The sequence below is a fragment of the Xenopus laevis genome, chromosome 6S (genome assembly GCF_017654675.1).
Source record: "Xenopus laevis strain J_2021 chromosome 6S, Xenopus_laevis_v10.1, whole genome shotgun sequence".
In the NCBI taxonomy this organism is placed as follows: Eukaryota; Metazoa; Chordata; class Amphibia; order Anura; family Pipidae; genus Xenopus; species Xenopus laevis.
This window is the reverse complement of record NC_054382.1, coordinates 102,700,925-102,845,103: the sequence shown is the minus strand read 5'-3', so window position 1 is coordinate 102,845,103 and position 144,179 is coordinate 102,700,925. Positions and strand designations below refer to the sequence as shown.

Below are 144,179 nucleotides of genomic sequence, written 5' to 3'. Positions count from 1 at the left end.
GTCTGACGAGATCTTGCCATGTATACGTTCCCTCCTTTAGTAGAATTCATTTCAATGTGGTACCCGGGTTCCTTACACCATTTAGTCAGACTCAGGTGCGGAGCTGTCTCTACTCATTATATATATTCAACATTTACTGCAGGTTTTTGAGGAAAAGACACGTTTGATGAGGGGCAGAGGTGGGATATTAATATTACATTGCAGCAAAAGTGGCCCAAAGTAAGATCTGTGCCCCTCAATGCCGGTGGTTCTGACCTTTCTGGGAGCACATATTTTGCTAATCTTGGGCAAGGTTGGATCATTAAAATCAACTAAACATTCTGATTTAAAAAAAAAATGAAGGCAAATGCATTTACAATTGTTTATTACCCTAATTTCATCAGTCTATAAAACACAAATCATTACGAGCATTTACCAAAAAATGGCTCATTTACCACTGCAGTTACAGCTATGAAAAATTTATTTATTGGGCCAGATTCAATTGAGTGAGAAAAAAGGTTTACCATTTAAAAACTCAGGGAAAAGAATACATTTAAGATACAATTCAATTCAAAAGAATATAGGTCACGGGTTTCTCATGTGAAAACTCCATTGAAGTCTATGGGGAAAAACTGGAACTGAATTTGGAGATAAGTTTTTTCACCTGGAATTGAATCTCGTCCACGAGTTTTCACGTGATAAACTATGAGATACTGTAGGTTTTTCTCAATGAATTAAATCTGGTCCATTAACGCCATTCTTTGGGCCAGATTCAATTCCGTAAGAAAACCACGTGAAAACTCATGGACGAAATTAAATTTCAAATGCAATTCAATTCAGAATAACTTGTCTCACAGTTTATCTTGTGAAAACTCTATTGAAGTCTATGGGAAAAAAATTACACTGAATTTGGAGAAATTTTTTTCTCTCCTCAAAAGAAATCTCGTCCATGAGTTTTCACGGGATAAACCACGAGCACCGATGTACCCACCATGTATGTTTGAATGCACCATGTGCAAGTCAGTCTACTGATGTAAAAACACAGGTAACTTGATCTGTGGGGGGGGGGGGAAGGTGAATTTAAAGGGATCCTGTCATCGAAAACATGTTTTTTTTTTCAAAATGAATCAGTTAATAGTGCTACTCCAGCAGAATTCTGCACTGAAATCCATTTCTCAAAAAAGCAAACAGATTTTTTTATATTCAATTTTGAAATCTGACATGGGGCTAGACATTTTGTCAATTTCCCAGCTGCCCCTGGTCATGTGACTTGTGCCACTTTAGGAGAGAAATGCTTTCTGGCAGGCTGCTGTTTTTTCTTCTCAATGTAACTGAATGTGTCTCAGTGAGACATGGGATTTTACTATTGAGTGTTGTTCTTAGATCTACCAGGCAGCTGTTATCTTGTGTTAGGGAGCTGTTATCTGGTTACCTTCCCATTGTTCTTTTGTTTGGCTGCTGGGGGGGAAATCCATTTCTCAAAAGAGCAAACATATTTTTTTATATTTATTTTTGAAATCTGACACAGGGCTAGACATATTGTTAGTTTCCCAGCTGCCCCCAGTCATGTGACTTGTGCTCTGATAAACATCAGTCACTCTTTATTGCTGTACTGCAAATTGGATTGATATCATCCCCTATCTCCCCCCAGCAGCCAAACAAAAGAACAATGGGAAGGTAACCAGATAACAGCTCCCTAACACAAGATAACAGCTGCCTGGCAGATCTAAGAAAAGCACTCAATAGTAATATCCAGGTCCCACATTCCGTTATATTGAGTAGGATAAACAACAGCCTGCCAGAAAGCAACTCCATCCTAAAGCACATCATAAAATCATGACACATTAAGGAATGGAGATCCAAATACAGAAAGATCCCTTATTCAAAAAATATCTGTATTTGCAAACTGTGCTTTATGGTAAGTAATAAAATTATGGTAAATTTTGTATTCAGCATTAAATAGAACCATTCCATATTGATCCAAAGAACAAGGACAAGATTCAGTTAGAGGAGATAAAACTTTTTCTCACTGAATCTGGCCCTTTGGATGATGAGGACAGAGAAAAGGTTTCAAGGTAGGGGGAAATGATAAAGTGAAGGGGCTGCTGTGCAGAGTTGATTGAATTATAAGAAATTAAGTGGATTGCTGAATAGAGGGAATTTATTGCACAATGGTTAGATCTCAAAAATAAATAGCATCAGCATCTGGACTGTATTCTCTAAATATGGATTCTACAGATGAGTTCCTATAATGAGATGAGCATGAATAACGATGATACAAATGAGCACAGCCTGCATAGAGCAATATCAACAGGAAATACTTGTGTTGTGTCGTGTTGTGAGCCTTAGGTTTCCATCAGTTCAGGTCACTATTTTAATGTCATTGACTGAGCCAATATGTTTGCTTTTCTTTTCATTAATGAACATTGTGCCAAGCCTCCATATATATGAGCTCATTAATGGTATCACGTCTCATAAACTACCATTGTGCAATCTGATCCAGGGGCTACTTGGGACCATCCATGGGATTCTTTATGTCCTGCTTATATTGAAAGGATATGAAAATATGGGGACACAAGTAATAAAATATAATGGAATTAATAAATTATTCATTACTTAATAAGAAGCAATGGGTTTGATATAATAAGGTTTTGGCAGACAGAATACACTGGAGTGGGGGGAAATGAGGGTTTGAAGGTCAGTTACTTAAAGTTCACTAAACGTTATTCCTTTTGTCTCCTTTGAATGACTTGTCTCCTTCATAACTCCCAAGGGAAGAGATCTGTTTAAAAGCCATGTGCTAGATCAGCTTAACCGACCATGATACGCCTTTAATATCAGCAATCAAGGCAGAGATAAGGTTTCATAAAGCACAAATTCAAGTCAAGTGAAGTGGATTTTATTGTCATTTCAGCCATATACAGTAAATACAGTACATAGTAGAAACAAAATGACATTCCTCCAGAACCCCCATATATTTATTCATTCATATATCATGTTAGAATATATTTTTCCTTTCTGTAAAAGATCAGCTTTGATAAATGATGCAGGAATTGTCATGGAAATACTTCAACAAGAAGAAAACTCAAAGCCTATAGGGTGTACTTGAGATGCAATATTGTTATCTGACCCATTGCCATAGCTCAGCAGTGCCCCTTTATGTAACATGGGACTTTATTATTAAAGTGTGAGCTGTGTGTAAAGCCACGGCTTGCTCATGCAGGCAATGATAACATAAAAGCTAAACTCTATACACTTCACTATACTCAGACCTTAAGGGCAGAGACACACGGGAAGATTCGGGGAGATGTAGTCGCCCAGCGACTAATCGACTCTTCTTCGGGCGACTAATCTCCCAGAAAAGCCTTCCAGCCTGCTAGAAGCTATATTGCCTCATGAGAAAACTTCGGATGACTTCGGAAAACGAAGCGATCCAAGTGTCATCCCGCTGACGTTTTCTATTCTAGCCGACGGGAAGGCTTTTCAGGGAGATTAGTCGTCTGAAGAAGAGTCAATAATTCGCCGGGCAACTAAATTTACTAAAGGGCGAACTGACTAACGCGGGCAAAAAATCGCCATTATCGGATTTATTATCGAGAAACCCATTATCCAGAAAGCTCCAAAATTACAGGAAGACCATCACCCATAGCGGCAAATTTACTAAAGGGCAAACTGACTAACGCGGACAAAAATACGCCAGCGTGACGTAACGGGTGCTGGCATAACTTCGCTAGCGAAGGAGATAGACTCTAGCGGTACTTTGCTCCCTAACGCCTGGCGAACGTTACCTCTTGCGCCAGACTTGCCTTCAACAGCTTCAGACAAGGCAAAGTGCAATAGAGTAGATAGGAGTTATTCAAAAAATAGTTAAAATTTTTTCGAAGTCACAAAAAACGCTGGCGTCTTTTCATTTTTCAGGGTGATAGGATGGAAAAGCGCGTAATTTTTTTTGGGGTAACATCCCTCCTATGAAGCCCTCTCTCCCATTGTATGTATTGCTGTATAGAGAGGTTTTGTATGTGCAAAAAGCCGCACCTCTCACCTTTCCTTTCATGTTCCTGCTTAGGTGGTGCAGATTTCTCAAGACAGTCAGCACACGTCATAACATTCAGTGGAAAGTGGAAAGAGAATCGCACAGACACCAAATATGTTGCAGGTGGGGAGCGTCCCCTATTTTTTATTGTGACCACCTGTGCATCAACGTTTCGGGGGGGATTAACCCTCCCTTAGTCAGGAAGAGACCCTTCTCCTACTGTACAATGTACTGTATAAATGATGGCACTTTGTCATTGGCATATCCCTATATGAGGACTTATTTGGAGCAACTTATTTGGAACACGTTCTCTTTGCCTTCAGCTTCCCTCACCTTAAATCTCCAAAAAGATTTTAATGCCTTTCTCTGTATTACAATATGTGGCTGCTTCATAAACTCAGGTGTTCGGTGGGCACTCATTTATGATGTTTTAACCACCACTGCCCACCCTTCATGGACACATTTATTAACTTCTAGGTGAAATTGCTCAGCATCAGAGCTTTTGGAGGCAAAAAGACAGAGAAAAAGACACCCCTTAAAGGAGAAGGAACTACCAAGGCAGTTCATTGCCGATAGATTAGCCACAACAGTTCAAGTTAGAACACCATTTTAATTCTTTAGAATGCTTTTCTAAACAGCTTTAGACACTGCCTCTGTTTGTTTTGGATAGCAGCTGCCATATTAGCTTGCGGTGACATCACTTCCTGCCTGAGTCTCTTCCTGCTCGCTCATAGCTCTGAGTTCAGATTACAGCAGGGAGAGGAGGAGGGAGGGAGGGAGGAGCAAACTGAGCATGCTCAAGCCCTAGCCCTGGAGGTTTAAGCTGAAGGCAGGAAGTCTGATACAGAAGCCCATGTGTACACTATAGAAGGAAATAAATGCTGTGTTTCTTTTGACAGAGGACTCATTACTTTGAGGGCTTACTGGTGTATTTATATAGACCTTTCTGATCAAGCTTACTTAATTTTAACCTTTCCTACTCCTTTAAACTAGTGAATATATGTTTTCCTCAAGTGCCAGAGGTTTTCCCAGAACAGATGAACATTAGACATATCAGATCCCATATTTACATTATTCACTGATCTAGATCAGGGGTCCCCAACCTTTTTTACCCGTGAGCCACATTCAAAAATAAAAAGAGTTGGGGAGCAACAAAGTCATGCAAAAACTTCCTGGGGTGCCAAATAAGGGCTATGATTGGCTATTTGTTAGCCCCTATGTGGACAGTCAGCCTACAAGAGGCTCTGTTTGGCAGTACACTTGGTTTTTATGCAACCAAAATTGCCTCCAAGCCTGGAATTCAAAATAATCACCTGCTTTGAGGCCACTGGGAGCAACATCCAAGGGGTTGGTGAGCAACATGTTGCTCGCGAGCTACTGGTTGGGGATCACTGAACTAGATGTTCGAGACAGATAAAGATCCCATGCCCAGTTGCATATTAGAGCACATTCTCTCTTTTCATAGAAAGTGCTACGAAAATACTGGTAATTGAATATCTGGGAAACTTGTCCAACTTTTAGCAGTTTCTGTATCAGATATTTATTGTTGCGATGAAATTGCTGCATCTAATTGATCCGTGGAAGTGATGCTTGGACAGGGAACCATTATGACTGTTCCAAAAGCAAACAAAGACAACTAATTTGCAAAAACCCAATGATTTCTACATATGAAAGGATTTACTGTTCAGCTGCCCAGCTCCCTTTATGTAAAATAAATATAGAAATATAGAAGGTTGGATTGATGCTTTAAAAAACATAAAAAGGGGCATATTATGATTCTTATGAATGCACAGCAGAATTCTGTATTCAATTAATAATTTGCTTTTTGTCCAGGCTTCACCGACTGTAGCTGATACACATTTGAAGGTTTATGTTCCTTGTGTTAAAATGGTTTTTTTTTCTCCATTAAATCTGTAATGACTAGTTGTAGTGGATTAATGTCTCGGAGTTAAAGAAAGAACAACTGTCTGCAGTTCTTCACACTGGTTGGACCTCTCTGACTTAAAGTGATACTAATATTAATCTACATGAAAAGTTACCTATAGGTCATGTTGATTGTTTTTCACTGATAGTTCTGCTTTTGTAAGTAATTGTCACTTGAAGTTCCTTCATCTGACTGTTTTGTCAACCTGACTGTCCCTTCTCAACTTGCCAGATAGAGTTTCTAATTCTAATGGACTCCTGCTGCACAAATATGGCAGCCCCCTCATAGGGAAAAAGGGGTTAAGAAAGGTAATGTAAAAGCATCAGGCAGATACTTTTATGGCAAAATTATACATAGCATTCAAAGATAATGTTATCATAGATATTGAAAAAAACTTTTTTTCTGGTTTCAGTATCACTTTAAGAGCAAGCAAAGTGTGGGGTTTTAGCGCTTCTTGGGTTTATATGGGTCATATGCTGATGTTTGTAAGACTCCACCCATTGCTCACACTTCAAGTTAAAAAACGATAACCCTTCAACTTTTATTAGTTCCCATTACAGAACATAAAAATCTCTGCATGATAAAGGCAGTTTGACATGGCCAGGTAAGTTTTTTGTTTTTTTGCTTCACTGGGAACTTTCTCTCCTGCTTGATCTCTTCCATAAAGCCCAAAATTACCTGGACTTCCAGGCACATCTCTCTAAATGGATGATTCACCATTTTAACCAAAGCAAGATTTCCTTGTGGATTGCCAAACTGGTCAATACACAAGAATTGAGCCCATGAGTGAAAAGTCTTAGCCGCTAAAAGCTCTCACTTGACCTTACTAGTGGTAATGTGCGAATCTGTCCAGTCTGAAACAGAGAAAAATTTTTGAAAGGCACTGCAGTCATTGGGTAGTTTTTGGGAAACGATTTTTTTCGAAACATTTGACACTGTTTTGTAGCAAATTTCAGCACAATATATTGTAGTCTATGGTCTTTTTTTTGTCCTGGCGAAAAAAATTTGTCCAACTCAACTTCATAACTGTTCATCCAACTTATCAAATGTGAGGTATATAATTAGTTTCCTCTGCCTGTGAGCCTATTATTTCTACTACAAGTAATAAGGCAATATTGCCTTATAAAAGCACTAACTAATTAGTGAATGTTTAGTAACCCGAATACTTACTTTGCTAAAAAAGAGGCAATAACTAAAGTCTTTCTCAATATCTTTGCCCAAAATGAATCAACATGGAGCTTAAAACCCATTTATGGTCATTTTTTCATTTTCAAGTGAACCTTAGAGATAATTGAGTTTGATAAAGCACAAACCTCCATTTTTTTGCAGTTTGCAAGCTTTGATGCAGGTCTTTGTGCTACAAAATAATACAACATTGTCTGTGTTCTACATTGCTGTATTACAAAAGTGCGGGCTGGGGAAGACATGTAGGGGTCATTTAGACTGTAAGCCCCACGGGGTAGGGTCCTCTAGCCTTTTGTCTCCTTGACACTGAGCATTTAATCTGTATTGTAATTATATTTAATATTTATTTGAACTGTATTTCTAATAATGCACTTATTGTTAATTTTTATTCCAATGACCCCCTGTTTGTCACTACTAATTTATTGTTTTGTTGTACAGTGCTTTTCCCTCAAGTAGCGCTATACAAATAAAAATATACATATATATGAACGATTCTTGGTGTGTGAATAGGTTTTTTAGCAGCAGCTGGAAAAATTGCCCCTAATTGTCCCCTCCCTTGGATGAGGCATTATCCATTCATATGGACTGTGAAATAGGGTCAAATCAATCAGAATAAAGGAGATTATGCTACTGAGTAAATACACCCTTTAGTGTTGGAATATCTTCTATCAATTACTATTCACTGTCTCAGCCCCCCCCCGTGATTGCACCTCCCCAACTTCCATCACTGGAGCTTGATCTGTGTGTACCTTGAGTATAATATAGAGCACACACACGTCCTCTTCTTCCTTCTCCTCATCCTTTGCCTCCCTTAACGGATGGATTTTATGATGCATACATTATTAAAAATGGATGCTCAGTCGGTATTTCTCCTTGATGAGGATGGAAATGTGGAGATGAAGCTGGTAATTAACGCAGTTCGTGCCTTTCCAACAGGCATATCTCTTGGATTGAACTTCTAACCTGACATAAATATATTGCATATAGTAACCTGTTCCTCCTGATTATTAACCTTCAGCATGGCAACCTATAAATCAGCGCTGAAACAGCTGGCGTTCCGGCATTGCCCCAGAGGTGTAGAATTCTGATCGTTTTCTATATATCTCGACGCACAGGCATGAAAAATGCATTGAAGGGTGTTCTACTATAGGACTTATTGTAAAGAATTGCCACTAAAACATACATCATGCTTGAAAGTGGTGTCTGCTTATTATAATTCATTGAATTTCCCTGAATTACCTTGTGCGGCTCATTCATTTTTCTCGGTATTAGAGAGAAAGTCCTATTATAGTGGTCAGCTGCTGGCAGAATAAAAATGATGATCTCCTTGTTTCCGTGGCTTGCAGCAGAAATCCCTAATGATATCCCATTATTTACATTCAGCTGGGATACTGAACGAGACCTCCTTAACCCTTTCTTTTGCATTATACAGATTATATAGTCACCCTTTGAATACTGTTTATGTGCTGGTTAGTCCAAGTATTCAACAATTTAGTATCAAAAGATCTCATTCACACTAAAACACCAGTAGTTTGCAGGAGACACTGCATCCCATACTGAAAAACAATGGGCTTTTCAAGCCTCTGGAACCAAATCAGGGAGACGTGCAGTGTAAGCATATTGTTATTGAGCATCAATTAAGGGCCCCTGCAGGGTCTCTATACTCCCTGACCCCACAGTAGCAGCATGGCCTACTGTGCCTCTTGTTATGTTCCTAAAGGCTTGCAGACAAATTAACTTAATTAGCTCTTTTTCAGAAAGTATCCTTGTCTGCAGAGCAAAATAGCTCTATTCTATATCTTATTTGGTGGACTAGAGCTTCGTGTTAATCAAACACTTACATGTCTGAAAGGAAAACTATACCCCCAAATGAATACTTAAGCAACAGATAGTTTATTTCATATTAAGTACATATTAAAGAATATTTCCAAGTAAATATTGCCCATTTACATCTCATGCTTTCAACTATCATGATGATGGTCTCTGTGCGGCCTCAGCGATCACCTGACCAGAAATACTACAACTCTAAGGGTAAGGCCACCCTGGGCGTTTTGGGGAGATTTAGTTGCCTGGCGACTAATCGCCTCGTTTTTGCGGCGACCAATCTCCCCAAACACCTTCCCTGATGCTGCGCCAGCTAAAATTAAAAAATGTCAGCGCTAATCACACGCGGCAATTCGTTTTCCAAAGTCGTCTGAAGTTTCCTCGTGAGGCAACTTCGGAAAACAAACCGCCGCGTGTGATTAGTGCCTGTGTTTTTTTCATTTTAAGCCGGCGCAGAGTCAGGGAAGGCGTATGGGGAGATCGGTCGCCACAAAAACGAGGTGATTAGTCACCAGGCGACTAAATCTCCCCAAAACACCCAGTGTGGACTTACCCTTACTGTAACAGGAAGAAGTGTGGAAGCAAAAGACAGAACTCCGTCTGTCCGACTTAACCTAGTGGCACAAAACAAAAAGTTGGAACAAGGACCACAACAATGCAAATAGGGTTGCTACGGTTTTCACTCAGAAATCCCAGTATTTGGGCTCTAAATTATTAAATTCAAACAGGACAATGAAGTTAATTGCTGATCGCCACATCATAACCCCCGCCCTAGATGTCACCATGGATGAATATGTGCCACGAAACGACGAAAAATTTGCAAAACGCATTGTAGTCAATCAGAGTCAAAATATGTTTGACGTGCGTCAATTTTGACGCAAGCGAAAAATTTTATACGTGAGACTATTTGGTTGAAATGCATTAAAGTCAATGGGCGTCTGAATAATTTTGACGCGTGATCATTTTTATTTTTTTGACGCGGTAGATTTTTTACGCGAATTGTCAGCGGAGTTTCGCCAATTAATTGTTTGTGGTGGAGCATGGAAATTCGCCACAAATTTATGTCTGACGAATTTATTTGCCTCTAATAATGCGTTCTAATATTGGCACCAGTACAGTGCATCTCATTGTTCTGCTTTTGTAAAAAATCTGCCCCTTAAATGATTGAATCATGTAAATGTATTACATGTACTGTATCAGCAGCAACCTAAGAGTATGGATCTATGTCTTCAAAGTTTTTCACAGCAGCCCCCCCCACCATCTTTGATCTTGTTTGGCCATTTATTGAGTGTCAGTGACACTGCACATGCTCAGTGTTCTCTGGGCAGTTGTTGAGAAGCTGTTGGAGTTATTCAAAATCATTAATGCACTGGTTCTGAGCTGCCAAGCAGGGCCGGAACTAGGAGTAGGCAAGTGCCTAGGGCGCAAAGTTGGGGGGTGCCAGGCATGTACCTTACCTGCCCTCTACACCTAGTCCGGTTGCCTCTATCCTAGCTGATTTGCGCTTCCATGCGTCACGAGCATCAATTCGCACATGCACGTGGGTGGATGTGCATCAACATCAAACCAGGCACGCGCGCTGGCGTCAATTTGCGCATACACGCAACAGTCGGCTCATCGACCAGCCAGGTTGCCTAGGGTGCCTGACCGGTCTGGCCCGGCTCTGCTGCCAAGTAATGAGAATCTCTGTGAATCAGCAGACTTATTCTTTGCTGAGCTTTAGTTCTCCTTTAAAGTATTATAATGACCAATCATATTGGTCCAGACCTTTACTGGATGCAGGTGACATTGTGCCAGTGTCTGCTTGTACTCACATTTTCTAGTAAATATCTGCACAATAAGGGTAAGTTGAAGTCACCGAACAGAAAAACCCCTTTTAGAGTTACCAACCTTCCCAAACTTTGAGGAAGAATATTTGAATTGCGCTCACAGTCTAAAGTTGTCATTATCAGCACCTCCAGGAGGTCCTTTGTACTTCTCCCCCGCCCCCAACAGCTGCTGGGTCTGCTGCTTCTCTCCTTATGCCCCATTTGAACACATCTATTCCTTACACTTGTTTCAAATAAAGCTCCCCATAGACGCGACGATTCTTCTTGCCGAACGAACGATTTTAGAGAAGTCCGACCAATGTTTGCAGGGCCAAGCAGACAGCTCCCCTTTGTTTTCCTGGCAAATTGGTCTTTTTAGTTGATGGTAAATCCGTACGATCGTTCAGAGAAAATCGTGGTCTCACGATGAGGATTGGATCTTTTAAAAATCTCAACATCTATGGCCAGCTTAAGACAGATAAGCATAGAGCTACTTCTATTTTCCTCTGCATTATTACTGGGCAACAATTTGATAAGCAAAGATTATGAATAAAGGTGGCCATACACGGGCCGATAAAAGCTGCCGACAGACCGTGTCGGCAGCTTATTGGCCCGTGTATGGGGGCCCCCGACGGGCTTCCCCGATCGAGATCTGGCCGAAAGTCGGCCAGATCTCGATCGGATGGGATTAAAAATCCCGTCGGATCGCGGCCGCATCTGTTAGTTGATGCGGTCCCGCGATCCGACCGCCCGTTTGGCGAACGCTAGGATCCGATCGTTGGGCCCTAGGGCCCACGATCGGATCAGCCCGATATTGCCCACCTCAAGGTGGGCATATCGGAGGGAGATCCGCTCGTTTGGCGACATCGCCAAACGAGCGGATCTATCCGTGTATGGCCACCTTAAGGCAAATGAAGGTTTAAATAAAGGGCTGTCTGTAAAGGTTGAACAAGACTGGTCACCATGGTTTTTATTATTTATCTTTCAATTCCACTCATGTTTAACGGAGCACTAAATTAAAATGAGGCCACATGTAAGTTCTAAAAGGTCAGCGGTAATTACTGCAAACAAGTAGGGCCCTTGTTCTCTGACAACATACAGACTGCCAGAATGTTTATATTTCAAATACGTTGGTTTTGTTTGTTTGTGTCACACAAGACATAATGGGGGTCATTTATAAAGACTGGGCAAATTTGCACCTGGGCAGTAACCCATGGCAACCAATCAGATGATTGCTTTCACTGCTCAACCTGCAGCTGGATGAAAAAAGCTAATCACTGATTGGTTGCTAAGGGTTACTGCCCTGGTGCAAAATTGCCCATTCTTTATAAATGAGCCCCAAATTGTCTGGTCACTGAACATAATATAAACTACTAAAGCATTATTGGGGGAATTTTAATAAAAGTTGCAAAGAGCAAAACAATTAGCACAAATAAGAATAAAAAGTCTCATTTCACAATGTAATATTTTTCTTTAAACTGTTATTACATTGCGAATGTTAATTGCGCACTCTTAAGAAGAGCTTGAAGGTGTCGTAATCTTTTGGAGCAAACATAACAACTTTTTCAGTAAGAAATTTTATTACATTGACTGCGCATTGGCGCAAACTATAAAATTCGCAAACCTTCTTCTTCCACAGTCAGAAGTGGTTGCTAAACAGTTTCTGGGTTCGCAAAAGCTATATTAAATCTGCACAAAGGCAAATTTATTCGCACAGAGGCATAACATTTCACATTGCGAATATTTTTTCCGGTACCAACTTTTATTACATTCCCCCATATATCTCCCATATTGAGTGCAATCCCACTGACCATTAGCACAGAAGTAGCCATTAGCACAGTGAAGTTGGCCACTCATGTAGAGACAGTGGTGTAACTACCAGGAGTGTAGAAGGTGCAATTGCACCCGGGCCCACACCCTGTTGGGGCCCACGGAGCCACAATGGCTTTTACACTGCACACGCCAGCAGCATTCTGGTGCAAGATTCATAGGGAGGAGGGCCTGACAGGGCCTGCCGGTGAGTAGTTACGCCACTGTGTAGAGATCCGCTAGTTTGGTGGGGTTGCCAAATAAGATGATTTTTTATCAATATTCCCACCTAATTCTAATTCCTTTTTTTTTTTTAGTTTTTGAATTATTTGCCTTTTTTTCTGGCTGTTTCCAGCTTTGAAATAGGGGACTGACCAATGAAAAATAAATGTTATGTAAGGCTACAAATTTATTTTGTATTATTTGAATTATTTAAATTTTGGAAAAACCAACATATTGTTCTTTGACTTCAGCTTATTCTTCTGCTTCTTATTTTTATTCTTAGCACCCCCCATTTTCTAAGCGCTTCTCCTGCTACAGTTTAAGGGGTACAAACCCCAAACTCTCTACATATCTTCAACCTATAGCGGAGCAGGTTGCTTGTGCTTTTCTAAACAATCCAACCCTCTTTTTGGGGAGGCACTCTGAACACCCCAATTTTTCCATTGACTTTGATAGGGAAGATTTTTCAAATGGCTTCCTCTTTGAAGCCACATTCATAAAACTTGAGTCATGGAGTCACCCCGTATGGAAAACTGAAATTGGGCAGAGCTACAAACAGATCTTTTGAACTGATTTCAGTGTTTCAGTGGGGAAATTTTAACTGCTGCCATTCTGACACGTTTAACATCAGGGTCCCCAAACTTTGCACAGTTTTTCACTGGGTGACTACATTTTAAGTTTAGAAAAATGGGCGGAGCCAACAACAGTCAATCAGATTTCACTTATACTGTAGACTTTCATTGGTTTCTATTTAAACTGCTGTCATTCTGTAAAGATTAATACCAAGGTCCCCAAACTTTGCAGAGTTAGTCACTGGGTGATGGTGGTTCAAGGTAAAAAAAAGTGGATGGAGCCACCAACAGCCAATCATATTTAACTTGACTTTCAATGAAGAAATTGAACCTGCTGCACAGTTTTAACACCAGCATCCCCAAAATCTTCACAGTTGATCACTAGGGAACTCTACTGGGTGGAGCCAACAACAGCCAATCAGATTTCATTCAATGACTTCACATGTTTTTTCAGACCAACATTAATTTGTTCTCAAACTTCCCTTTCTAGATGTTATTGCTAGATGTGCAAGAAGGGGTGTGCTGGCAGCGGGGGGAGGGGGATTTGCTGGGGTGCTGATGTGATGATGTGGTAGGCCCTCCCTAGTCCGACGCTGACTGGTGATCTGCTGAAAAAAAAAGCTAAAAAATGAAAAAAACCACAAATAATAATAAAATGAAAACCAATTGTTTCATACAAAAACTACTTTAAAGGAATTGTTCTGTATAAAAATAAAAACTGGGTAAATAGATATACTATGCTAAGTAAATAATGTTTCTCATATAGTTAGTTAGGCAAAAATGTTATATATAAAGGCTGGAGTGACTGGATGTGTAACAGAACATAATAGAACAGAACACTACTTCTTGCTTTGCAGCTCTCTTTCTTTCCACTGATTGGTTACCAGGCAGTAACCAATTAGTAACTTGAGGGGAGGCCACTTGGGCTATAAAATTTTGAATCTGAGCTGAATGCTGAGGATCAATTACAAACTTACTGAACAGTTATGTCCCATGTGCCCCCCTTCAAGTCACTGACTAACTCAGAGTTAGAGAGCTGAAAAGCAGGATGTAGTGTTCTGTTATGTTCTGTTAGACATCCAGTCACTCCAGTCTTTATACATTACATTTTTGGCTAACTAACTATATTAGAAACATTTTTTATTTTACACAGCCTATCTATTTACCCAGTTTTTATTTTTACACTGAACCGTTCCTTTTAAGGTTAAAAACCCCACATATGCTAGTGCTACCCTAATTTACTATATGCAAGGACTCATTTAAATGTATAAGGCCTAAATGTAACCTATACTCCACAAATAAGCTGCTTGAGGGGATTGACCAGATTATTATATAAATTGTCACTTCTGCTTCTGAATGTATCTGCATAGATGTTTCACCTCATTTTTATGACAGATCATGGGTATAGGGTCACACTTTTCTGCATTTTTAAATGAAGGCAAGTTAAGTGGAGAAAAAGGAACCGACTGGGGGAATGAAAGCTTAAAGCCAATTTTATGCTTATGATTTAAACACCCCTAGGCCCTAATACGAATCCAATTGGCAAATGGAATGACCTGGCCTTAGTAAAGGACCCTTTGATTCCAGAAACTGCGTATACACTTTCAGCTGGGAACTTGCATCAAATCACTTTATTTTTCCCATACAGTATGTCTTTCAAATTCAAGCACATCTTCCATTCCTCTAAAAATAAAAAGCACAGTGGACACTGAGTACAATCTGCTCATCTGTACATAAATATTAATGTGAATAATATATGATTATACACAATAGGTGCTAATAATATAGCATTCTACACTAACAAACAGATGGCACACTTGGATGATACACAAGTATCAAGCTTTTATAATATCTACCATTACCCTGGCCTTCTGCTGATCACAGAAATAACGTGGCATCTTTATTTGTCTGAATTCTATATAATTTTATATGGATCATTTTCCCTTGCAAAGCAGAAACTGGAACTGTCAGTAGGATTTGTGCCTTCTTTCAGCACTCATTGAAATTCAGTAGCAGGAAGCTAAACCAAGTTCTATGCAAAGGAAAATGCAGATAATACAGGTATGGGATCTGTTATCTGGAAACTCATTATCCAGAAAGCTCTGGATGGGAAGGCCATCAACCATAAATTACATTTTGATCAAATTATTCATATTTTTTTAGAATAATTTCCCATTTCTCTGTAATAATAAAAAAATACCTTGTACTTGATCCCATACCTGTATAGGCATTTATTATTTGATTATTTCATTGTGCTGTGGAATTTCAAGAACTGGAGACCACTTGAGTTGAAAAGATACCATTTATTTGACACAAGCTCCTGGGATTGACATAAGAATTTAAGGGCTTAAAGGACCAGTAACATCAAATTTTTTTAAAAAAAAAATCTGTTTGCATATAACGAAAAAAAACCCTCCAAGACATATTTAACTTTAAAATCGCAAATCTTTATTAAGAAATAACTTACCGATACTCTGCTTGCGCTCCTCTTCAGAAAAGGCGACAGGATGACGATCCATCGTGCGACGCTCGATTTCTCTTCCCTGCCTACTATAGACGATAGCCAGGGAGGAGAAATCGAGCCCCGCATGATGGATTGTTGCCCTGTCGCCTTTTCTGAAGAGGAGCACAAGCGGAGTATTGGTAATTTATTTCTTAATAAAGGCTTTGTGATTTTAAAGTTAAATATGTCTTTAACTTTGTAAATTGATGTTACTGGTCCTTTAAAAGGGAGTTACCATTGCGAGAGCACAGAGATATCGCTTCATAGCACAGGAAAAACAAAGAACTGCTCACGAGATGGTTCTTCCTCAAGGGCAAGGTGACAATGACAAAGCTAGTTTAAGAACAGAATCCATCCAAGTCAGGGAGGGCTTACACAGAATTTTATTCTTTCTCAGTTAAATACCCACAGCCTCCCACATGTAATAATGTATAAATGACTGTGGCCTGGGCAGACATCCTGGGCAAAGGCCTGAAGTGACAGCTGGCAGCCAGTTAGAACCAGGACACCGGACAAAACCAAGTAAAAATTAGTCACCCTGCACCAACTCTTCTTCAGAGCGACTAATCTCCACAAACTGCCTCTCCTGCCTTCCCGACAGCTAATATGTAAATCGCCAGGGAAATGGCACTCGGCACTATTAGTTTTTCCGAAGTCGCCCAAAGTTTCCTCGTGAGGCAAATTCGGAAAACGACTTCTGAAAACGAATCCGGCGATATGCATTTCAGCCGGCAGTAAGGCAGGGGAGGCAGTTTGGGGACATTAGTCGCCACGAAGAAGAGGAGATTTGTCGCCGGGCGACTAATCTCCCCAAACCTGCCTGTGTGCCCTGACCCTTACACTACCTTTCAGAATAAAAGTCCAAATTAAGATCCCTATATTCAAAGCAGTTAATCATTCTGCTTTTTCTAGGTCTCTGAAGTTATCCTAAAGTATTTACCAAATCACTCTTCTTCTTCTCATAAACTCCTTCATATACTACTTAATACCTTGCTCATTACCTCTTCACAAACTGGCGTTCAAGAATAGGGGGCTAGGGGTGCACCTAAATGAAGTTTATCCACTAGCCTTATATAGCCTCAGTGTACACTATATACTACTACCACCCTTTAAATACAATACTTAGTGGTACTTCTTTAATTTTGCTGGTCTTGCTCATCCCCACACCTTGTGTCTCATCCCCCCTTCTTATTATACAGTAAGCTTGATTAAGCAGCTCCCTCTTTATCAGTTATCAGTTGTATTGTTTTTGTATGTAATCTGTATGTGCAGTGCATACACCCATTTACTGTAAAATGCTGCAGAATTTGTTGGCACAACAATAATAATAATAATAGAAGAGCTGGACAGCAATGCTGCCAATACTTTGAAGGTATAAGATTCTTGCCATGGCAAGTTAATCAAAAGGAGATTAAAATACAGTAGTCATGGTTCTTGGAGTCTGTCTTTTACAAGCTGGGGTTTTACTATTAATTGCTCTCACTATGGTCTTGATGATGATGATGATTATTAATAATAACACCACCTTATTGAACAGTGCTATAAATAGAAGGTGACCACATCAGTCATACAAGGTTACATACAAATAGTAAATACACAAGGGGGGTTGTGGGAGCACCCGCATTGCTAAGTAAAAATATATATAAGTATAAGGGAAGTGCTACTGGCATATCCAAATGGGTCAGTGCACATTCCCTGGGCCCCTGTCTAAGTAATTCAGTAATTCAGTAGATATGCAAATGCATGTGTTAACAAAGACAGGGGTTTTTAGTTGCAAAGTTATGATCATAAAGTTGAAAAGCCACCATACCACGTCAAGGTAAACCCCATATGGCGGTCCCTAACTTGTTTACCTACCAGTCATAGTATTGAGGATCCTGTGTCTCTCTGCATAATAGCAATAGTAAAGTAAAAAGTAAAAGTCTGCTGAACCTTGGTTTCTGGAGGGCTAAAACCTCCCCCGCTGCTGAATTGCAGCTTTTAAGAGAGAGTGATTGCCCAAACCAACGCCCATTTTTGACAAAAATGTATAAATATGGTGCAGTTAAAAGCATAGGGCCACTATTAATTAATAGGGGTGGGTATGGGGGGTGCTACAAGCCACAAGAAGCTTAGCCAAAGCTACAGGCTGTAAAAGCAAATACACAAGGGGGGTTGTGGGAGCACCCGCATTGCTAAGTAAAAATATATATAAGTATAAGGGAAGTGCTACTGGCATATCCAAATGGGTCAGTGCACATTCCCTGGGCCCCTGTCTAAGTAATTCAGTAATTCAGTAGATATGCAAATGCATGTGTTAACAAAGACAGGGGTTTTTAGTTGCAAAGTTATGATCATAAAGTTGAAAAGCCACCATACCACGTCAAGGTAAACCTCACATGGCGGTCCCTAACTTGTTTACCTACCAGTCCTTATACTTATATATATTTTTTATTTTTTTTCATGGGAATGTGTTAATGACTGAGAGAACAAAAGGCTAGTGAAGTAAAAACATTGAGTACAATAAATCACCAATTGAAAGGACTGACTGCTCTTCTGGAGGCAGGAATGATTATTTTCCCCCTAAATGGAACCTTCTTCAGGTGAGGGAGAGGGGAGGCACCTTCTTTTGTATCAACTATACGCCAAGTAGGAAATAATTAAACATGATACTGGGAGCCTTAATTCAATCTCAGTTTACTGTTACAATGTAACTTGCTGCCCATAAAGATTAATGGACTTGTCATTGTTTAGCTAAATCAGCTAATCAGACCTCCTGCCACTAATTTCAGGAGTAAAATTGCACGGTGTGATCAGGTCAGTGTGACTGCCACTTCAGCATTGAAAACAGATTGCATGAAAAAATCGACATCAAAGCCATGTTTTAGATACTATCTGGGCACAGAACAACAGCAGTAACTTGGGTCCTGTACACCTAATGCTCTATACATTGTTACTGGTCTGCATACAAGATGCTTAAAGGAGAATTAAACCTTAAAATTGGATATGGCTAAAAATGCCATATTTTATATACTGAACTAATTGCACCAGCCTAAAGTTTCAGCTTGTCAATAGCAGCAAGGATCCAGGACTTCAAACTTGTCACAGGGGGTCACCATCTTGGAAAGTGTCTGTGACACTCACATGCTCAGTGGACTCTGAGCAGCAGTTGAGAAGCAAAGCTTAGGGGTCATTGCAAAGTATCATGCAGAAAATGAGGTTTGTCTTATTATTAAATTCTTAAAATCAGCCTTATATTGTGACATTTCTATTCTATGTGTACTGTATATTGTATATTGAGTGGGTCCCTAAGCTCAGTAAGTGACAGTCTTAACTTTAGCTTTTGTTTTGTTATTACAGAGAAAAAGTAAAATGTAAAAATTTTAAGATTTGAATTATTTTGATAAAATGGAGCCTATGCGTGATTGCCTTTCCATAATTTGTAACTTTCTGAATAACGGGTTTCTAGACAACAGATCTCATACCTGTATAACATGCAATTCTGCCATAGCACTGCACCCCATTTCCCTAATGGTAATATATAGAATATATAAAATTTCATCACTTCCCATAGGTGCCACTGCAGCCATATAAGCTCTGTTCTGCCATAACATTGCACCCTATTTCCCTCTATAGTTACTATTCCTGCATGTAATCTGGGCACTGGTTTACCTGAGAGCACAATATTCATAATTTCAGGTCATGTACTGTAACTACTGTCAGCCCTTAGCAAGCAGCAATTTCAGGGTCCCATGTGCCAGTGTTAGGTGCCTCTAATGTTAGGTAAAGGCCGAGGTGAGCTGCCTAGAAAAAGCCAGCAGCACTACTGTGGTGCCAGCCAGATCTACTGCATATTTCTATACCCAGCATCAGGGCCACCATTAGAAATCACCCCCTGGGCCCCGCTCACCCCATCCCCCAAGCCCCACCCCAGATCCCGCCCACTCTACATCACAGTTAAAAGACCACACAGACATCAGTGCTAAAAAAGGTAAACCCACCCACACACACAAGTTATAAAAGTTATAGGTGATCAGGGCCCCCCCATAAGTTATAAAAAAAAAACATTGGCGCCAGGGCCCCCCTTACAAGTTAAAAAAAAATTGGGGCCCGTAAATATATTTAAAAAAAAAACATTTGCGCCAGGGCTCCCATTACAAGTTAAAAAAAAAATTGGGGCCTCAAAGTATATTTTTTAAAAAAACATTGGTTGCAATGGCCTATAGAATATTAAAATAATACATCGGTGAACAGGGGATTTAAAAAAAAAAAAAAACCCACACATTGGTGTTCAGAGGAATTGAACTTGTGACTTCAGGACTTCAGCTTCGCCTCCTTTTGTGACTTTGGGCCTTTTTGCCGCTTCAGGACTTCGATTTCGGCTATTTTTGTGACTTCGGTCTTTTTGCCGCTTCAGGACTTCAATTTTGGCTGTTTTCGTGACTTCTGGTCTTTTCGCTGCTTCGGGACTTTGGCTTTTCGGCACTTCCGCATTCAAGACTTCGGCTTTTCGGTGCTTCCACATTCAGGACTTTGGAAGGAGGCGGCACGGCTTCGAGCTTGGGCGCTGTCAAGGTGGGCCCCGGCTCTCTCTAAAGTTCAGCACTGCCAGGCCCCCCTTCAGGCCCGGGCACGGTACACTTGTACCCCTTGTGCCCCCCTGATGGCGGCCCTGCCCAGCATGTTAGGACAACTGAATAGTATAGTCTATGGATTTAAACATTTAAGTGTAAAAATAAAAACTTGATAAAAAATGTTTCTAATATAGTTAGTTAGCCAAAAATGTAATGTATAAAGGCTGGAGTGACTGGATGTCTAACATAATAGCCAGAACACTACTTCCTGCTTTTCAGCTCTCTAACTCTGAGTTAATCAGCGACTTTAAGGGAGACCACATGGGACATAACTGTTCAGTGAGTTTGCAATTGATCCTCAGCATTCAGCTCACAGTCAAAAGCAACAGATATGACCCATGTACTGTCTGGTAACCAATCAGTGGAAACCAAGGGAGCTGAAAAGCAGGAAGTAGAGTTCTGGCTATTATGTTACACACCCAGTCACTCCAGCCTTTATACATTACATTTTTGGCTAACTAACTATATTAGAAACATTTTTTATTTTGCACAGATTATCTATTTACCCACATTTTATTTTTATACTGAGCAATTGATTTAATATTCAGCAGGCATTCTACTTCCCTAGGCTAACCAAGATGACTGAAGTGGTTATGATGTCACAATTGCAATATTTGCCCGGGTCTAATAGCTAATTTGTCCAGCGATATGCTCGCTTTCTGTATTCTTAGCGAGCTAACAGCTGATTGGTTGCTATGGGTAGCTAGGTCAGGTTAATATGTTGCCCATTACTGCACAGCCACCTATTGATGCTATATAATAGTATTTCAACAGAGCGATCAGTCTGGAATCTACTGTTCATATATGTAAATGATAACATGTAGGGAACATTTGCAGAAAAATTAACTTAAAGGAACAGTTACATCCAAAAATGAAAGTGTTTTTAAGTAATAAAAATATAATGTAGTGTTGCTCTGCACTGGTAAAACTACTGTGTTTGCTACAGAAACACTACTATTGTTTATATAAATAAGCTGCTGTGTAGCAATGGGGCAGCCATCAAAGGAGAAAAGGCTCAGGGTATACAGCAGATAAGCTCTGTAGAACATAATGGTGTTATCTGTTATCCTGTATTTATGTGCCATAAAGCCTTTTTTCAGTTTCCACCATTGCTATACAGCAGTTTGTTTATATGAACTATAATAATGTTTCTGAAGCAAACTCAGCAGTTTTACCAGTGCAGGGCAACACTACATGATAATTTCATTACTTTAAAACACTTTTATTTTTTGATGTTACTGTTTCTTTAAGTATGTATATTTTTCCTTAAAGGGCATGTAAAGGCAAAAAAATAAAATCCCATTTTTACTTTCTTTAATGAAAAAGAAACCTAACTCCAATATACTTTAATTAAAAAAGGTGTACCGTTTTTTTATAAGAAACCTGACTGTATGCAGTGAAATTCTCCCTTCATTTACTGCTGTGGATAGGAATTGTCAGATGGTCCCTAACTCCTCTGCAGGGAAACAATCATACTTATGAACAGTAGGGGGATCCCCTGCCTTACTTCCCAGCCATGCAGAACTCAAGCAGCTTTGTTTATGATGATCCCTAAGCAGCCCAGACCACACTGAGCATGTGCACAGTCTTAGTCTTGCAAAGATGTTTAACAAAGTTACAATATGGTGACCCTCTATAGCCAACTTTGAAAGCATAAATTATTTGTTTGATTAGGCTTGTGGTGCAGTAAGTTCATGTTTATGTTTAGTATACAAAATACAACATTTCTAGCCTTATTCTATTTTAGACCTCTGTTTTTCCTCTGATAACTGTCATGTCTGTCCTTTTCTCCTACATTTTGCAGGTCTTGGGCCCCTTGTTTGAATATTTTTCTGAATTTATTATAGTCCATGTTTGATTTTGAGCCAGTTTTCTGACTTTTCAGGAGACCTCTGGATCAGGGTTTAAATTATTGTTTGATTTCTACAGGTTTCTGCTCAGCAGATATGCACACTCAGGGAAAGGCAAGCAAAATGTCAAGCAGTGAATAATCAATACAGTCTCCAGTCCCCATAATGCTTTGCAGAGTGTTATAGGTCCTCTAGCAGAACTAATGCTTAGTGCTTTTTATTGTTTTTATTCTCCTCTCTCGGCGGAAAAGATCTTGTGTCCTGCCTCTGAAACTAGTCATCCAATAGTGCTTCTGCACTGACTGTTATGTTCAGTGGTGTCTCCTCCTGAATATGGATCTGATGATGGAATGCTTGGGCATTCCTGGAATGATTCCTTCCTAGCGCTGGGTTAGATATCAACACATCACAAAGATTTCCTTTCACTCAGATTTTCTTTGAAGATGGATGTCGTTAATTCCTGTAACAATGGCCTACTCTAACTCCGTGCCTTGTGAAACCCACAGTCCTAGTCTGGCACCATTCTTTATGACTCTCACAGTAAGTAGTAGCAAAAAAAAAAAAAGCAGAGTATAACAAACTCTGTAAATAGGGGTGGGGAAAATTGCTAATGAGCATAAATCTGAAAGGGGTGGTTCACCTTTATAGGAAAACTATACCCCTGAACAATGTAGGTCTCTATAAAAATATATTGTATAAAACAGCTCATATGTAAAACCCTGCTTTATGTAAATAAACCATTTTCATAATAATATACTTTTTTAGTGGGTAATCATAAATAGAAAATTGCCATTTTAAAAAATAAGGGCCGCCTCCTAGGATTCACGGTGCACACAAGCAAACCATACATGTTAGTTCTCATGAGCCAATTAAAAGACAGTTCTGTATTTTGCTTAGGGCAGAGGCACACGGTCAAATTTGGGAAGATTAGTCGCCCGGTGGGGCGACTAATCTCCCCGAACTGCATTCCTGTCGGCTAGAATGAAAATCGCCAGTGGGATGGCAATCGAAGCACTTTGTTTTCCGAAGTTTCCTCGTGAGTCGTGAGGCAACTTCGGGCGACTCCGGAACATGAATCGCTCCGATTGCCATCCTGAGGGCGTTTTATATTGTAGCTGGTGCGAGTCAGATCGGGGAGATTAGTCGCCTCGAAGAAGAGGAGATTTGACGCCAGATGACTAATATCCCCGAATCTGAGCGTGTGTCTCTGCCCTTACAGTAAGGGGCAGATTTATCAAAGGTCGAGGTGAATTTTCGAATGAAAAAAATTCGAATTTCGAGCTATTTTTTGGTGTACTTCAACTTGGGAATAGTCCAAATTCCCTTAGAATTTGAAAAAAATTAGAATACTGTCTCTTTGAAAATTCGCCATCTAAAACATGCCGAATTGCTGTTTAAGCCTAAGGGGGACATCCTAGAACCCATCTGGAGTCAATTGGTGGACTTTGGAAAATCAAAGTTTATTTTTTGGAAAAACTTTGAATCGCATTTGATCGAATGCGCTATTACGATTCGAATTCAGCTGAATACGGACCTATTAGATCGAAAACAGACCTAGTCCACAAAAAAAAAAATCCTTGACTTAATTTCAGTTGGTCTTTCTGAATTCGAATTTCAAAGCCTTGATAACTATGCCCCTTAGAGTTGCAGCATTTCTGGTCAGGTGATCTCTGAGGCAGCACACAGACCATCACGAAATGGGGGTTCAAGGCAAGAGGTATAGAAGGGCAGTATCCTGGTGCAGGGAGCAGGTCTGAGCCCAGTCTGACCCTAAACTTTTAGCATGTTATATATGGTCAGTTCTAAGCAACTTTTCAAATGTTCTTCATTATTTTTTTATATAGTTTTTGAATTGTTTGCCGTCTTCTCACTCTTTGCAGCTTTCAAATGATCCCATATAAAAAAACAAATGCTCTTTAAGACTGCAAACTGATTGTTAGTGCAAGTTTTATTACTCATCTTTCTATTCTGGCTGCTCCTATTCATATTCCAGTCTCTTGTTCAAATCAGTGCATGGTTGTTAGCTTTATTTGACCCTAGCAACCAGATTGTCAAAACTGCAAACTGGAGAGCTACTGAATAAAAAGCTAAAAACCACAAATAATATAAAGTGAAAAATGCAAATCAGAAAAGAATCGTTAATGTAATGAAAAAAACCATGTGGACATCACACTCTCCAACTCCTGCACATGAACTTTATCTAAACGAATGACCCGGGACAAACCAGGAAGAGCACTGTGGTTTGTCCCTGAAGAAGAGCACTTTTTGTGCTAGAAATGTTGGATTTTTGTAATAAAACTTTTTTCTTTATATTAAGTCCCAGTGTGTGCGGTACTCTGTTTCTGTATTTGACCAGCACCCAGGCAGTTAAAGGAACAGTAACACAAAAAAAATGAAAGTGTTTTATAGAAAAGCCAATATAATGTACTGGTGTCCTACACTTGCAAAACCGGTGTATTTATTTCAGAAAAACAATTATATTTTATATAAACAAGCTGCTGTGTAGCCACGGGGGGCTGCCATTCAGGTACAGAATACACAGTAGATAACAGATAAGTTCTGAAAAATTGTGTGCTACAGAGCTTATCTGTTATCTGCTGTGTATCCTGTGCCTTTTCTCCTTTTCAGCTTTGAATGGCTTCCCCCATGGCTACACAGCAGCTTGTGTATATAAACTATAGTTGTGTTTCTGAAGCAAACACACCAGTTTTACCAGTGCAGCACAACGGTATATGATATTTCCATTACTTTAGGATAGACTTTGATGATAGTGTTCCTTTAACTGCCTGGGTGCTGGTCAAATACAGAGACAGAGTACTGTTCTTACAACTGCAGCTATAGTCAGGTGATCCCACTGGTGTCTAATAAAAGGGCAGCCAAGTTTGGGAGTTTTACTTTGAAAGCAGCTAGTAAGTTGCAGGTAAACCTTAGTCCCTTTGTAAAATGTATAATTAAACCATAGAATTCTTAATGAATCAGATGAAAATTGAGCGTAGGACAGGCCAGATATGGGATGACTTTGACGTAGTTGGCCAGCTTTAATATATTGCAATATATGGACAAACAATCCCTGTGTTGTTTAAAGGGTAAGGCATTTTTTAGTAGCAGTATGCACAAAATGTCTCTGTCTTAAATATATTGATAATGGGTTGAGTGCAGAGGAATCTTGTATTTGTCTATATGTATTTTGTGGTCACAGCCTCATTGCACCCCCGTCTAATGGTTTTAAAATTAGTGGTGAGCACAACTTTCCCTTGATATATATATATATATATATATATATATATATATATATGATAGATGATATAAAGATAGATTAGCAAAAGTGTTATATAAACCTCACTTGTTAACCTCAGTATTAGTAATTGGCTTAGAAAAATACATTTACGATTGCATATAACTTATGTAATGTTGCCCTGGAATTCTTTGTTTATGGGCTAAATAATTCCAAATGGAGCTATTTTAATGTTGTTACTTGATGCCACCAGGGATGTATTTTGGGGTTTAAAAACGTAATAATAATAATTATTTCATAAAATGGGATCTGTTATGCAGAATGATTGGGACCTGGGGTTTTCTGGATAAGGGCTCTTTAATTTGGAATTTCCTACCTTAAGTCTGCTGAAAAATCTTTTGAACATTAAATAAACCCAATAGGCTTAATCGATCCCTTAGTTGGGATCAAGTAAACAGCACTGATTTTTTTTTTATTACAGAGAATAAATAAATTCATCAAAGTCTTCCCTAAATTCAGAGCTCTCTAGATAACGGGTTTCTGGATAATGGATCCCATACCTGTATGTCATTTTCTCATTTTATATTCAAAAAAACAGAAGTATCTAACAGGCAAAGCACCTCTGGTCATCAGGGGCCTCACACAGCTGTACAGAAAGGGTTCTTTATTACACCAATGAGACCCACAGCAAGGATGTCACATCTGCAGCCCCCTGATGTTGTTGCACTACATTTACCAGACTCCCCCTATTTCTATGGAGCGGGTGCTGGGAACTGTAATTCAAAACAGCTGTAGATTGGATCAAAGGGTCTCACGCAAAGTGTTTTTCCCTGGGCCATCACTAAGCCATCACCATCACTAAGCACAGCCATGCCAGTAGGTCACATTGATGTAAGTTCTCACCTTGAGTAAGACACATTATCTCTAAGCCTGTCTGAGCCTACAGAGGAGCAAAGCCAACGGGATAAGTGATGATCAGATACACCACACATAGAGATGAGTTAAATGTGCAAGAAATGGCTGGTAGAATAAAGAAGGAAAATCCTTCTTCCATTGTCATTTGCAAAGAGCACAAAACTAATGTATGTGAAACAATGGATTCCAACAGCATGGGTTTTAAAACTGAAAGGCAGAGGTCAGGGCTTTCTGTCCCAAAGTGCAAATCACATGTGGTGCAAAATAACCTATCCTTAAAAGGAAAAGGTCCAATACATGAGTCTCAAAGGCACTTGTGGAAAAAAGGGTGAAGGCCTCCTTAACTAAGACTAGGAAAGGCCCCTTTATCCCTGACCACCTGGTCAAAAGGCACCAAGGGTCTATAGACTCTCCTTCACCTCTCGGCTAGGGACAGTCCCTTTCTCCTGGGTTGGACCAAAGCCTCATCCATTTTTTCTTTCAAGGCTGAAGTCCTTCCCCTAGGTCTGTATGGCAATTCCCTAATTGCCAGATTGCTCCCTCAAAACCAAAGTCACACACAGAAGTGCATAAAAAATAAATAAATAGTGAAAATAATAAAATGTGCTATGATTACAGCCCTGACTATGATCAAAGTTTTAAATTTTTAAATCAGTCAAAATGCCAGGGAAAGAGAAGTGAGTCAAGCATAAAAACATAAAGTGCCTTGTGCTAAAGCACTGTACTAGTGCAACGTGAGCTACCATTGTACAACTTTGGGCACCTTGGGGTGCTAGCCCTTTGGCTAGAGCAGGGGTCCCCAACCTTTTTTACCCGTGAGCCACATTCAAATGTAAAAGGAGTTGGGGAGCAACAAGCATGAAAAAGTCCCTTGGGGTGCCAAATAAGGGCTATGATTGGCTATTTGGTAGCCTTTATGTGGACTGGCAGTCTACATGAGGCTCTGCTTGGCACTCTACTTAGTTTTTATGCAAATAAAACTTGCCTCTAAACCTGGAATTCAAAAACAAGCACCTGGTTCGAGCACACTGAGAGCAACATCCAAGGGGTTAGAGAGCAACATGTTGCTCACGAGCTACTGGTTGGGGATCACTGCCCTAGAGGATCAAAGTAGTCTGTTTTATATGGAGCAGCAGTCACATCCCCCTCCTAAGAACATCCAACACTCGACCTTAGCCAAAAGGCTGATAGGTATTTTTTTTAATTGAAAGTCCAAGGTCAGTTCTTTCAGTCCCTAAGTGCACAAAAAGTGTTCTAAAAAGTTATACTTGATGGATGTCTTTTTTTTTTTTTTTAACCTAACTTACTACGTTATTATAAGTGCAAATCACACATGACCAAAGGGTGAAAAAATGGTCTATCCCTTAAAAGGAATAAGACCCCAATACTCGATTACCACAGGCCAAAATGCACTTGTGAAAAAGGACTCTTTAGGCCCTCCTTTGCCAGAGCTAGGAAGGTCCCCTTTATCGTTGACCCCTGGGACAAAAAGCTCCAAGATGGAAGGGTCTTCAGACTTTCCTTTGCCTCGCTGTCCCTTTCCTCCAGGATTGACCAAAGCTTCCCCCAGGGTTATTCCAAGGATGAAGTCTTGATATCTCATGGCCATACAATCCTCCCCTAGGTCTGTGGGGCAATACCCTAAGTGGCAAATTAAACCGTCTAATCCCACAGGTGAATAAATACACATAAAAGAAAAATAAAAAGTGACATACTAGAAGTACGTAATAAATAAATAGTAAAATAATAAAATGTTTTGTGACTATGGCCCAGGCCAGCAGCCGGAATTATTACATATTTACCTTAAGAGTGCTCATTTTTCATGGTGCATTATCTTTCCCTATCCTTTTAAAAAAAAAAAAATTGCTTACATTCTGGGAATTTTCCATAGGCTTCTTTGTAGTTTACCTCAGATCTTAACCAAAATCATGGCTTGCATTTCTTACTAGCAAAGAATGGAGCTGATAAGAACATGCCCAGCTGCTTCTAGACATTCAGCCATGACAGGCCCACATCTGGTTCCACCTTTGTCTTATAGAAAAGAATAGGCGCATGGAATTACAATAGCTCCCTGTTATTTCCCAAGCATTTGAGTCTTAAAAGGCCTCAGAGGAGACATTATGTTTGTAACCGTATATATGCTAATTCTGGATGTACATTTCCAAAATACCAGGCATGTGGGATAGCCAAGCACAATAGTGTTTTGTTGCAAGCGCACAGCACAAGGCTTTATTGTCAGGAACAAGTGTATAGGGGAGTCCATGAAAGGTGGAAACTTAATGAATTCGCTCAGAATCAGGAAAAAAAAATGAGCCGCCAATAATTCATCTTAGTTGAGACTGTGCTGTGGGTCTATGTACCTTTCCCTGACAGATTACTTTCATTTTTGTATGGAATCAGCAAAAAAACGCTTCCATATCCTGGGCTCTCTCTCCACCCCACAACAATTTCCATTAAGACTGTGTTCTCATTGGAAGCCATACTGTGCCTTTATATGAACTGCATGAGCACCTGCTGCTATAATACCTGGGGCTCCGAATATAAAATCAATAAATGAACAAGCTGGAAGCCACACACATAAAGAGCTTTTTTCCTGCAATTACTTTACCAGTTTAAAGGGTAATATACCTTATTGCTCCATAAGACATATTTCTTTTTTTTCTTGAAGACAATACTGACAACTATAAGGGGCAGTTGGTTTTTATGGGATATTCTTTCTCTGCATATTTGCATTTATACAGTTCTGACTGCCATAGTGCACCCCACTGAGCTATTTTCCACAAACATCAGTCGTGAGGTTTATCAAAGAACAATAGCTTATGACAAATGCTAATATTCAATGAAATAATATTGATATAATCCCGGTTGTGCTTTTATTTCATTTAAAATAATGAAATGTAAACACCACTTATGCAAGGTACAATATAAAAGCAAATGTTGGCTCCTTTCCACTTGCTGGCAGCTTATAAACATTCTTAGCCTTAGTATAAGGAAACTAGGGATGCTCCAAATCAAGGATTCGGTTCGGGATTTTGCCAGGATTCGACTTTCTTCAGCAGGATTCGCATTCGGCCTTTTCCATCGTGAAAGATTCAGCTGAATTGAACAGATTTCTTGTCCTAAAGAGGATGGGTGAGATATAACTAAGAGTCAAGGCTTAGCATTCCCAAAAAAGTTTTAACTTCTATAGAATCATAGAAGTTCTCCAATGGACAGTCTTCTGTTGGTAGCCTCCCTTTCCAATGTAAATGTGTTTTCACCATGGTATACTTATGGACTGTGGAACAGAACACAAATCAGTATATTGTGTTTAGCAACAGGCATCTCAGTGATTGGAACAGGATAACAAGAGTACGGCCCAAGCAAAAGACCTAGATAGAAACCCAACAAAGGGGTCTCAAACTGAGCGGAATGCACATCTCATGTAATGCTCCCTCCAGTAAGTAGATGGTGCTGTAGAGTTTTGTAGAGACTTTTCCATTTGCAAGGAGCTGATAAGCACCATTTGACACCATCAATCCCAAGGTAATAGAACAGGAATAGATGGTAGGTGAGCATGGGTGTTGAGACCATAACAGTTCCCCACATCAGTAACAAATGCTCTGCTTGCCATGAGCCTAAGAAAACAGAAGCATGTTAAGTTTCTTTGGGAAACTAAGGCATGCACTGTTAGCTAGATGATCTGAGTGCTGCAATGCCAAAGGCAGACCTTTTGAAAATTTCTGACATGACAAAACCAGGGTAAGCACTTACTTTCAATAGTTCTGGTCAGGCATAAAATTGTGGTGGAACTGGTGAGATATTTACTGTAGCTACCATGGTGGGAACCTTCAGAAGAATATCTAGGACTCACTGGGAACCTCTGCACAAGGGCAGTAACCCATAATAGCCAGTCAGCAGCTTCAATAAGCAAACTGTGGCTACTGGTTGTTGAGGATCACTGCATCCACACAGATTTTCCCAGGGTTAGTAAAGTAACCTCTCTTCAGTTTTAGTATTGAAGGTACAAATTGAAATAGGAAGAGATTGCAAGAGAATCCCAACCTTCTGGTTTGCATTGTAATTAGAAAAAATATTTTCTACATTATTTTAATGCCTTCACATTTGCACACAGATGCATTAAATGCTTCTATCTCCAGGGCTTTTAAGTCTATAAATCATAAGCCGACTCATACATTGTCCATCCCAGGATAATAAACCACAATTAAAAGCAGGTCGTCTTTGGATCATTCAAAATTCTGCTGACTCTATAACAGGGAGACATTGGTTTTGACCTTGCATGACTATAGAACACATACATTGTATTCTCTACTCAAAAAGGTCAGGCTTTCTGAAACACCAGCCTTTCTTTGATGACTTTGCCCAACGTGGTCTCACCTCAGAGATCCTGCTCTGGTTAGCCTGGTTGAGACCTTGAGGTGTCATCTTTATTTTCCATTGATTGGTAGAAGGGACAAGATAAAATTTTGTTTAAATGGAAGGCATACCATAACACATATTTAAAAAACATAATTTCAGTATGTTTAGTGTATATTTGAGAGGTTGCTCATCCTTGAGAGTATTTATTTGGAACAGGCAAATCAGCTAAGTTGGCCTAGAGGGTGAATGTGACAAATGGTCCAACACTGTAGACCAAAGTTAAAAGTTAAAGACACTTTAAAACAATCTAAACAACCATTAACATAGCTGTGTGAAACCCTTATACACAGCGATCTGCAAATTGTGTAATTCAAAATGCAAACTGCTGCTGCTGCCTAAAGACTTCCAAGACAACTATGAGCTCATGCTACTACCCCATCTGTGCAACCTGTGTTCTGAACAACAGGATTAGTCTAATTTATATATTTATATGTATGGGAAAATTGTACATAATACAGTTATTTGGCTTGTGGGCCAAAGTATCAAACTGGACAAACAATTTGTTAGTTTTATTCTGCCAATCTACACACACACCTCTCATTTGTTACTTGAGTTAGTTTTGCTAATGAGCCAGAGTTTCCAATTTTGCAATCATGCTGAAAAGATTCAACCACCTTTGGCGGGCAAGTGGAAGATGCGTATGTAAAAGACAATCAACTTCTTTGTTTGAGACCAACAAGATTGACGTTATGGAGTGACCAGCCCAATCCCAGGACCTTAATCCAAAAGAAAACGTGTGGGGTGACAAAAATGCTGTTTGTGAGGCAAAAGCAAGACATGCAGAAGAATTATAGAATGTAACAGGTGCCAGAGGTTTGTGGACTCCATACAACACAGATGTGCAGCAGTTCTCAGAAACACTGATTATACAACTGAATATTAGTTCAGGGATTCAAAGGGAAGCAAAATCTTGAAACCTATTTGAGTTTATACAGTGAGTTTGTAAAGAAGAATGCAGACACTGCTATTTTTTTTTGGAAGAGCCTAATATTCCCTTTTACTTCATTTTATTGATTCTTAATTTTTTGATTTGGAGTAGAATGTGCAGTGTTCCCAATGCATTTGCGTATGAAAATAAAAGCTATTATAATGATTGAGCTTTAATGACACTGCTATTTTGAACACAACTGTATATATCCTTCAGGTGTACTGTACAGTGTACAATATGTGCATAATATAGCATTTGTGCAGAATTATCAAAACTAATGCAGATTGTAAGGGTTTTGGAATAGCCACACCTAATGATAAGCAGGTGTTTATTTTTGAATTTCAGGCACTGAGGCAAGTTTTGGTTGGATAAAAACCAGGTGTACCGCCAAAAAGAGCCACCTGTAGGCTGCCAGTTTGCATAGGGGGTTACCAAATAGCCAATCACAGAACTTATTTGGCATACCCATGCTTGTGTAGCTTCCAAACGGTTTTTAAATTTAAATGTGGCTCATGAGTTAAAATAAAAATGGGGGTTTGGGACCCCCATCCTAGAGGAAGCCAGAAAGGCCCAACTATAATGTTAGAGAACCAAATGCATAATGATCAGTGTCTATCCTACCACTGGTATCTGTGTGTAGAACAGCATTGTCTACTGATTGCTTGGAAACTGTTGCTTTAGGAAAAATAATTGTAGGTTCTAAAGTAGAGGCTAGTTAAAAGTGATGGAGGCTGATTTAAGCACAGCCAAGCCTACCTTGTGTGTGTTCACCTGCAAACAAGAATATTTCTAATAAGAATCTGTTTAAAAACATGCACATTGCAACGAGACAAGTTGCTAAAACTATGGGCACATAGGCAGATCTGCTTCACTCAGCCTGCAAAAATACGCAGGCTGACAACAGCCAAAGCCAACAGAATGTGTGGCCAAAGCCTAAAATGCGTACAGCAGATAATCACATTGGCTCATTCCGTATATACAAACATTGGCCACAAAGGGCAAAGATATGCATCCCATATGTGGATGACCAAGTTTTACCAAATATCCATCTAATGAAATGAACCATTAGCCAGGGCCAGTATTCAGTTTTGCCCAACTAAGTTTGGTTTGCTGCCAAGCAATATCATTTTATTACTATAATATTAAGATGGCCTTCTTGTAATTTGGAGCTTTCTAGATAAAAAGTTTCCAGATCCCATACCTCTATAAGTGAACTCATCAATTTAGGACTCTTGCACATTGTCATTTTGCCCTGCACACTATTCTGGAGTCCAGAGCGGATTATACTCCGATGCATGCAAGTGCAGAACACAGATGGAACACATCAAGAATGCAACCTGATCCAGAAGAATGGGCTGCATTTCTTCCTGTGTTCCCTTGCATTGGAACGGCAAAGAGATCCACTGCAGGGAGAAAATTAAAGAACTATACCCTAAAAATTAGTGTGGCTAAAAATGACTTTATATACTCAACTTATTTCACCAGCCTAAAATTTCAGCTTCTCAATAGCAGCAATGATCCAGGGCTACAAACTTGTCAGACCTTGGAAAGTGTCTGCGACACTCATGCTCAGCGGGCTCTAAGAAGCTGTTGAGATGCTAAATTTAGGGATTGTCCCAAATTAAACAGAAAATTGGGTTGGCCTGTGATATAAGCTGATGCTACAGTGCTGAATATTAAAATCTGATGCTAGTGGCACTTTTTTTCTGTGCTGCCACATAATGAGAATCTGAACTACTAATCAGCCTTGTATTGTGCCATTCATATTCAATATATTCAACGTATTGTGTCAGTCCCTAAGCTCAGTAACTGACAGCAGTGAGGCAGCAGAAAAGAAGATGGGGAGCTACTGGGGCATCTTTGGATGCACAGATTTTTTTTCTGATGAAAACAATGTACATTTGTGCCCGACTTCTTTGGTTAAGCTTTAGTTCTCTTAATTAAAACAATAGTAAATAATTTCAGAATAAGCACTATTCATTAAATAGGAGAACACACCCCTGTGAGGTTTAAGGTTTAAGGTTAATGCTGATTTAAAGGCAATGCTATATACACTATATACAGAGCTAGAGGAATGTAAATACCTTCTGTTTTCACATGGTTTTCACTGCATTTGTTGCACAGTAGACTATAATTACCTTCTGTTTTCATTGCATTTCTTGCACAGCAGAATGAAACCTGTTTTCACTGCATTTCTTGCACAGTGTTTTCCTGCTATTAGCCCTCCTCATCCTAACTTCTGCAGTTATAAACCGCCATACACATATAGTAAAACTAGGTTATTATACAATGCCTTCTGAAGTCACACTTAAGTGAAACCAGTACAGGCCAGTGAAGGGTAAAAATCAATAGGTTTAGTGCCTGGTTTCAGAAAACTGGGTCAGTTTTCATTTTATGTTTACTTGGCACAGTTACTGCTGGCAACACAAGCTCCAGTCTACAGGATAACGGTGATTCACCCTTCAGCTGACACCACTGTATTGTTTTATACCTATTAACCAGAGATAAATGACCTACATATTGTGCCTATCAAAGACTTTTTTTTGCCCTTATGTTGCTAAGTGCTCCATATCTCTCTTTGCAAACTCTGTTTCCCAAAGCACTCTGGTTTATGGCGCCTGTTAGAATATATGCTTCTACACGGACAGCAAGAATAGTCGATATTAACATTTCTCTCCTCCCACCATTCTTGTACCCCCTTCATTTACCAGTAAGATCTCCATTGCAGTATCGTGTGCCCGCCCCATACAAGGATTTCAAGAAAATATACAAAAGCCATAATACTGTATTTGCTTCTATTGTGAGTACAAAATATAAAGTGGTGAACACCAGCTCTGAAATTTGGTTTCCCTAGACACTTCTACATTCTCTAATTACATCACTGCATCTCATGGATCACTTTTATTAAAAGCATCATTACTACGTTGGCAGCAATTTACATTTTATCTTACATGATAGCAGTTTCTGAAAGAAAAAAAACAAAAACAATAGACATCACAAAAAAAAAAATCCAAAAAAAAATCCAAAAAAAAATAAAAAGGAAAAAAAAAATCAAACATTTACAAAGTCTTGACTGTAAACTTCAAGGCTAGTTTAGAGTTGAGGTAATGCTGTTTAGCTTTGCGGCTAAAAGTAACAAAGTCCTTTAATTTAAAAAGAAAGACAAAAAAAAAGGGTACCTGATTTTAATTTTATGCTTTTACCAGTGCATTACAAATTCATGAGACGATTCAACTGTAGTTATGTCCTGTAACAACTTCTCAGTGTGTATGTTGTCAAAAAAAGTTCTCTTCACATTCAACAGCTGCCATTTATTGCTGTGTCTCCAGGATGAGACATTCTCTCGACTGTGGAGATTGTCTTGAGTGTGTGTGTGTGTATATATGTGTGTGTGTGTGTGTGTGTGTGTGTCATTTTGTGTATTATGTGTGTGCGCAGTTGCATGGGGTTTCTGTATACAGTCAAGCACATGTAGCTATGATATGTACTTGTAAAAATTTATCTTGACCTTCACAGCAAAGAAAAAAAAAATGATAAATAACTTCATACTTCCTTAAGCAGCCTCACCTTCTATTTGCACAACATGATTAAAATAAATGCTGCTCTCATAATACCAACGGTAAAAAAAGGAGAAAAAAAATACCTACAGAGCATTATGTAGGTTTCCTTAAAAAAAAAAGATTTTTTTTTTTTTCTCGGAAATGCCATCTTCTCCTAGGAATAATAAATAACGCACTGCAAAATACTTAATGACCAAAATACCTTCTGACAAATCCGTGTGACATGGACTTTTTTTTTTCTTGCTACACTATTTTACAGAACAGCTTATAAAAACTATGGACATTTACTGTGAGTGTAAACAGTAGGACTACCACTTGTCAAAAAGTTTAGAACACTTTAACTGTATTTTTTATTTTATTTATCGGTTTCATTGTCCAATTCATCTTCCCCATCTGGGGACTCCCCTTCTTCTCCTTGTGCCGTTTCATCTTCCAAAATAGATGAATCGGCCGTTTTATCCATGCTCTCCTCTGCGTCGCTCGGTTCCTGATTCTCACAGTCGTCAGCAGCCTTTTCTTCGCTAGAGCTAACAGCACTCTGAAGTCCAGCTAGTGATGGGAAACCCGGTAGTGTCAATCCTCCTAAACCAGGCGGTAGAAACATGGATGGGTAGAACAGGCCTGGAGCCATTGTGGAGAGTAGGAAGGGACTGAAGGCCAGCGCATTCGCAGACAATCCAGCTGTGGTAGTAGCAGCACCAACAGATCCAGCTTCAGTAGCAGAAACAGTATCTGTTTTCTCAGAGTCTTTAGCATCCTCTTCAGTTTCTGTCTTCTTCTCATCAGCCTTCGAAGTGCCATCCTCAGTTTCTCCTTGACTGGAAGCTGTAGTGGAATTACTGCTGCCAGCTGCTAAGGGGTTATTCAAAAGTCCACCAAGCCCAAACATGTTCGGCAATCCCGCCATGCCGGGCAGCATTAAAGGCAGCATGGCAGCAGCATTTTTAGAATCACCTCCAGCGGCAGCAGCTGCTGCAAGCCCATGGGGAAACCCCATTAGACCAGCAAGTTGGAGAGACTGCAGATTCTGGAGATTCTGAAGGCTAGCAAGATCCATTCCAGCAAATAAACTATTCATCAGCAATGGGTTGATTCCAGATGTCGAGGCTACAGCAGCAGCAGCTGCAGCTGCTTTGGCAATTTCACTTTTGGGCCTTCTTCCTCTCCTGCTAGCCCCTTCTTCTCTAATTACAGGCCCAGTAAGAAGACGATCAAACATTGAATCCGGTACGAAACCCTGCAAGATGGAAAAAATAATGTAATAAGAAAAGTCTGACCATTTACTATGTAACAGCATGCATTGGATTAAATATGCCACTGCTTTATAGGAGAAGGAAAGGCTTAAATTAAGTAAGCTTTATCAGAAATGTCTATATAAATACACCAGTATTCCCTCAAAGCACTCTGTCAAAAGAAACACTGCATTTCTTTCCTTCTATTGTGTACACATGTATCAGACTTTCTGTTTTCAGCATTAATCTCCAGGGCTAGGTCTTGAGCATGCTCAGTTTGCTCCTATCCGACTCTCTCCTTCACCCCTCCCTGCTGTAATCTGAGCCCAGGTCTATGAGTGAGCAGGGACAGACTTGGGCAGGAAGTGATGTCACACAAAGCCAATATGGCAGCTGTATCCTAAACAAACAGAGTTTCTAGAGCGGTTTACTCAGGAATGGCCAAGCATTCTGCAAAATAAATATAGTGTTATAGCTTGTACTATTGTGGCTAATCTATTGGCAATAAACTGCCTCGGTAGCTTTCCTTTTCCTTTAATATGTAGGCATGGGGCAGTGCTGAAGATGTTGATGTCCTACAATGCCCCATAATCACTTCCATTTTAACAGCTTGGGTATTGGATGATAACATTGATAAACTCAGCAGCGAGTTTGCCCATCCATTGAGTAGAAGTACCACAAACAAGACTACAACATTTATAAACATTTGAAATGATGGGACCATAAAGGAACAAACTATCTAGCGCACTGGCGCACAGAACTACACTATTTAGTAGAAAGTTAAAGCCACTAGGAAAAGACCACCACCCAAGTGGAATCCGTGTTGCATGTTAATGAAATATAAAATAATCCCATTAAATTAGCACCAAATCGCAATACTTAAACGGCAAATATGGCGGTGCTGAAACAAACAAAACAAAAACATGAAACAAGCACTGCTAAACACAAGTCCACTTACAGATTGTTTTACGATATCAGTCCAGTCTGGAGCAACCGCAAATTCTGGATTTTCTTCCAGCCATCGTGGAAGGTCTCTCATAGGTGGTGCCATGGCTCCTCCCATCTGCAAAAAGTCAGTCAATATTTGAATACCGAATAACTCTAGGCTTATGCATGTGCACAAAGGATGCCAATACAAGATTGTTGCAATGTGAGTAAGTCATACACTTAAGGCCCATTCACCCCATATATTTGGTGACACTTATTTTTGTAATGCAGCTATCACTTTTTACAAATATACTGGACAGACAAAAGCTCCAAGATGGGACCTTATATTGTTGTATAATTTGGGACAATACTGTGTGAACAATCCTATAAAGATATATTTAAACTACAGCAGAGCAGATTTTTACTGTAGGTAACTTGTTACGAGTATACAGAAACATTGTATAACGAATATATTGGGGATATAATTCTCAAGCCAAGCAGTGTTAAAACATATCAGTAAATGTGGAAGATTGTCAGCATTATCTTTGCGACTGAACTGGGAAACAAATACTAAAGTAAAAGCAAATAGGACACATACTTTTTTCCCATTGCGTTTGTTCACCACAGGCACCCTTTCATCTCCTGTCAGCGTGTTAATGTCCAATTTGTTTGGATTTCGACATCGGTGTCGCTTCTGTTTAGGCTTTTCAAAGTGAGAGAACAACATATCTGCAGTCTTCTGTATTAAAAAAAAATGTTTTTAATCAAATGTACATTTTCTTTATAGTGAACCTGGCAGCCAGAAGAGCAGATAGGTACATGATTTCCAAGTGACTTATGCAAATATAATACCAATGTCATTCTTCTGCTTAGAATTTCATACCATAATGTCTTAAAATAAGTGTTTTTGACAAACTGCTTTCACATATGAAAAATAACATTCAAAAAGCAGCAAAGAAAACTCAGCCCTGTTATTATTCTGGTTTGCATGTGATGGTTACAGCTTTATGCTCTTGCAAGTACTCCGATACAAGGCCAACATATTTTGAATATATTTAGAAGCAAGTTCTACATTATGCATGCAAACATGGCACCAGTTATTGCTTTACATAGAAATTAAATTTAAATTACTTACTGGTACATAACTTGGCATATCAACAGTGTACGTAGGATGTAACTTTAACCATTCAACTAGATCTTTGTTTTTGGGGGCTTCTTCCCCTGCAAGCCTGGCCCCATCTTCCAGGTTAATGACAGGGATACGGGTCTCCGGCTCCAACTGTCCAGGAGATGGAATGTTTCTAGTTGGCGGTGTTTCTATATCTTCATCATAGGCTTTGGTCACATCAGTCTCATCCTATAATGGAAAGGAAACAGTTCTTTATATTTCATTCCATAGTCCAGTATAAAAAGAGTTTTAGCAAACACAAGTTTTAATATATAATCCGTAAGGAAAAAAAAAAGGAAAAAAAAAAAATTCATTTTTACTACACAGACTATTTTTTTGCACTATATCTACTTCTGTTCAAACATAGGAATATGCAAGTTTTATAGTAGTGTTCCTCAAACTTTCCACTTGAGGAATAGGTAAAGGTCAAGAAGGTACACTATCCTGTCTTTTGTTACCATAGTATATAAGAGGATTAGAAAGGACTAAATATATAAGAAATAAATGACCCGAGATGCAAAATGGTGCACTACACAAATGGATTATGCCAGAAAATGTCAAACTTACATTGGGCAACAAGAATCAGTGAAAATTAATAAAATGAAGACTGTGCTGGTGATAGGGTGATAAAATTTCCACCGGCCAGCTAGCCCGGTAAAATACCGGCCGGGTGGCAACCCTAGCTGGTGAGTAGAAAGGCACATCAAAAATTCTTGCCCCAAGGGCTCACAGTGATTGGCTATCTGGTAGGGATGTATCTCACAAAAATCCATCTAAAAGCTTTGGTTGTGGGCCTATATACTAAATCTCTGCATGGTCCTTTGATCAACTTTCCGGTTATAATGGTGGATTAACCAAAGCTGGGTAACACTTCAGTATAGAGTGAAGTGAATACGTTTTCATAATGAAATGCTAGGCCACAGGAAACACCCTAAATAACATTTTTATTTTTAATTGTGTTCTACTTTGTTTTATCTTACCACAGATGATGAAGTCCTTTTGTTACTCATAAACAAAAGATCTAGGCCTTCAACATTTTTCCTTCTTCCTCTTCGCCTTTTCATGGGAGGTTCTCCATCAATTAAAGAGCCATTGAGCAGATGCCTTGTAGGTGTGCATGAAAGACCTGCCTGCAGTCGCTCCATTTGAGTTTTAAAGGCATCAGAGACTGGGGTGGATGAATTATTTAACAGAAATTGAGAAGTAAGAGATGGAAAACTTGAGGTAGAACTTGTAACCTCCCTGGAGGCATTTGATAAATCTACAACTTTTTCTTGTCCATTTTCTGCTCCCATTTGAGACCCTCTCAGCTGAGCTACCATCTCCATAAGATTCCTTCTCTTGGCAGCGCGCTCTGCCTCAACCTCAATCTTCCTTCTCCTTCGTCTTCGCTGACGTGGCACAGATAAACTCAGTGAAGTTTCCTGAAATTTAAAAAAAAAAAAAGTTTTACGGTTTAGCATGGCGTATCATGTGAACAGAGTATATCTACATTTATTGTCAAAAGTTGAGGCATACCTAGAAAGATTCACTCTTAACTAAAAACCTAAAACTTGTGGGAACCCTTAAATGATGCCGTTTAGCAACAGCAGAAAAGCCACTGGTTGCATATTCAAGCATCTTCTATTAAAGGGTGGTTCACCTTCAAGATAACTTTTAGTAAGTTATAGGATGGCTAATTCTTATACATTTTTCAAAAAGTCTCAATTTTTATAGTTTTTGAATTATTTGCCTTCTTTTAGCTTTGAAATGGGGGTCAATGATCCCAATCGCCCATAAACTGTTGCTGTGAAGCTACTATCTTTGTTATTGTAAAATTTGTTACTTATTCTATTCATGCTACTGGCTGCTGAAATTCCAAGCCGACGAGCAGTTGAACGAAGGTAAACAATAAATTAAATTGCAGATTGTCTCAGAATCTCTCTCTCTACATCATACTAAAAAGTCAATTTAAAAGTGAACATTAAGAATACTTTTAAATATCATATATGTCAAAACTTGGGCGGGGGTGGGGAATGAATGATATACCACTATGTAAACACCAAATGCCTTGTTTTCCTTAAGGACTCAATTCAGTAATAGGTTTTTTTTTTTAAACCAGAGTATCTAATTTCTTTAATGCAATCTTTAAAAATTATTTCTGAGTAATAGTCTAATGACAATGTGACCACAGAAGGCCTCAGGGTCAAAAGAAATATATGCATTTCATAGAGAATATATGTCCATTTGTTTTCAATTAAATAGTTTTGAAATAAAGTGAAATAGAAACAAATAAAGGAAAAGATGATGTTGTCAAAGATTTACCTGGGAGAGTTGCGGTGAAGCACTTATGTCTTCACTGCCGCTATAGTTGCCCTGAGCCACCATGGAGAGCTCAGCAAAGCTTCTCTTTTGCAAGGGGCTGTCCACAGCAGTTGGTGTGTACCCAGGGAGGAGTCCTGGGAAGTCAAACATCTGCCGTCTGTTTACTGGCCACTTTCCTTTCAGCACAGCTTCACAGATGTTGTCTAATCGGTTGATAATTACACGGTCCTATATTAGGAAAGTGGAACAAAACAATTTTGTAAGAAAGTAGCAACATGGAAGGGAGCCATATTACATTGCTAAACTTTTTCTACTGGATTTTTTTGGCATGATAGTCTAGCTTTCTATCTAAAGCCTACACATTAATAAAAGAGACAGTAGCTTTCCAGCAGGAGGTAAAACAAGCCTGTGGTGAGCCTATATGCTGAACTCCTACTGTTTCAGTCTATACCACATTGTTTGGCATAACTACTGCACAAAGAAGCATCTGCTTCCAGTATCTAGTAACCAACATGACTCAGAGCTAATAGGCCAGGCCTAAAACTCTGTCCTAGCAAGTGGTTCCTCATTAGCGTCACTATAAATAAATTTCAGCATTATAAAACTTCACCACATCTAATGAATGTCAATAATCATTCACATCACTTAACTACCAGTGAAGTGTGGATGAACATTAAAGAAACATGCTAACAATACGCTTTTAAATGCAGGAAGGAGAAATGGTTTCAATCTTGGAACTATCTGTATTGGAACAAAAAAGTGCTTTCATTATTATATTTTGCATGGTAAACACAACAAAAAAAAACTGAGATCCACAAGTGGATTGAAGCAGCTGCTTCAAACTGTCTTCTTTTCCACAGGAATAAGCCTATTAATGTTTTGTTTTCATAAGCAGATGGCTGTGTCATGGAGATTACCAAACTCCCCCCTTCTTTTATTGCAAACTAAAGCATAAAAAATACATGTCACATTCTCAAATGGTGTTTTGTTATCCTTTTCTTTCACACTGATGGCAATACTATATCCAAGAAGGTGAATACTTCACACACCTTGGGCCAGAAAGAGAAAGAGAAGGTCCTCTCACGAAGCATATGCAACCCAGATTGGTCTCCATCCTCCAAAAAGAATCCATCTCTGGTTTCATCACGGGCAGTACTCAAGGAAGCATTGCTTTCTTCATCAAAGTTCTTATCCTGAGATGAAATACCCACTGTAAAGACAACACAGGACAGCGAGATGTAAGTGTGACCAGTTACCACGCAAGAGTGGCATTTTTTGGCTCTCTCTAGAGAAGTGGTTTCCATTGGCACAGATCAATCACTTTTGCATTAGCGTAACACAGCCACAATAAGAGGGAAATTAAAAACAATGAAATTGCTTGATGCAAAGTCATATCACCAACAATGGACAAATATGAAAAGTAAATAGAAAGCCTCATTTAGAGAAAAGAAAGGCATGTTTCTTTGAGACAAACAATGTGGATGCAAACATGGAACCTATTATCTGGGATTCGTGAGAGCTGGAGTTTACCAGATCTTTCTGTATTTAGCCACCACCAAAAGGATAGTTTTTCCATGAACATGGATTTGTGCTGGCTTAGTTATCGTCAAGTACAAAGTACTGTCTTAGTAGGTAGACCTACCACTGAACTACCAGTTCAGTGATTAGAGATTGTGCTGAAAGTTTTTTTTTCTTACCTTCTGCCTGGGAGGACTCTTCAGATTTGTCATCATAATCCAACTTTTCATCATCTTCCTCTGAGCCTTTTTCTGAAATGGATTTCGGACCAACTGGAGTCTCTTCTGCCATTTTCATTTCCTCTTTAATAGTGACTGCTTCAGGATCACTTTCCTGTATTATAGACTTTTCAGCAGTGTCTGCTGCTTGTTCTTCTTTAATGCCGGATTCTTCCTTAATTGCAAGATCTTCACCCTTCTCAGTTTTTACCTCCTCGGTTTTTACATCCTCGGTTTTTACCTCCTCGGTTTTTACTTCCTCATTACCTGATCCTTTTACATCTGGATTAGGGGTAGAAGGCATTATAGGTGGAGTGTCACTGTAACCGGGTTCAGGTGGAATTAAAATAGGCAAGTTACTTGGCTGGGAAGACCCTCTGTTCTGAGCAAAACTCCTGTGGGCTTCCAGAAAAGAGAATTCTGGATCATTTAGTATGTGATAATCTGTCCTACTGACACCATGCTTTGCTGCACCAACAAGCAAATCTCTATCATGTTTTCCACAGTCCCACCACTCTGGCAAATCAATACTTGGCTGACATAATTTAAGACGCTCATTCAGTTGAGGGTGATTAAGAACTTGCTCCCTTATTTTCCTTAAAAGCTCAATACGATAGAGAGTTCTTGATGCACGTTCTTCCGTTATAGGCTCAATCATCATAGAGAGATCACAGATATCTGTCCAGAGATAAAAAAAATTTCAGATTCATTTAAGAATGAAAACCATAAGGGCAATAAGCAAACAGTTAGAAGGCGGTCTCAGTTTATAGCATTTTAACACTTACCTTCTTCAGGTTTAGTTCCCATATGACAAACTCTCCTACACATAGCCACAAAGCAGCTAAAGTATTTTTCCAAGCTCTCATCAGATTTTTTATCCAAGCGGGCATAAGCTCTGAACTGATTCCAGTCAAGCTTTTGTTTGGCATGATCAAAAATAACTCCAAACGTAGATACTACACGATAAAAATCTGCCTCTTCTCTCCTTGTCCACCTTCAGAAACAAAAATCATGTTAAGAACACTCATAAGCGTATCCACACTGGTTATAAGTTTTCCATAAACACTACTCATACAGAAAATGGACATGAGCCAAAACTTACTTTTGGCGTTTTTCTGTTATTATTGCTTCTCTTTCAGCTTCCAGGGCTCTTACTTCTTCCCGAGGACGCCGCCTACGGCGATCGATCTTCATTTGTGCATCTTGCCTCATTTGTTGCCTTTTATAACTGCGCTGATAAGCAGTGATGAGGCGTCGAAGGCGGGTGGTTAGGGCTGAAGTGTTGGGCCAGTACAAATGACCTAACTCTGTGCTGCCTTCACCAGATTTTCCTGAAAATACAGGAATATAACAATCAAGTTGTGCATCTCCAGATTAAAACTCCGCTGTATGAAAGTCTAAAGTTGATTTTCAATTCTACATTTATTTAGCTGCATGTCTGCTTTCAGTTTTAGTACAGCTAGTCATTTACATCCAGGAGAAGTCTTTCTCCTGATGTCTCAGTATTAGCATGGATATTCATCAGTAAACAGACAAAAAACCGCCATTGCTTGTAGTTAACAAGTCTCACCTGTAGGGTTCATTTCTAGACATTCTTCTTTATCCTCCATGGGAGAATTAGCAAATTCCTGGTAGAATATATCGAGGAGAGTAATGATTAATGACTGTTAAACTTTGATTGCTCGTTAATACAGTTTTATTAATAAATCACCCATGTCTGAATATTTAAAGGGGATGGCGGCTTTATTTACAAATTGGGTTTATATCACATTATAGAACTGTAGTATAACAGACTAATATCTTGTAGTGCACCAGGAACATGATTTACAGATTATCTTAAAACAACAAAAAGTGGCTAAAAGTGGCTATTCATTTCTTCAAGTGTGAATAAGCAATATTATGCCACTGAAGCAACCCCTCGTATAAACAAAGACTGTCAAAAGCTCCATATTAAATGCATGCCCTTACATCAATGTCATCCTTAAATGGCAGTCTTGCTGGTTTGTATTCTGGATCTTCATCCTCTCTATCAAAGTCACCCCTGGTAATGAAAGAAAAATGTAAAATAAAAATTGGGGGAAAAAAATCTTTATTTAAATATATAATAAATAAATAAATATAGCCTAGATGGTAACCTACCCATCTCCACCATCTGCCAACATATCTGTTCCTCGCTGTTCAGCAGCAATTGCCTTAGCATCCGGCATACCAGCTCTCTCTAGGAAGCACAGAGCAGGGTCGGCCCGAATAGAATTGTATTTTTCGTACCCTACAGAGAAATATTGTGGTTTGTCACTTTCAATGAGGAAGCAAGGTTATAAACACATCGTCTTGGTTCTAGTGTGTGCTGTGCTTTTGTTTCATCTAATCTTTTCAGGACTACAGTAATATGACTAAAGGCAAATCAGCAAAGAAAATAGTTTGACAGTAAAACGTTAAAAAAATAAGATAGATAGATATTTATTTATTTATTTATTAAGAGATTCAGGAACATTCATAGAATAGCGTAAAAAAATATCACTATAAATGCAAAAGAAAATGTACTTTAAAAAGGATGTCATTAATTTGCACGTTACTGGTTTACTGATGAATTTAAGCAGTGCATGTATAGAGCTGCTGGTTTGGAATGGTTACTTTAGTGACCTCTGCTTTAAAAAGACCCACCCCCCCAAGATTCACAGATTGTCTTTTTGGTATAACCAGAGCCTTAACTGCTCCATCCCTCCTCCCCTCACTCACTCAATGAGCATGGGTTAAATGAAAGGCCATCGAACCTGTCTTATTAGGTTTCGTGTGATGTGTGCCAGTAAGATGACACTGTTCCCTCTACGGTTTTAGCAGAGCAGTTTGGCTTTTTTTCTGCATGAACGAACTAGATAGAAAATGGCAGATCCTAACAGTGCACTTTTAGACTGGGCTTGTTTCATCTGAGGCTCCACCATTTCGAGAAAAAAAGAAAAGAAAAGCAGTACATAGACAGAACAGCACAATTCAATTAGGATTTGTACTACAACACACTTCTCCTAACTGCTGTAAAGCCTGAAGCCAAACTGTAATCATGAAAGGTTTTATAAGCCATCATTCTCCCCTTTAGTCAGTCCATGCTGCTGAGAATACGACTGTGACCTCAAGAGAATTAGGATTATAATCAGGAATCGCTCACTGTATATATCATGCCAGCTCTGCATCCCAGAGCCTTTCAAAGTTAACAAGGCTGCATCCCACTCAAGGGAGCTGGGAGTTCTCAGCGCTGACATTTGTGAAATATTGCTTGGAACAAAGCCCAGGAGGCACTTGTACAGATTAATAGCAGAGGTTAAGCCCACCATCCACTCTGACACTAGTTGGCAGAGTTAGCAAGAGAAACGGTGCTAGAAGCAGAGTTTATGCAGATCTAGAACACTGCTTAACCATCATCAAGAATGCTCGGAACCTGCTGTTTTCCGGATAATGGATCTTTCCATAATATGGATCTTCCTACCTTAAATCTGTTAGAAAATCATGTAAGTATAAAATAAACCCAATAGGCTGTTTTTTGGCCTCCAATAAGGATTAATTATATCTTAGTTGGGATCAAGTACAAGCTACTGTTTTATTATTACAGAAAAAAAGGAAATCATTTTTAAAAGTTTGGATTTTTATTATAATGGAGTCTATGGGAGACAGCCTTTCCATAATTCGAAGCATTCTGTATAATGGGTTTCTGGATAACTGACCCCATGCCTGTACTACTAGTACAACTATAAAATAAGGGATTGTTTTATGTAAATATTAACATTAAATATGTTTTTTCACTCTCCACCTGTATTTAATAGGCAAAATTGTTTCATTAACCTCAGCAATGTGCTCTCTATTTAAAACTTAACAGGCTTAGAACAGAAAATAATCACAAAGGGACCAGATTAAAATTAGATATTCTAATTAACAAGTAAAAAAAAACCTTCAGATACAGCCAATTACTGTACAAATTAGAGTTTTACAAGCCTATTTAAGCAAGTTTTGCTGTTGCCACCACTTAAATGCCATCATTTAAAAAAACACTGACAAATTACCCAAATTTCTATTTTTACTCAAAATCCTGAACTGGTATTAAAGAAATACCTGGTTCTACCATATGTACGGTCAAAGGTTAAATCTTCGAAGTCTATTTGTGTGTACGACAACGCAATAGAAGTTGACTGTGTATAAGTGGTCATACACAGGAAATTAAAGTCAACTACGACAGGGTTTAAAGGGGTGGTTCATCTTTCTATTAACTTTTAGTATGGTATAGAATGGCCTATTGTAAGCAACTTTTCAGTGGTGTTCATTATTTATTATTTTTTTTTATATAGTATTTTTAATTATTTGCCTTTTCCTTCTGACTCTTTTCAGATTTTAGATGGGGGTCACTACAACTGGAGGGCTCCTGAATTAAAAACTAAAACACCACACTAAATACAAAATGAAAACCAATTGCAAATTGTCTCAGAATATCACCCTCTACATCATACTAAAAGATAACTCAAAGGTGAACAACCCCTTTAACCTGTGTGATCTGGCCAGATAACGATTGGGCATGTTTGAAAGTCCTGTAGAGTGAGGACAGGTCTTACCACCTATTGGTCTGGAGCCTAAACGAATGAATGACCTGATTTGACACAGACCTTGGTGGCCAAATTGGATGAAGACCCACTTGTTTGACACCCTCATCAAATAGATTTTGTTGTGTATGCCCATCATGTCTGTGTGTGAAAGAGACAAGTGTGTGTGTAATTGAGATGAGCACCTGTATGTGAAAATGTATGTAGATATAGATGACTGCACAAGTGAGTGTGTACATGGCAGTGCAATAAAGTTTACTAGTTACTGATGTGCACATGCAGCCTGCTCCTCAGCTCTGTACAAGTTTTCCTATAGCATACCATGCTTGAAGACACCAATCAAAAGGGATTTGTCGGCTTCATTGTCCCACCAGTCGGTAGGAACCTCAGCATGGAAGGGCTCTGGAATCCACACATCTACCTCGCTGAAAAGCAGAATGAAAAAAAAAAAACAATGGTTCAACCCATCCTTTAGAATTATAATGCACAAAAGGGCAGCAAGAAAGGCATTAGTTAAGTATTAAGCATAGTTATTGCTCTTGTGGAGTGTAATAAACTGATTTCAGTTAAAGGAACAGTAACACCAACAAATGAAAGGGTTTTAAAGTAATGAAAATATAATGTATTGCTGCCCTGCACTGGTAAAACTGATCAGAAACACTACTATAGTTCATATAAACAAGCTGCTGTGTAGCCATGAAAAAAGGCTATATGGCACAGGTTAAATAGTGGATAACAGATAACACCATTATGTTCTACAGAGCTTATCTGCGATCTGCTGTGTAACCTGAGCCTTTTCTCCTTTGAATGGCTGCCCCCATTGCTACACAGCAGCTTATTTAGATAAACAATACTAGTGTTTTTGAAGCTAATGCAACAGTTTTACCAGTGAAGGGCAACACTGCACTATATTTTTATTACTTTAAAAACATACATCTTTTTGATGTTTCTGTACCTTTAATCTGCACTAGAAGAGGTGGAAATGAGGCATTAAGCCAGCGATATTTCGAGCAACAACAGGTAACGACCTTGCTTTCTCTGACAAGGACGCACAGATTTTCTAACCTTGAGTCAGCACCCTCCAAGATTCTGTCGGCTTGGTCCCCGATCACTTCTTGCCTCAAATAGTAGAGCATGCGGACACGCAGCAGGACCCTGGAGAGCAAAAGAGAAGAGGAGAGGGGGTGAGGGGAGAAGTTCTTAACTTCAGGATTGTTTGCCAACAGTGGCTTTTGGCAGCTGCTGCTGTTCATCCATCATCCTGCCAAGGCTGATTAGCCATGCTGTATGGTAGGCTTGAAGCGTGACAGATGGTGGCATATAATCACCTCTGTGTGGTGCTTTCTGCTGGCTTCCAACGGGCCTGCCTGGCAACTGCTCACACTGCACAGAGATAGAGACAGAGCAGGCTGGGCCCAGCCCAGGAGCATTACATTTAGTCCTACCTAGTGCAGCTTGTGAAGTTCAGACACGTACTGCACCGCTGCCTCTGAAGTACTGGAGCAAGTTTGTAAACAACTGAGCAGATGGCTTTCACGAACTGTTCTGCTTCATTATCTCATAAAATTTCCTCAGCTGCTGCCTTAATACCATTTTTGGAAGCACATCAGAAGTCGCAAGGATAAACGAGATTTTTTTTTTTTAACTACTGAACAATAAACCCTCACAATGGCATGCTGGGGCTTCAGCTTAAAGGAGAACTAAAGCTTAACTAAACAAGTAGGCTAGAAATGTCGTACATTATGTTTTGGGCTTCTGTACCAGCCCAAGACAACCAAAGCCCTTTAGCAGTAAAGATATGTGCCTCTAAAGATGCCCCAGTAGCTCTCCATCTTCTTTTCTACAGATTCACTGCACATGCTCTGTGCTGCAGTCACTTACTGAGCTTAGGGACTGACTCAAAATATACTGTACACATAGAATATAAATGTCACAATATAAGGCTGATTAGTAATTAATACAGATTATATTAAAGGCCAACTTCATTTTCTGCTTGATAATTAGTGACGACCCCTAAGCTTAGATTCTCAGCAGCAGCTCAGATCCCACTGAGCATGTGAGTGTCGCAGACACTTTTTAAGATGGTGACCCCCTGTGACAGGTTTGAAGTCCTGGATCATTGCTGCTACTTAGAAGCTGAAACTTTAGGCTTGTACAATAAGTTCAGTATGTAAAATATGGCATTTTAAGCCACATTCATTTTCAGGGTTTAGTTATCCTTTAAGGACTATTTTAAACAGGATATAGCCTATTGCTGTTGGGGATCGTCAGAGCTTACACTAAATTAAAAATGTTGATTAAGTTCTGAAATAAAACAGAAATACCTAAAAGCAAGTGAAAGGTTATCAATTAACAGCTACCAAACCATGTTAGTGCCCCCTAGTTTGGGATAGCAAATATACAGTGCTAAGTACATGCAGATGTTTGAGAACTATAACCCTGTAAAGCTGATGTTGTAGAACTGCTGGAGAGCACAAGGTTGCCTATTCCTTTATAATAGAGCCTCCCGCCAGTAAGGCTCTCCCCCCAGTCCAGCTGGATTATGCAAATTAGTATTTCCTTTTTAAGGCAACATCCATTCAACATGTGCCAATGTTCCTAAACCACATTCATTATAGAACACAAGTATTCAGTGTACTGGAAGAACATTCAAAGGGGTACGTGTTCGCAGTAAAATGGTGTACAGGGCAAAAGAACATAGCTTAAGTTTGCACACTGGCAGATTTCAATGCACCGTATTACATCTCCTATATACTACAACGGTGGTATATGTTCTATTTAAGGCTAATAAACCACTTTTCCCTCCCCAGTGTACAAGGACTCCAACGTGACACTACTCTGCACTATAACCAATTAACAGGTCAGCAGTGTGCTGCCATTTTCCTAAATGATGAGACACTGACGTTTAATAATAATGACCCCAAATGGAATTATGTTCTGGAGGTCTCCATACTCAATTATTGCATTGCAAAGATCACAGTCCAGGACCACCATTGAAGCAGTTCTGTGTAAAAAAGCCTCTGCCCATCCTGTACAGAGAAGTGATGCAATAGGCATTTCTATACATACTTGTTACAGTGATGCTTCAGGTGCTTTTTGTAGCTATCCTCTTGAAACAAGGCATCGGGGTTACAGCTCTGAAGCCAGTCTGCATGCTTTAACACAGGCTGTGAATTCTGGCTTTTTACTTTCTTGCCTTTCCTTCCCCTGGGCACAGGAGCAGAGAGACCTACAATGAAAAAGATAAAGAGTTATTCCAGCGTCAAAATCATTCAAAGCCTCACCACACAGCTTTTAATGAAAGTGGCATGACTATTTTAAAGTTTGGGGCTAAAGGACTATTCCTTTAAACAAGAAGTGTGTAAGAACAGCATATTTTCTACAGAACAGAGTTTTCACATTGAAAATTACTTCACAGGCATCATGTGTATCTGGATTCCATAAGAAATCGGCATTCTCATCACTACAGGGGCTTTCAAACGTCCCATGGGAAACACACATAAATTACCCTGGTCTGATCCTCATGAATAAAACACAAGTTGCCTTTAAACCATTCTTATATTTTTAAGTTTCAGCAGTATACACAAGATCCTAGAACAGGGATCCCAAAACATTTGAACCTGTGAACAACATTCAGAAGTAAAAGGAGTTGGGGAGCAACAAATGCATGCATTAAATTGGGGTGCCAAATAAGTGCTGTGATTGGCCATTTGGTGGACAATCCTCAACCTACATTGAGGCTCTGTTTGTCAGTACACCTTTTATGCAACCAAAACTTGCCTCAAAAATAAGCACTTGCTTTGAGAGCAACATCCAAGGGGTTGGAGAGCAACATGTTACTCACAAGCTACTGGTTAGGGATCATTGTCCTAGAACAAACACACACACACACATATATATATATATATATATATATATATTTATTACAATAGGGCAAATACCTGAGTGATTAACCAAAGCTCTTGTCTGTCCATCTTCTGTTGGTGTAATCAGGTCCCATACGAAACCTTTGATGTTTTCATCCCCTCTGTAATGGTTGAGACAGTAAACCAGAATGGTGCGGCAGATGGTTTCCACATCTTGCTCCGAAAGCTGACGTTTGAATCGGCCATGTGAGAGTATGTCTGTCCATCGGCCCCATCTATACAATGATGCATAGAAGGTTTTTAGATAAGCTGTTCAATACAGAGGACTTTGTCTATGGAGTTTATATGGTCTGCTCATGTCCTAGTAGGTGCGTTTTCAAAAGGAATTGTCAATATGCCTAAATTCCAATCTGTATGGATTTTGGAATCTTTTAGGTCTGGCAGTGTTTACATACTTAATGTATATTATATACATTTTAGATCTGTATTTATAATGTGACAGGATATTACGCAGCTCTACTCACAAAAAAACTAGTGTATACATCGAACCCTAAAGGGGAGGAAAAAAGTCGCTTCTCACTTCAGACTAGCGGGTGTACAAGGACATTTTGCAAAACACCAGTCTCAAAAAACTGCTAAATTTATACATAAATATGTGCACATACCCATATACTAGAAGATTCTTCTCCACTCTGAAACATTCACTTCTTGCATAGCCCTGAGATTTATCCTGAGGCCTACGTGGTCTGATAGTTGGTCTGTCCTCAGAATCGCTCTCCATATCAGAAAATTCCATGAGCTCATCCTCCTTCACTGCACTAAACAGTCTGGTCTGCTTTCTTACCCGTGGTGTGTCGATTACTAAAGTGTTCTGCAACAAAATGTGTTCTATTACTAGCTCGGCAAAGCATAAAAGCTTTGCTTAATCATCAAGCAATGCAGGCAGAATGCTTACCCTTCCATTCAGCACCTCAAGATCCAGTTCAGCTTTCTTTGCCCATTTTTGCCAGAAATTGGGATCATCTAGAGAAATGTCCGTCCTGTTTCCAGATGCAACAAAACTAGCCTAGCAGGTACAAAACCAAATATTTAAAACCATGAAAACAACTGCAAACATTATTTACACACTACAAACATGAACATATGATATGTGAAGATAATCCAGAGAATGAAGGAGTATAGAACTACAGCTATAGCTTGTTATTGTTCAGCCAGCAATATCCAACATGTTAGGTTTATAGGAAACTTTAATGACTCATCGAACATGTCAACATTTATAAAGAAGCACTCTTCACTGTACACAGCAGGATGCTTGTTTTAAATTTCCATTTTGGCTCGAAGAGCAGGTGGCAGCCGCCAGAAATGAATGAAAAGAACATACACAAAGCATCCAGCACAGAGGGGACTACAGTAGGACTTTATGACAGCCCCATACCTTTGCAAATGTGGACCCCTTTCCTTCAGACTCTATTGTTATTGTATGAGTGCGACGGGAGAGAATCTGATCTATATCTTCTTCACAGAACTTAGAGCCTTCATCTTCTTCTTCCATTAGTGCTCCATAAGCACCTTTTCTCAGCAGGTCTTCTATTTCTTTTTTGGATAGCTGTTGCACCTATGGAATAGGAACGGCTTTCAGTTTTGTGCATTTTTGATTAACTATTGATGGTGGACATTAAGTCTGTGGATCATTTTTAAATTGAAGTTGAGTTTACGCACTATAAACAAAACAGAACGAAAGGGAAAAAAAAAAACAAACTCACCCCATTGGTAGCATTTTCTCTTCCGCTCATGGACTGCAAGACTGCTTTATCCAGCCCAAGCTTTAAACTGGCCTTATCAAACATCTCCCTCTCATAGGAATTTCGGGTGATCAGTCTGTAAATTTTCACGGACTTACTTTGGCCTATTCTATGACATCGAGCTTGAGCCTAGAATTACAATTATCATCAAGTCAGATTGGCTTCAGATCTGTGATTCTTATGTTTTGAGTATGTATTTAAATTTCTATGCTTATCAAATGTTTTTTGTGGCAATAGTGTAGATAAAAAAAAATACAGCATAACGTGCAAGCCATTTTAACCATTTTTATCCCAAATCTAATGGAAATGGTTTTTGTACACACACCCAATAGAAACACCATGGTTAGACTGACATTGATAATCACAAACTACATGTGCAGTAAAAAAAATATCTTTAATATAACTCACAAGCTCATGCAATGTCAAATATGCACATTTCTGAAGTGTAGGAAAACAATAAAAAAAAGAGATTGGCCAATTTTACAAGTTTTGTAAATGGTGTCTAATGAAAACCCCTTAACAAAGAAAAAAACACAATTGCTGTGTGACTACAGAATATAGTCAACCAGAACACCACACTTGATATTTTTATTCAGCTTGTCAGAAACATCTAGACTTTCAGAAGCAATTAGTGCTGGATAACAATAGCCGCTTACCTGAAGGTCATTCTGGGGGTTCCAGTCAGAATCAAAGATAATGCAAGTATCAGCAGCAGTTAAATTAATGCCCAGACCTCCTGCCCTTGTACATAGCAGGAACACAAACCTATCAGAATCGGGTTTGGAAAATCTATCAATAGCAGCCTGACGAAGGTTGCCTCTTACTCTGCCATCAATTCTCTCATATGGATACCTGTATTTAAAATAAATACAAATTAGCTGCTGTAAGTCAGATAATAGTGTTCAAAATAGATTAGTAGCCAAGTAGTAAATTAAGAGAAATTAATTATTCTTTATATAATAATTTGGTTAGTACCGGAGATGCATTATTGGTTGGATGATAAACATAAGTAAGTTTTTGGGGGGACAAAATGAGACAAGGTGAAATATGCATGTTCATAGACGCATGTTCATAGAAGCATGTTCATAACAATTTGTGTTAGGCATTACGCAGTGAAGTTGGCAAATGAAACTCACTACACAAGGCACATATTTCAGAGATATTTGATTTTATTCTAATTTGCTTGGGCACAATTTTGAATACACAACACACAATCTGGAGAGCTGGAATGCAACTGCGCTGACCAACAGACTGGATTAGTGGTGTTAAGAGACTGAGCAGGATGCATTGCTTTAGGCTTGCTGACTCACCTTCGTTGAATGAGGTAGTCTTCCAGTATGTCCAAGCAACGCACCATCTGTGAGAAGATAAGCACCCTGTGGCCACCAGCCTTAAGCTTTGGCAGCAGCTTGTCAATCAAAACTAGTTTGCCGGCGGCTTGGGTCATTGCCTGGAGCTGAAAATCTGAAGGGTCACAATTGTGCGTTTCTCTAAACTCCTCCAAAATTTTCTCTTCAGCACCTGCAGAGATTTAAAAACTCAAGTGAGCAGGAAGAATAATTTGCGACCAATCTGAGCATTTCTCAGTCTAGCATCTGTACTAATTCTTGCATGATCTTTTCAGAACTAGAGAGAAATATAAAAATTCGAGTTGCTGTAAGGGTTGTGGAATTCACTTATACACTACAAGAAGTTGCCACTCAACCAAAGAGCCCCGAGATAAAGAGCCAAGTGGCAGAACACAACACACTTTCTAGACTTTAAAGTACTAGTCCGTAAGCATTTGTAATGATGTATAGATATTCAGGCATTTTAAACTGGCCCCAAGATTGTCCTACAGGTCACAAACCAACCACAACATAATGGACCTGCTGAGCAACTGAAGGCCCACAGAACACAGCCACCCAAAACTTTTACCCTGTTTGCTAGTGCCCCACAGATCTATTTGTTTGACAAACTCATTTGGCTCCAGCCACTTGGTAAGGCAGATATTAACGCCATTATTTGCAAAATGATGGACTACACTGATCTAAAGAGGTGGGCCCATGAGAGAAGGGAATTTGCTCAGTTCCCAAGAGATTTTATTTCAGAAAAAAACTCGAATTGTACCGTATTGTTAAAAGGAGAAGGAAAGGTTCTCTAAGTAAGCTTTATCAGAAAGGTCTATATCAATACACCAGTAAGCCCTCAAAGTAACACTGTCAACAGAAACACCTCCTTTATTTCCTTCTATTGTGTACACATAGGCTTCTGAATCAGACTTCCTGTTTTTATCTTAAAACTGTAGGGTTTGGGCTTGAGCATGCTCAGTTTGCTCCTCTCCTCCTGCCTCCTCCCCTCCTTGCTGTAATCTGAGCTCAGAGCTATGAGCGAGCAGGGAGAGATGTCAAAGCAAGCTAATATGGCAGTTTCTATCCTAAACAAACAGTGTCTAGAGCGGTTTACACGGGTATGGGAAAGCATTCTAAAGAATAAAAATGGCATTCTAGCTTGCTCTGTTTTGGCTAATCTATTGGCAATAAACTGTCTTGGTGGCTCTCCTTCACTTTTAAGTTGCATATATATATATATATATATATATATATATATATATATATATATATATATATATATATATATATATATATATATATATATATATATATATATATATATATATATATATATATATATATATATATCGTCACATCAAATTTAAAGACTTATCCATCAATTACCCAATGCACCAATGCACTTGCCAAATATGAATGCTTATGCTGGTCGTTTCCAAAGCATGGTTTTGTTGTGTCACAAGCATCATCGAGGAAACAGGGACCATCTCTTCATATTTGCAGTATATATTTTATAGTGATTGTTTGATATCAAACAATCACTATAAAATATATACTGCAAATATGAAGAGATGGTCCCTGTTTCCTCGATGATGCTTGTGACACAACAAAACCATGCTTTGGAAACGACCAGCATAAGCATTCATATTTGGCAAGTGCATTGGTGCATTGGGTAATTGATGGATAAGTCTTTAAATTTGATGTGACGAGGATTAGTTGGATATAGGTTTGACAAATAAGCAGCTCTACTTCAAAAGCAACTTGTACCAGGAAAGCTTAAGGGGAGGGCTGAGAGTCCAAGGGCAGAATATTCAAGCAGTGCCCAGAAGAAAGCGCATGCCAGCGTGTAACATCTAAACAGACGGCACATGCAGTTCCTGGCTGAGTCAGCAGCATGGGGCCTGGGGCAAACTGCCCAGGATGAATTCCGCCCCCCCCTTGAGTGAAAGCCTTGTCTAGAAATGTTATTGTGAGTCAGAGTCATCGCCTGAGGGGGAGGGAAATAGGAGTTTGGAGGACGTTAAACATCAATCAATGCAGGTTACCACGTTGTAATTAAATATAATTTGAAAACAGTTTTATTATGGGTTAGACAAAATTTCACATGCACTCTTAAAGCAATATTCCACAGCATAAGGGACTTCAGTTAATGGTCAGGTGTATGTGCAGCCACAAACATTACAATATTTCTCGGATGCCGGTACCATTTGGGTTTTTGGCAGCTTACACAAATGGCACACACATATTGATGCAAGAGTTAAAAGATTAGAGGAGGTCAAATTTAAAATATAAAAATTGAAAAGCGTAAATAAAATCTCAAGGCACCAATTCTGCAACCACGCAGTAAAGGTTTATTAACCCCTAAATAATCAGAACCATCAACACATATGCAATCAAGAGATGGTAAATCCCAAGTTCTCCAGATGATATTCACTGCAACTACCATTACCCCCTGGGGCATCCAAATTCAAGAAGCTTACTCATGGCTGTGGAAGTATTGAATCACTCCATTACAGAGTAACACCATCAAACAGTTCCAGGCACAAATCAAAAGTCTCCATTAAAATGATATAAAGATGCAAAATCAGTGCTACAGATTATTAAGAATGCGCAGCCCCATGCAATAGTTTTGCTAAACAGCATACTACTTCTTTTCTCGGTTCTAGCTTCGTTAAAAGGTACAGGTCGCAGGACTGCTTTAAAGCTGTGTGTTGACCTTATGCGGCTTCATTTTCTGTAGTCTTGCCTTCCCCAGTATGACACCTCTAGCACAATAGTAACAAAAGGAATGTCTTATTTGTTTACTTACATAATGCATTTTGCCAGAGGGCAAAATCTGCATCTAGTATACGAACGGCTGCATAGGAAGAACATTTAAAGGAGAAGGAAAGGCTAAAACTAAGTAAGCTTTATCAGAAAGGTCAATATGAATAGACCAGTTTACCCCTCAAAGTTATCTGAGTCCTTTGTCAAAAGAAACACTGCATTTCTTTCCTTCTATTGTGTACACATGGACATCTATATCAGACTTCCTGTTTTCAGCATAAATCTCCAGGGCTAGGGCTTGAGCATGCTCAGTTTGCTCCTCTCTCCCCCTCCCATCCCTGCTGTAATCTGAGCCCAGAGCTATGAGTGAGCAGGGAGAGACTCAGGCAGGAAGTGATTTTACACCACTCAAATATCCTAAACAAACAGAGCTTCTAGAACCGTTTAATCAGGTATGGTAAAGCATTCTGCAGAATAAATATAGTGTTATAGCTTGCACTAGTGTGGCTAATCTATTGGTAATAAACTGATTCGGTAGCTTTCCTTCTCCTTTGGGAAAAAAAAAAAATTAAAGAGACATTTTGAGCTACTTGAAACAGCACTGTTTAGTGCAAAATAGGAGAGCAATAAAGTAATGTACTTTACAGCCCATACAGCAATCAATACAGAACAATCCAATTAGATGGCCGAATTTAGTTCTATGCTCTTAATTATTTTAAAGTTGAAAGTGCTTTGCTATGGCACAGCTCTGAAATCCGACTCTGCATCCTTACGGTGTACCAAAGTCAAATTCAATAACATTAAAGCAACGCTAAGTCAGCTAAATAGGGGAATTAATGAGCCTGTCTACATACTTATTCACCTTTCATTAGCACCTCCTGCTTGAGATCCCTCTGGTGAGAGGGTAAAATAAGACCTTAAAAAGTTAAAAGCTCTGCTTCTGCAAGAGGCTTTGCTAATAAAAAAAAAAAAACACAGTCTAGTTTTACCAGTGCAGGGCAACGGTACATTAAATTCTCATTCCTTAAGGCCATTTTCATTTTTTGGTGTTAGTTCCTTTAACCAATAAGGAATTCGATAGTAAAGTATCTTGTGAGATGAAAAGGGAATAAGGACTATGTACATTCAAAGTGAAACGTGATGTTACTGCATCACTAACAAAGAAGTTTGTTGAAAAGTTAACATCTTCTGCTCTCAAACATTACAATATAAATGCTCCATTTAGAGAAGCGCACAGGACCTATACATTTTGTTAAGCTGGACATACAAGCTGTATAACTTCTATTAAACCATTCCCTTCTTTTTAGAAGACTGTTTATTCCCTATATCATTACTATATCCAACTATAACATTAACACATCAGATATATCAGAAAAAAAGAAATCGACTTTCAATTAAGATAAAGTCAACATCAATTAAGATAAAGTCAACATCCAATAGTTGCTTCAACCCAGATACATTAAACACTTGACAAAGGTCATTTAGAGGAACTGAAGGAACATATTACTAAGAAAACATTTTAGGTGCTTGCCAAAGATTAAGCTAAAATTATGTCATACAAAGAAAACAATGAAGCTCATGTATGTATATCATAAGGCTTGGACTTACCTTTTATAAGGTAAGGATGATTGCAGCATTTTCGGAGTTCCATCATAGTGTTTAAAAGATTAGGGACATTTGCATGACTACCTCCTCCACCCTTGGAGAGGAAAGCAAAGTTCTTCTCAAGAATTGCACGATAATATTTCTTCTGAACATTTGTCAGCTCTACTTCAATTATAGTTTCTTCTTTTGGGGCCAGATTCTTTTCCACATCTTCCTTGAGGCGCCTCAACATCATTGGTTTTAGAATGCCTTGGAGCTTTTGCACCTACAAATGCATAAAAACAGTAGATTAGGTCATCATTGGTTTACATATATTTAACTAAAAATGCCATCTGCCCGGCAAAATATTTAACCCAATTTTTAAAAACCGCTAAGCCATTTTAAGGCCAGTTTAAGAAAGAGTTCCTTTTAAATTAGCCCAGAGCAATTCCGTTAGAGGCAGTATTATCATCATTATTAAGTATTTGTAAAGCACCAACATATTTTAAACAACTAATTCGGTTTGGGCAATGGTAAACAGCACATTTTGCCAAAGCACAAACTGCATGTCATACTGACCATGCCTGTGCAATCAGGGTTCAGGCACTTGAAAACACGGCAGTCAGCAAGGCCATGGCTTGGATTTAGTGGTACTGTTGTACATTTTACCTGTTCTTCAGTTTTCAGATCACCAAATTCTTGCATGAAATTGCTCTCTGAAGGAAAACGGTCTGGTTCCAAAAAGTTCAGCAAACTAAAAAGTTCTTCCACAGTGTTTTGTAACGGAGTTCCTGTTAGCAGCACTTTGTGCTCCTGCAATAAAAAAAATAAAAATAATTTTTAAAAAGTAATGTATGAGTCATAAAGGCCACATAGAAACATAGGTTTATTTCAAATTGTTTAGAATCATTTTCCATTCACCAGCCCATTTCCACCACAATGCTTACTTAGTTTGTAAAAGTGCAATACTGCAGTGATATAGAGATAGATAGATAGATATATACATATATACATATATACATATACATATATACATATATATATATACACACATATACACGACTTTTACAATGCCATCCGAATAAACAACGGTTTCCTTATCCCTATGTTTGCAACCATAGAGAATAATGAAGAATTAGAGAGGCTTAAGCTAGCGACATACTTGTTTTTACACTTGTAGCAAAAAAAGCCATACTGTTTCTTGCAGCATGAAATGCAAAAGCAAACACTTTTGTGCGATCTGTCTCTGTGTGCATGAATATTTGAATATTGTGAAGTGTATATTGGAGAAAGGCTGGAAGGAAGTGGGCTAGTCTTCCTCTCTCCAGTAGCGAAAACGCAGAGCGTGCCACTAGCCTTAGCCGCCCCAAAAAGAGATACCACTGCTAAATATTTCATCCATAAATCTTGAACCAGTTTAATTATTAGCCAACTGATCCACTAATAACAAAGAAGACTGGCACTGTTACAGTCTCAGACAAGAGTTCTAAACTTTATTTCAGAATTCGTTTAGAACTCAAGTCTATAATAAATCGTGCAGAAGTAGCATAGCATTTCAATAGCAAGCAAACTACATTTCTCAACCTCCCACTATAGGCCAACATTGTTTGACTTTTGAGAATTCTATCACAGCTTGAAACTTTGTTTTGCATTAGTGAGTTATAAAAAAACAAAATATACTGTTTACATTGTTCTAGGGCACGTCATAAATTGGATCAAAGAGAACATTTAACGGTTGATGACAGAGATGACCCCAGTAAGTACTAGGCAAAAGGTACTCAGATTATACCAAAGATATAGATATACCAAATGCCTGAGTTATGGGTATATTATATCCACAGGGGCATGTGAGGAATTTATTTTTTTGACTAGCATTGCCCAATGAATAAGATGAAGACTAACACAATGTTATTTTTCTTTGTCCTTTACATAATGCTGACTTATTACCAGAATACAGTACAATAGAAAAAGAAATGTACAGAGGACCATCCTTCTTTCTGATTATAAAATTAATAATGACTTTGCATCTTAGTCTTTATACAGGGTTCATACATACCCTGAAGCTTATAAAACCTAATACTCTCAAATGACTAAGTTGCCTTACTTTAGCCACTTACTAGCACTAGCACATACGCATGAACATGCTCATTGTGGCCTCATTTTTTGAATTTCATAATTGGGGGGAAAATGATTGTAGTCTTCCATCTTTGCACACAGAATCCATCAGCAACAACCAAGAAACCCAGAGCTGTAATCACTCACCAAATCCATCATTTTCAGGCCTTCCAAAAGCTTACAGTTCCTGTTCTTCAGTCGATGAGCCTCATCTATAACCACGCATCGCCAATTGATGTTCCTGAGCTCAGGGCAGTCAGTTAGAATCATTTCAAATGTTGTAATGATCGCATGAAACTTGTATGCCCCTTTTATAATTTTTCCCTTAAAATAAAGAAAGATTTGGTGAAAAATATTGCAGAGCAAAGCCACACACTACTAGAAAAAAAGCACAGACGTATTATATAGTTCCTGATATCTTTTATTCAGGAAGATCAATTAAAAAGAAAAAAATGTAGAATGACAGAGCTAGGATTATGGAATATTAGTAAAGAAACCTACTATGTTATTGAACCATGATGCTAGCTGAAATGCATTCAGTTGGTCCTACAAGTCTGATTATAGCAATCAAATGCTTTGGTAGTCACATTGATGACTAATAATGCTCCACCAGCATGAGCAGCAGAAACTACTACTAGATAGTACCCAAATTCCAATTCAATTTCAATTATATTTGTCCTACAGACCATATTAGACCTTTGCCACAAATACTTGTGGCAAAGGAGGTCACATTTCGTCCTAATTTAGTCTCTCATATCACTGTCCATAAGCCCCTCCAAAAGCAGAAAAGACTGAAGCGTAGAAAAAAAAAAAATCTAGTTGGATTAAAAGTTAAAAAAAAAAAAAAAAAAATGTTATTCTATCTAAATGGTTGTAGTGTACAAAATAAATGCAAAACGGCAGTTTATACCTGTGGATCCTTGAAGTACATTTCATAATGTTGAATTGTTTTCCTGCTTGCTTGACTCCCATGATAAACTACCACATTCAGTTCTGTCCAAGTGTGAAACTCCCTTTCCCAGTTTGGGATTGTTGACAGCGGGGCAATGACCAAATAGGGCCCATGAATTCCCTTTAAGAATATCTCATAAAGGAAAGTGATCGACTGAATAGTCTTCCCTAAGCCCATTTCATCTGCTAAAATGCAATTTCGTCTATTAAAAGAAAAAGAAAACAAATTAGATTAGAGATGTTTTCTACTGTAACAAAATTTCGCAAAATACATTCAACCTATTCCCTGCATACACACATGGTGACATTTTCAGCTTTCTCTTAAAGTCTCAGAGAAAAAGCAAACTATTTTGAAAATATTTAGTGAGCGAGGGCTTCAGGAAGGGGTTTCAGGCATTGTTTTTACATTAGGCCTGCACTGCTGTATTTTTTTGTCTTCACATAAACTGTAACCAAAAAGTTCACATTTTTATTTTTTAATGCAGTATAAATAACAGGCCCCAAGATGCCAATAAAATCTGTTGGGCTAAATCATTCCATGAAACAGAGCTATTAAAGTTTACTGAAGCTACTGCTAAAATGGTGGGAAAATACTTACTTGTTGTACCAATTGAACAGCAGCCAGTTTACTCCCTCCAACTGGTATTCCCTGAGACTGTTATTATTTTTATACTCCCTGGAACTCTCAGATTTCTTCCAGTCATCGGCAGGAGGTCGCTGCTGTTTCAAATGAAGTAAATCCCATTAGTGGTTTTCCGAAACACCACATAACAGAGCTATTTTCAAATGAAATCACTGGTTGGCTGTGCCAGTTCTTACCACGCGCTCTGTTTCTGGCTCCCTGCTCTGAAGTTTCTCAAATTCTTCAATCTTTGCTTGATCCAAGTCCTGCTTCAGTTCCCAAGTGCTGTCTTCATACGGGAGGGAGCACCATTTCACCAGATAGTGACACACAGGCTACAAAGGACACAGGTAAGGGGTAAAATGTCTGGCTTTGGTAACCCAGAACAACAAAAGAAAACATGATGCAAGGTGTCCTCTTAAAGGAGAACTAAACCCTAAAAATAAATATGGCTGAAAATGCCTTATTTTTACATACTGCACTTATTGCACCAGCCTAAGGTTTCAACTTCTCAATAGCAGCAATGATCCAAGGCTTCAAACTTGTCACAGGGGGTCACCATGCGACACACACATGCTCTTTGGGCTCTGAGCAGATGTTGAGAAGCTAAGCTTAGGGGTTGTTGCAAATTATCAGGCAGAAAATGAGGTTGGTCTGTAATATAAGCTGATGCTACAGGACTGATTATTAAATTCTGATGCTATTTGCACTGGTTTCTGTGCTGCCATGTAGTAATTATCTGTATTGATTACTAAACAGCCTTATATTGTGACATTTACAGTGTCGGACTAGGATGCCAGGGGCCTGTCAGAAAACCTAAGACTGTGGGCCCACTTTCCAAACTATTATTCCTCCTCTCCTTACTCAACCTCTTTATTCTCCTAGTCTTTTATCTCTACATAGTATACTCTATTATTCCATTATTAAGCCCCTTAAGAAATAGGAAATGGTTAGAATCAAGAGGGCCCACCGACACCTGGACCCATCCGAAGTTTTCCTGGTATGCCAGTGGGCCAGTCAGACACTGGACATTTATATTCTATGTGTACTGTATATTGTGAGTTGGTCCCTAAGCTCAGTAAGTGACATCAGCCCAGAGCATGTGCAGTGAATCAGCAGAAAAGAAGATGGGGAGCTACTGGGGCATCTTTGGAGGCACAGATCTTTACTGCTAAAGGACTGTGGTTGCCTTGAGCTGATACAGTAGCAACCCATAACATAATGTACTACATTTCTAGCCTACTTCTTTAGTTAAGCTTTAGTTCTCCTTTCAGGAATGACTAAGATCCCACAGCATGCTGGGTGGTTGTGTTACATTATTATTCAATCAGGTCCTAGAATTCTATTGACCTGTGTTGTACATTAAGCCATGCATAATAGTCTCATGATAACCTCCTTCACAACAGCTTTTAGTCTTTCCAAGATTATCTAGATCACCATGTTAAAAAGGGTCAAAGCATTTATTTTGCATGACATTAACATAAGTAAATGATGTGGCAGTGTACTAAAAATGTTTAGTTGTGAAAATCCAATTCTCCAATCCTTAACAGCTACATACTAGGATTGGTGGTTTACAGCTTGGCTGTGTCCTAATCTGGCAATCATTTTAATGAGCACTTCCTTACAGACACTGGCAAGGTAAATAACTGGCTCTTGTTCAGCTTCCCATTAATGTGTGTATGATCACGTGGGACCTAGTGGCGAAAAAGGAAGAAGGGCCTCACAGACCGTTTAAAGTAAAACTAGAGAATAAGCCACAACACATTGGTAGCACTTTTATCACAGCTTTTCATCAGTCTGTTGGGCAGGATCGAGTAGCACACAACGTACAGCCAAATGGTGGCATGTTAGGCAGCGGCTGCTTCAAAAGAGGAGGAAAAGCAACAGATGATAATCCAATATATTTTGAGAAGTAAGCTTCAACCAGATTTTTAATTAAAAGCAGTTTGAGAAAATGACTAACACATATAGTGCCTGGACAAGAATCTGGACTTGATATCACCAATCAACCAGTTTAAACTGGCACTATAAGCATTGCCAAAGTACTACATTTTTAAGATTAAAGATGTAATACTTCCATAAACTCATAGATTAGATTTTGTTAGTACTGCAATCTGTTATTTGAGTGAGCTCTAATACACCTGCTAGGAAAGGAAGTCCCCCCTAGAAGATATATTTGATCTGTCAATTATTATCTGACACCCAACTGCTGCAAGAAGATAAAATGACGAGATACACATGCTAAGAGAGGAATAGTAAAGATAAACTTGATTATTTCATAAACAATGCAAAATATTTAATGGATTGTATTTAGAAAGTTTCTTATTTCAGTATGATGAAGCTTATATTACATTTTTGCAATAGTTCCCATTTAACAGGACCCTTGCTGACTGTAAAATACCCATCATGGTGGAACCAATTGTAAAAAAATACTGGAAACAAAATGACATGGTAAAAATATCAACACCCCTTGTAGTAGTAGATGCAGCTACACAGATATTCTAGATGTCTTTTGCCAGTTCATACCAACATGAAGTGCCATATATGGAAGAAAAAAAGGTCAACTGTTTTTAAGGAATGAAAATTAGAAAAATAAAAAATACCTCTCCATTTTCATCTGTGCTGGGAGCCACATCCAGTATCCTATCAACTTCAACGTAGTCAGGATTAAAGAGATCATCCTCAATCTGTTGACAAGTAGGAAAATCTGAGGATTATTTACTGCATTCCTAAGGGAAGTCATCTCTCCTCAAAAGAGTGCGGCATGAGGGTCACAGTAACATGAAAATTCTGTGCAACATTCTCCAATAATGTTAATTGAAATACTACAATTCAGCAGGATTACTCCTCGTGAGGAAATAAGACTTTTCAGACTTTAACCGGGCCTCTTAATTACTGTGTGAAAGCTTTTAAGGCAGGAAAATGTTGAAGAATATTTTAAATGAAGTGTGAAATTGCAATTCACTAATGAGCAATTGAATAAAAGGCTTAAAGCTCGCACGGTTTCACTAAAGAAAGAGTGTGTTATGAAGGTGAGCATGAAACGCTGTAAATACCAAGAAGAATTAAATTAGTGGGGAAGTTAACAGGTTGAAATGTTGAAAACGTTAAAATACTTTAATGTTTGGCATCTGTAGTCTTTCTTAATGGGAATGGGGCTTCTGAGGAAGTGACTAACACAGTCATGAAACGCGTCAAGCCGTGCTCTCCCCTACCTGCTTTATGTGTGTGTCCATATAATGATTTTAATGGAATAATCAATAAATTTGGATTTTATTATACACACTAGCCTAATCCTGCATCTTGGTTAGCATCTAATGGACGTATGTATTGCACCATGTGACCAGAGTTGTTGGGGCTCTACCAGCAGTTGATTAAGCGCTCCCCAGTCTCAAGGGTAATGGACTCTCTTTCAGTGTGTTCTGTTTTCTGACCTTTCTCAATGGGAATAACTAGGTTAAAGCCACGTGAATGCCATAAAGGAGGTGGTCTTCATATCAGCGATAGTCTGCATCTGCACACTTTCGTTGCAAATATTGTTATGCAATTGTAGGCTCCATTGTAAAAGGTAACATGCAGTTTTAAAATTTGAAAACATACATCAGATACATTAAGTACAATTAGAGATTCTAATATACAGAATGCTTGAGACTTCTGATGAGGGGTCTTAAAGGTTAGTAAACAAAAGTCAGATTTTTCTGCAGTGAACATGGATTTACGGTAGAATTAGTTTGCGTCATTGAAAGCTTCTCTGTAATAAATTTCCGGATAATAGATTCCAGAATCATGCTTGCTATAATGAGCTGTTTATGTGCCAGTATTTGTTGCTTTCTGTTCACACGAAGACCCAGATGCTAAATCATTTGATGCTGAATATAATAAAACAGCTGGCAATCTGAAACTCCTCAACATACCCGAGAAATGGTTGGTCTGGTGAAAAACTATATGCATACGAAAAAATGAGGCTAAGGCAGTCAAGTTAAAATATTGACATTCAAGAACACAAGAAAAGGGTAAATCTATGGGGCTTTCAACTGTGTGACCCGTGTCCAGCCCTGCATACAGATCTAAGTGAAATTAAATCGGTGATCAGAAGCTTATTCCCATGTGGGCAATTGTCCAAATGTGAGAAGGACAGCCACAATCCTCTGCATAATTAGCTGCTAGAGAGACGAGGTGCAAAATATGCATGAATGCTCCCAAGCATAGCAAGGAGAACAGACTTAACCCCTCTGCATAAGGTTTGCATTCTGCTCAATAGAATATGCAGTGTTAAGGCTCTAATTAAATATACATAAACAATCATTTGCAAGCGTTAAATAATATTCTGCGGACCACCTAATTGAATCTCAAGTTTGCACATATATAGAACATATAAACTTTTAGGGCTGCAATGCACAGGCATCTAAAACACCTTGCATGCTTTGCCCTTTGGCTCTCCTGTAATGGTAAGAGATGAGATTGCAGAGGAAAAAATAAAGGAAAGTTGTTTTAAGTCACAGTAGCTCTGTGGACAGGAAAAAAAAGAAAATCAGAAGCTGCAGGACTGTTTCAGCATATCTGAACAAACTTCCCACAATTCGTTATTTTGCCAGATGAAAGCTTTGTACATAGCGGCCACAGGAAAGCAGACATACTTCCTGTTTACACAACCAATAATAAAGACATTATGGCAAAGAGACAGGGAAGATGTGCAGAGTGACGAGCCAGAGAGACTTTGGCTGCTCACAGAAAGGGTGCAACTGTGTAGTTAGAGGAACAGTAACATCAAAAAAAGGAAAGTGTTTTAAAGTAATACAAATAAAATGCCCTGCACTAGTAAAGCTGGTGTGTTTGCTTCAGAAACACTACTATTGTTTATATAAATAAACTGCTATGTAGCAATGGGGCAGCCATTCAAAGGAGAAAAGGCACTAGTTGCATAGCAGATAAGCTCTGTAGAACATAATGGTGTTATCTGCGATCCACTATTTAACCTGTACCATAAAGCCTTTTTTCAATTTCTGCCATGGCTACTCCACAGCTTGTTTATATGAACTATAGTAGGGTTTCTGAAGCAAACAGGTTAGATTTACCAGCGCAGGGCAACACTACATGATATTTTCATTACTTTTAAACACAATTTTTTTTGGTTTTACTGTTCCTTTAACTGGATTGCTACATATAAATCGCATATTCCTGGAAACACTTTTTTGGCTGGTTGTGAGGGTGCCAATGAACAGGTATGGGACCTGATTAATTTTATCTTAGTTGGGATCAAGTACAATGTTCTGTTTTATTATTAAAAAGAAAGAGGAAAAAAATGTATAAATAAACACTTTTAAAAAAAAAAAAAGAAAGGAAATAATTTTTAAAACTGGATTATTTAATTATAATAGAGTCTATGGGAGAAAAGCTTTCTGTAATTCTGAGCTTTCTGGATAACTGGTTTCAGGATAACGGATCCCATACATGTTACTTTTTTTCACTAGATCCCCCTACCTCTGAAAGAAACTTGTTTTGCCCTTGCTTTGCCCTAAATCGTTTTATTTTCTGTTGGATCCTCTTGTCTTTTTCCAGTTCTTCCACAGTGGCCCAATGGCAGTGCAAATATGAGCTGCAAGAGAGAGAGATTTGTATAAGCATGGCACACAATTAATAATGCATTGTGATGCAGAAATAAGACTCCTGAGCACCTGTTTCAGGTTTCCCGATGGGAAAAGTGCAGGTAGGGTCACTAGGCAGTAAAGAGACTGACCTAAAGGAAAACAATCAATATTTGTCCCCCATTCACATGCAGGGGTAGGCCATCTTTTAATTCACATGTAAATCCAGGAGCTTGCCATCAGTTTCAATAGGTCAGTTTCTGACCCAGGCATCTATCACGTGCAAATAAACGTATTTTTTGTTTGAGGGAAGAACACATGCAATGAGGTGGAACAAAGCAGTTAACCGTTAAGAAGGATAAAGAATTTTGTACTCACTAGTTCTTATATTTCACATAGAACTCTTCCGTCGCTACCTCTTCACCAGATTCCTGCTTTAAAATAAAGAAATTCGATTTTTAAAATATATATTCATGATTCCTGCTTTCAAATTTTCTTTTGTATTAGACATCTTTTCACAATAAATATCACGTTCAAATAGGGAAAGATATTCAACAAGCTCATCCAGAGCAATGACAGCTTTTGGCAGATGTAGTCAGAGCAGGTGCAGAATCAGAGAATACGCAGAGAGTGATTAAATGCATCCAGCACGTTTACTTGTCATTTGATGGATGCAACTGCTTATACAGCAGCCCTATAAAATGAAATAAGTAGCCAGTATAGCTCCTTTTTTGCTTCCACCATGGGAGGTTTGATTCCCTTCAGTGCCTTGCCATATGAGTGGTTACATGGAGTGCTGAGTACTGAACCGCAAACATGTGGCTGCCATCAGTCAATGGATGGAGCCAGGACCTGGAGGTGATCTGGCACTAAGGTGGGGTTTCTTAAAGGGATACTGTCACGGGAAAAAAAAAAAATATATATATATATTTTTAAAACACATCAGTTAATAGTGCTGCTCCAGCAGAATTCAGTCTCCCAGCTGCCACCAGTCATGAGTTGTGCTCTAGTAAACTTCAGTCACTCTTTACTGCTGTACTACAAGTTGGAGAGATATCAACCACCTCCCTTCCCCCACCCCCAGCAGTCTAATAAAAAGAACAATGGGAAGGTAACAAGATAGCAGCTGCCTGGTAGATCTAAGAACAGCACTCAATAGTAAAATCCAGGTCCCACTGCGACACATTCAGCTACATTGAGTAGGAGAAACAGCCTGCCAGAAAGCGTTCTATCCTAAAGTGCTGGCTCTTTCTGAAAGCACATGACCAGGCAAAATGACCTGAGATGGCTGCCTACACACCAATACTACAACTAAAAAAAAATACACTTGCTGGTTCAGGAATGAAATTTTATATTGTAGAGTTATTTACAGTGTAAGTGTAATGTAGAAATGAAAACTACATCATAAAACTCATGACAGAATCCCTTTTAAGGGCATGGACACAGTGGTGCTTGTATGAGTCTAGGTGCTAGTTTAGTAAGCTATATACTGAATGCATAAAAGACAAACATGCAATATATTGTACCAAAACCTTTACATTCATAAAATGGTCTACAGAACTGTTATTTTATTTATTTATGAAGCACATGCTTCAACAAAATGGCCTAAAAATGTAAACCTAAAGCTGTTGCAGAACTACAAAATCCATTATCTCTACAGCAGCTTGCCGTGCTGAAATTTTGCCAATCTGTGACCTTTTTACATGTCTACGTTCCTATATTAACCCAAACTCTCTCACTGCAAACAAAACTGTACTTTTTAGACGTGAAAAGTCCCTTTCCTGTTTTCAGCTCTATAACTCAGTTAGTCAGCGACTTAAAGGGGGGCCACATGGGACATTTCTGTTCAGTGAGTTTGCAATTCATCCTCAGCATTCAGCTCAGATTCAAAAGCAACAGGTATGACCCAAGTGGCCCCCCTCAAGTCACTGATTGGTTACTGCTTGGTCACCAGGGTAACCAGTCAGTGGAAACCAAGAGAGCTGAAAAGCAGGAAGTAGTGTTCTGGCAATTATGTTAGACATCCAGTCACTTCAGTTTTTATACATTACATTTTTGGGTAATCAACTATATAAGAAACATTTTTTATTTTGCACATCCTACCTATTTACCCAGTTTTTATGTTTATACTGAACAATGACTTTAAATCTTGAGCAAAGAGGAAGGGCAGATTTGCACTTAGACCTCAGTGATCAGGCAAATCTCTCATGAACAGCTGCACGGTTCTGCATTGTCATATCTAACACATGAATCATTTTTAACTCCTCCTTCCCCGCACGCCATCTTCATTCACAACAACCTGACCCGTATCTGGCTGGCTGCCAAACCCACAGAGTTAAGTAGACGCCAAGTATACCATTTTCTCAGGCAGCAGCCAATTAGCAACTGCACTCCCTAATGCCAAATGTATTATTTTTGGCTGGCTCAAGACTGTCTTGCTGCATTTCACAATTGGCTTCTACGGGGTGTGCACTTGTGTGTTGAGAGAAAACCACTATGATAGAATGCTTGTGGTATAAACTTAGATTGCTTTTGTGTTGGCACTTAAGACAGCAGCAGGAACAAGCGAGATTTGATAGCGTAGTCTTAATGGTTAGGCCATGTTTAAAGGTTAGATTTTAACCTTCAAAAACTCTGAAACAACAATGAATAGACAGACAGGTACAACAAATATTGGCCTTTAGCTGCTTTCCTGTTCGCAATTTCCAGATGCTAGGCAGCTGTTTCCCAATTGCAATTTCAGGCAATTGGGAAAGAACTTAAAATATTTAGCAGTTATATATAGAAATATAGAGAGAGCATTAGACACTGTTAAAACAATCAAAGGGGTTGCTCACACTTTTTCAATTCAGTGGTTTTCAAATTGTTCACCATAAACAAAGACTTTTTCCAATTGCTTTCCATCTTTTATTTTTTTACCTTTCTCGAAATTTAAGTTTGAAGTTTAATGTTTGTGTCTCTGGTGTTTCTGTCTGGCAGCTCAGTAATCCAGGATCATCTAAACTGTTACAATTTGCTACATTAGTTGATACAATTAGTTGATACATTTCTTAGCAGTATCTGTAGAATATTAGCAACTATTGTATCAATTCTAACAGCTGCCTTTAATGAAACTCACGGATTCTGCTCAGCAGGGACAGAGATAACAAATGTATCAATTTAGAACAGTTATAGAGTCAGCGACCCCCCCTACCAGAGCTGCATTAGAAGGTGAAAAATGAACCTTTACACTACAATTTTAGAAAACCAGTCACAAATAGAAAAAATAGAAAGTAATTGGGAAATGTCTATTTCTGGAGAACAGTCTGAAAACAACTGAACTGAAAAAAGTGAACAACCCCTTTAAGTTCTTTATAAATGAATGGGAAACTGGAATTGTTTGCTACGGAAAGCACTTAAAAAAAGAAAGAAAGAAAGAAAAAAAAGCTTAACCACTTGTTCAACTTAAAAACCTACATGAAACATGCATCAAGACACTGCAGCATGCCAAAGCTTGCGATAAAGAGCAATAAAAATGTTACACATACAACCACAAACATATATAGGAGTCTCAAATAAATGTACACACATATAAACAGGTCCCTAATATATATCATATTCTGGAGTGCACACACCAAGGAAAAATCAAATAATAAAAAAAAAAACCCAGCTTACTATGGGAATGACATTTCAATCAATATTTAGAACTTTCTTGAGAAAGATCCTCAAGAAAGCTCCTCAAGAAGATCCTCAAGAAGATCCTCAAGAAGATCCTCAAGAAGATCCTCAGGTTCATATGAGTGCTGGTTTTTGTCCGTATGATTTATATACACTCATTTCTATTTTTTTACACTGGTTAAGCCTTATAAATACAGGCCATTTACATATTTATTCCTCACTGAATCACGCTAAGACTTTCAGCAGAGTGTTCTAATGTCCTTAATGTTCTAATGCACCTTAATGTCAGAACTCACGGGAAATGGACAACAGACAGACTCTGTGATAATAGCAAACATTAAACATAATTTTTTTTGCGATAATGCTGAAAACAATATTCCATTGCCAGAGCCATTGTGTTTAACACTAACATTCTCTCCCAGAGTTATCCCTGCTGCTGTCACCTCTGAATTCCAAATCATCACAAATAAGACGCTCTGCATGGGTGAGATATTTATATATAGGAAGTACAATTTCATATTTACACCGTAATATGTGCTAAAGTGGCACGCATTGCACGGCATCAAGATACCAGATGGAGTAAATAAAAAGGCTTCACGCCGTGCAGGTTCATTGGAAAGGTCAGGCAGAAAATCAGCCTTAGAATGCTTGCGGTAATACTTCAAGCACTTGACTAAATTATAGCTGCCAACCAGAATAAACCCCACCCTTGCTACTTCTAGGAAAACAAGCAGCCTCATTTGTTTCCTGCTGAGATGGAGGTTATATTCTCCTGGAAATCTTATATTACTTTAGCTTAGAAAAAAAATTCTCAAAATCACTCAAGCACGTGTCACGGGCTGAAACCCCATGCTTTTCTGTTAGGCAAATCAAAATTAGCAACATTATTGACAAGTACAGAGCAATAACATTTTTTGCAATATTTTATTAAATTTGTTTCCCTGAAGGTTGGTTAAACATAGCTCTGCTAACAAAGTACGCTAAAGTCTGATGGAACCCTTACTACGATTTGGTACATCAAAACAGCCCAAGCCAGGCAGCAATAGCCTTTTGGTTGAGTTTGTAAACAATGCTGGGTGTACAGGTATGGGACCACTTATGCAAAATGCTTGGGACCCGGTGTTTTCCAGGTAACAGATCTTTCCGTAATTTGGATCTTCATACCTAATGTCTGCTAGAAAATCATGTAAACATTAAATAACCTCAATAGGCTGGTTATGCTTCCAATAAGGATTAATTATATCTTAGTTTGGATCAAGTACAAGGTACTGTTTTGTTATTACAAGGAAAGAATTTATTTTTAAAAATTCTAATTATTTTAATAAAATGCAGCCCTTCTGTAATTTGGAGCTTTCTGGATAACAGATACCATACCTGTATTCTATTAGATATTATTAGATAAAATAATGTTTCAAGCTTTTTGTCTTTTATATATGGTTAAGTGTTTTTTTTTTTTTGGTCACCCATGCAAAATCCCCTTTCTGCTGAAGCATATGCTTTATGACTCGAAAATACAGCATCAAACATGTAGTGTTCAAACCTGCAAGGGCACAGCAATTTCAATGCTCTTTAATGGTAAAGGTAACCTACCTGTTTGTTTGTTAATCGGCAACTCATGATTTTCTCCACCACTGGTCCTTCAGCATCCAGCCCATCCTAAAACAAACAATTATTATTACTTTGTGAACAATACTACAGTTAAAAAGGAAACAAACAGCTTTACATGTTATCGCCATAAGCAAAATATAAGTCAAGAAAAAAAAAAAAAGTACACTTTTAAGAATAACTGTTTGAATTCAGTGCTCCCAGTCCCAGATGTTTTTCAAAAATGTAAAGCATGAAAGCATTTCTTTGGGTAAAAACAAAAAGTTCCTTCCTACAGCATGAGTAATAATGATCTGCAGATTAAACCTCTCTTCTTCCCATTGTAAAAGAAACTAAAGACAAGCCTGTCTGCAGTGACACAAGTTGTACTAATGCTTTCTATTAAACTAGTTTTCTGCGGATTTATTCTGGAGATGCACTCCTTCATTAGTAATGTATGGATAGAGGGCAGCTTGAATATTTCAAAGAGCAAGTCGTTAATCTGATCTGATTCCGTTCGAGATTCGACCAAATTCTTCATGAAAGATTCAGGGATTCAGCCAAATACCAAATTAGTGGATATGGTGCCTAAGACATTACTATCAAGCTGTCTTTGTTGTACTAGAATGACATATTGAGATGCTAGGGCTTGTTGTTCAACAACAGCTGCACTGTCACAAACTAGACCTCTCATTTACTTTATTAGATTTATAGATGGAGTGAATGGCAAGTTCTCCCTATGGCAGAAAATCCCAAATATAAAATAAGAGTTAAATGACTTCCTATACTTTTCACAGTATAATACAACATCACTAAATACACGATATCTTTGCAAAAAAAATAATAATAAAAGCAAATTGATGGCACAAGTAATTGGCAACAAATAACTATTTTAAGTACCTTTTTAATGAGAACTAACCTGTTGTTCTGAAGGAGAGTCTCTACCATCTGCATCATCAAGCTCTTCGTCTGAAATTTTAAATTCTAGGTCTTCAGTGTAGCGCTTCCTTTTAACTTGCCTGCTGGAGCGTCTTTTCTGTAGATATTCGCAAATAAGAGGTGATGAGCAGGGATTACTTACACAAATTAGATGTTAGCTAGTCATAATCATGTTACTAGGAATCTACCATGCATGCTGCCAATGTAGACATGAGCAAGTCTTCATCCGCTATGAATCTTGTCAATATGCCTGCCATGAATCTACTGCAACCAAAGGTTGTGGGTTATTTAAAACAAAGGGAAATCAAATACTATGAGAATTGAAGCCAGGTGGCACTTTGCTTAAACTTTTACCAGTCCTAAAATACGATTGAATAGCAGGCAACATTACAAACATAAAATTTAAGAAAGGTATGGCTACACCAAGAAGCATCCTAATCTATTTACAGCTCCACCCCTTCTAGGTAAGCCACATCCAGTCAAATTGAACTAGGAAAATGGCACGGTTTTATTATATAAAGGGAAGTATTATACTGCGCCTGCTTCACATGAACATGAGACATCCACAAACGTAAATTAGAAATATAATATTAACAAAAGGAGTACCTGTACTCCAGAGTCATCTTCTTCTTCAGGTGGTGGTGGTGGTGCAGGAGGAGGAGAAGAAGAAGGGGTTGGGGTTTTATCCAAATCTGAAGGTTCAACCCCTTCTGGTTTTACTTTGTTAACTTTTTTCTTCTGAGCACTGCCCTCTGCATCTGACTTATTGCTAAAGACAAGACAAACAAGACAGTTAAAAATAATCTATTCAGAATGGGTCATATGATATACACTGTACAAAATGATATTATACATATTAGAATATCAGTCTTTTCTATACTAAAAGTTTATTTTAGTAAGATTTTCGTAAGCCCTAATGACTGATTAAGAGAGTTTATCATGTACATTGCCCAGTAGCACAAACTAGAATATTCAGGTTTCATCCACTGGCATATAAATCACTAGTTTTGTGTGTTCATAAATTGTATATTACATACAGAAAAAAAACATTGTTCGCATAGAGGAAAAATTATGCACATTGCAGATATTTTTCACATTAACAACCTATAGTACATTCCTCCACTAATATGTACTTACAAGTGTTTAAGAAAAATACTGGTCTTGTTGGGAACCTGTCACCCAACAGGATTGCACCTAATTATGCACGTAAATCCACAAATGAAGACATCTAAGTTATATAAATTAATAGGCAAACACTGCACTTATATTTACCATGGCATTTTGGGAAAATATGAAAAATGCTCTGTCTGTTACAGAAAAGAATTAACTGCAGAATCTGCTTGACATTCTGCCGCCAAGCTGTGACTGGAGCCAGACGGCAGACTCTGACGGCATAAATACATCACAGAAAAAGTCTCCAAAAGTGCCCTGCAGGATTCCGCTATGGCTCTACAGCTTAGGGCTTCAACTTGAAAACATTAAAGTTTCATTCACATGAACAATTTGGATGTTGCTCAGAAAAATATCCAATCACATAAGATATTCAGCTTCCATTGTGTCATACAACAGACAGTGTTTTTCAATCCCACAAGCCTCGTCTTGCCACCACACTAGTGCCATTTACAACATGTGGGCAAGAAGAAATGTGTTACCCATACAAGCGGACAAGTACATAAAAATTGTAATTAACAGCAATATCCGATTTACATTAATTAACTGTGTGACTGGATGCTACACAGGGTGTCAAGGTGACAGATTTACAGCTTTTGGGAATGAAAACGCCAGCATTTCATGGCCGCCTTTATGCCACTGGTCAATAACAAGTGGGCAGCTGAACACACCCTGAGTAACAACAGGTGAACCTCAAAATGCTAGCTTAGCGCAGACCACCTATCTCCTCTAAGTTTTCAATTGCACTCAAATTTCTGTAACCTTGTTCTGATCTATGGGAGTCATCGCCAAAAGACTGACCTCCAAGGTTTCCCTTTCATTTAAATGTCTGAAATCCCTGGCAAGTCTAAAGCAAATGACATATCACATGCCATCAGAATGCATGATGTCTTGCTCAGTGCCTGCCAATTGCCACAAAGAAGGTAAGGCCACACAGGGCATTTTGGGGAGATTTGGTCGCCTGAAGATTAATCACCCTGTCTTTGCAGCAATCTCCCCAAACGCCTTCCCTGGCGATTCGTTTTCCAAAATCGCCCGAAGTTTCCTGAGGCAACTTCGGAAAACTAATCGCCGCGTGTGATTAGCGTCTGCGTTTTTTCATTTTAGCAGGTGCAGAGTGAGGGAACACCCAGTGTGGCCTTACCCTAATGGGGTACAATAACTTAGCGGGTAAAAGGACTACATTGCAGTATTTTTTAAATTAGATTGATTTCTGAACTTCCCTCCATGGATGGACTAGGAGCACAACATTTTGACATTTTGTCTGAAGGAAACAGATAATTACCAAAGAGAAAACCTATCTTTCAAATGTAGCAACAAGGATGGATATATTTTAAGAACAAAATTGTTCAGCTGGTAGAGACAAGCACCTACATAGCGGGGGAAACTTTTTGCAAAGGAGTATCACATATATTTATTTAAACAACTTGTTAATTGTATTTTGAATAATGGCGCTTTCATCATTTATCTGATGACTTTCTCTCAATGCCAGGCTATTAGCACAATGAATGAGGCTATTCTATAATGGGAACCAAACACACAGGCACCAGGGAAGTATTTAGAGCACAAATCTAATTACAATAAATATACTGAAAAGGACAGTAGAAGAGAATGCTCTAAAAGACTGTACGCTTGTTAAATCTGTACAGTACCTAAACAGGATTGACAAGCACTGAGGGGATAGGAAATATTTAAAAAAAAAAAAAAAAAATTGTACAAAGTAGGGATGCACCGAATCCACTATTTTGCGATGGATTCAGCCGAATACCGAACCGAATCCGAATTTGCATATGCAAATTAGGGGTGGGAAGGGGAAAACATTTTTTACTTCCTTGTTTTGTGACAAAAAGTCACACGATTTCCCTCTCCGACCCCAATTTGCATATGCAATTTAGGATTCGGATTCAATTCGGTCGGGCAGAAGGATTCGGCCGAATCCTGCTGAAAAAGCTCGAATCCTGGCTGAATCCCGAACCAAATCCTCGGTGCATCCATAGTATACAGTGTATATGGGTCAATTTAAAAAAAAAAACTATGTATACAAAATTTGTTAATTATGTTGTCAGCAATGGGAAGGTTAGAGAGCTGCTAAAAACACTAGCAATGTAAAATCCCTATATTGTTTGTGTATTTGTATTACAAAAAATCAACACCACACAGTACACCAACATAATTATTGAAGGGTTTAAAATACATTTTATTGGGAAAATGCTAAGAGTATTTTATGTGCCCACAAGACGACAAGAGGTTAAAGGAAAGAAGTGAAGAAAGGGAGGAAGAAACCCCTCTTGTGTATGTGTGTGTGTGTGTGTGAGAAAGCCGGGAGGACTCTTCCCAACTGCCCTGGTGTTTCTAGTGCACACGGACACAAGTCTCCCCTAGCATGAGGCTCCATTTCCAGCCTTTATTTCCGCTCTAACTGCCACAAATTATACAACACTACAGCTCAGCGCTGGGCCCCTTTCCTTTCATGTGCACGCCAAGAGCAATCACATTACCGTGGTAACCAGCGATCACATGACCAGCACCTGCTCTTTTGGCTGGGTGCCACTGACTCAAGCCATCTGCTTCCCTCAATCAGCTTTCAAACATTGGCAACACCTGCGCTGCCGTGTTCTCTGCTGCTGCCACTGCTTTTTATTTCTCCTATTTGTATCCTAGGGAAACTGGGCAATAAAAGATTATATATATATATATATATATATATATATATATATATATATATATATATATATATATATATATATATATATATATATATATATATATATATATATATATATATATATATATATATATATATATATATATATATATATATATATACATACTGCCTGACACTCCTTGCTGCTGAACTACAATTCTCAACTACCTACCAACAAAATTGCCACCTGGTCTTAAAGGAACCGTAACTACAAAAAATTAAAGCGTTCTAAAATAATGAAAAATTTGTGTATTGTTGCCCTGCACTGGTAAAACTGATGTGTTTGCTTCAGAAACACTACTATAGTTCATATAAACAAGCAATGGCGGGAATTGAAAAAAGGCCTATATGGCACAGAGGATAAAGGTGGCCATACATGGGCAGATAAAGCTGCCGATATCGGTCGTTTGGACCGATTTGACAGCTTATCTGCCCGTGTATGGGGGCTTCCGACGGGTCTTCCCGATCGATATCTGGCCACGATATCGATTGGGAAGGTTGGAGTTTTACCCGACCGACCCGTCGAAGCCGCTTGGCGCATCGTAATTCGATCGTTCCGCCATACGGCCGAACGCTCGAATTACCCCCGATATAGCCACGCAGTTTAGTGGCATTTCGGGGAAAGATCCGCTCGTTTGGCGATGTCGCCAAACGAGCGGATCTTTGAGTCTATGGCCACCTTAACAGATAACACCATTAGGTTCTACAGAGCTTATCTGCTATCTGCTGTATAACCTGAGCCTTTTCTCCTTTGAATGGCTGCCCCCATTGCTACACAGCAGCTTATTTATTTAAACAATAGTATTGTTTTACCAGTGCAGGGCAACAGTGAATTATATTTGTATTATTTTAAAACAATTAAATGTTTTGATGTTACTGTTCCTTTAAAGCAGTGATCCCCAACCAGTAGCTCGTGAGCAACATGTTGCTCTCCAACCCCTTGGATGTTGCTCCCAGTGGCCTCAAAGCAGGTGCTTATTTTTGAATGTCAAGCCTGAAATCTAATTTTAATTGCACAAAACCTAAGTATAGTGCCAGGGAGAGCCTCTTGTAGGCTGCCAGTCCACATAGGGGCTACAAAATAGCCAATCACAGCCCTTATTTGGCACCACAATGGACTTTTTCATGCTTGTGTTGCTCCCCAACTCTTTTTACATTTGAATGTGGCTCACGGGTTAAAAAGGTTGGGGACCCCTGCTTTAAAGGGACATTACCTAACAATAATGGGGTGTTTACATTTGCCATGTTCAAGAATCCATAAGTATATGGGTTTATGTATATACTGTATGTAAATATTTCTATAGCACCACTGTATACACAGCACATTTTTACAGTTCAGTCATTTCTACAAATATTGCAGGGATGGATGAGGAATATACAAGATGGGGAAAAGCAGATATATACGACACGCTACTGTCCATCTTGCAGCTACTGGCATACGTCTGTCATCATGCTCATGGGGTGCACTTGCCCTGTGTATGGCTTTCACATCAGTTAGTGCATGGCATTGTGGTAGTGTATGTGTGACATGACCTTATCCTAAAGGTGGTCTATGGTACATGCACCCTATTTCAGCCAGAGGAAAAAAATAATGTGTGATTTGATCCTATAACTGATATAAATATAAGCTGCCTGCCATGCTCTAAATATCTATGGGGTGCAAATAGTCCTGCCACCGAAAGTTCATATACCACAAAGTGGCAAGTTCAAAGGGCATGTAGTCTCTCAAGCACACTTCAAAGCTTGCAGCACTCACCTTTAACTCATAGAGGGACCAAAGCCATTTCTAAACAGATACAGATGGAGGAATGCAATTTCCAGTGCAATGATCTGTCTGGCATGTTCTGGCTGGGTGTCATGCTCATCTGCAGATAAAGCCCGTCTTTCTTCCAAGGATACAGAGCAACAATGTCTTAGGCAGCACACTCTTTAAGGGCAGAAACACACACAAATCGCCTCTTCCTCGGGCCACTTATTTCCCCAAACTGCCTTCCCGCTGGCTAGAATGTAAATCGCTGACAGGAAGGCTTTTTGGGGAGATTAGTCCCCCAAAGAAGAGGTGATTTGTCGCCTGGCGACAATCTCCCAGAATCTCCGTGTGCGTCTCTGCCTGGAAATGGAAATCGTGAAGCACTTTGAGCCCTTAGGCCATATACTGCTTTTAGTTTTCCTAGTGCAACAAAAATCTGGGGCTGCCATTCATGGACTCGACCAGGGTCCATTGGGTGTAGGGAAAGGAACACTTAAAATTATATTCTTGACAATTCCTCACTTCCTAACAGTTTGAGGAAAGGAACAATAATGCTTCCAATGCTGCAGAACTTGTTTGGCAAGATGAGAGAGGAACTTAAATGGCTGCATGGAATTTAGAACCAAAGGGATGAATGGGAATACCGACAGCCCGACTTCACTAAAGCTGTCCAGAGACACAAAGATCCGATCGTACGAATCCTCGGTTTGTACGATTTTCGAATTGTGTGTGGAGTTTCCCGACATCCGTCGTGCCATGCCAATCGGTCGTTCAGTCGATCGGACAGGTTAGAAAATTTCTGTAGACTGCATAGAATATCTCTGCATTGTATTGTCAATCTGATGTTCTTCAGTGGGAAACTCACTAGCTTTTGTCGGACATAACATTTGTACGATTGCTGTAGGGGCAGAACATCGGCTGATCTGTTATTATTCTACTTTATTTGTTCTGAATGGTTAGTGGCAGGTCGGGAGATGGGGGAAGTCAGATTGTTCGAGGATTCGAACAATCAGATCTTTGCATCTATGGCCAGCTTAATTCTTTACTGGCTGAATGGCAGCAAATTCGAGAACATTATAACAGTCACTGAAAAGCCCTTCAAAAAATGGAGGCTACTATAGTAGAAAATTGAGAACCAACTTTATATTCATGGATTTGGTTTTGCAATTTGATTTTAGGACATGTGTGGAAGGATGATTTTATCCTTATATTTGGATCAGGAGCAGAGGACGCTATGCAAGATTACCAAGCAAAATAGTCTAGAGAATGGCAGTTTACGGACAAATTAAAATTGCTTCAAATATAACAGTAAGCATATTAAACTGGTATTTTACAGGGGGCTCTGTAGAAGCCAATCGCAGCCAAGAGTGCAGCTTTAATTGAAAGAGTTTATGAAGAGAATGTGTAAGGGGTTACATTAAAGCGGAGCATACACAGGAAGAATCATTCATTTGATAATGTCCCTAAACAAGTGGCTCATGTCCAGATTTAGCCACCCACACCTATGGAGACCAGCCAGCAGAGAAGACTGCTTCAACATGCCAATGCATGCATGCGAATTTCTAAGTTGAAATATCTAGCCAATTTATGGCCAGATAGAAGTGGAAAAGCCTCATACATGGTCATCAAGTTATAATGGTCAGTTTATGGTCACAGCAAAGAGCAGTTTAGTCATACATGAAAGATAAATTCAGAGAATTCAGAGTTGCAGTTAAATCAGCATGCAGCAATAAGTGAATTACGATTTGGTCATCACACAAGACGCAACCAATTCCGTTTATTCTTTTTTTGCATTTCAAAAGTTCTCAATACTAACTTTGTACTATGACAAGTATATGTAAAGCAACCCCTGTGCTACAACAACACTTTACATTACAGGCCAGCTAAAGGGAGAACATTTTGGATGAGAAAATTCACTTTGAAACAAGGCTGTAATCAGCCATGAAAAGCAACAGCATGATAGAACGGAGAGCAAAATTTTCCAAATAAAATAGCCCATGTAAATGTCAGCGTATGGAAACTGTCAGTAATTCAGACTTAGAACATATCCTAAGCCCACGAATTTCGTAACCCCAGAGTAGACTGCATTCATGCATTTATGCATTTTGCATTTAAAGGGAAAACATAGCTTCATTTGGGATTCTCGTCTATTTCACTTAAAAAACTGGCAGCCATATGTCTTCCCTGGCATACGTATTATGTACAAACAGGCATGGCAAAAGCACAGACTAACAATGGCCACTATTACTACTGTTGCAATTTGCCCATGCAGAATATGCCTCATTTGAGGGAAGCAGTATACACAAATGTAAATATCGAGAAAAGGAATGCTAAATAATATTCTACATCTTTTCTTAAGTGAAAAATGCAAGCCTACCATTAAGAGCTCAAGTGGATAACTGCTTAAATACCTTTGCTCGCAGCCTAGATCACAATCACTGGAAGAGCAAATGTAAATACTATTTACTTATTATGGGTCCAAGTGCAGACAAACAATCTTTCATAGAAAGATCTTTTCCAAGAAAGATCGTAATTGTTACGTCTATGGCCACCTTTATTCCTGACAAACAGTAGATCTTGCTAGAAAGCAGATAAACAGTACAGGTATGGGTTCAGTTATCCAGAAAGCTCTGAACTACGGAATGGCTGTTTCTCATAGACGCCATTTCATCCAAATAATGCAAATTTTGAAAAATTATTTCCTTTTTCTCTATAATAATTAAACTATAAATTGTATTTGATCCAAGCTATGATAAATTTAATCCTTATTGGATGTAAAACCATTCTATTGGATTTATTTAATGTTTACAATGATATTTTAGTAGATTTTATGTAAGAAGCTCCAAATTACAGAAATATCCATTATCCTGAAAATCCCAGGTCCTGAACATTCTGGATAATAGGTCCCATACCTGTACCAGGACCACAAGGTACACTCAACATTTTTTACACTCAACATTTTTTTACACTTCTTTGGTTTCCTATTTCCCCAACACATCCACCAAGGGCAGGATTGGCTCTAGGACCGAACAGTTCGACTTTGGGTCAGATGTAAGTCGAGGAGACCCGTCGGAAGGAACCATGCATGGGCAAATAAGCTGCCGAATCGGTATAAAGGACCTGAATCGGCAGTTTAAATCTGCCCATGTATGGCCACCTTAACTGTGAAAGCTAGTACGAGTTTTGCTCTAGTCATGACTGCAGAGAGGAGAATATGAAAAGAACGAGACTTGAATTACCTTAAAGGGAAACTGTCATGGGAAAAAAAAAATTTTTCAAAATGAATCAGTTAATAGTGCTGCTCCAGCAGAATTCTGCACTGAATCCATTTCTCAAAAGAGCAAACAGATTTTAGATTCAATTTTTAAATCTGACATGGGGCTAGACATAGTCAATTTCCCAGCTACCCCAAGTCATCTGACTTGTGCTCTGATAAACTTCAATCACTCTTTACTGCTGTACTGCAAATTGGAGTGATATCGCCCCCCTCCCTTTCCCCCCCCCCAGCAGCCAAACAAAAGAACAATGGGAAGGTAACCAGATAGCAGCTCCCTAACACAAGATAACAGCTGCCTGGTAGATCTAAGAACAACACTCAATAGTAAAAACCCATGTCCCACTGAGACACATTCAGTTACATTGAAAAGGAAAAACAGCAGCCTGCCAGAAAGTATTTCTCTCCTAAAGTGCAGGCACAAGTCACATGACCAGGGGCAGCTGGGAAATTGACAAAATGTCTAGCCCCATGTCAGATTTCAAAATTAAATATAAAAAAATCTGTTTGCTCTTTTGAGAAATGGATTTCAGTGCAGAATTCTGCTGGAACAGCACTATTAACTGATTAATTTTGAAAAAAGAAATTTTTCCCATGACAGTATCCCTTTAACGAATGACAACAAAATCCAAATCTGTTTGAGGCTATCTTCTTCCATTCATCATGATAACAATAGATAGGTTGAGAGGGATGGAGGAAATTGTAGAGCTGTAACTGCAACACTGGGGTGCAAATTGTATCAAGAACTTGCATTTTATTAGAGCTCCATAACCAATGGGCAGCCAAAGTGAATCATGGGAATACAGCCATCAGTATACACATACTGGTGTTTCTTTGATAGCACTGGTATAAATTCACCCCAGTGGGGTAATTTATTGCATCCAATAAAACGGGGGGGAAAAGTCTAGCCAGGTTTTCTTTTTACTAAAGCACAATAAATATGCAGAGACAGGTTTAAAGTATCAGCATTTAGGGTAGGACTACACAGACGTTTTCTGCGCGATCCGATGTGACAAATGATTGCAACAAATCGCATGCGACGGAAATAAGGTAAAAGATAGAAATGTCGGATGAAGTTGCAGCGGTAATCCGATGCGACACTACTGTCAGATCAACGCTGCAACTTCATCTGACATTTCTATCTTTTACCTTATTTCCGTCGCATGCGACTTGTTGTAGGGGTTTTGTCGCAGTGCACCGAAAACGTCAGTGTAGTCCTACCCTTAGACTTTCCTTGTATAGATAGCGGGTTAGTCAGCATGGCCAAAAGGGTGCAAACATATTTAAGTGTAGGACTGCCTGTCTACATTTAGATAGCTCCCCTATCTACCGAACATCACCTTATTATACCAAAATGCGACAGCTGCCTGCTGATGGCAAACATTGTAGTTCTGCAACAGTTAGAGGGCCAGGTTTGGGCACCGGAGAGAGATGCTATACATAGATTTAATCAGCAACAGAGCATGCCGTTAATAAGGGGAAGTGAAAGCAGCTGTGGAACAGTCCCTTCTACTACTGAAGAAGTAATCAGTTTTGCCTGCAATTGGAGCCACTTGCATATTTTGGGCCAGCGCCCCCATCAGGACTTCTATGGCTCTGCTGCATGTCAATATACATAGAGTATAACTGTGGTAGGGAACAAATCTCAAATAAAAGTGCATTGAAACAGAAGACATAGTGAAACTGTCAAGTTTATGTAAGTTTCCCCCCCAAATCCAGTGGGTATTTTTACAGGGATTAGAGCTATTCAGCAACTGCTGGAATCCACACAGACCTGTCTGTAGAATAAGAACCTCGTCTATAGCTTAATGTATTTTATAGGCTTATTTATAGAGCCCATACAAGAGAAGATGGGTTAAACAAACCTTTACGGTTGCAGAAATTAAAAACAGGAGTCCAAAGGGCCAATTTCCGCAAGCCTATACATATAGCCATAGACATATTGGGTCTATAGACCTAGATCTAAAACACTGGATGAAAATTAGTGGCAAGGGTATCCAATCAGAATATATTTATTAATGTTTTCTTTGGTCTTTAAAGATCTTCCCTTCCTCCAGATACACAGATTTGCAATTTGGGAGCAGCTAACTGAGGAATTTGAGATTAGCTTTAATTGTTAACATTAAGCAACATAGTTGGATAGGAAAAAACGTTCCTTGTAATACGAGCAATGGCATCACAATCTGATGCATATACATTTTTTTTTTTTGACATACTGAAATGAAGAATTAAAGGGGTAGTTCGCCATAAAACTATAATATAGACAGTGATATCCTAAGACTCTGCCACCGGTCTTTATTTTTTATGTTTCATAGCTCTCCAGTCTGAAATTTGAGCCATTATCAGACTGCTGGGTGCCATGAATGAATAGGGCAGAGCCTAAATTGATGCTTAATAGAAAGTAACAATAATACAACTTTAGCTGCACAGGTTTTGGTTGTTGGGGTCAGTGACTTTTCCCTCAAATACCATTTTAAATAGGTCAGAAAGAGGCACAATTGGAAGGCAAATACTTCAAAGCCCAGTTAAAAAACATTAAGTGGAATAATACTTTACATTAAAGTTAAAAATCCATGTTGGATTCTTTGAATATTAAAGCTTAGGTCCCAAGCCCGCAGATAAAAATTAACTGTGCAGTTATACTTTTGCAAATAAAGACTACGGTACTTCGAACACAAACGTATACACTATATAAAGAGCAATATTTTGCAACCATCGTTAACCTGAAGTATATTTTAATCCTAATGAAAATTGTTTCTGAACCAAATTGGGTTAGGTAATTCTGACTGTGCCTCCATCTGGAAAGTATATATTTTCCAACATTGGTCACAGCTTGAAAAACAGGTTCAGATGTTTGGAATCCATTCAGAACAGTTGTAAGACGTTTTGGCTACAAATGCAGAAATGAGATGCTGGTATATTGCCTCTCAAGCTTCTTGTGAAAGTAATATTTGCACCTGACATATGTTCACTTTTATCTGGATGATCATTGCAATTTTACAGCATATTGTAACATTACCCACCAATACAAGCACAATTTTATAGTTTAGATGTACATTACCAGTTAACTCACAACCACTACATTGGTAACCACACACCAGTGCAAACGCCTTTCTATAAAACTATAAACTACACAAGGATCAATCGCCCATATACTGTAGCTCCATACACTCAGCCAACATCCGTTTTAATCTCTCACTTGAGGGGGCTATGCATGAACACCTGATTCAACAACTCTTAACCTGTTGGTTACTTTTTACTGGTCTAGTGACAAAGTCATACATCAGATTGGTTGCTATGGGTTACAAGACCTAGTAAAGTTTTGCTAGTATACACCACTACAAATGTGGCTGGCAGTAATCAAAACAGGGAGAAATCAATTATGATAGAGACACACAAGGCAGGTGTCTACAGAGCACCACACATACACTGTGGACTCTTAAGACCAACAACTAAATTAATATTTTAGTGATTAACTGAGCCAACAAAGTACCTGTAAAGGCAACAAGTTTTAATTATCAGCATTATACCCATCTTAAAGCTTTCAAAAGGTAATGTATCAAAAAGTTCCAGACATAGACAAATTAAAGCAACTAATCTATTAAACTATTTATAAAGGAGTAGGCAACAACGCTTGAAGAGCTACTACAGGTATGAGACCGGTTATTGGTTATTCAAGATAATAGATCTTTCCGTAATTTGGATCATCGTACCTTAAGACCACTAGAAAATCATAGAAAACCCAATAAGGATTAATTATATCTTAAACTGGATCAAGTACAGTAGAACTCCCATTATACGTTTTTCAGGGGACCAGAAAAAAAATGATGTAATATCCAGGAAAATGTAAAATCAGGGAAATGTATTATGCACAATATATAGGTGGGACCACAAAACAACAATGTAAAATGAGGGGTAACTTAAAATCAGGGGATGTAAAATGGGGGTTCTACTGTAAAAGCTACTGTTTAATTATCACAGAGAAAAAGGGAATACTTTTTTTTAAATTTTGATTATTTGGATAAAAATATTTCTGTAATTTAGATATTCATACCATAAGTCTACTAGAAAATCATCTAAACATTAAATAAACCCAAAGGGCTGGTTCTGTTTACAATAAGGATCAATTACATCTTACTTTGATCCAAGTACAAGGCATTGTTTTTATTTTTTAAAAATTTGGATTATTTCATTATAATAGAGTCTATGGGAGATGGACTCTCTGTAATTCAGAGCTTTCTGGATAACAGGTTTCGGGATAATATATCCCATACATGTACTGTGAAAGAGGGATGGAGGAAATCCAAATCACTTCTAAAAACGTACATTTTAGAAAGCAATTGAAAAAAAAAAAGTCAGCATTTATTGCATGGAAAAAAAAACAATAGCTTTTATAATTTGGAGGGGGGAGATAGAAAGTTATGTGATGGCTTCAGCAGAGGTACAGCACAACAATTCTGTGGGATAAATGTAGAAGCAACACAAATTTAACCATAGTCAATTATTTTTGTTGTAATGTTTGAAAGCAGAAGCTGTTAAAGGGAAAGATTTGGTAACGATTAAGTGCTATGCCCATGCCTGATCTTACCTGGTCTTCTTGTTTGCCTTTGGTTTAGGCGTTGTGCTCTTCACCTTTTTCTCTTTTGGCTCTTTGGGAAGCTTGGGTGGTTTAGGAGCCTTAGGTTCCTTTGGCTCTTTCTTTGCTTTGGGCTCTTTTGGCTGCTTGGGCTCTTTTGGCTCCTTGGGCTCCTTTTTGACTTTAGGTTTTTTCTTCTTCTTTCCATCTGGTGCTCCTTCAATTAAGAGGTCAGGGTTTTCCCCAGGGAAACCTTCCAACCCAAACCCTTCAACAGTTTTATCAGTGGCAATGTGGTTGTTTTTTTTCTTCCTTTTCTTTTGCGGTGTCTGGGACTGCATTGATGGCAAGAAATCTTCTGTGCTTATTAAAGAAGCATTAGGGCCACTTATCCGAGTCATATCCGGGATAGAGTTATCAAGGAAAGATTCCGATGGTGAATGCTGAAAAACAAACAAAACAAGGATTAGATGTGGTGTAAGGTTAAAAATATATTAACTATAGTATTAAATACTGGATTCATCTATGGTATTACCAGAAAAATCATAAGTACTTCTAGTAGTGGACTTTTAATTTTTGTCTAGTCCTGTGTTTGGGAGCCAACACATCGCTTGAGCCAATACAGAATTAAAGGGAAACAACAGCGAAAACAATTAATAAAAAATAAAAAGAAATAATATAAGCTTCCTAATACTTAAATAAGAAACTTTCTAAATAATATCAATTAAAAATTTCGGCATTGTTTCTGAAATGATCAAGTTTATATTCACTATCACTCTCTCAGCATCTGCTTCTCCTCATTCTGTCTTCATGCAGCAGTTGATCAGATGAATAATCCAATATATCTTATAGGGGGACTCCCTTTACTAGCAGATTAATTAGAGCTCACTCAAATAAAGGATTCCAGTAAGGAATAGTGAAGATAAACTTCATTATTTCAGAAATGGTACAGAATTTTTAATTGATTGTATTTAGAAAGTCTGTTATTTCAGTATGATGAAGCAAATATTGAATTTTCACTTTCACGATTATTCCCCTTTAAATATCTTCTTTAGAGACTATCAGGTAAAAGGGCTCTATTGTACCCAACCTGTCATAGAAAAAAAACTAAAAGAAAAGCTTTACTTTATGGAGCAACTGATTTTTGAACATAGTAAAGGGGCTGTGCCATGTATAACAGATGCTAAGCAACGCAATACAATAATGATGATTACTTGTTGTAAGAGAATGATTGAGTGTGAGGTTCTCTGGTCCCTGAGCATTTTCTATGATTATTTTGTATGTATGTGCATCCATATAAGGTATATGTAAACAGTAGTCCCAAAATATTTAAATAAGGTGCCGTCCCAAATCGGACCTTGAAGATGCTGGGTTTCCGATAGTATGTAAGAGCAAATCCCAAACCCCGAATCCCACGCAAACTGGACTTCATTATAGACTTACTAGATGGGGGTACAGTTTGGGAATAATGTTTTGGAGGAAGTCAGGAGATTAGTCTTGGAGGTTAGCATCCCTATTATGCAGTCAGTTGACTAGCAGATCAGATAAACCACATGCTTATCACCCACTTTCATTGGAATTCACCAATTGCCCAACAGTGCTTCTGAAAACTTTTTAAATTCTACTATTGTAGCAACAATGTCCAATGGGATCATATAGCGCAAGTGTAGCGTGAGATATAATGTTCACAGGCCTTTATAACTATATCATTTACAAGAAATTCATGGCTTTTGTGTATTATAACCTTATAAGCGGTGGCTAGTGATGTCATCAGTTATAAACGGAGCTAAGTGATGTCATTTTTGTTACATGACTCACTAAACCTTGTGTATTATAATAAAGTACCCCTTATTTGAAAATATGAGGATATATGAGGCCTTGTGCTTTTATATGGTCATGGAACATCTCGTGACTGATTATATCCTTATATTTTACTATAGGGGGTACTTTATTCACTATATATCCAATATAAGCTGTAGTGTCCACTAATGTGAACACTTTGAACATGTATGGTTTAGATTAGAACATTTAGGAAAAGGATTAAAAACTCATAATAAAATTTATCAATGATTTAGCGGTCTTCTATAATCATGTGGGGTGGGTAGAGATCTAAACAGCCCTAATGTTGGTGTGCATAGTAAGAGGATATGAAGTTTAGAATTTCAAATTTTCACCACATTTCTGCAGGATCCATGCAATTTGTTGAAATTAACCACTTCAAAACACACAGATATAAATACATGTACATTTGCTAGAACTTTCTAATGGAGAACAAAAATATCAAAGGAATTGGGTAAGGAACTAAACATATTCAAAGTATCATTACAGTAGTACTTCCGGCTAAAGTAGGTCTTATAACGTAGGCTTGTAGGGTGCCAGTATAATGTGCCATAATTCACAATGCTTTGGGTTGTCCATATTTTCAGAACAAACATAATTACTGGCATGGGTGTGATTATAGGTTTATGACTTAGGAGACCACAGATCAGCAGGTAGTCATGTGGGACTAAATGGCTGATACGCATAAGATTAGGTCTCTTAAATAACGGATATTCTCACAATTTATCTTCCTTGACCTCCATTTTACAGTAGTTACTGGAGTCATCTTGGGCTCACCTAAGCATTCTGGGAACCAAACAGATTAATTATGTTGCCCAAGGCAAAGATGCAGACTGTGCTTCCAACCATGGATGCAAGATTAGGATTCAATATTGGTGGCCACGTATTTAATCTTTGAGACAGTTTCTCCTCCGGCTTGTTGCTATAATGAGTAGTTCTTGTACAAAGTATATTGAGTTTGCAAATGCCCATAATAATTCTAAGCAAATAATCAGTACATTGTTATATAAAGGGGGGTGTAGTATATTATTTCCCAAATCAGGTGGTATCATTTAATTTAAAAAGAAAAGGGTAGATTAAATACATTTGTTTAAGGACATACCTTAATTACAATAATAAGGGCAATGGGAAGGTGAAAGGTGGCTCTATCCAACTTTGTAGGCCATTAAGGCCTTTCAGAAAAAGCAGTTTCGGCAAACATATAACAAAGAACAGATGGTCTGCCCTAGTAGGAGGGACAGGGCAAGCAAGGGAAATGGAGCTCTTTAAAGAACTAAGGGAATTACAAAAAATCTTATACTCATATATATGTTTTGTCTTGGGGACATGGAATGCAAGTTTATCAATCAACACTAAGGGGCAGATTTATCAAGGGTCGAATTAAAAATTTGATTTCAAACTTCAAATTTTCAAATTCAATTTGATTTCCGAGTTTTATCATACTCTGGCCCTTTAAGAACTCAAATATTCAAATATATCGTGACATTTGTAATCTATGTGTACTGTATATTGTGAGTGGGTCCCTAAGTTCAGTAAGTGACAGCAGGACATAGCATTAGTGATGTGTGGGCTGGCCAGATAGATGTTGGGTTCGGGTCGACCTCACGCTCTTCGCGGGTGGCAGGCGGGTGGAGATCTTCCCCTGCTCTCCCCACCCGCCACCTTCAAATGCCAGCTTCCGACTTTACAGACACGCGCCCTTTTGGAGCGGGTCTATAAAAGGAACCCGGAAGTTGGATGTGGGCTGTGAGAAGGCGGGTCCGGGTAAAACCAAGCATATCCCTACAGAGCATGTGCGGTTAATCAGCAGAAAAGAAGATGGGGAGCTACTGGGGCATCTTTGGAGACACAGATCTTTACTGCTAAAGGGCTTTGGTTGCCTTGGGCTGGTACAGAAGACCAAAACATAATCTACAACATTTCTAGCTACTTTTGTTTAGACTTTTGTTATACTTTAACCCAAATGAGATTAATGGCACAAGGGATGTTTCCATCAATTCTGCCTAACTGCAGAGGTCAGAACAGCCTCCCACACAGCTGCCACTCACTTCCTTTTCATATGAATGCCCTAAGACTGACCATAAACACGAAACCGTTTTTTTCGTCGTGCAGTGTATTGTAAAATGTACTTTCCTCAGCGAACTAATCTAATATCAGCATGGTCTGCCACTGGAAGTGCATTTTAGGGCAGGACTCACAGCACGCTGCGTTTTCATCCGACAGTCGGATCAATGTAGTTGTAACATGTGATTTCTCCTTCACTTCCGGTTTCAGTAAAACATCCGACGCGTCGCATGTGTTTAGTCACATTGCGACGTGTCGGGCCAAAATGCATCATCGAGTCCTGCCTTTAGTAATGGGACAAAGAGGGGACCAACCCTTGCTATCGGTGCTGCCGGGAGTTAACACAGTAAGGGTCGCAGAACAAGTAACCTCTATGGGTGACATGGGGTTAGGATTTGAGGTGCTTTTCCATCTAAGAGTCTAGTATTGCAAACGGTTGTGCCTTCGCCCTCCTAGGTCTGCAAGGTAAAGCTGGCACAATAAAATTAATCCAATGATTAGTATAAAGGTGAACGTAGGGGAAGGGCAAAATGCATCAGCACAATCAATCCGGATTACTACTACACTGTAACCTGAGTTAACCCTTCTGCTCTGAAAAACCACAAGCTATAACTGCTCAGGCCAGACTGTAAATAGCTTTAAACAAGGATCTCTGGCTTATCCAAATATAATAATATACAGCATTGCTGGAACCTGGCCAGGCAATTAAAGCAGTTAACAGAAGCATTTATGGAAAGCAAAAAAGACAGAAATGAATATGGCTATAGTACAGTACAATATTCACTCAACATAAATGTTTCAATTGGCACAAAGTTTTCCTCACAGTAGCAGCACAGACTTTGTGAAAGCAGTTTAAAGTTCTTTGCAACTCCACTTGTAGGTCGTGTGAAACTACCGAGAGGTGAGAGTGAGACACACTCTGCATTAGAAGAATCAAATTTGCAGGTTAAAAAAAAAAAAAAAAAAAATATGGAAATTCTGCTCTTAAAGCAAGATAGAACTTTGTCCTTTTATTGGCTCATGTGACTTAACATGTATGGTTTGTTTGTGTGCACCGTAAATCCTAGGATTCCAGGGGGCGGCCCTTATTTCTTAAGATGGTAATTCTATTTATGATTACCCAATTGCACATACTACTATAAAATTATATTTTTATGAAAATGGTTTATTTACATGAAACAGGATTTTAAAAATGAGCAGTTTTCAATTTATTTTATAGAGACCTACATTGTTCGGGGAGGGGGAAATATAGTTTTCCTTTAACAAAGTTCCATGTGTATGAAAAAATCAAACGTGGGATTTTTCAAAATTGAGTTAGATAACTAAAATCTAGGAAAACAAATTAAGCCACTTTTACAAACAAAGCCACACCGAGATGCCTTGGAACAGTGATGAGGAATGAAACATTTCCATTCTCCAAACATCCTGCGAGACAGAAAGCAATGTGGAGGGGGGGGTGTAAAAACCAAGCATTGGGATAGACACAAGACAGTCAGCCTATAGGCATCTCCCTTTCCCAGTAAAAACAAGATAAGGTTAAAAAAATTCATTTACATAGCTATAAAAACATAGCACATAGAAAACAAAAAAAGAAGAGCAAGAATTTGTCTCATGCAATAAATCTTTAGGTATTACATGAGACCTGTAAGGGGAGGCAAGAACCCAAATGGCCAGATTAGTTCACGGTTACTTATAGGTTAAAAGGAAGCATTGGAGTTCTTTAACTAGGTCGAACTCAGGACCCCATGGAAGCAATGCTAAACACTCACACATAGCTCAATCTCTCTGGACTAAATCAACTGGACCTATTTATACATGCTCACCAACTCTAAAGTACTTTGGATCATACTTTAATCTAGCTGGCACATATCCAAATTACATCCAATGAAATCCTATAAACCTGGGTTAAGATGATCTAACAAGCAAAGACATACTGGAATTTGCTACATGAGATTGTTACCCAACTCAACGGACTTGCACACTGCACATAGAAACATTTGCTAGGATAGCCATGGACCTGCAAGCTTCTCATAAAAGAACACAATGCTGGCCTCTCACATCTTTTAAAGTGATAGGAAAAAAAAGTGTTCTTTGTATAGGTCTCTACTGCTTGCTCCATGATATACAGTAGAACCCCCATTTTACGTTTTTCAGGGGACCAGAAAAAAATGGTGTAAAATCCAGGAAAATGTACAATCAGATAAATGTATTATGCATAATGTATCGGTGGGACTACAAAACAGCAATGTAAAATAAGGGGAAACTTAAAATCAGGGAATGTAAAAGTGAGGTTTCACTGTATATGCATTTTTACATACACACAAACAGTCAAAACATGTATACACAGAATAGTATCTTTGATTTGACAAATACCTCAAGGGGGCAAATAATGCTGATTCGATCAGAGGTTACTCTGTTACTCCACCTATATGTACAAATATCCTCCATCTTGAGCGAATGCCCCCAGTGAAGGAGAAATGAATAGTAAATGAATTGACCACTGTCCCAGAAGATTAAATGAAAGCCAAGCTCGACAGATATAAAAAGTGTTCTGTGTCTTGCAAAATTATTTCCCCAAAAAAAATGGAAACACATTAAATTTTCAAAAGAACGCCACTTTACATCTGTGTTGGTTGACATATTTCATACTCGTTTTCATAAATATGATTTACCATACAGTCCAGGCATTCGCAGAATGCAATGATTTTTCTGGATCATCTGGAGTATTAAACATACAGCACAAGTCAAGACAGGTGGCAACTTTCTTCCTCAGACCCTTTCAATAAGGCTATATAAAAACTCCAGTTTTTCTAACCAGATAGCAGCTCCCTAACACAAGATAACATCTCCCTGGTAGATCTAAGAACAGCACTCAATAGTAAAATCCATGTCCCACTGAGACACATTCACTTACATTGAGTAGGAGAAACAACAGCCTGCCAGAAAGCAGTTCAATCCTAAAGTGCTGGCTCTTTCGGAAAGCACATGACCAGGAAAAATGACCTGAGATGGCACCTACACACCAATATTACAACTTAAAAAAAAGAAAATACACTTGCTGGTTCAGGAATTACATTTTATATTGTAGAGTGAATTATTTGCTGCATAAACTGTAATTTAGAAATAAAAACTACACCTTAACAATCATAATAACAGAATCCCTTTAAGCCTTTGCACAACGGCTCTATCTTTGACCATAAGAGGTTGTTTATTAACTGGGTATGTTTTCCTTTAAAAATTATATTCCTGCTAAGAGTGCATCCAATATTTCAGAAGCATTTAAAAAGTGAACATGTATGAGCCTCCTTGAGAGAAAATCTAATCTGACATGCCAGCAAACCGTTTGCAAGTATGGGTAAAGCCTTCAGTTTCTTCTGTTCTCTGTAACAACGTAAATCACAATTTAGAAAGCATTAGACTGCGTACAATACGTGGGCACATAATACACATTGCCAAGTGTTAGAAAACATGAAAGGCTTGCCAATGGATATGTTCTTTTATATTGCAATGTGTTTAACTATTGCTTTGCTGGATTAAGAAGCCTATAAGCAGTTGGATAATGAGAGATTTTAAAGCTAAAATATAAAGATTCCATTGCTTTTGGCAGAGATGCCAAATCAGTTGCCTAGCTGAGGATGCTGGGAGTTGTGGTTTGCTTTTACCAGAGAACATATCTGCAAGAAATAACTCATAATAGTCCTTTCCTCGAACACTGGCTCAGTAAGAATTTGTTTCATACATGTTCAAGAAATTCTTTGCTGCCCTTGAGTCAGACAGGAATTGCTCAGTATAAAAATAAAAACTGGATAAATAGATAAATAAAAAATGTTTCTTATATAGTTAGACAAAAATGTACTTTATAAAGGCTGGAGTTACTGAATGTCTAACATAATAGACAGAACACTACATCCTGCTTTGCAGCTCTTTTGGTTGTCACCGATTGGTAACCAAGGGGGGGGGGGCTTCAAGGGTCATAACACTTTGCTTTTAAATCTGAGCTGAATGCTGATGATCAATTGCAAACTCACTGTACAGTTATGTCCCATGTGGCCCCCCCTTAAAGTCAATGACTAAGAGTTAGAGAGCTGAAAAGCAGGAAATTCTGTTCTGTTATACATCCAGTGACTCCAGCTTTTATAGATAATATTTTTTTGGCTAACTTTATTAAACATTTTTTATTTTGCACAGCCTATTTACTCTATTTGGTTTTTATTTTTATACTGAACTTTTCCTTTAAAGCAAAAGTTCATTGCAACAAAGGTCATAGCTGTGTCTGGAAATATCTGTGAAAGACAAAGAATATCTGCAACTTCCCTTTACAGTCATTATATTATTACAACAGAGCTATAAAGCAATCGGATCAGAACAGAAGAGTTAAAAAAAACAACAAATTGATAATATTTAAAGGAACTGTTCAGTATAAAAAAAAATAAAACTGGGTAAATCGATAGGCTGTGCAAAATAAAAATGTTAGTTAGCCAAAAATGTAATGTATAAAGGCTGGAGTGATTGTATGTCATAATAGCCAGAACTCTACTTCCTGCTTTTTAGCTGTCTAGGTTTCCACGGATTGGTTAGCACGCAGTAACCGATCAGTGACTTGAGGGAGGGGCACATGGGCCATAACCATTTGCTTTTGAATCTGAGCTGAATGCTAAGGATAAGTTGCAAACTCAATGAACAGTTATATCCCATGTGGCCCCCCCCTTAAAGTCACTGACTAACTCAGAGTTAGAGAGCAAAGCAGGAAGTAGTGTTCTGGTCATTAAAGGAACAGTTCAGTGTGAAAATAAAAACTGTGTAAATAGATAGGCTGTGCAAAATAAAAAATGTTTCTAATATAGTTGGATAATAAATGTAATATTTAAAGGCTGGATTGAACAGATGTCTAATAAAACAGCCAGAATCCAACTTCCTGCTTTTCAGCTCTCTAACTCTGAGCGACTTAAAGGGGGGGCCACATGGTACTTTTCTTTTCAGTGAGTTTGATATTGATCCTCAGCATTCAACTCAGATTCAAAAGCAACAGACATGCCCCATATGGCCCCCCCAAGTCTCTGATTGGTTACTGCCTGGTAGCCAGGGAACCAGTCAGTGTAAACCAAGAGAGCTGAAAAGCAGGAAGTAGTGTTCTGACTGACATGTTATACATCAAATCACTCCAGCCTTTATACATTACATTTTTGGCTAACTAACTATATTAGAAACATTTATTTTGCACAGCTTATTTACCCAGTTTTTATATTTACACTGAACTGTTCCTTTCAGAGAGAGCTATGAAAAAGAGTGTGCAGTATATACTATAAGGGGTTATCTTCGAGTGTGCCGTTTGCGCACACTAATTCCCCAAGTGGCCATTAACAGCTGGTGCAGTTATTGCTTAATTTAAAACTGTTAGGGGATAAATAGGCCATTTCATTTCAGCTGTGCTAGGACTCTGTTCAACTGGATTACTTTTACGGCCAGCTTGAATCAGCTTCTGTGTGATCACAGCACGCACAAATATCCACACGGCCAATACTTCCAGGATGGGCGACATCTGTACATTACTTCTGGTCATATATATAGGCCCTTCAGTGAATATATATCTCCCATTGCCAGCATAATCAGAACTACATTAATGCAACGTCTCGACTAGAATAGACCTGTAGCGATCAAAGTAGTTTTTGGGGTTATGCGCCACTTTAACTGATGAAGCGAGTGAAGCAGAAAAATAAGCCACATGCTCTTTGAGCAGAACACACACCCAAACCACTGTGCAACACATCCTCTTCCACATGCCGTATTTCTAAAGAATCTACAAATACCTCAGTTATGGCGCCATGATCCAGGAAACAGTGTGACACAGAACTGGTAGGGGCACAGTACAGCAGACTGTTAGTGAGATTGACATGTACATATATAATCATACCAATATCTGTTTTGTCATTGATCCTTGCATACAAGGAAGCTGTTACAGCCAGGCAGGATAAAGTTCTACAATAAGAGTCTCCCACAGCTTTTTATTCAGCAGCGCTGCAGTTGCAATTTCAGCAATCTGGTTGCTAGGGCCCAAAATACCCTAGTCACCATGCAGTGATTTGAATAAGAGACTGGAATATGAATAGGAGAGGACCTGAATCGAAAGATGAGCAATAACAATAAATATGTAGCCTTGCAGAGAATTTGTTTTTAGATGGGGTCAGTGACCCCTATTTGATGGCTGGAAAGAGTCAGAAGAAGGAAAATAATTCAAAAACTATTAAAAAGAAAAAAAAAGGAAGATAAATTGAAAAGTTGCATAGAATTAGCCACTCTAACATACTAAACGTTAACTTAAAGGTGAAAGTTCCCTTTAAAGTAACTTTTTCTTCAAGTACTAAAAGGGTATAATCATGAGTCTGTATGACTGTATCACCTTCACCAGAAATACAGACTTTTACCAATGACTTTCGATTTTCTATGTGTCCCTGTTTTTCAAATATTGAATTGTGAAGTGTCATTTTTCACCTTCTGAAGCAGCTCTGGGAAGGGGGGTCGCCGACCCTGTAAACTTCTAAATGGATATATTTAGTTGATACATTTCTTATCTTTGTCCCTGTTGAGCAGAATCTCTGGGTTTCATTACAAGCAGCTGTTAGAATTGATACAATAGTTGCAAATACTCCAGAGATGCTGCTGAGAAATGTATCAACTAAATGTTGCAAAATTGTAACAATTTAGAGTCTGCACCTGAATTACGGAGCTGCCAGACTCAAACACCAGACACACGAACATTCAACTTTAAACTTAGATTTTGGAAAAAAAAGAGTAAAAAATAAATAATGGAAAGTAATTGAAAAATGTCTCTTTCTGGGGAAGAAACACTAAAAACAACTGAATTGAAAAAAGTGTTTGGAAGTTGAACAGCCCTTTTAATAACAAGGGTTAAACATTGCAGGGTTAATGTTACACTATGGGGGGCATGTGCAAGACTCTGTCAATTGCATAAACAACCAAAAGCAATAAGTGATTGGTGCAGGACTGTATAAGGGGCAGACTAATTGGAATTGACCATTTACAGGCAGAACCTTGGCAAAAAATACATCAGGTTATTATTTTAAACCTCTTTGTTACAAATAATAACATTCATAAAGGAAAATAAGCAGTTTATTGGGTACATCAGAACAAAATTTTGATGTAAAATTCCAGGAAAACATTACTTAAAATCAGGGAAATTCACTCATTGAAATGCATTAGAAATTGGTGGGACCACACAAAAAAAATGTAAAATGAGGGAAAACTTAAAATCAGGGGGACTTAAAATAAAGGTTTTACTTTAGTTCTCTCAAAATTGACTTTCCTACTGCTGTTGTGTGTGGCCTACAAAAACAGGACCTTGGAAAGTGCTCCATTAGTAGTTTACCAAGCGCTTATTAGGAGACTTACACAGAAGCTTCAAATATTTCCACCAAGAATAATTACATAGGAAGTAATTTTGTATTTCAGCCTCCTGTCTTGGTTAGCATTACAACACCAACAAGAATAGCGAATGTGAAAGTCAACTGTAGTATCCTGTTTCATGGGCTGCTTATGTCAGAGGTTTGGCCTGTGTTAGATAGAAGCAAATCCTTCCCATCAAGCAACTTCCTTCCGCAGCCTGGTGTGGAAATGTGCCTACAAGCTCCAATGAATTGGCACAGACAGGTCAAATGGAGAAGCCCATGTGTTCACAATTGAAGGAAAGAAAAGCAGTGTCTTTTAACAGAGCAGCATTACATTGAGGGTTTACGGGTATATTTATATAAACCTTTCCGATAAAGCTTACTTAGTTTTAACCTTTCCTTCTACTTTAATAGCCACCAGGAGCTAAATATCCTTTTTTTTACCAAAAAAATTTGGTGTAGAGCAGGAGTGCCCATACTTTACTAATGCGCAGTCTACTTTTAGTGATGTCCCATTACAATCTACATCCATAAAAAGCATTAGCATTCTGTTCCATGGGAAATATTACTTAATTATATATTTATGAGAGATTTATATTGCTACATTTAACAAATATTTCTAGTGTAACCTTAAAATAATAAATATCTGAATGAAAGGCATGAAACAGGGGGTGATTTAGACAAGCGGTTAGTTGACAGATCTTCTAATCACCAGCTAAAGGTCTACTGGTAGATCCCGATCTACCTTTTGGGCACCCCTGGTGTAGAGGATGGTAAGATTAGATCAAATGAGGAGCCAATACCTGTGGTATGAGTGAAGTAACAAAATCAGCATTGTGCCCCAAACATTAAATATAACTTTACAACTTGTTTTAATTACCAATGTAAACAAAAGAACAACATTTTAACTGCAGGGGAACCGATAGGTTTAGAAAGCCCTGCTTTCAACATACAAATGTGCAACAAAAACAGCTCATTCTAAACCAGTGATCCCCAACCAGTAGCTCGTGTGCAACATGTTGCTCTCCATCCCCTTGGATGTTGCTCTCACTGTCCTCAAAGCAGGTGCTTATTTTTGAATTCCAAGCTTGGAAGCAAGTTTTAATTGCATAAAAAGTATAGTGCCAAGTAGAGCCTCTTGTAAGCTGCCAGTCCACATAGGGGCTACCAAATAGCCAATCACATACCTTATTTTGCATCCCAAGGGACTTTTTCGTGCTTGTGCTGCTCCCCAACTCTTTTTAAATTTGAATGAGGCTCACAGGTAAAAAAGAAAAGATTGGGGACCCCTGCTCTAAACAATATAAACCATGCTTTACATCGTCTACTTTAACTTACTTATTAAGGTGCTGTACATGCCCATTATTATGATAATAAAAGGAGGGACTAAGTAGCAGCATGTGACAAACAAAACAACCAAATTTAAATTTTAGGTCAAGGAACAGCGCAAAGGAATATTACTTCCTACATGTAATATGGGGGCAACAATGTCTGCTCCCAGGCAATGTACAGGAAGCTACTGTGATGGTAATTAAAGGATTACACTTTCAAAAGCTTTTTTATAGAGTAATCTTTGTTAATTGCTAATTTTAGTTTAGTCCCTTAACACCTTAAAAGAACTATGCAGATACAGGCCCCATTGGTGGATGCATTGTCTTGCAATGTAGGTAGCATATGCATTCTAAAAGGTGGCATAACTTCTCTACACAGTAACTATGGGCATCCACAATGCCACTTCACAACAAACACTTATTTACTACCAAGAAAAAATTATAAAAAAAAAAAAAGTACACACTCTAGAAATAAATGCCAATTCAGCTTTGCATACATGGCCTTGAAATGGGGCAGAATGCCATCAATTTAAAGGGGTTGTTCACCTTTGCGTTAACTTCTAGTTTGATATAGAGTGTGAGACAATTTGCAATTGGTTTTCATTTTTTATGATTTGTGGTTTTTGAGTTATTTATTCAGCAGCTCTAATTTGCATTTTAAGCAACCTGGTAGCTGGGGTCCTAATTACCCTAGCAACCATGCATTGATTTGAATAAGAGACTAAAATGTAAATACAAGAGGGCCTAAATAGAAAGACGAGTAATAAAAAGTAGCAATAATAATAAATGTGCAGCCTTACAGAGCATTTGTTTTTAGATGGGGTCAATGACCCCCATTTGAGTCAGGAGGCAAATAATTCAAAAGCTATTTAAAAAAAAATAATAATAATAAAGATCAACTGAAAAGTTGCATAGAACTGGCCATTCTAGAACATACTAAAAAAAAAGTTAACAGAAACGTGAACCACCCCTTTAACACTTATAACTATAGATTATATTACTATAATACACAAAAGCCATGAATATACTGTAAATTATATCCTTATAAACGGTGAGTTCTGATGTCATCAGTTATAAACGGTGAGTTCTGATGTCATTTCTGTCACATGACTCACTGAAACTTGTGTATTATAATAAATAAAGTACCCCCAGTTGCAAAATATGAGGATATTAGAAGTTACCTCGGAGTTCCATGACCTGTATAAAAACACTCAGCCTTCGGCCTCGTGTTTTTATATGGCCATGAAACTCCTCGGTAACTTATAATATCCTTATATTTTACAAGAGGGGGTACTTTATTCACTATATATTATAACTATAGTGCACCTCTCACTCACTTAATTCTGATCCTGCCCATACCTTGTGTCTTATTCCCTTCCCTTTAGATTGTAAGCACCTTTGCATAGGGCCTTCCTCACCTTTTGAACCGGTATTGGTTGTGATGTATGTAACTCCATATGTTCTATGTATGAAATTAATGTGATTTAGTGGTACTTTACAGCGCTGTGAAATATGCTGGTGCTATATAAATAAATGTTAATAATAATAATAATAATAATAGCCTTCACAATACTGTGGCTGGCAGAATGCTGTGTTGTATACGGCGCAAAAATACCCTGCAAAGTATCTATTCCAACACACAGAGTAATTTATTGTCCACGTTAGAAGAAACCTAAATATATTTCCCTCCTGATACAGAAAGTTCCATTTATGACCCAGTTCAAATGCCCACACCATAAAGATATCATGTCACACCCCCTTGCACCATCACCGTCATGGCGTTCTCTAATGGGATTGAATGTACAATAGGATCCCTGTCGGAGGACATAAGGAGCTTGTGGCTAGCCTGCAGTGAGACAGTGGCTGCTTAAAGGAACAGTAACAACAAAAATGAAAGTCTTTTAAAGTAATCAAAATAGAATGTCCTGTTGTGCTGCAATAGTAAAACTGGTGTGTTTGCTTCAAAAACAGCTACAATAATAGCTGGTCTCTGTAGCCATGGGGGCTGCCATTTAAATCTGAAAAAGGAGAAAAGGCACAGGAAACACAGCATATAACAGATACATTCTGTAATATACAATTCTTCAGAACTTATTGGTTATCTACTATGTATAACTGTGTTTGAATGGTTGCCCCCATGGCTACAGCTTGTTTATATAAACTATAGTAGTGTTTCTGAAGTAAACACACCAGTTTTTACCAGCACAGGACAACAATACATGATATTTTCATTACTTTAAAAACCCCTTTCTTTTTTGGTGCTACTGTTCCTTTAAACAAAGCCAAAACTGCAAGTAGGGACAGTAATGCCTTTATATAAAAAACAAAAAAACAAAAAATCGAACCGTGTTCTTTATTTCACAAAGCTCAATACTGGCCCGATAATATCCCTATTGACTAGACTGACTAAGTAGGAAGTAGGCCGACCATCTGCAAACTTGTTTTAAAGGTCTGCTAGATAATTACTTAAAGCTATATCCTTGAGGAAAATCACTTTCCCAAGGTCAGAGCACAACCCATTAATATTTTAGTGCCTCATCAACAAAAAGATCTTGGTGGTTCTCCTCGCTATATATAGTCAGCCAGCTGCAGGGGAAGGATACAGTTCAGCATCTAATTTAATGGTGCCCTGATGGTGACTTGCAATCGCCACCTTTTAGCACCCGCACAAGGATGGCTGACTTACAGACTCCCAGCTGAATTACAACTCCCAGCATTTTCCGAAATCTAGTGTTTTTCCTCTCAACAGGAAACAGAGGGTGGGAGGGAAGGGACACAAATGTGTGTGTATACACACAAACACACACTTTCTGCTAACTTCAGCAGATGCTGAATATAATTTTGCAGCGCTATATCTGTGTAGATTCAATTATTGTCTCTCCCACCAACTGTTCATCAGCTTGGGCACAATTATGGAGAAGCCTGCAATACCACTTGTTAACCCATCCTATACAATTAAGCCCTTCTCGTAACAAGAAATATAGTTATGGTAAGCAGCACTACTAGTCACGTCGAGGTTAAGCCAGTCTGGTGCCGACAATTTTGTAACTAAATTTACATTTAAAATTAAGTTATTTGATTAAGGAGCAGACATGATAAATGACTCTCTCAAAACAGAATTTTTAAAGCTCATCTAAAGAAGAAAGCCTTCACCTACAGCGAAGTCTAATTTAAAGTTAACTAATGAGAGATCCTTCATTAACTGTATTTGTTTTGCATAAAGGAAAGGGTCTAGTCCTGACCTGAATGATGAAGGAGCTTTACATGGGAACCATACGGATGCAATTTTTCCCCCATATAAAACTAGCAGGCCTTCTATAAAATTAGCACTACATATATATGTCATTGCTGAGTAGTATACTGAACCTTTAGTTCACAACCTTATAAATCTGTTTAATCTGATGGTCAGAAACCTTTTGACTTCTATTTTAAAAGATCAATTCCAAAAAAATCAGCTAAAAAATTCCTCCTTCATTCTACGGCCTCTGGAACGCCTGGGTTTAATTTGGTTTATAAATAACGAATCAACTCCTTGCAGCCTATGGAAGTCACAACAGACTAAGTATGTTTACTAACATTAGAGATAAATGTCTGGAGAGATTTCAGGAGATAGTGGCCATAGCAAACAATCAGACCTTTGTTTTTGTTTTGTAACTTATAGGTTGCTGTTTAAATCTAATTGCTGATTGGTTGACATGGGCAACATCTCGAGAAATCTCTTGAATGTTAGTAAGCATGCTCCTAATTAAGTTCCATGAAGCAATGACACTATACATGAACAAATACTGCGTACATTGTTGCATGTGTAAACTAACAGAAAGCACGTACACAGTTTTCACGCTGTTTTAGCTAAATTGACTTCAAGGATTTAGAGCCATTAAAGGGGAAGTCCGGCTTGCAAACTAAAATTTGTTAGAGGCCCACGTAACACTAAAACCCATAATAAACCCATCACAGTTAATGGTTTCTTCAAAAAGAATGAATAAACACCATTTTTCTATACAGAAATGCAGCTGTTTAACAGTTCTTCTCTTCTGCATTATTTGAAATCCTGGCTAGAAAGAAGGGACTAAACACTGATGTTACAAATTTTAACAGCATCTCCACAGCTTACAGATAGCATGCAGGAACTACTTAACCCACAATGCATTGCACTGTGATGTTCCTTTCCTTATTGAAATTGTGTGTGCAGGGAATTGTGGGGTTTGGAGCATGCAGGCTAAGGACAGATGGCTGCTGATACACAGTAACAGTAGTCAGCCAGCTCAGCAAAGTAGTCAGCCAGATCAGCAGGAGAACAGTGGGCTAGGCTTAGGGAACTGTTCCAAACCATTAAAAATCATGAAAAGGCTGCATATTTTTTTAATTGGTGTATAATGTAAAGTTGCTTGAAATAATGTTTACTTTTCAAAAAGCTTAAAGGGGACCAGTCACCCAAAAAAATTATTCAAAATCCTATTTTATCAGATTAGTCAAGGAAAATGAACTTTAATTACACTATATAAATTATTTGAATCTTGTTTCCTTCAGTCTGGGAATTCATAATTATAGCAAGCAGACAGCAGCCATTTTGTGGACATTGTCATTAAGACAAGTCTTATATCATCTCAGAATCATGTTTGTGCACCAGAATGGGGGACCCGATGTCCATCCTCATGCCCTGGCCACACAGTTATATGGTAAAGAGAACTGGGGGAATGCGTGGAGAGCAGTGACATGTAGGAAGTGCTGAATTGAAAGTGAAAGTAATAGTCTGCCCGCCTCTATGCCACGGGCATAGAGGAGGGGCAGACAATATTTGATTGACAGCTGAGATTATTAAATGAGCATACAACAGCTATGAATGCTTTAATAAAAAATAGAAATTGAATTTCATGTTTAATTTGAAAAGGACTTTTATTATACAGATTTTTGTTTCTGGGTGACAGGTCCACTTTAAGTTATGTTTGTGTAGAGTTCCCTCCAACATACTTCCTACCAAGTGCTGAACTACAACTGTCTGGCTGGGCCATATTCTGGGACCTCTACCAACCAACAACTGATGGGAAGCAGGTAGTCCTCATGTACCTCTCTGCAGTATAACCAAACAGCCCGATTCCACCCAATGGCATCATGTATCTTATTCAGCTCTTCCCCAATATGTCCTGAACAACAGAAATGGATCAAATGCATGCTGAAGCAAATAACACATACCTGTTTACTAAATCATTCCTCTCTGTGATGCAATGGTTGTGCACGTTTTGGTCTATTAAGCAATTGCACAAAGGATGTTTATATTAAATTGCTTTTCTTATATGTGATCTACAGCAAGGGAGTGGTTTCCTCTAAGTGCTCAAGTACCAAAATAAAAAAAAAAATTGTATAGGGAAGCCGCAATCACTGCAAAGGTGTCTCAGGTCTGTGGCCCTCCAGCACCATCGACTCTCGATGAATCTGCTTCTCAGCAGATTGCAATCCTGAAAACAGGGGGGGGGGGGGGGGGGGGGGCAAAATGGTGTTGAAAACAAATTCCGCTCATGTCAAATGCAAACTTAAAGGGGTATGATGTAGATAGCGATATTCTGACAATTTGCAATCGTTTTAATTTAATTATTTGTGTTTTTTGTGTTATTTAATTTTTTATTCAGCAGCTCTCCAGTTTGCAATTTCAGAAATTTGGTTGCCGGGGTCCAAATTAACCTAGTAACCATGCACTGATTTGAAAAAAAAAAAGAGACTGGAATATGAATAGGAGAGGCCTGAATCCAAAGATAAGTAGTAAAAAGTAAACAATAACAACAATACATTTGCAGCTTTTAAGAGCATTTGTTTTTAGATGGGGTCCATTTGAAAGCTGAAGAGTCAGTCCCAATTCAAAAACTAAAATAAAGGCCAATTGAAAAGTTGCTTAGAAACAGATATTCTATAACATACTAAAAGTGAAACTTAAAGGTGAACAACAACAACAACAACAACTATAACATGGATGCATAAAATAAGCAATACTGGTATGGAATTCTCTCTCTCGCTATATCTATATATCTGTATATCTATATAAATGAGTGACACAATTAAGATCATTGCAGGTTAATAGGCATGCCATTACGGACATGCCAACTATATTAACCATTCTGCAACCACAGGGAGACACTGCTTGTGGTAAATATGTTTCACTCTGTGTGTGGTTACACATACACATTCTATGTGAGAGCTGTTTCTGGGTTTCTGGGTCAGATATAAAGACAAGTCATCTTGGGACACGGCATTCAACACAATGATATACATGTCTGCTGCAAAGAATATACTATATGAATACATTGGTACCAAACAAGACAAAACCAATTGCACATCACGATGATGACCTAAGTGCAGCTGTTACAGATTAAAAGTATAAAAAGCAAACACTTGTGATGGTCCTTCAGAAGAAGTACAATTCTATTCACTTCTATCAGAGCAATGCATATTGGAATGTCCTCCTACCACTGCATGGGGACCATCTCAGTCTCTGCACACAATGGAACAGTAACACAAAAAATTGAAGTAATGAAAAAAATCATGTAATGTTGCTCTGCACTGGAAAAATGATCTGTTTGTTTCAAAAACACTACTGTAGTTGATATAAACAAGCTGCTGTGTAGCAATGGTGGAAATTGAAAAAAGGCTATATGGCACAGGTTAAATAGCGGATAATAGAGAACACCATTATGTTCTACAGAGCTTATCTGCTGTAACTTGAGCCTTTTCTCCTTTGAATGGCTGCCCCCATTGCTACACAGTGAGACAAATACAAGAGTCCTCTGCACTCAACCCATTATCAATATTTTTAAGACAGACATTTTGTGCATACAGCTACTAAAACATGCCTTACCCTTTAGACAAAACAGGGATTGTTTGTCCATATATTGCAATATATTTAAGCTGGCCAACTACGTCAAAGGTCATCCCATATCTGGCCAGTCCTATGCTCAATTTTCATCTGATTCATTAAGAATTCTATTGCTTCGTTATAAATTTTAAAAAGGGACTAAAGCTGGCCATAGACGCACAGATTCGATCGTACGAATCCTCGATTCATACGATTTTCGGATCGTGTGTAGTGTGTCCAGACATTTATCTTGCCATGCCGATCAGTCGCTCAGACAATCGGACAGGTAAGAAAATTTGACGGCTGCCAATCATATCTGTGCATGTATTACCGATCGGAGTGGGAGACTGGTCGGACATAAACTTTCGTAAGATTGCTGTAGGGTGAGAACATCAGCTGATCTGTTCTTTTACTGCTTTATTTGGTCTGAATGGTTAGTGGCAGGTCGGGAGATGAGGACGTACGATCGTTCGTCCAATATTGGGGTAAAATCTTTGCGTCTATTTACCTGCAACTTACTTGCTGCTTTCAGAGTAAAACTCCCAAACTCATTGCACAACTTTCCCTTGTTTGCCATTGCTACACAGCAGCTTATTTATATAAACAATAGCAATGTTTAAAAAAGCAAACATCAGTTTTACCAGTGCAGAGCAACGCTGCATTATATTTTTATTACTTTAAAACACTCATTTTTTTGGTGTTACTGTTCCTTTAAGTGAAATCCTATGCCAAAGCTGATAGCATTAAGATTGAGGAGGTCATACTGTACTACTCATTTAACAGCTCTAAAATAGGAATTAATGGGTGATTACTAACTGCATTTACCAAATATTGCCAAAATACAATAAAGGCTATGTACCTACAATCTGTATACACACACCACTACCACCTTCCAGTATGTGCTGTTAATCATCTGTACTCCACATTCTGTGATTGCAAAGGAAGTGGAATATTTATTTGCCAAGAAAATGGAGAACACTGCATGACGTTAATTAGTTCTATATCCTTCCAACCCCTTCTGACTCTTGCAGCTTGTGAAAAATTGTGTGACTTTGCTCATCTCTAAATAATGTTGTATTCGGTTTTATAATTACAATTGTCCCCCAAACAATTACTTTCCAGGAAATCACTAAAGAGCTCCAGCACTCAATTTTAAGTTAAATTATTTCTCTTAAAAAATAAATGCCCCAAAATTGCAGAAGGAAGACATCATTTAAAGGGGTTGTTCATCTTCAAAACTTTTTACAGTTTAGTTGTTTTCCGATTGTTCACCAGAAATACAATTTTTTGCAAATACTTTCTATTTTCTATTTGTGATCGTTTTTCTAATACTGAGAGGGGTTCAGCGTTGAGTTAAATTTTAATATGAAGTAGAGAATGATATTCTAAGACAATTTGCAATTGGTTTAAAATTTTATTATTTTTAGTTTGAGTTATTTAGCTTTTTATTCAGCAGCTGTCCAGTTTGCAATTTCAACAGTCTGGTTGCTAGGGCCCAAATTACCCTAGCAACCATGCACTAATATGAATAAGAGTCAGGAATATAAAATAGGAGAGGCCTGAATAGAAAGACAAGTAATAAAAAGTAGCAATGGCGACAAATTTGTAGCTTTACAGAGCACTTGTTTTTCAGATGGGGTCAATGACCCCCATTTGAAAACTGGAAAGAATCACAAGACAGACAAATATTTAAAAAAACTAAAAAAATAATATTGAAGACCAATTGAAAAGTTGCTGAGAAATGGCCATTCTATAACATACTAAAAGTTATCTTAAAGGTGAACAACCGCTTGAAGTTTAAAATTAGCCCCTTTATTGGAGTTCCCTATAGATGTCCCGTCCATGTTTCAATTGAGGGGTGGGCGTGTCCTAATGGTCTCTGCCAGAAGCACAGTAGGAGGGGACAGCCAATCACAGCCCTGCAGTCACACAAGACAGGCTTCAGTTCCCTATCAGGTCCTGCTAGCTGCTGATTGGTTCCTGTCCTACAGTGCAGTGAGTCAAGAGCCGTCTGCAACCCTGCACAGCCTGGGAATTCAGGGACCAGGAAGTGGAAGGGAAGCGAGATTATCGACTATAATGGACTGGTACATTCTTATTTTTTTTTTTTTTTTTTTTACACAAAATGTCTCTTTTAAAGTAATTTTTCACGTTCTAAAGCAGCTCTGGGATGGGGGGGGGGGTCACTGCCTCTGTAACGGTTCTAAATTGATACATTTGTTATCTGTCCCTGCTTAGCAGAATATCATTAAAGGCAACTGTTAGGGTAAGGTCACACTGAGCGTTTTGGGGAGATTTAGTCGCCTGGCGACTAATCGCCTCGTCTTTGCGGCGACCAATCTCCCTGAATGCCTTCCCTTCCCTCAACGTGCTGGCTAAAATGAAAAATCAACTAATAGGATCAAATTCTCCCATCCCTACTGATAAATGTATCAACTCAAGAAGCCACTAAACCTATCCAATTGTAACAGTTCAGATGCTTCTGGACTACTGAGCTGCCAAACTGACAACAAAGACACCTACATTAAACTTACATTTTGGAAAAACAAAGAATAAAAGTTGGAAAGCAACTGAAAAGAGTTTATTTTCAGTGAACAATCGGAAAACAACTAAAAAAGTGTTTGGAAGATGATTCTATATAATTCTATTAAAGGGTTATGAGCATGCCATTATTTTCTCTTTATCCTCTTGGCTGTGCACAGAAAAACTTAGATTCCAAATGTAGAGGCTATCTGGTTATTCAGTTATACCAAATAATTTTTAAAATGCAGGTGTTACTATAGGAAATAAACTGGGAGGAGAAAATGATCCTTAACGCTGGAATATGTGGACAACAAAGAAAAGTTAGTGGCCGGTTCCTCTGATGGGATCGTAGCTTGGCTTTCTATTTTGGGCACGTACAGTTCCGTTTCTCTGCTTTGTCACAACTGGTGATATTATGGTGCTTCAGGAAGTGAATCCGTGTCTGTAGTTCTCTATAAGAGTGTCTGAAAAACCCAGCCTTCTGTGACGACTTCTACTCTGGGAAAAGTGTCTGTCTACAACTTGAAACATCAGACAATAGGCTGCAGTGGGGTGCTGGGATTTGTAGATTAAAAGCTTTGAGATCTACCGGTGTCCTCAAGGCTTGGCACCAAACTAAAACCGTGCTTTAATGGAATTAAGTTGCTTGCACTTTAAATCTTATCATATGGAACAGAGGTCTTATTAACATTGCCACCTTCCTACCTGTTAGCTCACTTCCCTGTTAACATTGGCACCAATCTAATTTTTACTGAACCAGCCAGTAATTTACTGGTTGGCAGGACAATGGCAGCAACTCTAAAGGACAATAGCAATACTCTTATTTTGGCCAGTATACACCAAAGAAACTTGTAATTTCATACTATAATTAGCAAATGTACCTAATTTCACAACGTTCACATTGCCGTCTGTTCAGCTGATTTATATCTATGTATCGATTCATCTAGATCTATCTATGTATCGATTCATCTAGATCTATCTATGTATCGATTCATCTAGATCTATCTATGTATCGATTCATCTATATCTATCTATGTATCGATTCATCTAGATCTATCTATGCATCGATTCATCTAGATCTATCTATGCATCGATTCATCTAGATCTATCTATGCATCGATTCAGATCTATCTATGCATCGATTCATCTAGATCTATCTATGTATAGATTCATCTAGATCTATCTATTAATCTCTCTCTCTTTATCTAGCAATCTAGCTATATAAATAAATCAGCTTCCCCTTTGCATTAACCTTCAGTAACAGGTCAGGTGGCTGCAGCACCCACCAAATGAGAATGCAGTTGTTGACTCTCATTGTTATGTTAATACAGAAAGAACTGGCTTTAACCGCCCTGGAGAACAGATAATGAATGGCACCAATTACTCTCACTCGGTCAACTGATAGTACCTGAGATGGAAGACTCATCCGGAGAAGGACTTACAGCTCAAGGGCACAAATCTACTTTTCTACGAGAAGGGGGGGGGGTGCATCCTTGTGATGGTGCAGAAAAGATTCTTGAGTTAATGACCAATTTTAAGCACAATATTACATGTTGATAGGAAAGGGACTGGTCAGCAATTTAATAAAAAGGGTAAGGGGGTGGGGGAAGAAAAAAAAAGGCAGCATGAGATCTGCTCTGTTTTTTCAGAATGCGAGGTGTCCCAAGCATGGGTCACTAGATTGCGAATGTTATAAAAGCATAACAAAGAAGGTGTCTGCAAATAATTTACAGGATGGGAGGAATGAGCGAGGTCACAAATGGGTGGATTCCACATGTTTTACCTTATTATTCAACAGGACTGAAAATAGGTTGGTGATAAGCATCTGCTCTACCCACGTTCCATATATCCACAGCTGCCCATATAAGGTGCTTTGATATTCCTTAAAATAGTATGAGGATATGGGCTGCTTAGTTTACAGAACATACTATTATATGCATGTGTACCTACAAGTGGGGTCAGCCATATTGCTTATACTTAATATAAAGTGAGTGGGATACAGACTGGGATATATACCATTGCCTAGTCTATGCAATATATCTATCTATCTATCTATGCAATACAAGGCAATTTCTTGTCCTGACTAATGAAATAACTAGGCTCCTCTGGTAAAATCTTCTTAGGGTCCCCAGACAGAGTACCTGTTGTGCTAGCATACACAGTGGATATGTAAGTAAGAACACTTTTCTGGTATACCAAAGAAACCAAAACCTCCAGGGAGAGGAACCCTTCAGACAAGCCAGTGCTCCATTCCAGAAGCTGTGCTCTGTGCAGAGAGTGTTTCCTAGATTCTGATTTACTATCATATTGTGAAAAGTACATTTTGAGAGGTGTAGCTTACATGCTATTAAAGGAGAAGGAAAGGCTAAAATTAAGTAAGCTTTTTAGAAAGGTCCATAAAAATACACCAGCAAACCACTAAGTATTGCTGCTCGGAGTCCTTTGACAAAATAAACACTGCATTTATTTCCTTCTATTGTGTACACATGGGCTTCTGTATTAGACTTCCTGCTTTCAGCGTAAACCTCCAGGGCTAGGGCTTGAGCATGCTCAGTTTGCGCCTCTCTCCCTCCTTCCTGTAATCTGAGCCCAGAGCTATGAGTGAGCAGGGAGAGACTCAGGCAGGAAGTGGTCAAGCCAAGCTAATATGGGTGCTGCTATCCTAAACAAACAGAGAGCTTCTAGAGCCGTTTACTCCAGTATGGTAAAGCATTCTGTAGAATAAATATAGTGTTATAGCTTGCATTATTGTGGCTAATCTATTGACAAACTGCTTTGGTAGCTTTCCTTCTCCTTTAAGGGCGGTGGCAGTAAAGGCTACTGGGGGAGATTAGTAGCCCAGCAACAAATCGCCTTTTCATAGGGCGACTAATCTCCCCTAAATGCCATCCCACCAGCTAGAATGTAAATCGCCAGCGGGATGGCACTCGGAGCGCTTCGATTTCCGAAGTTGCCTCACGAGGACACTTCGGGCAATTTCGGAAAGCCAAAGCGATCACAGTACAATCCCAATTGCGTGGGTACATGATTACACTTTACAAGTACATCACAGAACATTATAGACAAATAGCAGGGGACCTTTATACCCATAAAGAGGATCACTGTACCAGAGGCCACCCCTTCAGACTAGAAGAAAAGAACGTTCATTTGAAGCAACATAGGGGGTTCTTCACAGTCAGGACAGTGAGGTTGTGGAATGCACTGCTGGGTGATGTTATGATGGCTGTTCAAAAAGCCTTGGATGATTTTTGGACAGACAGAATATCAAAGGCTATTGTGATACTAAACTCTATAGTTAGTAAAGATATGGGTATAAAGAATTTGTGTAAAAGTAGGGAGGGGTGTGTGTATGGATGCTGGATTTTCATTTGGAGGGGTTGGACTTGGTGGACTTTGTCTTTTTTCAACCCGATTTAACTATGTAACTATGTAAGTTTTACCATACAAGTATTCAGGAGGGCGGGCAGGTGAGCCTTTGGGAAATCACGATGACATCCCAATTAGGCTCAATGAGATGTATATAGCACAGACAGACTTATAATGGGGCATCCTGTCACCCATGTGTCTAAGTGCATGAAGCTGTTCCCACTCCCAATCACATAATTCTAAATTCTTACCAAGCATGACCTGCACCACCCCCATATTCTCTCAGGCAACAGGGATATTTAAAAGTGTTGCTCAAACCATCACAACATGGTAATTATTTCTTAACTAGTGTAGTTCAGCAACAGCAAGAGGGTCAAAAGTTGACTAGTACCCAAGAATGGGAGAATGCTACAAATGATCAGAAAGTGGTAAAGTGTGGCTGAGATTCCAGGACAACGGGGTGGGTGAAATATGCCTAGAAAAAATAATATTTTAATAACACACACACCATATTACTGTGGAAGGAAGCACGATAGAAGCAGTCTTGTCACTGTCAAGTAACCACAAACTATACCAGGGCGTAAAGATAACCACGACCTTGGAAATAAAAACAGGCATTGGCACACACTTTAAATACAAATTTATGTCGTCTAAATGTGAGCACATTTCCAGCTCTTTCAAAACAAGTCATTCCATTGTTCTTCTGAGGAATCAATAGAAATGGTTCCCACACCATCACAGTAGCCATCTTGTGCCTGTTTGGATACGCCCAACAGCAATTTCCTTACACCTGAGCGGACCTAACAGAGGGAAATTTGTTGGATTTGTGTGCTCCCAATTGACCCCATCCAACATCAGCCTCATCAATGAAAACACTGAGGACTCACAAACTGGTAACTTGTGTTTAAGAAAAAAAAAAAAAAAAAATTATGGGCATTTTTAGCTCCCTCCTGAAGGAAAATATAAAAAAAAGTTAGCTTTCAGCAGAAGCTATCTAAATATTCCTTTGTAGGTCACGGCCAAACCACTTCTACATTAATTTACATTTTAGCTCCTGCCATTTCAGTAACTGGCACATTAAAGTTGAATTTAACCCCCAAGTGAGGTCAAAATATTCTCAAAACCTTCCATAGAGAATTCCAACCCCTGTCCTATTTAGTTATTCGTTTATTTAGTTAAAGATGGCACATTTGTTGTTCACTATAATTGGCACTATAATCTAATGGACACATTTGTGTGGAGCTATATACAACTAGCTTTTCAACACAAATAAAAACGGGTGCTCAATATGGATTCTGGCTATTACAGTAATCAGTGGAGCTCTGTATAAACATCCTGCATTAAAATGTTTTGGATTTTCAGATAATCAGATTCTGCACTTCTGCTTAAAGGGGTGGTTTGCCTTTAAGGTAACTTTTAGTATGTTATAGAATGCCCAATTCTAAGCAACGTTTGAATTGGTTTTGATTATTTATAGGTTTATAATTTGCCTTTTTCTTCTGACTCTTTGCAGCTTTCAAATGGGCGTCGCTGACCCCTTCTAAAAAGCGAATGCCCTGTAAGGCTACACGTGTATCGTATTTGCTAATTTTTATAACTTATCTTTCTATTCAGGCCCTCAACTATTTATATTCCAGTGTCTTATTCAGATTAATGCATGGTTGCTAGGGTAATTTAACCCTGGCAACCAGATTGCTTAAAATGCAAATTGAAGAACTACTGAATAAAAAGCTATATAACAAAAACCACAAATAATAAAAAAATAAAACCGATTGCAAATGTTCTCCGTATATCATGCTCTACATCATACTAAAAGTTCTCAAAGGTGAACCACCCCTTTAACTACTTTTATCCCCAAAGTATTATGCTTTGGGTCTCTGGGCTGGTAACATAGCAGAATCACTGGGATCCAAGAGGGAACGAACGGACCCTATTGTGAAAAACAACACTATATCTGAAGGCCTGTATAGATTTTAAACGTTTGTAAGTACCCACCTGTAAACCCCTCTGACACCGCTTGGATATATGCCTGCACTGTTTGGTTGAAAAGGTGAACCATAAAGATGAAGGAGTAAAAACTCCCCCCTCTACAGAGTGTATAGTCACCTTAGCACCAATCAAACCAAAGTTGAGAATATTAGTAAATCTGTTACTTTTCTCTACCCTCAAGCTGTTTTTTAGCTCTGGTCCTCATCTGTGTTTATATTTTCTGGTTGGTACATCCGAGGGAGAGCGGATATTGGGCACCGGCAGAGGGAGTGAACCGCAGGATCCTAGATCATCACTTTATTTACTTTTATCCCCACTCACAGTTGCTGGCAAGAACCAGAAAGTTGATAAAATAATTTCAGTTGTTACATGTTTTAATGAATATAACTTACTGCTCAAAGATTGACTACTATTGTAGTAGTTTTTTTTTTTTCCTTTCTCCCATTAAAACATGAGTCAACAAGACAAATTAAAACGGACAACTGCCTCAGTGGCTCTGTGTTGGAAAATGCATAAGAACAAACCTGTAATTTTTTTTTCTCTTTAAACAAGTGCCCTTGGCAGTCAAAACAGAAAAACCATGAGGGTGGAGACTTGCTGACTGTACGGAATTGTTAAAATGAATCAGTACTGGGTTTTGTTTGCAGAGACTGGTTACTGCCCTATTGAAGGAAAGGCTAAATTTAAGTAATCTTTATCAGAAAGGTCTATATAAATACACCAGTAATGCTGCTCTGTCAAAAGAAACACAACATATCTTTCCTTCTATTGGGTACACATCTGCTTCTGTATCAGACTTCCTGTTTTCAGCATAAACCTCCAGGGCTAGGGCTTGAGCATGCTCAGTTTGCTCCTCTCTCCCTCCCTTTCCCCCCCCACCCTCATCCCCTCCCTGCTGTAATCCGAGCCAAGAGTGAGCAGGGAAGAGACTCGGGCAGGAAGTGATGTCACACCAAGCTAATATGGCTACTATCCTAAACAAACAGCTTCTCCCAATTATGAAGTGCATGGGTGCTTACTGGCGATTCCCATTGAAATAAGAGGAGGGTCAATTTAAAGTATCAACATTTGTCCAAAAACAGATGTACTGCATTACTTCAACATATGTCAGAACCTTTCTGGTTTTCTCTTCTGTAAGGTTTGTATCTCAAAAGTTATTGTGCTAAAAAACTATAAAACAAATTGCAGATCGACGTTTCAACGGTTGCTGGCTGCCCTTTATCTTCATAGAGGGCAGCTGAAAATTGCAACCACCTATGGATAAACAGATATCTGAAATGCATTTATCTTCTAAGACAACTTGTAACAAAGATGGAGGGGCCCCTAAATTCAGCTAACAGAAGGGAGAGGTTTGCAACGCCTATTTCAAGTTGGGTACGGTATATTATATATGTCTTCTCAAAGTATTGACTGCAACACTTTTGGCTATTTTTAAAGTACCATGCTTTTAAGATGCAGCAACATGAAGGGTCACTGTCCTCACTGGCAACTAATGAAGGACGCTGCAATGATTTCTGTTTCACCTGCATTAACACACAAATCAGCAGTTGTTTTACATTAAACAATATTGCATAATATCCTGTTGATGCATATGGCTTGGTGTACACTAAGAAGGGGGAAAAGTAAAATCAGAATAATCCGCACTCAGCAGGAAGTTCACAAGCCTGCCTTGTGCAAATGCCACAGTAAAATGAAGACAAAATATAGCAGCAAATTCTCTGCGGGCCATTCTCCTTTCAGCACAGAGGTTTCAAAACACTTACCTGATGGACAGGCACTTTCTGAGGGGTGTTCTGAGGTGACTGATGAAGCGAAGTCCATGGTTGGTGATGAGAATGTGACGGAGGTGAAGACTGATGGTGCATAGCTGGATGAGGCTGACAGTTTGCCATTTGCTGTTGAAAAGATTGATGACCAGGATGCTGCTGACCAGACATCATCCTTTCTTGTATTGCCTGTGGATCTGCATGGCTAACTCCAGGACAGCCATTTGGTCTCATGTGCCCACCCATCTCCCTTGGTGCTGAGGACATACCCATGAAGGCCTGACTCTGCTGAATGTTTCTAGGGCCGATATTCCTTTGGCCCATAGCCATGCTGCCAGGGGGCTGGTGAGTTGGAGGAGGATGGGGCATATTTGGGTAACTTCCAACATCCATAGGTATCCCAGCACTCCCAGGTCGAACTTGTGGTGGAGGGGTACCTGCTGGATTACTCATTGCTTTCAGTGGTGACATGGGAGGTGGAGAAGCATAGGTTCCCTGAGGCTGTGAAGGATGCATAGTTTGTGGGTTCATTTGGTTAAGTGAGCCACTAGGATGAATAGGTTGCTGGTGCATCAGTCCTTGACTATTATTTGATGGAAACCCCACAGTATTTGGGTATCTAGGTACAGATGGAGTCATTGGAGTGTTGTTTGTAAGGCCTAAATTCTGATTCATCCCTGTATTATTAACTAATCCCTGATTAAGGTTACTATAAGGATAGCGGGAATACTGCCCTGAGTTGTTTAATGTGGGTGAAGGTACAGTCTGGTTACGAGAATTAAAATTAAGGGACTGTGGCCTCACTGAACTCTGCTGAGAAGGATTAGGTGAAAATCTAGGACTATGAGCAACAGATTCTCCATGGTGAGTAGTGGGGGAATGATGATGAAATTGTTGTACTGTATGACGTAGAGAAGATCCCATGTTAGGATTTTGCTGGGGCACATGTGACAAATGACCTGGTCCTGCAGCACCAAGGAAAGGATTTCCCTGATTAAGACCCTCTTGCCCTTGTGAAAACTGATTCATCCTTTGTGACTGTAGTGGACCATGTTGTTGCATTGAAAAATCTCCTCGCACCATGTAATTTCCCATCTGTTGAACATGTTGATGGTGAGGTGAACCTTGTGGTCCGGAAGGTGCTGGTGGCTGCTGTTGTGACTGCTGCTGGTAAGATGGTCTTATCTGCTCCGGCACCTGCACAGCCCTAGGTCCCCACATAGAGCCATTGTCCACAAAAGATGGGCCATGTCGGTCATTCTGCATACCAGGGTACACGCCCATTTGGCCACCTCCATGGGGGACTTGAGGAACAGGTGTGTTGTGATACTGTGAATGTGGAGAGGCAATACCATTTCCAGAAGTGTTTGCCATCATTCTGTTCGGCTGGTCTATCATGTGCATTTTTTGTGGTTCATATTGGTTATAGTGATCAAAATGTGTCAGCTTAGACTGGTTCTGATTGCTTGTACTGTGGTGGAGCGGTGACTGCAGTGCACCAAATCCTTGGTCCATAGGCATTTGCTGTGCCATGGAATTTACGGGATTTTCTGGGTAACCACATTCACCTAGACCTTCTAATCCTTCACTAAACAGGTTCCCATCCTCTCCAAATAAACTCATCATGCCAGGGTCTGCCATTTTTAATTCTTTGCGTGCCTCTCTCTGGAGTCACAAGTGCAAGATTGTGCTTCACCTCACTGAGGCGTTTGTCCTCAAAGCTTTTAATCCTTAGCTAATCGCTGTCATGTCATTCCATATTTTCTTAATTCTGTCGGACTATGCAGCTTTAGGCAGTCTGATAGCTGTACCTGAAGGAAACATAACAGAGGAAGCCATATAAATAAACAAATAAAGAAAGAAAGCGAGAGAGAAGATGATTAAAATATACATGCATCTGAAAAATAAAAAATACAGAAACAGAGTGAAGACATCAGGTTAGTATAGCAGGGAACACTGTTTAGTACCCTAACTATTGGGGGTTTTTTTTTTTTAAATAAAATTCAGTTTCATGGTAAGTATTCAGTTGCATTGGGTGTCACAGAACAAAAGAACAATATGCAGCAACAGAATCAGCTGCCACAGCAGGCAGACAGATGTACGGATATAGTCAAGCATCCCATCTGCTAAACTAAAGCTCTGAAAATGCTCTGGTTACCAACAGCATGTCCTCAACCCTATCCCCCTAAGGAGTGTAATCAGATAAGCAAGCAGCAGCATTAAGGTCTGTATTTCACTATGGTTAGCAGAATCTAAGTCCATTTACCAAAACAGTGGAAAGTCATCCTTTTAAAAAAAAAAAAAAAAAAAAAAAAAAAAAAGGACTACAATTTGTTTGACACAAATATTCCCCTCCTTTGTTTTGCAGTGGACATGTTATCCAATAATTCTACTGTAGATAAATCATGCAAAAGCAGCTATTCCAGAGGGTCTGATGATGAAAGTTCTGGATTCCCTAATGTGATAGCATCTGATTGCAGAGGTTCTGATGATGAAAGCTCTGGATTCTCTAATCTGATATGATTCATAGCTCTCAACATTTTGGACAAAAAGATTTGTTGTGGTGACATTTTTGGCGATGCCCATTTAGTGGCAAAACCCTATAGTTATGTTCATTTTACAAAATTTGGCATGTTATGAAAGTTTGAACACATTTCTGTGTTTTTTATGTTCTTACAGTTTTGCTAATGAAGAGAATTGCCCTTTAAACTGCAAGTCAGTTTCCCCAAGAGACCTGCTTATCTTAAATTGCACAATTGTTTCTTTGCTCATCTTAAATTGTTACAAAATGAACAATTTGCACCTGGCACATATTCTGGGCTCTCTGTCAAAAGCCAATTAAGTTAGAAACTTTGTATCTTTTTCAGGCTGTTCAGTGCAGGAGATCTTATTCCAGAGGTTCTGATGAAAGTTCTGGATTCTCTAATGCAATATCATCTGATACACACACACGTGTATTGGGGTGCAACACAAGGTGGTGCAGCTAGCAGTGCAAGTGGAGCTGTAAAATTTCGTGGCCACACCCCTAATTACCATGTTCATTTTACAAAATGTGGCATGTTATGAAAGTTTGAACACATTTCTGTGGTTTTTATGTTCTTACAGCTTTGCCAATGAAGTGAATTGCCCTTCAAACTGCAAGTGACAGTTTCCTCAAGAGTCCTGCTTATCTTAAATGGTTACAATTGCTTCTTTGCTTATCTTAAATTGTTACAAAATTTGCACCTGGCACATATACTGGGCTCTCTGGCAAAAGCCAGTAAGTTAGAAATATTGTATCTTTTTCTGGCTGTTCAGTGCAGGAGATCTTATTCCAGCTATTCTGATGATGAAATAGAGTCCTGTGCGGGTCCATTTTTTGGAACCTGTATCTGACCCGTACCCGCAACCCGTACCCGCATTCTTACCCGCTTGGACCTGCTACACAACGCGACCCGCGAGTACCTTATCTGCAACCCAGACCCGCTGACCATCAAGAACCAGGAAGTGCGGCCCTACCTGCAAACCCGCATAACTGCCAACCTGCATATATATCCGCACCCAGAACTTCTACCCGCGGGTTTTTGCGGGCAAACCGCTGGTACCCGACCCGCTGCAGGACTCTAGATGAAAGTTCAGGATTCTCTTATGCAATATCATACACACATACACAGGGTGTATCAGGGTGCAACTCAACACAAGGTGGTGCAGCTAGCAGTGCAAGTGGAGCTGTGAAATACAGAGTACTGGGCACACAGGGATTAACATTAAAATCTCCTTCCAACAAGTCAAAAGGATATAGTTTAGCCAATTCTACTGATTTGTACTGAGGTATGTTTATTTCTACAAAGCCCAGGGAATGAGCCTTGACAACAGGAAGTGAACACACTGGGTTCTCCACTTAGTCTAATGTGCCATGGATAATAATAATGACGTCACAGCTTCCTATCTAAACTGTACCGGCTGTTCCGACAGGACTAGCCAGTGAGTTAACTCTATAAGGGTTCCCCTAATGTTCAAAATGCAGGCCAGTAGGCTATAAAGGTTCCCTAATTCAGTTTCATTTCTCCAGCAGAGTCTAAATTAACCTTCAGGACTACCGGCACCTCTCAAAAACTCTCCCCTTAAGTACAGCGGGTAAAAGAGCCAGGTTTCATAGAGCAAACGGAAAAAAGTTCCTTCTAAAACTACAGTCCGAATATGATGAATAAATTACACTTTAAAAAAAAAAATTCATACAAAAAACATATTCAGGAATGCCAGCAATGTTTGAAATTTGTCACTATGATTCTAATCCATAATCCTATTTTTCTTTCCAAACCTTAATGGTTGCGGGTTAGTGCTTCTGAGGTGCGCATTGGGAACAAGTAGCTGAATTCATAACTTCTCTAGGAAACTTTCCTCTGGAGCACAGTACTTTATAGATGAACATTCTGGACCTTAACCCAGTGAGTTCCAGGCCATTTTGCCAAGTCTGCCTCAAAGTGATTAATCAGCAAAAAGTAAAGGTTAAAAAAAAAGGAGGAGGGTGCTTAACAAAAGGGTACCGTCCACTTTCATTGTGCTTTCTCTTCCTGCATTTTGCAACTCTTGGCAACAATGTCATGGAACACTATCTAAATTTAACAGTGTGACTGGGAAAATATTCATAGAGACTTTGCTTCCATTGTTAGGAATGCAGGAAAGTAATGGCACTCAACCCACACAACTACTACTCCCAACATTATTGCTTTATAGATTTCATTGTGCCGACTTTGCGGTTTATCAAATACAGAAGCAACTAGCACCCATGAGCCTGAGCAAGACAAAGGGGAACCAAAACTATGCTGGAGCAGTTTAACGCTAGCTACAGATTTGGTTTATGGAAATCAGACGCAAATATTTTAGTGCCAGATTGAACTGAAACAATACAAGACGAACCCCATAAATAATCATAACATCAAAATAATTGCACAGAAAGCAAAATGAGTCATCAGTGGAACAACAATATTTTGCCTTAAGATTTTGCCTTACATCTAATCTATGGATATTTACTCAAATGATTACAATGGGAGGGATAATAAAAAGTACTAAAAAAGCAAAGATATCGCAGGTAATGAAAAAAAAAATTTATATATAATATATATATTATATATATATATATATATATATATATATATATATATATATATATATATATATATATATATATATATATATATATATATATATATATATATATATATATCACGTATTTTGCCATTTTCTGTAGGCCTTGGAAGAGGCCGAAACGGTCATATATTTTTAAATAAATCAATTTTTTATTTTTAAGCCCTGTGAGTGCGGCTCAACTTTTGTTCTATATATATCTATATATCTATCTATCTATCTATCTATCTATCTATATCTATCTATATCTATCTATATCTATCTATATCTATCTATATCTATCTATATCTATCTATATCTATCTATATCTATCTATATCTATCTATATCTATCTATCTATATCTATCTATATCTATCTATATCTATCTATATCTATCTATATCTATCTATATCTATCTATATCTATCTATATCTATCTATATCTATCTATATCTATCTATATCTATCTATATCTATATATATATATATATATATCTGATGTCATAGGTTACTGTATTACCACATACAAGTCCCAAGATCATGCATGTTATTAATACATGAATGGCAAGGGAGGAAGGTCCCCGGGGAGTTTTAGTACCATGTAACTGCTACAGCAACTGTGTAAGTAGGTGCAAAAGCAGAGTTTAAAAGGCAATAGAAGGGCAGATGGCTGAGTGTTGCACCTACCATTTTCCCTTAATAAACCTTTGGTAAACAGCCCATTCCCAGAGACTATTATCCCCCTGCTACTATAAGCGTCATCTCTCCCTACTATACCCATTATCCCGCAGCCCCTTCCCAGAGTCTATTATCCCACTGTTACTATAGGCACCGTCTCTCCCTACTATACCTGCTATCCCACAGCCACTCTCCCTTCCCAGAGTCTATTATCCCACTGTTACTATAGGCACCGTCTCTCCCTACTATACCTGCTATCCCACAGTCACACTCCCTTCCCAGAGTCTATTATCCCACTGTTACTATAGGCACCGTCTCTCCCTACTATACCTGCTATCCCACAGTCACACTCCCTTCCCAGAGTCTATTATCCCACTGTTACTTTAGGCACCGTCTCTCCCTACTATACCTGCTATCCCACAGCCACACTCCCTTCCCAGAGTCTATTATCCCACTGTTACTATAGGCACCATCTCTCCCTACTATACCTGCTATCCCACAGTCACACTCCCTTCCCAGAGTCTATTATCCCACTGTTACTATAGGCACCGTCTCTCCCTACTATACCTGCTATCCCACAGCCACAGTCCCTTCCCAGAGGCTACAATTTTCAATGCTACAATTATACCTAATTCCTTAGTTGCTGCTGTAATGCACACAGAGATGCACAGATACCAACTATTGCAGCATTTCAGAGTCTAGTCAAAGGCACAAAGGGTCAGTCTCCAATCTTTCTGTGTCACACCCCACTGACCAAAACATGCAATTTTAACATCTAAATAAAATGAAAGCACATTTTGAATATTCTAGCATTTAAAGTTTGATTGTAACCTGCCTGATCCTTTGCAGAGAATGTGTGTTATCCCTTCCCCCAATTCCACACATCCAGAGGCCTTTTCTTTGGTCTGACCTGCAGTGGAAAATAATTTATCTCCCTCTTTTGGGAAGGCGCTGGCATATGCGGTGGGGGTGAGTAACCCATCATGAATAAGCTGCTACACAAAGCCAGGCTGAGTGTCACACGATACAAAAGGCCAGAGGTCAGAAGAGCGAGCTGGAGGGGACTGAGCACTGGCTCTTCACACTCGGCTGCCTCATTTAACTTTTCATACACATTGTGCACATATAGAAATCCGACCACAGAATCATTTGTTCACATACGGAGACTAAAAAAAATAATACAGGCACATCGACTATGGCCAATTCCAGAAAACAGCCATTTTGTGACATTCAGTAACAATTGGCATTGGTCTGGTTCAAAGGTGTCTTCTTCCCATTATACTACTCCTGGCCTCCGACACAAAGGCTACCAAAATACCCTGTATTGTTCCAGTTCTAGGTATGTGGGTGTCCTCCTCTAAGATACATGAACCCAGACAACTTTACAGAATACATACGTGTGAGCAGCAAGTATTTTGGTCAAGCTCACAGACTCTATACTGCTACTTTTTTGGGGCAGGCCTGCAGCTGTTATTGAACTATAATACCCATCAAATAAAGCCAGGGTTACAGTTCAACAGCTTAAGGGCTCGCAAGAACATCCCTGAAATATCAGTTTGTTGGTGCTGCACCTGTAATTTCCACACCAGACATTCAACATGACAGCCACTATTGTAACAGAGGGGAGGAAGCCTCCCAGTCAAGGAAGGTGCAAGGTGCAAAAAGGCTATAAAGGGGTTAGAATGTCTTATGTGTGTCAATGTATCAGCTATTGGGCTGCACTGTATTACACATTTATATAAAATAAGATCTCATACAGCCCATGTATGAGCAGTTTAACCAAGCACAGAGTGGCCAATATCAGAAGAACAGCTAAAAAGTCAGCAAATACAGATGACTAAAAAAACCAAAAGGAGTGTCACAAAATAAAGACAGAGAAGGAAAGCTACCAAAGCAGTTTATTGCTAATAGAATAGCCACAATAGTGCAAGCTATGCCACTAGGTTTATTCTGAGTAAACAGCTCTAGAAGCTCTCGGTTTGTTTAGGATAGCAGCTGCCATATTAGATTGGTGTGACATCACTTCCTGCCTGAGTCTCTTCATGATCACTCATAGCTCTAGGCTCAGATTACAGCAGGGGGAGGGAGAGAGGCGCAAACTGAGCATGCTCAAGCCCAAGCCCTAGAGGTTTAAACTGAAAACAGGAAGTGTGATACAGAAGCCGTGTATAAACAATAGAAGGAAGGAAATGCAGTGTTTCTTTTGAGAGAGGACTCAGAGAAACATTACTTTGAGTGTTTACTGGTACATTTATATATGCCTTTCTGATAAAGCTTACTTAATTTTAGCCTTTTCTTCTCCTTTAATACATTATACAATTTAGTATAGATTAGTGCATGTTTGAAAATTCTGCATGAGAAGGAGCACACTGGCAGGTTGATATTGCCCTCATCTGACAAGTCACCATAGGGTCATCTCTGTGATCCCATTGTTGGCCCTAGAAGAAACTTGCGTTATATGCCCCCCAAGCTCAAGTAAGCATTGATTACTTAAAAAAAACATTCCTTTCATTTACATGTCCGAAAAAAGTTCATAATTGCCAGATACATTTTCTGAATTTCTTTTGCAGCCAATTATCTATATACTAGTACGAGAAAAAATTGAGATAGCATTCATTCATTGTACAGCAAATTACAGACAATATTCCCTCCTGCATTCATCTAAGCTGTCAATATGTGAAAGCAAGATATGATTACCTAATTGACTTTATTATACCTCTAGTACACAAACACACAAAGGCTGTACGGACAAAGAATCAGCAATACCACATTGCGCTCATTAAATAATCAAAGGAATTATATTAATACCTCTTAATGACAGACAGTATGTGAATTAAGCAAGGGGCTATAATATTCCTCAGTCCTTGGTAAATAACAAGGACAAATCTAATTATACTGTGATTTCCATAAAAGCTGTTAAACAATACTGCAGAGCTAAATCTAGTATCATGAAAGTCCATGAGACTTGACTGTTCATAGTATGTGTTAAAGGAATTGTTCAGTGTAAAAATAAAAACTGGGTAAATAAGATAGGCAGTGCAAAATAAAACATGTTTCTAATATAGTTAGTTAGCCAAAAATGTAATGTATAAAGGCTGGAGTGACTGGGTGTCTCACATAATAGCCAGAACACTACTTCCTGCTTTTCAGCTCTCTTGGTTTACACTGACTGGTTACCCTGGTTACCAGGCAGTAACCAATCAGAGACTTGAGGGGGGCCTCATGGGTCATATATGTTGCTTTTGAATCTGAGCTGAATGCTGAGGATCAATTGCAAACTCACTGCACAGATATGTACCATGTGGGCCTCCTTCAAGTCATGACTAACTCAGAGTTATAGAGCTGAAAAGCAGGTATCTGGCTATTATATTAGACATCCAGTCACTCCAGCCTTTATACATTAAATTTTTGCCTAACTATATTAGAAACATTTTATACAGCCTATTTACCCAGTTTTTATTTTCACACTGAACTGTTCCTTTAAAGGGGTTGTTCACCTTTAAATTAACTTTTAGTAGGATGTAAAAAGTGATATTCTGAGTCAATTAGCAATTAGTTTTCTTTTTTTTTTTTAATTTGTGGTTTGAGTTATTTAGCTTTTTATTCAACAGCTCTCCAGTTTGTAATTTCAGCAATCTGGTTGTTCGGGTCCAATTACCGTAGCAATCATGCATTGATTTGAATAACTCACTGGAATCTAAATAGGAGAGGGCCTGAATAGAAAGATGAGTAATAAAAAGTCGTAATAATACATTTGTAGCCGTACAGAGCTGACCCCCATTTGAAAGCTGAAAAGTCAGAAAAGGAAGGCAAATAACTAAAAAACTATAAAAAATAAATAATGAAGGCCAATAGAAAATTTGCCATTCTATAACATACTAAAGGTCAACTTAAAGGTGAACCACTACTTTAAATACAAAGATAGGGGGAAATAATATATCACACACAGGAGTGGCCAAACCACACTACTTGTTCAGCTTCTTAGCCGGACCAAAATCAAAGTGGAGGAAGGTGTCACATTCATAGGGATGAAGGGCATACAATTAGAGCCAATAGAAGGCTTCAGCCGAGCAGATTTTCTCGGTTTTCTTTTACAACTCAGTGGGACCATATTACTCTGTGCATATCCGAATCGAAGGGCTTGATCGAGTCCATAGCAAGAAAAACAAACTTGGAATAACTAAGGAATGAAGACAGTGATATCAGTTCGATGGCACAAGGTGCCTCCATATACACCCTGGACTGTACAGCTGCAGCAGTTATTTGTTAACTAGTACAGGTATGTAATTGGTTATCCGAAAACCCATTATCCAGAATGCTCTAATTACAGAAAGGCTGGCTCCCATAGACTTCATTATAATCAAATAATCCAGAATTTAATAAATGATTTCCTTTTTCTCTATAGTAATGAAACAATTCTTTGTACTTGATTCCAAGACATAATCCATATTGGAAGCAAAACCAGCCTATTGCTTTTATTTAAAATTGATATGATTTTCTAGTAGAAGAATGAAGATTCAAATTACAGATCCGTTATCTGGAAAACCCCAGGTCCCGAGCATTCTGGATAACAGAACTGATAACCTGTAATTATGCTAAGGTTTTTTTAAAGTGCAGTTCTGCAAAGCTATGTAGTTTCTGTTTGACTGAAACATCTTCAAAACAAAACCTTGGTCAATCCATGGCCATCCAGATGTTTTTATACTACAAATCACAGCAAGCCTTCAGCTACCAGTGATATGCTGAGAGCAGTAGTACAAGAGACCATGCAGCACATAATTCACACAAATGAGTAAAGGTGGCAATAGACGCAAAAATTACAATCTTTCTTGGAAAAGATCTTTCCAAGAAAGATCATTTGTTTCAATACACACGTGTAGAGCGGAGTTGTCAAATATACAGGTAGAAACAATAGAATTCTACATGTATCCGACGATTCAGCACCAACAATGGCCGATGTTTGGGTGCCTTCAACGACACCCGATCAAACTTTTCCGACAAGCCGATTGATATCCAAGTTTTCTGCAGATATCAGTCGTCTCATTTCCCATCATACACGCACCGAATATCGTACGAAAATTTGTTTACAATACAATATTATCTGTGCGTCTATGGTCACTGACATATGGGATCCTGACACTGGTTTTGTAAGTAGGTGATAAAGGTCCACCTGACTGTCAGTACATTCAGCTTAGCACAGATAGATTTATTGAGATCTATAAATACATCAAAATTGGGCTAATCTGAACACTTTAAATACTCTTAGGAAGGTTCAGTTCAACTGGAGTAAAATTTCTTAAAGGGCTGGTTGACCTTCAAGTTAACTTTTACTAAGATATATAATGGCTGAACTTTTCAATTAATCTTCATTTTTTCTTTATTAGTTTTTGAATTATTTACCTTTTTTTACGCTTTCCAGCTTTCATATGGGGGTCACTGACAAATGTATTGTTATTGCTACTTTTTATTACTCATCTTTCTATTCATATTCCAGTCTCTTATTCAAATCAATGCCTTGTTGCTAGGGTAATTTGGACGCTAGCAACTGGATTGCTGTAACTGAAAACTGGAGAGCTGATGAATAAAAAGCTAAATAACTCAAAAACCACAAATAGTAAAAAATATTAAAACCGAAGGCAAATTCTCTCAGAATATCACTCTCTACATCATACTAAAAGACTCAGATTCAGTTTTGAAAGTGTACTTAGGGTCTGGCCGAATCCCAAACCGAATGCAGATATCTATATTTTCTACCGCAACAATATCAGGCGAGCAAGGCATCCACTGCTGAGTTTAACACGTAGCCAGCCACTACTATGGAGAACCGACTACTACTAAAATAGCAAAAGGTAAAAAGAAGCCAGCCTGAAACCTCGGGTATAAAAGAGTATATATGACTGAAAAGAAACAAACATTCATATGGCATCTGTGCATTTTTCTCAATGTCAAAAAAAGCAAGGAGACATATAGAAGTTAGACCAAAAGTAGAAGACGTTACTGATAAAACAGATGTTGAATGAACACTATGGAGTTGTTGTTGTTGTAACTAGCACTTTATTTAATCTGGTAAAAGTGCCATTTCCTTGCACTGGCAAGTAGTGAGGGTCAGAGACATCTGCCAAAAGCATAAAAACTGGCTCTGATTCCATTCAACTTAGGTCTCCCCCGACAGAGTCCTGTATTTATAACAATATTGTATCCTATATATTCTGTAAAAATTTGAAGGCATTTCACAGAGCCCCAAAATACATGATCCAAATCCCATTGGGATTCATGTTCTGACAGCGTAGTAGTAATTGGAAACTGCACAACTAAAAAGTCTCCACTAAAAGGGGGAAATTAGCTCACTTTAAGCACAGGTGAAATTTATTACAAATAGCAATTATTGTTACGACCTTTAATTATCAGTTATGTAGCCTGGCAACTTTGATGTTAACATAATATTGGCATGAACCTGAATGTAAAAAAAAAAAAAAAAAAAAAAAAAAAAAAAAAAAAAATAAGCAAAGTGATTTTTAACCACTTCCTAAAGGAATTGTTCAGTATAAAAATTGGGTAAATAGATAGGCTGTGCATTTTTGACTAGCAGAACACTACTTCCTGCTTTGCAGCTCTCTTGGTTTCCACGGATTGGTTAACAGGCAGTAACCAATCAGTGACTTGAGGGGAGGCCACATGGGTCATAACTGTTGCATTTGAATCTGAGCTGCATGCTGAGAATCAATTGCAAACGCACTGAATAGTTATGTCCCATGTGGCCTGCCTTAAAGTCACTGACTAACTCAAGAGTTATAGATCTGAAAAACAGGAAGTAGTGTTCTAGCTATTATGTTAGACTCCCAGTCACTCCAGCCTCTATACATTACATTTTTGACTAACTATTTTAGAAACATTTTCCACACCTTATTTACCCAGTTTTTATTTTTACCCTTAACTGTTGCTTTAAAACAAATGGAAGTTTAAATGGTCCAAAGCAATGGAAGAAAGATGGTGTTCTAACTAATGACTAGGATTCAACAGTGGAATGAATGACATCAGGCAAGGGCCCTTCAAATGTTGTTGCAATAAATTCACAGAATGGCACTAAAAGCCATCAGCTGTCACAGGGTGCTAAGAATCAGGGTAATTTTTTGGGTGCCACTGCCAAGGGCCTAGCACACACTGGGGAAATTAAGGAGTAGCAATAAGTGGGTATAGTGGGGTCATTAACACAGAGTAACACAAACTGCCCATTCCGCGGTTTGCGGTCAGTTCGGATCAGTGGTAGGCAGGAAAATTTGAATTAACAGCAATGATTACACTGAGCACATGCTATCAATCTACCCCTAAAGTCACACATAACTTGTTTTGTTATTGGTCCTAAACACGTGCCAAAAACATTACAAAAGCATCTAACCATATAATCTGTTATGATGAGGGCAATGTTTGTCATTGGTTGGAATTTCCACAAGTCTTATCTGTAAAATACAATATGAACATTAGTAATGTCCTTCGTGTCTTGTACCTTCTCCCTGCAACAAGCAGGAGATACGAGAAACGTCGATGCTTGCTTATGCATCAGTGGGGGCATACATCCTGCTATCAGGCACCAAACCGGATCTTAAACTGCAACTCTAAGCAACCCCTGAGAGCAAAACGCTAATACAACAGGTGGGATTCAAGGCTTGAAATACCAGTTTACATGGTTAGCACCTCAGATGTTAAATCTTATCTGCCAACAGCTTAAAAACAATTATGTTGTGCAGTTCTGCTCTAATCAGCTTTTAAATTATTATGGAGAACATCCTGAAGAGCTTTGGTGTCATATGCAGCTTACTTGTTCTATACACCATATGACAGATATTTAACCATCACCTTTCTAAGAGAGGCATACCAAATCTGATTTTGTCCAGAGAGAGTGTGTGAGAGAGTGTGTGAGAGAGTGTGTGAGAGAGTGTGTGAGAGAGTGTGGGTGAGAGGTGTGGAGTGAGGGGGGGGGGGGGGGGGGGGGGGGGAGGAGGTGTGTGAGAGAGTGTGTGAGAGGTGTGTGAGAGAGTGAGATGTGTGAGAGAGTGTGTGAGAGAGTGTGTGAGAGAGTGTGTGAGAGAGTGTGTGAGAGAGTGTGTGAGAGAGTGTGTGAGAGAGTGTGTGAGAGAGTGTGTGAGAGAGTGTGTGAGAGAGTGTGTGAGAGAGTGTGTGAGAGAGTGTGTGAGAGAGTGTGTGAGAGAGTGTGTGAGAGAGTGTGTGAGAGAGTGTGTGAGAGTAGTGTGGTAGTGAGAGTTGGGAGAGTGTGTGAAGAGTGTGTGAGAGAGTAGTGTGAGAGAGGTGTTGAATGAGAGTGTGGAGAGAGTGGTGAGGAGTGAGGAGAGTGATGATGGAGTGAGTGAGAGGTGAGAGGAGTGAGAGAGAGTGAGAGAGAGTGTGAGTGATGAGTGAGTGAGAGGAGTGTAGAGATGAGTGAGTGAGTGGGAGTAGAGTGAGTGAGTGAGAGTGAGAGTGAGTGAGAGTGAGTGAGAGTGAGTGAGAGTGAGAGAGAGTGAGAGAGAGTGAGAGAGAGTGAGAGAGAGTGAGAGAGAGTGAGTGAGTGAGTGAGAGAGAGTGAGAGAGAGTGAGTGAGAGTGAGAGAGAGTGAGAGAGAGTGAGAGAGAGTGAGAGAGAGTGAGTGAGAGTGAGTGAGAGTGAGTGAGAGTGAGTGAGAGTGAGTGAGAGTGAGTGAGAGTGAGTGAGAGTGAGTGAGAGTGAGTGAGAGTGAGTGAGAGTGAGTGAGAGTGAGTGAGAGTGAGTGAGAGTGAGTGAGAGTGGTGAGAGTGAGTAGAGTGAGTGAGAGTGAGTGAGAGTGAGTGAGAGTGAGTGAGAGTGTTGAGAGAGTGAGGGAGAGTGGTGTGAGATGAGTGAGTGAGAGAGTGAGTGAGATGAGTGAGAGGAGTGAGGAGAGTGGGAGAGTGTGTGAGAGAGTGTGTGAGAGAGTGTGTGAGAGAGTGTGTGAGAGAGTGTGTGAGAGATGTGTGGTGTGTGGGGTGTGTGAGAGTGTGTGAGAGTGTGTGAGAGTGTGTGAGAGTGTGTGAGAGTGTGTGAGAGTGTGTGAGAGTGTGTGAGAGTGTGTGAGAGTGTGTGAGAGTGTGTGAGAGTGAGTGAGAGTGAGTGAGAGTGAGTGAGAGTGAGTGAGAGTGAGTGAGAGTGAGTGAGAGTGAGTGAGAGTGAGTGAGTGAGAGAGAGTGAGAGAGAGTGAGAGAGAGTGAGAGAGAGTGAGAGAGAGTGAGAGAGAGTGAGTGAGTGAGAGTGAGTGAGAGTGAGTGAGTGAGAGTGAGTGAGAGTGAGTGAGAGTGAGTGAGAGTGAGTGAGAGTGAGTGAGTGAGAGTGAGAGTGAGTGAGAGTGAGTGAGAGTGAGTGAGAGAGAGTGAGAGAGAGTGAGTGAGAGTGAGTGAGAGTGAGTGAGTGAGAGTGAGAGAGTGAGAGTGAGTGAGTGAGAGTGAGAGTGAGAGAGTGAGAGTGAGTGAGAGTGAGAGAGAGTGAGTGAGAGTGAGTGAGAGTGAGTGAGTGAGAGAGAGTGAGAGAGAGAGTGAGTGAGAGTGAGTGAGAGTGAGTGAGAGTGAGTGAGAGTGAGTGAGAGTGAGTGGGAGTGAGTGGGAGTGAGTGGGAGTGTGTGGGAGTGTGTGGGAGTGAGTGAGTGAGTGTGTGTGTGTGTGTGAGTGAGTGAGAGATGATAGATAGAGTGTGTGTGTGTGTATAAATACATACATACATACATACATACATACATATATATATCTATCTATTTTCCAATTGTAATAAAATAAATGTGTTTATTTGAGAATACCCTGATGATGGGTGAAACATTGGATAGGCATTATTAAAAAAAAAAATAATAAAAAAAAAAAAAGTTTGATTTATTACAATTATATGATTGACACTTTTGACCCTGCACCCACAATCAACTTGTTATCCGGTAAGAGTGTGAACACGTGCACATATAATATATTGGGAAAGAAAAATTATATATATTTTTAATTATGCAGCATTCAAGCTGATGCAGATTCAGCCATTTTATTTATCTCCCTGTGCAAGATCAGAAAGCTCATTCCATGTACCTGTACTTAAACACTCAATTCCCTTCCTTTCAGAGGCAGCCTTTGTAATAAAAATGAATAGATTTAAAGCAAAAGAGTAAGGTATAGCTCATCACGCAACTGTCTTTGCTGCAGTATCTTATTGCATTAGTGAGAAAGGTCCAACAGTCCAGCATGCAAGCACCTGCACAGCTAGGACTGTTGGCAGCACTGCAATTTTATAAATAATATATTGCTGACCAGGACCACAAGAATAGTTGTGGGGGGGGGGGAGACACTACAGTAGCTCATGATCGCTTCACTGAATATTTCACTGTGAAGTCTAAAAAAAAAAAAAACCCACAGGAAAATTTCCAGCAAACAGGTCACTTATGTCCTTCATCTGATATAGCTAAACCTTGAATTACAAACAAAATCAAGAGTTTTAAAACTTTATGGATATTTTACATATATATATATATACCCATAATTTGGGTTCCTGGAAGCTGAATATAATAAATGTGCACATATTTTAATTTGAGCTTTTATCATCTTGTACAGGTATAGGATTATTATCCGGAAAACCATTATCTAGAAAGCTAAAATGGCTGTTTCCCATAGAATCCTTTATAATCAAATAATTAAAAATTTTAAAAATGATTTCCCTTTTCTCTGTAGTAATGAAACGATATATTGTACTTTATTCCAACTAAGATATGATAAATCCTTATTGGAAGCAAAACAAACCTAGTGGGGTTTTTTTTCCATTTCAAATGACTTTTTAGTAGACAAAGTAATACGGACACTAAAAAAATTATTTTCAAAATATTAATCTACATTAAAAGTTACCTTTAGGTCATGTTGATTGTTTTTTTGCCGATAGTTCTGCTTTTGTAAGTAATGGTCACTTGAAGTTCCTAAACCTGACTGTTTTGTCAACCTGAGTGTCTATTCTTAACCTGTCAGTTAGGATTCGGCCAGGATTCAGCCTTTTTCAGCAGGATTCGGGCCAAATCCTTGTGCATGGCCGAACCAGATCCAAATTTGCATATGTAAATTAGGTGTGGGAAGGGAAATCATGTGACTTTTTGTCATAAAACAAAGAAGTAAAAAACATTTTCCCACATTTTCCTTTCCCTCCACTAATTTTCATATGCAAATTAGGATTCGGTTCGGTATTTGGCCGAATCTTTCACGAAGAATTCGGCCAAATCCCAAAAAGTGGATTCGGTGCATCCCTAGTTAACAGTTTCTAATACGAACAGACTACTGCTGCACAAATATGGCAGCCCCCTCATAGAGCAACAATGTAGTAAGAAAGGAAATGTAAAAGCTTTAGGCAAATACTTTTATGGCAAAATTATAAAAAGCATTCAAACAATGTTATGATTGATAATAAAAAAGGTTATTTACTGATATCAGTATCTCTAAGGTATGGAGATCCAAATTACGGAAAGAACCCTTGTCCAGTAAACACCACATGCCTAGCATTCTGGATAACAGGTCTCATACCTGTATAAATATAGTGTAAAATTGGAAGAAAAAAAAAAATGTTGGCAGAGTTCCTTCAACAGTAAGCAAGAGATCACTGTAGTAGTTATTCAGTTAAGCAGACGGAATTCTGTCAGGTGCCATTAGTATATACTTGCACTGTGCAGCAAAACTACTTTTAACACATTCATTGCCAGCTGCTCACTTGAGAAGTCATTAAAAAATACAGAGCGTTCTAGTGAATCAGTTAAAAGTTATCTGTCCCAAGACATCTGGTAGAAGAAAATGAAACATTATAGAGAAGTGCTGTACAGCAGCCCCAGTTTACCACCGGATGGCAGGAATAGTTAAATGAATAGTCATCCATTCATGCTGCGGTAGAACCGTATCAGAGTTTTCCTCTCTGTGAACACGCACTCATGATGTCACAGAGCTAAAGCAATCGATGATTTGTAGTGACTCACTGACTAACCTGAGGCACATTACAACTCACAAGGTCATACCTTCTGGGTCACAATTATCACGTGCAGCCGGCCAAGGAGAGAGAAGCATCAACACAGCCATACTAGCTAAGAAACGAAAGTATTTCCCAAATTCCATTAGAACACGACAAGCCATAAAAAAAAAAAAAACCCACAGGATAGACAGACTTAAGCTAGCCATAGACGCAAAGATCCGATCGTACGAATCAACGTACAATCAGACTTTCCCATCTCCCGAACCTCCACTAAACATTCAGACCAAAGTCTTACCATTCCGATCAAATAAAGTAGTTAAATAACAGATCAGCCGATGTTCTGCCCCTGACAGCAATCGTATGATAGTTATGTCCGACAAAGCTAGTTACAGTTTCCCACTGAAAATCGTACGATCGGCAATACATGCAGAGATATTATCGGCAGGCGACAGAAATTTTCTAACCTGTCCGACCGACCAAACAACCGATCTTCGCCGGACGAAAAATGTCGGGACTCTCCACACACGGTCCGAAAATCGCATGAATCCATGATTCATACAATCGGATTGTTGCGTTTATGGCCAGCATTAGTAATACATTTAAGAGATACTTTATTTCCCATATATTTGCAAGCGGCATGTTACACCAATCTGGATACAAACCCTAGCAACACTGTAAACATATGTATTTATCAATAAAGGTAGTCTGAAAGGTAGAATGAAATGGATAATTTTGGCCACTATCAGGACTATCACATAAATTATAGATAATCTTCTCAGGACAGCTGTATCTGCAGTTTCACAGGCACTTTACTGAATACTCTGGTTCCACCAGTGTCTTGTCTCACTGTTCTCTGGTTGCACTCTGCCCACAGACAAAGTGGCATCACCCATGCACATGTAATACTTCCGCTCTCACTGCTCCCCTCATTTTGCCCTTGGAGCAAATTCATTCTATTAATTCACTTCAGCAGTGCGAGCATTTCCTAGAGAATTGTCGCTACTGTTCATTTCTGCCTAGCAAAGCTACGCCAGCACTCTTGCGCTTAGGTTAATTTGAATATTGCAGGTACCTAAAAGTCTCATGGAAATCTTTATTAGTGATGTTGGTGCAAATGTTTTTTAAAACAGCCATAATAAGGACAGAATAGATCCTCTAATTCCCTAGACATAAGTCCACCCTTATACAGTATAAATGTGGCATGCCCCTCAAATCAGTTAAAAAAAATGTGTTCACACGTGTTTAATAGTTTGGACTTTTGAAGGCAATTGCGCTTTAAGGGTTGGGGCAGACGGTCAGATTCGGGAAGATTTAGTTGCCTGGCAACTAATCGCCTCTTCTGCGGGGCGACAATCTCCTTGAACTGCCTTCTTGAATAAAGAATCGCCTAAGCCAATGCACTCGCGTCGATTCGATTTCCGAAGTCACCCGTAGTTTCCTCGAGAGGCAACTTCGGAAATTGAAGCGCCGAGAGTGCATTAGCGCAGGCGATTCTTCATTCAAGCAGGCAGAAGGCAGTTCGGGGAGATTGTCACCCGGCAGAAGAGGCGATTAGTCGCCAGGGGACTAAATCTCCCCGAATCTGCCCCAACCATAAAAAAAGAAAAGCCGTCAGCGTTATTTACAACTTTAATGCATACAGGATATGATGTCACTGACATAAGATTGAGGAGGATGTAGATTCATCTTATCAGTTTGCCTGGTCTGAGGTGGCTAAGTAAACTCTGGCGAAAAAGGTAACATTCTGTAAAATTTGCACTTTACTGCATTTGCGGACTAACGACCATTCGCCAGAGCAAAGAGTCACCTGGTGATATAATGCGAACGAACACTAGCGACTGTCTCATTCGCTAGCGAATTGTCCTTTATGCCTGTTAGTGAATTGGCGATGTCCTGATGGATGGGATTTCTGGAAAACTTTTGCTAGCATCGGCCACTTTGCCCTTTAGTGAATCTGTCCCCTAGTCTGCTTCAACATGCGCTGCTACAGCTAAAGAGTTTGTGACATAGCAAGCCGAATTTGCACCATTGTCCGCTAATATTAAAACGGGCTGTCATAAGAATTAATGGTGTGAAGCAGAACTCTTGTTAATATAGAACTTTCTAAATGTAACAATATTTATAACACAGCAACTTGTTTAAACTATTGGTGGGAAGGGGCTCCAGCAAATAGTACAAAAGGGTTACTTATCCCATTTATGGTTTGGCTCTTAAAATTTTCTCAGTCTTGACAGAAGAACCAGCAAGAAAATAAAATGCTGTTCCTTTTAAATATATAAATATGCACACTTCCACATGTACAACTGTGATCAAACCAATTAATATATGTGACATTTCAGATATTCTTGTGTTGCATTCACTTTTTTTTAAATTCACTGTGCATCCCATGTGAAACATCGGATGAACAGAAGACTGGAATAAAAAGTTTATGCAGCACAAGAATGGAGTATGAATGTTGTATATAGGAGTTTCTGTATATTCATATATTTCAAATTAATATATAAAGACAAATGGAAGGATCCACATGCAACAAAAGTGATGCTTACAGCAGAAGAGGTCTAAACAACAGATAAAGAAGGTTTCACTTATACACACAGAAAACAATATGTGTATATAATCTAGAAGAGTCCAGAGACCACAATCTGGAGAATCATTAGCACCAGGAGGGCATTTAAATCAGACAACCGTAGGTGTGGTTTAACTGGAGCCATATTAAAAGTACAGCCTGTTCTAATCACAAACAACAGTTCCCAAATGTCAGGGTGTCTGTGTGTCAAAACTACAACTTTAATCAATATAACTTGAAAGAACGCTACTGTGGGTTGGGTTAATATGCTGGCTAACTGCCTATGGATAGGTCACAGTTTAAGATGATTGCAGCAACAAGTTTTAAAATGCCTCACCAGGCACATTAAAGAGGTGGCTCACCTTTAAATTAACTTTTAGCATGTTATAAAATGGAAACTTTTTATTGTGCATCATTATTTAGTCTATAGTTTTTTTTTAATGATTTGCCTTTTTCTTTCGAACTCTTTCCAGCTTTCAAATGGGGGTCACTGGCCCCGTCTAAACACAAATGCTCTGTAAGGCTACACATTTATTATTATTGCTACTTCTTATTACTCTTTCTATTCAGTTCCTCTCCAATTCATATTCCAGTCTCTTATTCAAATCAACCCATGGTTGCTAGGGTAATCTGGACCTCGCAAACCAGATTGATAAAACTAAGCTGGAGAGCTGCTTAATACACACTAAATAATGCAAGAAACACATAAAAATTAAAACGAATTGCAAATTTTTCAGAATATCACTCTCTACATCATACTAAAAGTTAACTCAAAAGGTGAACAACCCCATTAAGCACATGCTGCACCTTCACATCATTGGTGTACCCATATGTTAATGTAAAGAATATTGGTGCATTAAGAAAACTAGGATGATCCCAATGACAAGCCATAATCACTCCTGCGTAGCAACAGTAGGTTTAACAATGTCCTTATAAAAAATATAAACTAACCACCATCACCCGTTTCCACTTTGAAAACCCAGTGTCATCTTTACTATGTAGAGCAATTTAGCCTGCAGTAAAAAAAAAAAAAATCACAGATCTACTCGACAGAGAAATGGGATTGCAGCAATGCAAAAAACTGTACCAAGTCACACTTCTGCTTTCACTCTGCTGGGGAGGGGCCCAAGTCATTCTGCGAAACACACTTCTTGGGATGGGGCATATGAAGTGGACATTTACCTGTAAATTCATCCTAAGTATGTTGCAGACCATGAGCAATGTACATTACACTGTAAATATATTGTTACATTTTGCTTTTGCATATCTTTTTAGATGTGGGGGTATAAAATACTTTCTGGTTGTTAAGGTAAGTGGCCCTGGCAACCATTGGGTTGAGCTTGTATTAAAATAGCGGCTTTAGAAGGGCACTATTCAATTTTTGCATCTCTGTTCCAGGATTCGGCGAATCCTTCTGGCCGAACCAATCAGAATCCTATTTGCATATGTAAATTAGGGGCAGGAAGGGAAATTGTGTGACTTTGTCACAAGACAAGGAAGTAAAAAAATGTTCCGCTTCCCAACCTAATTTGCATATTCAAATTAGGATTTGGATTCGGTTCGGTATTCAGCCAAATATTTCACTAAGGATTCGGCCGAATCCGAAATAGTGGATTCGGTGCATCCCTAGTTTTGATCAAAGTAGCTCACTTATATATGCTAGTACATAACCAAAAGAAGGTCCAGCTTGAACCTTAAAACATCTACATGATACAAAAAAGTTCACTATAAGATGAAGCTCTCTTTTAAAGGGTAACTAAACCCAAAAATTAATATTGCTAAAAATGCCATATTTTATATACTCAACTTATTGCTCCAGCCTAAAGTTTTAGTTTCTCAATAGCAGCAATGATCCAGGACTTGTCACAGGAAGTCACCATTTTGGAAAGTGTCCGTGACACTCACATGCTCAGTGGGCTCTGAGCAGCTGTTGAGAAGCTAAGCTTAGGGGTCGTGGCAAATTATCAAGCAGAAAATGAGGTTTGTCTGTAATAAAAGCTGATGCTACAGGGCTGATTATTAAATCATGATGCTAGTTGCAGTGGTTTATGTGCTGTCATGTAGTAATTATCTATATTAATTACTAATCAGTCTTATAGTGTGACATTTCTATTCTATGTGTACTGTATATTGTGAGTTGGTCCCTAAGCTCATTAAGTGACAGCAGCACAGAGCACGTGCAGTGAATCAGCAGAAAAGAAGATAGGGAGCTACTGGGGCATCTTTGGAGATACAGATATTTACTGCTAAACATTTATAGCTACTTCTTTAGTTACGCATTAGTTCTCTTTTAAACATAGCAGAAAGGATATATGTTTCAGGCTTCATGAGAAGGAATAAATGGTAACAACTAATTGTTACAATATATTATATCCATTAGGAAGCAACAGGAAAGCATACATACAGTGTTAGCACATCAATAAACTTGTATCCACTATGTCAACCTAAGTAACATTGGATACGACAGAAGGTGGAAAAACACACAGCAAAACCAAGGAAACGTCTGTGTGGCCTGGAGAAGTGAACAAATATAACAATGTTTTTTGCATGAACGGTATTTGAAAGTTACAGATTTTTAACTTGTTACTTCCAAGAAAAACCGGTTACATCATGGGCAATTTCACAGAAAAACAAAGTACTCGGCCTTTCTGTGTATCCCTATGTACATAACTGATACAATCGTATTTCCCTGAACAGTATATATAGGTGTTTTAATAAACTAGCCCTAAATAAAAGTCAAATATTTACAGGAAAAATTTGATTTTAAAAAAATGTACCTGCCTTGTATCAATTAAAAAGCAATTCACTAATTTAAAGGTGCTATTTAAAGGAAGAAACACTATTATTGTTTATATAAATGAGCTTCTCTGCAGCCATTCAAAGGAGAAAAGGCTCAGGTTACACAGCAGATAAGCTCTGTAGAACATAATGGTGTTATCTGTTATCCACTATTTAACCTGTGCCATATAGCCTTTTTTCAATGTCCGCCATTGCTATACAGCAGTTTGTTTATATGAACTATAGTAGTGTTTCTGAAGCAAACAGATCAGTTTTACCAGTGCCAGGCAACAGCACATGATATTTTCATTATTTGAAAAAACTAATTTTTTTGGGGGCTACTGTTCCTTTAAGTTTAGTAATGAGAGTATCCTCTTCTGCAGTGGGGCCAGTTCTTTGCCCTATGCAGGGTATGCAACAGAAACATGTGGAAGACTGGGTCTCCCACATTCAAAAAAAGTTGAACTAAGCCGATCAAGGGATGCTGGGAATTGTAGTCAAAATGGGCTACAAATTGGATATCAAAAAGGCACAGAGTTATAAGTATAAATGATTGCACTAATTAAATTGCAATTGAACAATACTAGGAAAATTGGTGTCATGCAGATAACGGGTGGGTGATACAGATGGGCTGATCGGCCAGTTGCAGGAGGAGGAAAAAAAGAAATATCCTGGGGAAAATGGGTTCCCTGTCATTAGCATGCAGGTCTGCTAGGGACACCTTCCTATTCCATGTTCGGGAGATAGAATTCAATCGTCTAGAAAGCAGAGAAAGTAAATTGCGCTGGGCAAAAGAAAATTAAAAAGGGAAAAAAAAAAAAAAAGGGGGGAAACTTTATGGTAGGGGGTGATTAAAGAAAAACAAAACGTTCCTTCATTTGCATTTGTTTAAAACTTTAGAGTGGCAGAGAGAATGCAAAGTGCTGAAAAGCCAGAGCTGCATGGTGCTGGCCGGTGAGCTCTCCCATTCAAAGGAAACTCCTCCTCAACTGCTACTTTTGTGTCCTTTGTCTATTGTTTGCCAGGGGAAAGAAAACACACTAAATAAAAAGAGGGTGCTTAATTCTCAGGGAGATACTCCTGGTGTCCCTCTGTAACTGGGTGCCCATGGCTTGTGTAGCTATTGCCTTTCCAAGTAACCCCCTCCCTCACGCATTGGCTCCCCCCCTCCCCAGGGTAACCCCCTGTGAAAGGCCATCAGGAGGAGATGAATGGCATGCAGTGATGGCTGCTGGTAGCCTGCAGCTCCTTCTGCCTGAGCCTCATCAACAAACCTCTCCCATTCACACACACCGCTTCCCACCCCCCCTGCTCCCCCAGCAGGACCCTGTGCAGGGAAATAAAACAAGGGAGGCCATGTCTTTCTAAGAAGAAGCCACTAGAGTCATCCCCAGCTCCCCAATGATCACTGGCTAATCCCCCCGCAGAGAGGGCAACTAGAGCTCTAACACATCAGAGCTCTAACACATCATCCGGGATTATTTCTACCATTCCAACGGGAAAAAAACCTTCCTATATTCCAATTGTCCGGGGATAAAGAAACGTGCCTGGAGCGAGTCTCCTCGGTATAGATTGTGCCACTACAAACCCTCTTTCGTTGGTGTGGCTGAACTACATTTCCCAGGATGCTGTGAGAGGCGCGAGCGCTTTTTTTCAGGGTTAGTTGGCGTTCTCTTGTCCATTGCAGATGCTCAGGCCGATACACCCCCAATCGTACTCAATTGATTTTACATGAGTTTCTTTTTTTTCCCTGCGACACCCCCTCTTTTTACTTTTTTCTCTGAGCAAGGTACCTCGTGTCTCACATCCCAAATAAGCCCCCGCCCCCACCACACAAGCACTCACACCAGCATGTTTCTCATCCCTCCGGCTTCTGGATACGAGAGGCTGCCGGATACGAGAGGTGTGTGCGCCCTGAGGCTGCAAAGAGAGACAATCCCGCAGCTGCCCCGCACGCACGATACAATGAGTCGCCAGCAGCATCAGCAGCGTGCCACTAGTACACAAACACACGCCTCACATGGAAGAATAGAAAGCCGGGAGTGTACCTTTAACTGCACCACATGCACCGCCTCGATCCGGACACTTTGTCTGCACAAATTGATGGGAATCCAGAGCTCGGGGCCACACACACCCCCCAATATAACCCCCTCCCTAATTTGACCTCAGTGGTCAAATGTCGCGATAAAGACAACGTGCTCCTGTCGTGATTTCTAAAGGGGGAGGGACAGCAGCAGCTCCTCATGGTCAGGATCTGACCCCCCCCCCCCAGAGATCCTCCATCTCCTCTATCCATCTCTTTCTCTGTCCTCTAATCACGGCCGGGGGAAGGGGGGCAGCCCCCGCATAAAACTGAGGGGTCCAGTTAGCAACCCCCCCATCTGCTCCATGGGGCCCCTGTCATGTTGGGACCCAGGACTAAAGCTGAGAGGGGCAACACTGGGCTGAGGGGCAAACACTGGGCTGAGCTGAGAGGGGGCAACACTGGGCTGAGGGGCAACACTGGGCTGAGCTGAGAGGGGGCAACAGTGGGCTGAGCTGGGGAGGCATCACTGGAGGTAACAAGAGACAAGAAACACTTGTCGGGAATCAGTGGCACAAACTTCGTGCATCTGCCGGGCAACTTGTGCCACCCGGTGCTGCCGAGTGCGAGACAGGGAAGGGACTCGATGTGCCAATTGAGGAGTTGCATTGTTATTAGCCTGGTCCAACACCGGACTGATTCATTCACACGCTCTGTGCCCTTCCCCTGCTTCCCCACAGCCGCCATCCCGCCCCCCGTAGCCACTTACCCGGCCAGGAGGCTTCTCTTCGCCCACCGGAGCTCACACCGCCCTATTGTCTCACGAGCAGATCAGCAGATATGGGCAACTCTTATCTGCTCTCCCCCTGCCCTCCTCTCCCAGCCGCACGGGAGTAGGGGACGATCTTTGCCTGTAGACTTCACGCTCTCCCCACACTCCAGCCTGTTCAGCTTTACTCTCTCTCGCTCTGTCCCGTGTCCGTGCGGCTCATTCGGTTTCCTGCGGTCTCTCTCTCTCTCCCCTTTTTCTCTTTTTGCCTTTGTGTTTTAATTTCGGCTCAAGTTTAATCCGATAGAAGTGCACGAGCGCGCCCGTACGGAGGAGGCGAACCCGCGGCTCCGCCGGACACTCACAGCTCAGTCACATTCACTCTTCAGGCACCAGCTCCACCCGCGCGCACGCGTCCTCCCAGAGGACAGAGCGCGTTCACACAGGACGCGAACTTACTCACACACCACGGACTCCTCCTACTCCCTGCCCCCTCCTTCCACCGCCGCGTGACGTCACTCAGCCACCAGGCATAATTTATGCAAGAATTCACTAGTGCTTTTCATTCAAGTTCTCTCGCGCGCCTCCTCCCCTCTTCTTAAAGGGGCCCGCGTGTTTATCTCCGGCTATGTGTGTGGCTACATGTTGTATTTGTGGAGTATACGCTAGCAGCTAATAGTGAACATGTTCTGCCTAATCCAAATCACATTTGCTTTGCGCTGAATTACAATTAAAAGTAATTTAAAAGATTGCATTTTACCCAAGTCCTGTAAACAGAAATGTTCAAACATGGCGCCCTCTGTCCCTGAAGGACCTCTGAGGGAGTTAAATGTAGATACGAATGTAAAGTATCCAGCCATCAATCACATTCCATTTTCAATCCCGCCTGTGGTATATATTGTGCTAAACGAAATGTAATAGTTCCGCCACACACCTGTAATTCGCTAGAATTCCAATGGTGGTGCTGATCCTCCGTTGACCCGGCCAGGTCCCTTAGCAACAGCAATCGTTTGGAAACAGATCCACACACGCACATGAGATTATGCAGTCGGGGAGTTGGCACCTTTTATTTATATATTTCTGGTGGCACAATAACCTCCCGGCTGCATAATCTCGTGTGTGTGCGAATCTGTTTCCAAACGATTGATATATTGTGCTAAAACCAGGCCCGGACTGGCAATCTGTGGGTTCTGGCAAATGCCAAAGGGGCTGCTGTATGGTTCCATAGAAAGTTACCATATAGTTACATAGTTACATAGTTAACTTGGGTTGAAAAAAGACAAAGTCCATCAAGTTCAACCCCTCCAAATGAAAACCCAGCATCCATACATACACCCCTCCCTACTTTTAATTAAATTCTATATACCCATACCTATACTAACTATAGTGGGCTGTTTGGGCTGGTAGGGAGCTGTTTGGGCATCAGTGTACTTGGAATGGCAGGGCCTATTTTGACTCCCAGTCCAGGCCTGGCTAAAACCATTAAGAATGTACAACCAGCAGCCCTTCAATTGCAGAATTTGCAGTTGAAATGCAACTTCCTCTGACTAAGTGCC

General features: G+C 39.1%; 1 protein-coding gene and 1 non-coding gene across 5 annotated transcripts; both read right to left on the bottom strand.

Moving 5' to 3' along the window:
* Window positions 1-34,586: 34,586 nt before the first annotated feature.
* On the bottom strand, window positions 34,587-143,122 carry chd7.S (chromodomain helicase DNA binding protein 7 S homeolog). Of its 4 annotated transcripts, none has more exons than XM_018223754.2 (38): window positions 142,624-143,122; window positions 116,728-118,541; window positions 87,618-88,048; window positions 74,738-74,900; window positions 74,112-74,228; window positions 73,199-73,264; window positions 68,330-68,382; window positions 67,848-67,962; window positions 64,970-65,053; window positions 62,564-62,701; window positions 62,343-62,464; window positions 61,704-61,947; window positions 60,941-61,117; window positions 59,348-59,491; window positions 58,703-58,964; window positions 54,308-54,518; window positions 53,654-53,849; window positions 52,959-53,126; window positions 52,631-52,810; window positions 52,151-52,261; window positions 51,861-52,066; window positions 51,271-51,470; window positions 50,399-50,558; window positions 48,395-48,484; window positions 47,651-47,754; window positions 44,886-45,015; window positions 44,715-44,787; window positions 44,317-44,374; window positions 43,849-44,077; window positions 43,532-43,740; window positions 42,708-43,424; window positions 42,060-42,220; window positions 41,011-41,238; window positions 39,687-40,130; window positions 38,674-38,895; window positions 38,137-38,277; window positions 37,570-37,674; window positions 34,587-36,616 (listed from the first exon to the last, which is right to left on the bottom strand). In XM_018223754.2, exons 2-38 carry the CDS (start codon window positions 118,369-118,371, stop codon window positions 35,735-35,737), a joined length of 8,985 nt encoding a protein of 2,994 aa, XP_018079243.1. In that variant the 5' UTR covers window positions 118,372-118,541; window positions 142,624-143,122; the 3' UTR covers window positions 34,587-35,734. The 4 variants fall into 4 exon arrangements, with proteins under 4 accessions (XP_018079243.1, XP_018079239.1, XP_018079241.1 ...); XM_018223750.2 differs by having other exon boundaries at window positions 68,330-68,385; window positions 142,624-143,121; XM_018223752.2 differs by lacking the exon at window positions 142,624-143,122 and adding an exon at window positions 141,880-142,029 and having other exon boundaries at window positions 68,330-68,385.
* Window positions 44,186-44,276, bottom strand: LOC121395302. The gene has a single exon (XR_005962393.1). It is a non-coding gene; the product is annotated as a small nucleolar RNA U6-53/MBII-28 (small nucleolar RNA).
* Window positions 143,123-144,179: the final 1,057 nt, after the last annotated feature.

Coding starts and splice junctions, on each gene's coding strand:
- chd7.S (XM_018223750.2), bottom strand. CDS start 118,371: ATGGCAGACCCTGGCATGATGAGTTTATTTGGAGAGGATGGGAACCTG. Junction 74,229..74,737: donor AAGATGACTCTGGAGTACAG/GTACTCCTTTTG, acceptor GAATATCTACAG/AAAAGACGCTCCAGCAGGCA. Junction 40,131..41,010: donor CTTCACCGCAACTCTCCCAG/GTAAATCTTTGA, acceptor TTTAAATTTCAG/GAAACTTCACTGAGTTTATC.